Raw genomic sequence first — 142077 nt, forward strand, 5'->3', positions numbered from 1 at the left:
CTGTGTTATATACTTCAATCTTGATAGTGGTAAGGATTCAGATAAACCACGCGAGCTAGCAAAAATCAGGTGTGATGATTACACTGTTGCCATGTTTGAGGTGCATGTCACTTTGCATAGAGAAGCCAGTCGATGGTTGAAAATTGTGCCACAAATATTTAAGAGCTTAAGGGGCAGTGCAACTCCCATTGTGATCAACAAGAACTATACTATTAGTCTCAAAAAGCTTTTCAGAAACTAAGAGGATAGAAGACTCATGTTCTGGCATAAATTCTAGTCAAAATCGAGCTGTACCCGTGTCAGTGATGATCTCTATATAGTCTCTGTTTGTGTTTATTTTTTGTTATATCTGTGATCGCAGTTCTAGTCAGACAATTGATCTTTGTCTTTCTGACTTAGTAATTGAATAAATTCGAATTGTTTTTATTCTTACGCTTACCTTTTAGACTTTTGGAGAGCTTCAGGATTAATAGCTCAAAAAATAAAGTTTTTCCGGTAGAAATAAAGAGTGAAGTTAAACTTAAAACGAACAAAATTTATTTTTTTGTAGTTTAAGTAGCATATATCTGCTAAACTGGTTCAAATAAACAGACTTGTGATATTTCTCTATATCAGTACATTTCTAAAAACCTAAGACTTACTGAAAACAGTAGGAGCAAAACGTCCTTAAGTAGATTGCAGAAAATAGAACCTAATTTATAAGACTTTCGATGATCTTTCACCAGCCATGAAGTCAATAAATTTGTAAACATTTTTGGTTCTCTTAAGCACTTCAAGCAGGCTCTGTTTTCAGTAAAGCGCTAGTTTTGGCTTATAATGATGATTACAAAATTGTGAGAGTCTTGAGTTTCAAATCATAGGCAACGTATTTAAAACTGTTCGTGGTAAGAAATACATACATGAAAAGTATTGGTTTTTTTATGTTGATTCCAAATATTAGAAACCATTAAGTTTAATGTTACCCATAACAAGCTACCTGCCTGAGAAGATATGTACGATTTATGAAAGGGGGGGGGGATTAAGTGACCTAAACGAAAATTTCATCATCAGATTCTGTATGTCTGATAATCATACAGTAGAGGTTTTAAGCTCCTATCTATAAAAATGTAGAATTTCGTATTTTTTTTTAGCAGAAGAAAAATCACAAATGCGTGCTCATTATTTATTATTCCATGGGTAATCATATCGAGCCAATAAATAGTCATAGAGGATTGGAAGAGGGCTTTTTTGAATAGAAATCGTATTCAAGTTTGGGTAAAGTTTGGCTTTTTCACAATTCTTTAAGATAGAATGCCACATAACTAAACCCGTTGCATTTGAATGAGAAACATTTTTTTTAACTGAGACTTTAGCATAAAGAGTGAGGTTGAGGAATGGACAGCCCCTCCCCCTCTTAAATGAAATAATGTTCATTTGTTTTAAGTTTTAATGTTGCTCATTTTCTTTTTTTATTTAAATCAAACTAAGTGCGACTCCTTCCTAATGAGAACAGGCAGTTCCAAATCATGGCCCCCTCCTAGAATCCCCTTTAGATATTTTTTCTATTTTCAGCATAATTTGAATATTTCCTTGAACCCTCCTGGCTCTAAGATAATTCTTCGCGCGCGTGCCTAAAATAGAGCTAAATTATGCTCCCCGTGGTTTATCAATATCGCCTTTTTCAACCGCTTCTCACTACATGCCCCAGTAATTTCAAATTTTGCCACCCTCAAACCCAGGGAGAAGCTAAATTTTCTTTAGCTTTTTTCACTTTTAAAATTTCTGCTGCTTCTTCGTACTTCCTTTAGATTTTTTCTTTTTTCTTACGATTTCAAGATCCATCCATACTTTTTAGTAACAATGCAAGTTATCCCCTCTTTTGAACTACCAATAGCTTATTATGAAGGTTTGCATTATTTTTTGTTCTTATTTTTTTCTTAAATAACAAAAAAAACAAGTTTTTGTTTAACTGAAAGTAAGGAGCAACATTGAAACTCTAAGCGAATAGAAATTATTCGTATATGAAGGAATTTCCCCCCTCCTTGATACCTTGCTCTTTACGCTAAAGCTTTTAGAACTTTTGAAAAAGCTTCCTATTCTAATTAAACAGTCTTTGTCTTTCAGGATCCACTCTTAAAAAATTAGGACAAACGGTCAAACCTTAGTGTAAAGAGTAAGGCATCGAAAAGGGGACAACAATTTCATATGCAGAACGATTTCTGTTCGTTTTGCGTTTTAAGGTTGGCTCTTACTGTCAGTTAAACAAACTTGTTTTGTTTATTTAATTTCTGATCCTTTTGCAAATAGTGCCAGTAAATCTGGCTCACCCTCTATGAAAAATTACCTCCCCTCGCGAAAAATTACTTTGCAGAAATTTTCTCCACGTGGAATACACCCCCCCCCCCATAAAATTTTCTCTAGAAAATTCTATCCTCGTTGAATGTCTCCCTTCCCCGTAAAACTTCTTGCAGAAGATTCAGCCTAAAAATTCGCTTTGTAATACTTCCGTTTGAAAAAGACTTTAATTTCTAATCTTTTTCCCTATTACTCCGGAAATCCCTCTTCCGTGGGAACTCTTTCCCTGAAATCCAAACACGCTGAAAATAGCCCTCGCGTAATTCCCCGGAATCCAAGTTTAAAATTGAGTTGCCAGAATTAAAGTAAGACAAAAAAAAAATAATTTCTTATAGAAATTCTATCAAATCCACCTAGTTTAAAATTTCTCCTGGGAAGTCCCCCGAAAATTTCCCTCCCCAAGAAAAAATATCCCAATGGAAAACCCCCCAGCTGAAAATTGACCCCCTCCCCCCCCCCGAAAACAGTCTCTATACTTACCAATAACAAATACTATGCGTAAACAAAGGGAGATTTTCATTATTTACTGACCTTTCCCTAGGGACGGTGGGAGATAATGTTAACCCCAAAGGCACAGTTTCCATGCTTTTCAAATGTGCTGCAGAAAATGGCTATCTCAAAATTTTGATCAAACGACTAAGGAAAAAAGTAGCTTAGGAGGAGGGTTAGCTGCCCTCCATTCTTTCTTGTTACTTAAAAAGAGAACTGGAGCTTTTAATATTCTTTCAAATGAGCCCTTTCCTGATGTTCTATGACTATTGGTTCAATGTGATCACCCCTGGGGGAAAAAAATGAACATGTACCTGTAATTTTTCCTCTGTTAAAAAATGCAAAATCTTTATGATTTTTGCAGATAGTAAAATCTTGCGGAGGACCCAATGTGACAAGGGCACCAATAAGCAAAATCTTGGCGGGAGCCCATGTGACAAAGCTGCTAATAATTGGACAAATTGACAAATTTATTCTTAAAACAAGAGCTAAGAGCTCATATGGTACTTGTGACGAGGCCGGAAGAGCCAAGAGCTCTAGCAAAATCCTAAGAATCAATAGATTGATTTCAAAGGAAAAATCAGAGGCTTAATGCAGGTCGAGATTTAAAATAAGAGCTCTGAGTCACGAGGTCCTTCTAAATATCAAAATTCATTAAGATCCGATCACCCACTCGTAAGTTATAAATACCTCATTTTTTCTAATTTTTCCTCTCCCTTCAGCCCCCCAGATGGTCGAATCGGCGAAAACGACCTTATCAAGTCAATTTGTGCAGCTCCCTGACAAGCTTACCAATTTTCATCGTCCTAGCACGTCCAGAAGCACAAAACTCGCCAAAGCACTGAGCCCCACCCCCTAACTCCCTCAAAGAGAGCGGATCCAGTACGGTTACGCCAATCACGTATCTACGACATTTGCTTATTCTATCCACCAACTTTCATCCCGATTTCTCCACTCTAAGCGTTTTCCAATATTTCCGGTTTCCACCTCCAAATCTCCCCAATGTCAACAGATCTGGTCGGGATTTGTAATAAGAGCTCTGACATAAGAGTTCCTTCTAAATATCAAATTTCATTAAGATCCGGTCACCCGTTCTTAAGTTAAAAATACCTCAAATTTTCTAATTTTTCCAAATTAACACCCCCCCCCCAGCTCTCCCAAAGAGAACGGATCCGTTCCAATTATATCAATCACGTATCTATAACTTGTGCTTATTCTTCCCATCAAGTTTCATCCCGATCTCTCCACTCTAAGCGTTTTCCACGATTTCCGGTTTCCAAGATCTCTGTTTCCCCCTCAAACCCCCTATGTCCTCAGATCTGATTCGAATTAAAAATGGAGCATCTGAGACATAAGATCCTTCTATATATCAAGTTTCATTAAGATCAGATCACCCATTCGTAAGATAAAGATACCCCAATTTTCACATTTTCCAAGAATTTAGGTTTCCCCCTCCAACTCCCCAAATGTCCCCAGATCTGGTCGGGATTTAAAATGAGAGCTCTAAAGCACAAGATCCTTCTAAATATCAAATTTCATTAAGATCTGATCACCCGTTCGTAAGTTACAAATACCTCATTTTTTCTAATTTTTCCGAATTTACTCTCCCCCCCCCCAACTCCACCAAGGAGAGCGGATCCGGTCCGGTTATGTCAGTCATGTACCTTGGACTTGTGCTTATTCTTCCCACCAAGTTTCCTCCTGATCTCTCCGCTCTAAGCGTTTTCCAAGATTTCCAGAACCACCCCCCCCCCAATGAAGCTGGATCCAGTCTGGATTTAAAATAAGAGGTCTGAGTTAAGATATCCTTCTAAATATGAAATTTCATTAAGATACGATCACTCCTTCGTAAGTTAAGAATACCTCATTTTTTCTAATTTTTCAGAATTACCCCCCCAACCCCCAAGTAGAGCGGATCCGTTCCGGTTAATTCAATCACGTATCTAGAACTTCTGCTAATTGTTCCCACCAAGTTTCATCCCGACTCATCCACTCTAAGCGTTTTCCAAGATTTTAGGCTCCCCCGATGTTACTCCCCCCAATGTTACTGGATCAAGTCGGGATTGAAAATAAAAGCTTTGAGACACGATATCCTTCTAAGTATCAAATTTCACTAAGATCTGATCACCCGTTCGTAAGTTAAAAATACCTCATTTATTCTAATTTTTCCAAATTAACTGTCCCAAGATGGTCAAACCGGGAAAAGGCAATTTCTAATTTAATCAGGTCTGGTTCCTGATGCGCCTGCCGAATTTCATCGTCCTAGCTTACCTGAAAGTGCCTAAACTAGCAAAACCGGGACAGACATACAGACCGACAGACCGACGGACCGACCGACGTAACTTGCGATCACTATATGCCACTTGGTAGATACCAAGTGCCATAAAAAGATTGAGAATAAGAAAAAACAGAAAAAGAGGGCTCCAGAAAAAATCTAGGGGGATGGGATCTTCCCGGCCCCTCGAATCTGCCAGTGTTCTCGGATATGATCTGTTGGTGTTATTTTCGTTAATATTCCTTGAATTGTATGGGTTGTTTTCCTCTGTTTTTTTTTTTTTTTTCTTCTAAAATCAGGCAGATTTTCTCAGGCCCGTATCTTTTGATGGTAACACTAAACTTAATCAACCTAATATATTTGGAATCAGCATAATAAGCCAACTCTTTTGATATATCACTTGATATCAAAATTCTGTTTTTAGAATTTGGGAAATGAGGGTGGTATGCAGCTAAACTGGAACTGAACCTGAATATCCAGTAAACTAATGAGCATAATGAAATAAAAAATTGGCTACTGTAGTGTTTACAGGACAGAAGATTTGCCAATAGGCGCACTAGACCTGGGTTTAGGGACGCACAATGCCCCCTAAACGGAGGTTAGGGGGGGGTCAGAAAATTATCACTGACTGATTTTTTTTCTTAACAAGAACTGAAATGAAGTGATTAATCGTCAAAGTGACGGATGTACTCCGCTGCTGCGCTGCCTTTTCAAAGATTTTCATTTTAAAACTCATTTTAAAACAAGACAAAAATTCTGTAGCCACTTGTTAACTGTCAGATGGGTTTCAAGAATGGCAGCTGCGGGCTCTGTATCAGCTCTGTCTTTCATTGCTTTGGGCTAATCAGTCATCAGTTACCTTCTTTTCAGGGCTGCCACTATCCCTGATTTTCAGAGATTTCTCCGTAAATCTCTGTGTCTCCTCCCAAAAAAATTGGTTTCCCAAATTTTCCCCGAAAATCACCCAATCACGTTGCCACTCTAGTGATTTACCACTAGTGACTATCCATACCTAGACAATATTACTATATTTGTCATCTTTTTTCACTATTCTCCTGTTCGTTAATTTTTGTCCCTTGTGCTAATATGTATAAAAACCAGACAGATACAATTGAAATTTATACCTCTGTTCTTATGTTGATAAAAGTATTGTGTTCATGACATGAAGCGCATTCTCTTAATTGAATAGGGTCTTGTGCAGCAGAATCAAACAGTTCGTGGTAACGAACTGTAAATAAGAAGCGACCCGGGTCAATAGCAACCTAAACTCTAAAAGACGGTATTTTGATACCAATAGATGCATTAAAAGGATCGGATTTTTATGCTGATTCTAAATATATAAGTTTCATCAAATTTAGTCCTATTCATCAAAAGTTACGAGCCTGAGAAGATTTGCCTTATTTTCGATAAAACAGGGAAAACCCTCCTAAAGGTCATAAAATCTTAATGAAAATCATACCATCAGATTCAGCGTATCAGGGAACCCTATAAAAGAGGTTTCAATATCCTACCTACAAAAATGTGGAATTTTGAATTTTTTGCCAGAAGAAAGATCACAGATACGTGTCAGGGGTGATCGTATCGACCCAGTGGTCCTAGAATATTGCAAGAGGGATCATTCGAACGGAAATTATAAGTTCTAATCTCTTTTTTAAGTGACCAGAAAAATTGGAGGGCAACTACGCCTCCTCCAACGCTCATTTTTCCCAAAGTTACCGGATCAAAATTTTGAGATAACCATTTTGTTCAGCACAGTCGAAAAATCTAGTAACTATGCGTTTGAGGATGACTTCATCCCCACAGTCCCTGGGGGAACGGGTGCAAGTTATGAACTTTGCCCATTGTTTCCATATAGAATTGGTCATTGGGAAGTATACAGACGTTTTCGGGGGGAATTTTTCTAGTGGGGGTCAGGGTGAAAGGGTTACGTGGGAGTATCTTTCCATGGAGGAATTTTACATGGGGAAGAGAATCTTCCATGAAGGGGGCCCGGGTTTCCCAGCATTATTTAAAAAATGATCAGAAAGTAAATAAAAAAAACTAAGTTTTTTTAACTGAAAGTAAGGAGCAACATTAAAACTTAAAACGAACAGAAATTATTACTTTGCCAACTCGTCAATACCTCGCTCTTTACGCTAGAGTTTTTTAGTACTTCCAAAAGAGCTATTAGAGCTAAGTAAACAGAAAGTGGCTACAAGTTTCACTTTCACCACAAATGCATTCTCCGCTTCTAGCTTTTCCAATTTTACTTAAGAAATAATTTAACCGACAATCTCCTGTTATAATTTGCGTTAGCTGGTGTGTAATATTCATTTTAGAAGCAGCTATTAAATGGTCTTTTGATGGAAAGAATTGTATTGGCCATGAACTCACTCTATTAGTGAAACCTTGATACCACTTTTCATAAAGAGCAATTTTCAGTTTACGTCTATCTAAGGGAAAGGGAGGTGAGCTATCATCGGATTGAATATCCAAAAAAAAATTTATAATCTCATCTGTGCATCCACTGTGTGACTTTGTTCTGCTGGATATTGGGGTTTATGGGGTACCATACTGGAAAGGTTTGACAAGGTCAGGGTAAAATAGCAGTATGAAATCACAGAATTAGGGCAGTTTATTACGTATTATAACTCACTTTTTTTTCAAGAAGTGAAACAAAAATTTCGAAATGCTAGAAAGTGCACTGAGAGAAAATTGTGAGCAGGATTAGGTAGCAGGGTCCCGCCGTAAAAGAAAGATACCTACACAGTTTGATGAATAAGGAGGACATAGCAGCAGCGTTACATTTACAGAATCTGAAAACTTTCACGTGAACTCTTTCAACTTTATATTAGATACATTATATGCCGAACCCACAGGAAGGGAAAATATTTATGCTCATCTTCATAACAAGCTTGGGCATTTCGAGGTTATTAAACGAATCACGAATTTCTTCTACGTAAGTTTACAATGGAAGAACGGGCTTGCTTGATCTTGGGTAGGCGATTTGCTTGAAACTTTCAGGAATCCTTCTCTGGGCTGAAACAATCAAACATTTTGTTGAGAGATTGTGGGAGTAGGGGACCTGAAAATGAAGCCAATTTTCTCCCTGATCAGATTTTTCTCTGAGCTAACTTGAAGCCATAATTCATTGGGTCAAGATGGACCTAATATGCAATAAAGTGTTCTGGACCACGCCCTCCCCAAAAACAGCCAGAAAATATTTTCTCAGTTGGCTTGAAACATACATTTTTATTATCATGGTTTTTTGGGCTAAGGGAACTTGAACGCAGAAGGACAATTAAAAACAACTATAGATTTCCCCAAAACGAGGCCAAAAATAATGAAAGGTAAGAAAAGGACCAAAAACTTTTTCTCCAGCCATTTTGTATGGAAGTGGCAGTTGCAGGATCTTGGGAGGGGATTCATTTGACTCAAAATTGAACGTTCTGTTTTTTTAAAGTGCTGAAGTTGATCTCGGGGCAAGCAGCCCCCAATCCCGCTTTTTTTCTGCTACTAAGCTCTTGTTACCCCAACAATATTGAATCGGATTATTAAGTTACTTATTTTTCAGAAACGTCAAAAGATCTAGTACGTGTTCCTCCAAGATCAGTATCACCCCCAGAGCCCCAGGGGCTAAATTATGGAAATTACATATTTATCACAAATTGGTTTTAGTAGGGAAAAAACGGCCGTGTTTGGTCGTGGGTATCCGATCAGATACGAATTATGAAAGATCTTCCACTAGGCAGATATTCTCCGGCCTGGTTATTTTTAAATCCTTTAGTAATGTCGCTATTTGTTCGTCAGAAAATAAATCTTCCTTCACATCCAAGGTGTCACAACCTGTTTCTGATTTCCTGTGGCTGTAAGTAAAGTTTATCTGAGTCACTACTATCTCCGTTTGTCGCTTCTAGAAAGGTGTGTACTATGACTGATGCCCTGCCCTTTTTAGTCATAATATGAGCGATTAGCATTCAATCATTAATATACTTCCAGCCTAAACAAGACTTGGAAGCCTGCTTATTCATTAGAAGCCCTATTCCCCATTCCCTGTCTATTCCCTATTCCCTGTCTATTCCCTATTCCCTGTCTATGTGACACCATCCGTCCGGTCAGAGTAAGTAAACTCTTATTATCTAATTTCATCTTTCCTGCACCTAGGATATAAGTTTCTGAAATTCTTACAAAGTCCAGTTGGAACCGTCTGAATTCTTCAGTCAAAATATCGATACAACACTTTTTTTTTAAGTTTGTAACATTCCAAGTTGCAATGTTCATGTTCTCCAGATAATTGAGTTAATTTTGGCCTCAAGAAAAGCAATGGTCCCAGAACCAGTGCAGGACGGGGACTAGCACTTCTTCTCATGTCTGTACAGAAGCGCCGGCTTAGAACCAGACAGTAAAAAGCTCCTGGGACCTCCAGCTGAAGGGAGGCTTTGTGCAATCCTGGGCCTATCTAGGATACAGCATGGTTTTCAGTACTTGAAGATGCACTTCTATCAACAAGCGCCGAGATCTTGCACAGACAATCTCAAGCCTATTGCCGAAGACTCTTTATATATTCATGCATAAATATATTACGCTACCACGGGGAGGTAACCCATAGTAGATAAATTAGCTGGGAAGAGATTTTCCAGCCCAAAAATGCCCACCGAAATAGACCGAACCCAGAAGAACTAAACATAATCAGAATCCAGTGCAAATGCTGTGTCGTTTACTAGGCTATAATTTTCGTGAGGGACGCCACTCCTCAAGGTCGTACTGCAGCACGTTAGCCATCATCTCGCTTGGCCTGCAGCTGAGCTATGTTTACGCTCCATCACCACGTTTAGGTGCGCTGATGGATTTCCTATGCTACCCAGGGACAAAGGGTCAAGCTTTGCTTCCTAGAACTCTACCACTGGCACAGAAATTTCCGGGCTTAGCTTGCCCTCTGCTCCCACCTAGAGCCAGCAAGAGACTTCAGGAAGCAGATGTGCAATATATTGAGAACCAAATGCGCAACAGGAATGCAAATTAAACAACTCAGTTTGGCACAATTATTCAAGAAGGATAGCCTATACCACTAGAAACACCACTTTATTTGAGGTATCACGTAAAGCCTTTTGAATTACCATATTTGACCTCTTCATTACCTGTTTGATCAGATTTGTAAATAGCACAATAAGGCAGAAGGTCTGATCCAAAAATAGGGTATTTTTTTACGTAAGCTGTTTATTCTAAACATGATAAATGGTTTAAAATTCAAGATGAATATCACGCTTTATTATCCAAAACCCCCATTGAGTCGTTGTTTTGCTGGATTGAAATATTTACAGGAAATACCCTTTGCGTTTCAAAAACCCCTCGAATTTTTCACATAAACAGTTTTGGTAACCTGTTTTTATTTCCTTTATCCAGCCAATAAGAAAGACAGATGATCATGAGAATTCTTTCTATGGAAAATGCAACAGTTTATCAAAATTATAGTTACTTTTTTACTATTATTGCAACTTAATCACTATTAAAAGGCACGTACATATGCTTGTTTTTATAAAATGGTTGAAATTCTTTTCTGGGTTGCAACTAGAGATGTGGGTTGCTTCCCGATGACAAGTCTTATTTATAGACACTCCAGGCCATTAGGATAAGATTAACTTAAAAAAGGCTATCACAAACCTGGCTGGGTCGAATCCGCATTTCAGAATAAAAAAAAAAAATATCAAAGAAGGTTTAAAACAATCAAACACATAAAACTGAAAAAAGGAGGCATTGTCGATTCATCAAATCTGTCAAAAGAAGGAAGACATAAATACATTAAAGGAAGAAAAAACATGCATATACATAAATATATATATTTACGGGCCATTTCTGTAAAAAAAAAGAAAAAACAGCATTTTACCATATAAAACTCATAAATTAAAATGGTCAATAAAAAACATAAAAGGGGGAGAAAAGCAAACATATACAAATAAAAAGCAGTAAATGAATTGTTTTTTGTTAATTAAGTCTACAATATAAGTTACAAACTTTGCTCGTATTTACCCTTGAACAGAACACCCACAGCCCGGGGTGTGTGAGGTCTGGATGGGGAGGGTCTTAGTTTGAATATTTTCTGTGCGAGGTTTGGTATTGCATTTTTTGAAAAAAAAAGAGACCTAACTTAGCTCTCCTGCACTGAAGTTTTCCTAAATTAGTTTTTGTTGTTGTTTTTTTTTTTAAGAAGAAAAGATATATGTATTGTTGTTGGTGCTTACTCTTGATTACTTAATCTTTCTGTGTGTGATTTGTGTTGCTCTTACTTCGTTGTGAAACAGAGTCTCGAAATGTATGGGCTAGACGCAAATATCGTTTTGATTTGAGCTTTGAGAAGTCACACGTGTTAGCAGCAGCAACATATTTCTTATGAGATTATAAAGCGTTTTTTATTATTTATAAGTTAATTTTTAAGAAAAGTTTCCACAGGAGAAGATTTTTGAAGAAACGTGGGCAGTTTTATTAAACTAAAGACGAGCAGTTATAAAATCAAATAGTAATACAAGTTCAAAAATGAACAGAAATCATTCAATAAATAAATGAAACCCAAAACGGACAGAAATTATAGTGGATAATCAAGTCAAACTTAAAACTAAAACGCCAGTTTATTTTTCATAACATAGACAAAAAAGAAAAGGATGTGTCAATTGGGTGTATCTACAATATCTGTGGAACGGTTTAAGTTATTTCTGTTCTTTGGGATAATTTAAATGAAGATACATTTGGAGAAATTACAATTTTTTAGTGTGCTAATCGTAGAGAGCTTCTTGGTCTTCCTTTCTTTCTTTCTTCCTTTCTTTCGCTTTCTACTTCTCTCTCTCTTTCTCTGTCTATTCCTCAACATCAAAGCTCAAGAGTCATTAGCTGCAAACTCCCTCGATAAAAATATTCCCGAATTCTACCGTTTCATCACTTTGCAATAGAAGGCGTAGCTATTATTTCAAGACATATCTTATTCAAAACCTTTTCTTGGGAAATCAATCTGGATGAGCACAATAATTTACACGCTTAGACTTAATAAGAGGCATTCAGCTGAGAAAATAATTTACCTCGACAAAATAAGGGAGTTAATTTGGTTAATTTGGCTTTCTAACGGAAAGTCATCTAGCCGTGATCACTGATAATCTATTGTTGATTTTGCTTTCTGACTGAAAGCCATTTGGTGGTGATCACTGGTTATCTATGGTTAATCAGGTTAATTTGGCTTTCTGACTGAAAGTCCTTTGGTGGTGACTTCGGGTCATCTATGGTTAATTTGTTTAATTTGGCTTTCTGACTGAGAGCCATATGGCAGTGATCACTGGTCATCTATGATTAATTTGCCTCTCTGACTGAAATCCATTTGTATTTTATCTATGGTTAATCTGGTTAAATTGGTTTTCTCAGTGAAAGCCATTTGGCGGTGATCACTGGCGATCTATGATTATAAGCCAACACACACCAACTTAACTAAAACAAAGGTCTATTAAAGAAGAGGATTTGAACTTACCATCATGTTCATTTGAATGATCTGTTTATTTGAGTAAGACAAGGTAAAGAAAAAATGTAAGCTTTTTCCTATTGATCGTCTAAGGAAGCTTGTCCAAAAAGTGAAATTTCTAATTTCGCTAATTAAGTCTAAATTAGGTGTAATCTCTGTCAAATTTAGGTAGTATTTATCAAATTGTTTGTCATCACAAATTCAATGATTTAAGACAATCTTCTTATATAGTGTTTCCTGTATACAAACTTAAAATGGTACATTTCTGAAGAAAAATATAAATACAGTATTTCTTAAGCAATTTCAGTGGTTTTCTTTGTGAAGCTGAAAGTCTCGTCAGCAGTCAAAATAAGTCATTTTATCAGTAGTTCTACATGCAGGCAATAAAGTGAATCAGGTTGAGTCCCGGTCCATTAATGCAGGTACAGCATTTCTCCAGGCATGACTAAATCATGTTGTTTAACCGAAACACAGCATTATATAAAAACAAGGGTTGGTTTGGGTATTTCTTTTCTGATTACAACAACCGCTTCGTGCAATCGTTATTTTGCACAGTGTAAACGGAAATCAAGCTTTGGGATTAAGTCTCCATCTCCATCGAGGATCCATCCAAGTCTCCATCTAGGATTATCTGAGGATCTTGTCAGAATTACAAAACTAAAGCTCTTTCTATTTCTATTTTTCATTTTCTCTCTCATTCAATTTCTCTTTTTTTTCTGACTATTTTCGTTTTTTTTCATCTCTCATTCAATCTTCGAAGAGCAAATAAGCGAAAATGACAGCTTAGATTAAATTTAATTTGTAAAAATAGTGTCTAAATTAATACCTATGATAGTTTAGTTTAAAAAACAAGATTTTTCAACTGAAAGTAAGGAACTACACTGAAGCTCAAAACGAAGAGAAATTATTTCGTATATGAGATGACTAATCCCTCCTCAACTCTTCACTCGTCATGCTAAAGGCTTTTAGTGCATTAAAAGGTCTCTTATTCCAACACGTCCCCCCCCTATGTTTCAGCAGTTGTTTTTAAAAAATTGGGTCTAAAAGTCCAGCTTGGGCGATTGCAAATTCCCAACCTTGTTTCAAGTAACAGTTGTTTTAAAAAAAATTGGGTCTAAAAGTCCAGCTTGGGCGATTACAAATTCCCAACCTTGTTTCAAGTAAATCATTTTTCCTATCTCAATATAAAGGTTAGGTTCTTTTGGATAATTTAAATGAAGATACATTCGGAGAAATTACAATTTAAATTCCCGACTTAAAATTCCCAGCCTTGTTTCAAGTAAATCATCTTCCTCGTTTCAGTATAGACGTTCTGTTCTTTCGGATGATTTAAATGAATATACATTTGGAGAAATTACAATTTTTTAGTGTTCTAATCGTAGAGAGCTTCTTGGTCTTCCTTTCTTTCGCTTTCTACTTCTCTCTCTTTCTTTGTCTATTCCTCAACATCAAAGCTCAAGATTCATTAGCTGTAAACTCCCTCGATAAAAATATCCCCGAATTCTACCGTTTCATCATTTTGGCATAGAAGGCGAAGCTATTATTTCAAGACATACCTTATTCAAAACCTTTTCTTATATGACAAACTCCACAATATATATATTGTGGAGAAGTTATAGAAGTTCTATAACTTCTCAATAGGTTTTAAAAATTTCAAATTAACATGGGCTCTTATGGAGAGAAATCCGTTAATTTAAATAGCTAATGGGTGGTTTCTGGAAAACAGGGAAGGAGTTATCGGATCAAGCTGAAATTTCGCGGATAAGCTCCTGGGCCGTAGGGGACATTAACTTGTGAATTTCAGCCCGATCGGACAACGTTAAAAGGGGTGGGGTGGGGGGGGGGGGGGGGGTTGGAGGGTCGAAACTTTCGGGGGGTTAAGATTTTCCTACGAAACTTTCATGGGCACTTACTCGGAGAATTCCGCATCGAATGAGTCTTCGTACACCCAGATCCGATGTCGGATGTGACCTGTAGGCGTGGCGAAAAAAAAAGTAAATGAATTTTAAGTGGCTATGCGTGGTTTCTGGAAAACAGGGAAGGAGTTATCGGATCAAGCTGAAATTTCGCGGATAAGCTCCTGGGCCCTAGGGGACCTTAACTTGTGAATTTCAGCCCGATCGGACAACGTTAAAGGGGGGCTTGGGTTGACAGGTCGAAACTTTCGGCCAGATTTTCCCCATGAAGAAAAAGTTGGAGGGGGATGAAATTTTGCAGGTTTCTTAGTTGGAGCTCGGGCTACGAAATGCATCCCTCCCCATCCGTCTGCGACCACTGGAACCGAAGATCGCTTAACATTGTCGTGTGTCGCCTCTTTATAGAGGCACGAGTGTGCCTCCTTGAAAGGCCAAGCTGGAAACACTTGTGCACAGGAGAGGTACGTTGGGCCTTCGTTTTGCAAAAAAAAAAAAAAAAAAAAAAAAACAACCCAATAACAAACCCACGCACGGAAAACATTTTCCACAAAAGACACTCCCCACCCAGACACCGCCTGCCAAGATTTGTTTCTGAACCTGTTCCTACCTTGTCTCCCACCCGTTGCTTAACCTCTAAATATGAAAAAAAACCTTGTCCCCTTCATTACGGATAAAAAAAAACTTCATTACGGAAAAAAAGTTTTGTTTTTTGGGAGGAGCACAAAAATTTTTTTAAAACGCATCAATTTTTTTATATTCATTTTTGTTATGTTTTTTTAGCCAGACAAAGATATCGGGGAGGCTTCAAACCCTCTAACCTCCCCCTGGATTCGGCTTTGATTACAGAGCAATAAAAGAATTTTCATTCAAACTATCATTCAAGCTTAAATGAGAAGGAGATTTACAAGATTTATTTTCAGATCGCTTTACAGGCTATCTTGCGACCCATCTCAAAGGTAACATTGCGCCAAAAGACGCAACAGAATCCATTTGGAAATCTCTAGAAACCCTTGCACAGTTTTGTCAAATATTTACTTTCAGAAGAAACTATTACAAAAATCTGATTGATATATTAACAAAGATAGAACAAGGATTTGACAAAACACTGCAAGGAAAACAGGGATCAAAATTTCGACTAGTCTACTTCAATAGGGGAAACTCGCAGATGTTGACAAAAACCATCCTTGTTTTTCGAAAGCAATTGTTTTCAAGTTCAAACATCCTTTGCAACCTTTCTAATTTTCGTTAAAATTAACCTTATTTTCGATAAGAGTTTAGATACCTCAGTGTGTCCATAAACAGGGTTGATTAGCGGAATTACCCCCCACCCCCTATTGGTACAACGCCCCATACTCTAAGGGAAATCAAGGACTCTCCTTAGTAGTAAGCATCTGACAGTTTTTAAAAATATTACCCGTATGCATTATATTAAAGCACAGTTCAGGGCTATCAGGATGTCTTTTGCAGAGCCCTGTTGTACATACCCAAGGAGTAAGTGTAACTTGTAAGAGTGGAAGCTGGTGCTAGCTTCGATAAAAAAAAACTAGCAACACCATCTAGCGTTTGGCAACACTTGGCATTTTTTAGCGTAACATTAAAAATAATTATTTTAATTAGTTGAATTGGTAAATTTAGGGGAATAATAAGTTTCTGATCTAAGTTCTGGACAGAAAAATGATTTAATAGCTTGAAAAAATGTCAAGTGTCACCAAACGCTAGATGGCATTAATGTTTTTTGTCGACACTAGCACCCATTTTCCTTACCCATACTATTTGATATATACCTACAAATACTTGAGAATAAGGGAGGATGGGGGGGTACCTCCAAGGTTGGCCTAAGATTGGTTCTGTCAACGAACGCATACGAGAAATGCGTGAAACATTTTAAGCCATGCCCCCGACATCTCCTGACAACTTTGCCTTAAATGCCCCATTGTTGGAAATTAGACACTCGAGTACAAATTCAAGCACTTAAGGAGATTAGCACAAGTTTAAGTAAACGGAATATTGGAAATCGCATTTTAATGCTGATTTTAAATATATAAATATTTAAATATATAAAATTTAGAACTTCTATATTTAAATAAATATTTAAGCTTAGTCTTACCGATTAAAAGTTACGAGCCTGAGAAAATTTGCCTTATTTTAGAAAATGAGGGGAAACACCCCCTAAAAGTTATGGAATCTTAACGAAAATCACATCATCCGATTCAGTGCATCAGAGAACCCTACTGTAGAAGTTTCAAGCTCTTATCAACAAAAATGTGGAATTTTGTGTTTTTTGCCAGAAGACAGATCACGGATGCGTGTTTATTTGTTTGTTTGTTTTTTGCTTTGCTTTTTTTCCCAGGAGTGATTGTATCGACCCAGTGGTCCTAGAATATCGCAAGAGGGCTCATTCTAATGTAAATTAAAAGTTCAAGTGCCCTTTTAAAGTGACCAAAAAATTGGAGAGCACCTAGGCCCCCTCCCACGCTCATTTTTTCCCAAAGTCACCGCATCAAAATTCTGAGACAGCCATTTTATTCAGCATAGTCGAAAAACCTAATAACTATGTCTTTGGGGACGACTTACTCCCCCACAGTCCCCGTGGGAGGGGCTGCAAGTTACAAACTTTGACCAGTGTTTACATATAGTAATGGTTATTGGGAAGTGTACCGACGTTTTTCCGGAGGATTTTCGGAGGGTTTCCGGAGGAACCCTCTCATATACGTAATAAAAACATACAAATATAAAAGTCTGTTACGTAAGTTAATTCGTAAGTTATGTATATTTTTTTTTACTAACAAATATGTTCGTAAGAAATTAAAAGTTCTAGTTGCCTTTTTAAGTAACCTAAAAATTGGACGGCAACTAGGCTTCGTCCTCCGCTCCTTGTTTCTCGAAATCGTCCGATCAAAACTATGAGAAACCCTTTAGCCAAAAAAAAAAATATTACGCAAATTTCGTTTCAATTATTCATGTGCGGAGAGCCAAAATCACAAAATGCATCAATTCAAAAAAGGTCAGAAATTACTCCGTATATGAAAGGGGCTATTCCCTCCTCAACGCCACGCTTTTTACGCTAAAGTTTTTTACTGTTTTAAAAAGTAGAGTTGAGAGAAAGAGTCAAACTTTAGCGTAAGGAGCGGGCGTTGAGGAGGGGACAGCCCCTTTCATTTACGGAGTAATTTCTGTTCGTTTTAAGTTTTAATGTCGCTCCTTACTTTCAGTTAAAAAAAAAACTTGTTTTTTTTTTATTTAATCTAAAGACAAAGGACAAAGTAACATAAAACCAAAAGCAAAGAAGTGTTAAAAAAAGTAGCTTTTTAAAACAATAAAACTAAACTGAAGATCACATATATATTCAAACAGTTCGTGATATTGTTTTTTTTTTTTTCCCCAGGGGTCATCGTATCGACCAAGTGGTCCTAGAATGTCGCAAGAGGGCTCATTCTAACGGAAATGAAAAGTTCTAGTGCCCTTTTTAAGTGACCAAAACAATTGGAGGGCATCTAGGCCCCCTCCCACGCTCATTTTTTCCCAAAGTCAACGGATTAAAATTTTGAGATAGCCATTTTGTTCAGCATAGTCGAAAATCATAATAACTATGTATTTGGGGATGACTTACTCCCCCACAGTCCCTGGGGGTGGGGCTGCAAGTTACAAACATCAACCAGTGTTTACATATAATAATGGTTATTGGGAAGTGTACAGACGTTTTCAGGGGGATTTTTTGGTTTTGGGGGTAGGGTTGAGGGAGGGGGCCATGTGGGAGGATCTTACCTTGGAGAAATATGCCATGGGGGAAAAAAATTCAATGAAAGGGCGCAGGACGAATCTGGTCACGGTAGAAAAAACGTCAAATTCAGAGCTTAATATACAATGCTGGGTGTTCGGAGCCTCTCTATTATGGAGTATAATTTGAAAATAACACAACTATACGAGCGATAAAATATATATACCACAACCATAACTCAACTAACGAAAGAATTGCTAAGAGATAACACAACTATAAAGCGAAAACAGGTGAAAACTAACGGGAAAATAAACGAACTAAGAGGTGGAAGGGGCCCAGAGAAGAAATATAATCCTTTTTCAATTTTGAGCCTAACTTCCGCAAAATTCTAATAATATCAGAAGCCTCGAAATACCGAATTATTTTCTTTTCAAACAGTTCGTGGTAAAGAACTGTAGTAAGGGGCGACCCGGCTCAATAGTAAACGGAACTCTAAAAAACGGAATTTTGATGCTAAAAGATACATCAAAAGATTCGAATTTTCACGCTGATTCTAAATATATAAGTTTCAATTAATTAATCTTTGTCATCAAAAGTTACGAGCCTGAGAAAATTTGCCCTATTTTGGAAAAAAGGGGGAAACATCCCCTAAAAGTCATAAGATCTTAACGAAAATCACACTATCGCATTCGGCATATCAGAGAACTCTGTAGCAAAAATTTCAAGCTCCTATCTAAAAAAATGTGGAATTTCATATTTTTTGCCAGAAGACAAATCACGGGTGCGTGTTTATTTGTTTGTATGTTGTTTTTTTTTCTTTTCTCCAGGGGTCATCGTATCGACCAGGTGGTCTTAGAGTGTCGCAAGAGGGCTCCTTCTTACGGAAATGAAAAGGTCTAGTGCCCTTTTTAAGTGATAAAAAAATTGGAGGGCAAATAGGCCCCCTCCCACGCTAATTTTTTTCCAAAAGTCAACAGATTAAAATTTTAAGATAGCCATTTTGTTCCGCATAGTCGAAAACCATAATAACTATGTCTTTGGGAATGACTTACTCCCCCACAATCCCTGGGGGAGGGGCTGCAAGTTACAAACTTTGACCAGTGTTTACATATAGTAATGGTTATTGGGAGTGTACAGACGTTTTCATGGGGATTTTTTGGTTTTGGGGGGTGGGGTTAATGGGAGAGGGCTTTGTGGGAGGATCTTTCCTTTGAGGAATATGTCATGGGGGAAGAAAAATTCAATGAAAAGGGTGCAGGATTTTCTAGCATTACTATAAAAAAAAAACAATGAAAAAATAAACATGAAAACGTTTTTTCAAATGAAAGTAAGGAATAGCATTGAAATTTAAAATGAACAGAGATTATTACGCATATGAGGGGTTCTAAAAATACTTTAGCATAAAGAGCGAGGTATTTGGGAGGAGATAAATACCTCGCTCTTTATGCTAAATATTTTTAGTAATTTCAACTATTTATTCAACGGCCTTTTTGATTCAGGGGTCATTCTTAAAGAATTGGGACAAAACTTAAGATTTAGTGTAAAGAACGAGGTATTAACGAGGGTACAAACCCCCTCGTACACATAATAAAAATATAAGAATATAAAAGTTTGTTACGTAATTTAATTCTTAAGTTACGTATATTTTTTACTAATAAAAACGTTCGTTGAAAATTAAAAGTTCTAGTAGCCTTTTTAAGTAACCGAAAAATTGGAAGGCAGCTAGGCCTCCTTCCCCACCCCTTATTTCTCAAAATCGTCTGATCAAAACTAAGAGAAAGCCATTTAGACAAAAAAAAATTAATATACTAATTTCATTTCAATAATTTATGTGCGGAGAGCCAAAATCAAACATGCATTAATTCAAAAACGTTCAGAAATTAAATAAAAAAAAACTAGTTTTTTTATGACTGAAAGTAAGGAGCGACATTAAAACTTAAAACGAAAAAATTACTCCGTATATGAAATGGGTTGTCCCCTCTGCAGTCCCTCGCTCTTTACGCTAAAGTTTGACTCTTTGCCACAATTCTACTTTTTAAAACAATTAAAAACTTTAGCGTAAAGAGCGAGGGACTGCAGAGGGGACAACCCATTTCATATACGGAGTAATTTCTGTTCGTTTTAAGTTTTAATGTCGCTCCTTACTTTCAGTTAAAAAAACTAGTTTTTTTTATTTAATTATTGTAAGAAATAGCCTTTTATTTCCTCTAAATGGCACTCTAGTTTTTAGATAGTTCGAAAAAGCTCTAGCCCCATCTTAATTTATGGTAATTCCCACGTGTTAAGCGACTTCATTAATAATTTAATTTCATTTAGTTTTAGATTTCATTTACTTATTAACAGTAGTATTTGTTTAAGCCTGACTTGGTTAGTCTTTGTATTTTCCCCTCGTTTTATGCTCAATTGCTCATTAATAGAAACATATATACTCTTAATAGCCATATATTATTTATTATGTGACTTTACTTCTGCTCGTTTAAGTTGCAACGCTGTTCTTGACTTATATTACACATTGCGGAAAAGAGGATAATAATTTAGCCCATTTCCTCATGGAGTGCCAGGAGCTTGAAAGTCTTAGGGATGAAATTTGGGGGGACCATCGGTTGGTGCTGCTTTCTGATATCCTGAGGTCTTCGATGCCTGGAACCATATGCAAAATGGCACGATATGTGGAAAAGGCGGGAGAGGCTCAGTCGAGCCCGAGTGAATGAAAATAAGTATTGTTTTATATTGAGTGTGTGGTCTGTGCTGTGTTGTATTATTAAATCATGTTGTGTATGGTCGTAGGGCTCAAATAAAATTTCTTTCTTTCTTCTTTCTATTACAAGAAAAATCTTTTCACAGTGGATGTTTAAAAATTAATTTCCGTTTGTTAATTAATTGACACATTTGACACATGTTAACCAAAGGAATACTAGTTTTCAAGCCGATTGTGAGAAAATTTTTTCATATGTTAATGCATCAAAAATGGATAAAGCCAAATCATTTTATCAAATTCATTTGTCTTCATTGAGTTCTCTTGGTCCAGTCTAAATTCCTTGTAATTTTCAATTCTGCCAATTTTTGGGCATGACAAATCGACACGATCAATGTTCTTGTCTTCATTGGGGTCTCCTTAGCCCAGTCTACATGCTCTCTGAGTTTCAAGCGGATCATATGACTCATTTATTGGTCTTGAATGAGGTCTCCTTGATCCAGCTTTCATGCCCTGTGAGTTTCAAGCCGACGAGAGAAAAATATTTCGTAACTATTATTGAAGGTGGAGAAGCGATACAACCGAACCCTTTTCAAAATTTTGTCTTCAAAATGATTTCCTGCATAATATGATTGCCATGATTGATTGCCTGTATAATTCAAGCATCCAGAGAAACGGGTCAGTTTTCTTTAGTATATCTTTGCCTTTAGGGTACTATATGGCTCATTTTTCATTTTTCATCTTCATTTTCACTTGATTTGGGAAAATTGGATCCAACTTTGCCCCCCGTCCCCGTTAAGGATTTTGAAAAAAAACGCCACTGCCAACAAATATGTAGATACGTGGAACCACCCACAGCCCCCGGTTGTTACAAAGCCCGATGCTGTTAAGAGAATCTATGACATTCTTAGCATTAAGTCGCAACTCCATGATAATTTTCGACAAAGAGCGCTCACAAAGCATATGACAAGGAGCTTAAGGCATGCCCTCAAAATACTAGGCACCCTCGTGTCAGCTACATCATTTTTGTTCTCAAATCCAAATATTGAGTACTCGGATACTCAAATACACACGTACCCAAGGATATTTGTGCTTTAGCAAGAGCACGAATAAATGCACTACAGTATTCTCTTAATAACACAGGTAAAAAAAAAAATAATCGAAAGAGAGGAAAACAACTGGAAAAAAAACATACGAATACAACTCGGAAACAAAAAAAATTGACACTATGTCCCGATCCATAGCTGTATACTTAGGACGGACAAAGCTGTTTAAATGATTTAAATACAGAAAAGCTTTTCGAGAAAGATAAAAAATTACTTCTGAAATAAAAAAGACTATGTTGCTACGAAAAATTGCCTAAATAAGAGTATAATAGCATTATTCTATGTGAGACACTCAACCAGCTGGTAAAGGTACGTTCTCGGATCTTACAGTTGCTAAAGGCGTGCACTAAAAAGTGTAAACTGCCAGTACTGAGCATTTTAGAAACGCCAAAATGAAATAAATTTCAATTCCTCATGATTTACACAAAAACGAAGAAAAAGTCTTTATTTTTTTATGAAGTATATACATTAAGTGCTAAAAAAAACACAATATTTTTGTCAATTCTGACACAATTTATAGCACGGTTAAAGTTGTGTTATTTTTCTTTACTTGGCGATATTATGGCACCAATTCACGAAAATGTAGAAGAAATAGGAGCGGGGTGGTATTTTCTTTAATTTATTTAATAAAGATGCAAAAAAGGTATTTTACAATATTTAGGGGGAGCGATTTTTGTGAATTTGTTCTAAAAGTGAAGATACAAAAAAAATATTTTCAAAATCCAGGGAGAATCTCCCCCCTCCAATCGGCATCACCGGTCGGCAATAGAACGAAGTGCCACGACAATCACTAGACACACGGAAAAAAAAACATTTTAAGAGATACTTCATCTCTTGGCGATATTAGAGATACTTGGCGATATTATGGCACCAATTCACGAAAATGTAGAGGAAGGAGGAGCAGGGGGTGTTTTCTTTAATTTATTTAATAAAGATGCAAAAAAGGTATTTTTCAATATTTAGGGGGAGCTATTTTTGTGAATTTGTTCTAAAAGTGAAGATACAAAAAAAAACATTTTCAAAATCCAGGGAGAATCCCCCCCCCTTCCAATCGGCATCACCGGTCGGCAATAGAACGAAGTGCAACGACAATCACTGGACACACGGAAAAAAACAATTCTAAGAGATACTTCATCTCTTGGCGATATTAGAGATACTTGGCGATATTATGGCACCAATTCATGAAAATGTAGAGGAAGGAGGAGCAGGGGGTGTTTTCTTTAATTTATTTAACAAAGATGCAAAAAAGATATTTTTCAATATTTAGGGGGAGCAATTTTTGTGAATTTGTTCTAAAAGTGAAGATACAAAAACAATATTTTCAAAATCCAGGGTCCCCCCCCCCTTCCAATCGGCATCACCGGTCGGCAATAGAACGAAGTGCAACGACAATCACTAGACACACGGAAAAAAAACATTTTAAGAGATACTTCATCTCTTGGCGATATTAGAGATACTTGGCGATATTATGGTACCAATTCACGAAAATGTAGAGGAAGGAGGAGCAGGGGGTGTTTTCTTTCATTTATTTAATAAAGATGCAAAAAGGTATTTTTCAATATTTAGGGGGAGAGATTTTTGTGAACTTGTTCTAAAAGTGAAGACACAAAAAATATTTTCAAAATCCAGGGAGAATCCCCCCCCCCTTCCAATCGGCATCACCGGTCGGCAATAGAACGAAGTCCAACGACAATCACGCGAACAAAAAAACATTTTAAGAGATACTTCACCTATATGTTACAGTTTGAATTCTATTGTTAAGATTGTGGAAAAGTTAAATTACAAAAAAAAAAAAAAAAAAAAAAAAAAAAAAAAAAAAAAAAAAAAAAAAAAAAAACACCTTATGATACTTAGCTTTAAATACTTTTCAAGACTTGGCTTTTGAGGCAAAGGAATCCGGGTCATTTCGTATTTCAGTAGCTTCTACTTTATTCTTAATTGTCCTTGTTAACAGGTAAAATACCTTACTAACACATTTCTAAGTTTAAATTCTGCAGAGCAGCTTAGCTAAACCAACTAAAAAGAGTTAATCCTGATTTTTTTGTTTATATTTTAATGGTTTTCCTGATGAAGATAAATTACGGATAAACGCTTAAATTATTCCAACATTCATTGGATCCTCATCCTACAGGAGGAGCAGTGTCTCATAATTTCAGTCTAAGAGAAATCAGGCCTTTTTTTAGATTTTACATCAGTAGTTAAAGGTTAGAAAAGTAAAGACTAGTGAAAGGGAATATAGGAGAACTGTGTGAGAAATATAAGAAAGCTACAAATCTATTTTTTAGAGAAGAGGAAATGAGGAAAGGGGTTATATCAAGAATATTTTAGTATTGACCAAATACCACAAGATAAAAGAGAAGAAAAGAAAAAAAGAGAGAAATCCGGCTTAAATCTCGATGTTTGAAAACTAAACAACATAAAAAAATCCCGGATGTAGGCTACTTAATCAAATCATACATTTCTTGAATAAAATACACTCTGTTCTAGCAAGTGAGGCGTAATCTTTGTAAAAAAGCGTTTACATGATAATATTCTATAAGACTTCCAGGGATGTCTAGAATGAGTCTAGATATATAAATCTATAATATTTATAGTTATAACAATGTACTTTATACTGAGTAGCATAAGAGAAGATCCTCCAACGATTAAGATCAGTTCCAGAGCGATTTCCTTTCAATGCCCTCATCTGTCCTTTTCGAAGAGATTACCAACTCTGAAAGCAGGGTTTCGTGACCCTCTTAAAAAAGAAATGTGAAAAGCCTGGATATGAAGGTGTTCGCCCTATTTCAATCGCCCTTATATTCTCGAAATTGTACAAAGGATTCCTTGCAGACTGGCTTAAGGAACAAATCCAACCTTATACCGACGTGAGGCAATTCGGAAACGTCAAATCCACTTCAGTTTCCCATTATCCAACGAACACCATTGGAAAAACTCTTGAGGAGCCAAACACTTGGCTTAATTTAATTCCCATTGATCTCCAAAAGGCATTTGATCTTGTTAGTCACAACACATTAGTTGAAAAACCTGTCACTGAATTTAATATAAATTTTTCCCTTGCAAATTTGGAGAATTCTCCTTCTTATCAAATACACCAGAAGTAGTTAAATGTCTGAATCATTATTCTAGCCCTTTCCCTGTCCTCAACGGAGCAAACCCAAGGTACTATCTCAGGGCTTCTCCTTATGTCAGTCATGCTTAACAGCATGGCTATCCAATCTCCTGACAGATGGAAATTTCTCGGTAACCTTACGGTCGTTGGAACTCGCTATAGAAAATTAAAAAGCGACCCTATGAGCATCTTCAATGATATTACACAATATGCCTCGATTTTGGACATGAGATTAACTCCTATAAATCCATGATTATGCCAATTTGTTTCCTTAAATCTCCACCCCATTTCCTTAATCATATCCTCCTGAAGCTTCCCTGCCCTCCTTTAAATTACTCAGCATGAAAATTTCATTTAATATAAATTGGGGTGTCCATGTTAAAAATAGTGTCCATAATGCTAAAACATCTACCTTCTTCCTTGAGATTCCAAATAAATTTGGCTTTCCCCTCCCCATTCCTTAAGGATTTGTGCTTGCTTTCTTTTTCCACTCCTATCTCGAATATGCTTGTCCAGTTTGGCACCCTGGCATCTCCGGGGAAGTCAGATAAAACTTAATCTATACAAAAAAGCCCTTCGAACAATTTTTAAAGAAGCCAATGTCTCATGCTCCCTCCTTCGAAAAAAAGCTCGGTTAGGAGCGCTTTAGTAGAGGAAAGGTATGCTATGCCTCCATTTCTTTAAAAATAGAATGACAAACCTTCGCACGAAAGATATTTTTCTAAAAAGGACTCGCTGCCCAGATTTCTCCTCATTGGACCGTTTCCCAGCCTGTTCTTTCCTTGTCTCCCGTTCGATGCTGTACCTCCAAATGTGACCAAAACCTTTGTCCCCTTCATTACACAAAAAAAAACATCCCGCTAGCTTCCCCCTTTTTGTATTTGGTACTAGTGTTGCCCGAGTTCTGTATTTGTTTGCTTATTGTGTTTCTTCTCCCTTCCCACATTTTTTTCAATGTCCCTTTTTAATTGTTTTGTATATATATTTTTGTATTGAGTTTTACCGGTTTTTATCTATGATAAGTCCCAGTTTGATTATTGAAAAATGAATTATTTTTTATTATGAGGTTTTTGATTTTTGGTATTCTTTTAAGTTCTTGTGTTTTTCTGTGATGTTTTGCTTGTCGAGTTTTTACTCATTGACTCCAAAATTCGAATTCGGCCCTTCGGGGCCTGTGTTGGCAATTTTTTGAAATAAATGTCTTATCTTAAATCTAGAATAATTCAAGAAAATTCTAGAATAAGAATAATTCTGGAGATGGGTGTTTTTCTGAAGAAAATATATTTAGAGCAACGTGGCTATTTCAGGCACATGCGCAAAACTTTATTTCGGATGGTGGGAAATGATCATGGACGTGGACGTCAGGACGTCAGGTGGGCGACAAAGCACGATAAAATATCAGAACTGCCGGAGCTAATGTTTCAGGACGAACATAACCAGGGGGTCTTCGCAAGCACACCAACTTAATGTACTTTTTTATCTCCTAAATAAACTTGAAATAAACTTTTTCTAAGTAAAACAATAAAAAAATACTAAATATTTGACAGGAAACCACGAAACAAAAGTTAAAAGTAGTAAATCTGAGCTAACCTAAACAAGCAATTTTGGATCAGGCTCTGCTTCTTTAGAGCCATATGACTTCACAGGATTGCTCATAGCACTTTATTCAGACAGACCAGGCTCTTTTTTTCAAAATGCAGAGTCATAGATCCATTTTCAACAAATTTTTTGAACCTACAAGCAGAGAAATGTGAAAGTATAATCTTAAAAATGCTTTTCTATGGCTTAATCAGGGCTTAAATCTACTATTGAAAGTCCCAATCACATTGATAATGTCTCAAGTGTTTAAATTGTAAGTTAATTGCGATACAGCAATTTCGCTACCACTGATAGCGAGGCAGGTTCTAGTAGAAAATGATAGATAGTTCCTCAGAATATGCAATGCGTGCATGAAAGAAAAAACTTCCCAGGGTTCTAACGTCTGATAACATGCAATGAGATACGACAGCCTTGAAAATTGCCTGATCCAGGATACGAACAAATAAACGTTCAAACGGGGATAGGTCCATTTATGTAAACCGTGGAAACAGGTACAAAAGTCCAGATATTTCGATCACATATACAGCATACACATAATTCTAGGTGTTTAAACCAGGATATCTAGGATCGGAGACAATAGCGAAAAAAGCCACTGACAGCTGTGTCATATTATCCCTGTGAGTTAATAACCATATCCAAAGCTCGTGGTAAGTTTCTTTCATTGGGAGTTATCCGAGATCATCATTAGATAAAAATATTACTGGAGATTTTGATCTTAAACTGTAAATCAAGAATTGAAGGGGAATTTCGAACTGAAAACCGTATTTTCCTGTCAACAATTCCATTGAGCATAACAAGATTTCAGAGGATATTTTTGTAATGAAGCTTGGTGGTTTTTTTTTTACCTGGATGTTTTACACAATTATGTTGCATTGAGGGGCTTGTGTAAGAATTTTGTCTTTGTTGAGCAAACTTTATATGACCTTTACAAAACTTGCATTCTTATCTTGTAAAACTAGTGGTAGTGGGCAGGTTTTGCTGCAGAAGATTTGAAAGGTTAATTTGAGTTAATATGAAGCACATATTTGTTTTTATCGAATCGTGTTTTAAAGCCTTGAATTAAAACAAAAATAGTCATGAATTAATTTGTCGTTTTATATATAATTTTCCTATTCATCTTCTAGTTTCTTTGTTCCTGAGATCATTTACCCCTTCGTGCATGCAACAAAGACCTTTTTCTACGTAGATTCGTTCAGTTTGTTTTCCACAAAGTAAACTTATCACCAAAAAAAATGCAACTCCCCAAACTTTTGCTACATTTTTAAGTGCTTCTGGGGCTAGTAATGCCACTAGCTTTAAATTTATTTGAGCTATTTTTCCGAATAAGAATAAAAAATATTCCTCAACTAAAAGTAAAGAGCAGCATCAGAACTTACAACCAACAGAAGTTTCTCTGTATACGAGAATACTGTCACTTCCTCACAACCCCCCCCCCCTCCCTTGCTCTTTGCGCTAAAGTTTTATAGTGCTTTAAAATTGCTTCTCATGCAAATTCTGCAGCCCTTGTGTTTGAGCAGTCGTTCTTGCAGGATTGGGCCAAAGAGTCTAACTATAACGTAAAAAGCGGGAGAATTTGTGGCCCAAGTGCCCCCCTCACTTTCACACCTTCCCTCAGGGTACCGCACTCATAATACAAACGTAGTCTAAAAAATCTCAGCGAATCAAGGGAGATAAGATATTAAGTTCTACTTCCCTCTTCCCTAAAAGAAAAATATTTCTTTGATGTTTATCTGAAGGCTCACGAAGAGGTAGAAATATTGTGTATAGGACCCAATTTTGAGGCCCAAATGCACTCCCCCACCTGCAAAACTACCCACCTGTCTTCCTTTACTATGGTTGATGTGCAACTACACACCACTGCACATAGTTTTATCAAACTACAGTTTACCAACTTTTACCAAGAGGCTTTAAAATAAATATCTGCATGAACTATTTATTTTGCAAGGACTTCCTGTATCTTTGGGGACGAATGCACTTCACATGGAATCACTGCCTCTGACACTGGAAAGCTCAGTATATAGATTTTCAATAGTTTAAATCGCTAACAGTTGTCGTAACGGGTCTGTCATCCCCTTCTTATTAGGGCATTATACATATTTTTAGGCTAATAGCTTTTGATGATTAACTTTAAACCTAAAAAATTTTGCGTCTTTGAAATCTTAAAAAACGCAGATCCTTTACCCACATATTATATTTTTCTAATTTCGACTAATTGTGGCTCGGATTGTTTTTTACTTACAATTAAATAAAAAAAAAATTTCCAACTGAAAGTAAGGAGCGACATTAAAACTTAAAACAAAGAGAAATTACTTCGTATATGAAAGGGGCTGCTTCCTCATCAACGCCCCGCTCTTTACGCTAAAGTTTGACTCTTTCTCTCAGCTCTTCTTTTTCAACTGAAAGTTTTTTCAACTGAAAGTAAGGAGTGACATTAAAACTTAAAACGAACAGAAATTACTCCATATATGAAAGGGGCTTTTCCTTCTTAACGCCCCGCTCTTTACGCTAAAGTTTGACTCTTTCTCTTAACTCTACATTTTAAAACAGTAAAAACCTTTAGCGTAAAGAGCGGAGCATTGAGAAGGAAAAGCCCCTTTCATATACGAAGTAATTTCTGTTCGTTTTAAGTTTTAATGTCGCTCCTTACTTTCGGTTGAAAAAACTTGTTTTTTTTTATTTAATTTCCGAACGTTTTTGAATCAATACATGTTTTGATTTTGGCTCTCCGCAGAGGAATTTGCATTTTTTTTTTTTTTTTTTTTGCTAAATGGCTTTCTCATAATTTTGATCGAATGATTTTGCGAAAAAAAAGAGCGGGGAGGATGCCTAGTTGCCCTCCAAGTTTTTGGTTAATTAAAAAGGCAACTAGAACTTTTAATTTTTTACGAATCTTTTTATTAGTAAAAGATATACGTAACTCATAAACTAGCTTACATAAAGAATTTTTTATTCTAATGTTTTGTTACACATATGAGAGGGTTCGCCCCCTCGTCAGTACCTCTCTCTTTGCACCAAATCTTAAATTTTGTCCCAATTCATTAAGAATGACCCCTGAATCACAAAAGCCGTAGAATAAATAGTTTGACATTACTAAAAATACTTTAGCGTAAAGAGCGAGGTATTAGGAGAAGGTGAGCCCCTCATATGGGTAATAATTTCTGTTCGTTTTTAGTTTTAATGCAGCTCCTTACTTCCAGCTAAAAAAAACAAAACTTTTTCATATTTATTTTTTCATTGTTTTTTTTTTTTTAATAATGCTTGTAAATCCTGCGCTCCCTTCATGGAAATTTTCTTCCCCCATGACAAATTCCTCGATGGAAAGTTCCCCCAGTGTATCCCCCTCTTCTCAACCCCTCCCCCCAACCAAAAATTCTCCTGAAAACGCCTGTATACTTCCCAATAACCATTACTATATGTAAGTTTGTAACTTGTAGCCCCTCCCACGGGGACTGTGGAGGAGTAAGTCGTCTCCAAAGACATAGTTACAAGGTTTTTCGACTACGCTGAATAAAATGGCTATCTCAGAATTTTGATCCGTTGACTTTGGGAAAATAATTAGCGTGGGAGGGGGCCTAGGTGCCTTCCAATTTTTTGGTCACTTAGGAGAGGTATGTCCAGAAAAAGTAAACCTCTTCAAAATGATAAGCCCTGGGTCAAATACTGTTGCTCGTAGAATTGAAGATTTAGGAGGCGACATAATTTGGCAAATAAAGGAAAAAACAAAAAGCTTCTGCTGGTATTCTCTTGCTTTGGATGAATCAACTGATGTGTGTGATATTCATTCGTGGTGTTGATAGTGAATTTAATGTGACCCAAGAATTAGCATCAGTTCACAGCATGCACAGCGCAACAACTGGAAAAGACACTTTCAATGAAGTAAGTAAAACTATAACAGAATATAACCTGGAATGGAAACAAGTGCAGTGTGTGACAATTGATGGAGGAAAGAATATGTCTGGGACAAAACGGGATTTGGTTGGGCAAATTACAACTGCTTGCAAGGTTGGAGGATTCTCAAAACCCATTTTTCTGCATTGCCTTATCCATCAACAAGCATTGTGCCTAAAATATGTTGATATGTCTTGTGTCATGAAACCTGTTGTTTCTGTGGTTAATTTCATTAGATCTCATGCACTCAACCATCGCCAGTTCCGTGATTTCTTGAAAGAAATTGATTCGGAGTTTGTTGACTTGCCTTATTATACAGCAGTTAGATGGCTCAGTTATGGAAAGATTTTGCTGCATTTCTTTGAGCTCAGATCACAAATTGATTTATTTCTCACAGAGAAAAATAAAAACAAACCTCAGCCATTATTATCAGATTATGAATGGATTTGGAAATTGGCATTTTTTGCAGATATGACAAGTCATATGAATTACTTGAATCTGAAATTGCAAGGCAAAACAAATTTGATCAATGACTACTTTGTTCATGTCAAGGCATTCAGAACAAAACTTGCGCTACTTGAAGGCCATGTGAAAGTTAAGAATTTTGCTCATTTTCCATGTTCTAAAAAATTTCATGCAGAAAGTAAAGTTTAATTTCCTTCTTCAATTGCAAATGAAATAATTTCAGATTTTAAAAAGCAGTTTCAGGAGCGATTTGCTGACCTTGATGCCAAAAAAAAAATAAAAAATTTCAGGCTCTTTCATAATCCATTTGACTGCAATGCTGAAAATCTTCCAACTCTATTTCAAATTAAATAAAAAAACAAGTTTTTTTAAATGAAAGTAAGGAGTGACATTAAAACTTAAAACGAACAGAAATTACTCCGTATATGAAAGGGGCTTTTCCTTCTTAACGCCCCGCTCTTTACGCTAAAGTTTGACTCTTTCTCTTAACTCTACATTTTAAAACAGTAAAAACCTTTAGCGTAAAGAGCGGGGCATTGAGAAGGAAAAGCCCCTTTCATATACGGAGTAATTTCTGTTCGTTTTAAGTTTTAATGTCGCTCCTTACTTTTTCATTTAAAAAAACTTGTTTTTTTTAATTTAATTTCTGAACGTTTTTGAATTAATGCATGTTTTGATTTTGGCTCTCCGCAGAGGAATAATTAAAACGAAATTTGTATATTTATTTTTTTAGGCTAAATGGCTTTTTCATAATTTTGATCGAATGATTTTGAGAAAAAAGAGCGGGGAAGGAAGCCTAGTTGCCCTCAGATTTTCGGTTAATTAAAAAGGCAACTAGAACTTTTAATTTTTTACGAATCTTTTTATAAGTAAAAGATATACGTAACTTATAAATTAGCTTACGTAAAGAACTTTTGTATTCTCATGTTTTTATTACATATATGAGGGGGTTCGCCCCCTCGTCAGTACCTCGCTCTTTACACTAAAGCTTAAATTTTGTCCCAATTCATTATGAATGACCCCTGAATCACAAAAGCCGCAGAATAAATAGTTGAAATTACTAAAAATACTTTAGAGTAAAAAGCGAGGTATTAGGAGGAGGTGAGCCCCTCATATAGGTAATAATTTCTGTTCGTTTCAAGTTTTAATGCTGCTGCTTACTTCCAGCTGAAAAAAATTTTCATATTTATTTTTTCATTGTTTTTTTTTTTTAAGTAATGCTAGTAAATCCTGCGCTCCCTTCATGGAAATTTTCTTCCCCCATGACAAATTCCTCGATGAAAAAGTTCCCCCAGCATATCCCCTCTTCCCAAACCCTGCCTCCAACCAAAAAATCCTCCTGAAAACGCCTGTACACTTCCCAATAACCATTACTATATGTAAGCACTGGTCAAAGTTTTGCACTTGTAACCCCTCCCACGGGGACTGTGGGGGAGTAAGTCGTCCCCAAAGACATAGTTATAAGGTTTTTCAAATACGCTGAATAAAATGGCTATCTCAGAATTTTGATCCGTTGACTTTGGGAAAATAATTAGCGTGGGAGGGGGCCTAGGTGCCCTCCAATTTTTGGTCACTTAGAAAGGGCACTAGAACTTTCCATTTCCGTTCGAATGAGCCCTCTCGCAACATTCTAGGACAACAGGGTCGATACGATCACCCCTGGGAAAAAAACAAATAACAAAAAAACAAACAAACAAATAAACACGCATCCGTGATCTGCCTTCTGGCAAAAAATACAAAATTCCACATTTTTGTAGATAGGAGCTTGAAACTTCTACAGTAGGGTTCTCTGATAGGCTGAATCTGATGGTGTAATTTTCGTTAAGATTCTATGACTTTTAGGGGGTGTTTCCCCCTATTTTCTAAAATAACGCAAATTTTCTCAGGCTCGTAACTTTTGATGCGTAAGACTAAACTTGATAAAACTTATATATTTAAAATCAGGATTAAAATGCGATTCTTTTGATGTAGCTATTGGTATCAAAATTCCATTTTTTAGAGTTTTGGTTTCTATTGAGCCGGGTCGCTCCTTACTACAGTTCGTTACCACGAACTGTTTGATTTGTAACAATTAGATAAATTATGGTAATTCTTCTTTACTAATTACAGCTTGTTTAAACATGATAAATCCTCCACGATCGTCAGTCACTTAAAACAGCTAGATGAACTGTATGAATCCGATAATCTTATCACTTGAATCAATGATGAAAGGGAGGTTGTGGATTGCAAATGGCATTTTCTTTTTAACATATCAATAGAGCAAAACAAGATTTCACAAGGTATTTTTCAAACAGTTCGTGGTAACGAACTGTAGTAAGGAGCGACCCAGCTCAATAGTAACCGAAACTCTAAAAAAAAAGGAATTTCTATACCAATAGTTACATCAAAAGAATCTCATTCTGAATGCTGATTTTTTTTGGCAGAGGACCACGGATGCGTGTTTATTTGTTGTTTTTTTTTCCCCAGGGGTGATCGTATCGACCCAGTGGTCCTAGAATGTTGCGAGAGGGCTCGTTCTACCGAAAATGAAAAGTTCTGGTGCCCTTTTTAAGTGACCAAAAAATTGGAGGGCACCTAGGCCCCCTCCCACGCTAATTATTTTCCCAAAGTCAACGTATCACAATTCTGAGATAGCCATTTTATTCAGCATAGTCGAAAAACCTATAACTATGTCTTTAGGGACGACTTACTCCCCCACAGTCCCCGTGGGAGGGGCTACAAGTTACAAACTTTGACCAGTGCTTACATATAGTAATGGTTATTGGGAAGTGTACAGACGTTTTCAGGGGGATGTTTTGGTTGGGGGAGGGGCTGAGAAGAGGGGGATATGTTGGGGAACTTTCCATCGAGGAATTTGTCATGGGGGAAGAAAATTTCCATGAAGGGAACGCAGGATTTTCTAGCATTATTAAAAAAAAAAACAATGAAAAAATAAATATGAAAAAGTTTTTTCAACTGGAAGTAAGGAGCAGCATTAAAACTTAAAACGAACAGAAATTATTACGCCTATGAGGGGCTCACCTCCTCCTAATACCTCGCTCTTAACTATTAGTAACTTTAACTATTTATTCTACGGCTTTTGTGATTCAGGGGTTATTCTTAATGAGTTCGGACAAAATTTAAGCTTTAGTGTATAGAGCGAGGTACTGACAAGGGGGTGAACCCCCTCATATATGTAATAAAAACATGAGAATACAAAAGTTCGTTACGTAAGCTAATTTATAAGTTACGTATATCTTTTACTAATAAATTAATTCGTAAAAAATTGAAAGTTCTAATTGCCTTTTTAAGTAATCAAAAAATCGGAGGGCAACTAGGCTTCCTCCCCCGCTCTTTTTTTTCTCAAAGTCATTCGATCAAAACTATGAGAAAGCCATTTAGCCAAAAAAAATAAATATGCAAATTTCGTTTTAATTATTCCTCTGCGGAGAGCCAAAATCAAAACATGCATTGATTCAAAAACGTTCAGAAATTAAATAAAACAAAGTTTTTTTTATTACTGAAAGTAAGGAGCGACATTAAAACTTAAAACGAACAGAAATTACTTCGTATATGAAAAGGGCTGCTCCCTCAGCCACGCCCCCTCTTTACACTAAAGTTTTTAACTTGTTTAAAAAGAAGAGTTGAGAGAAAGAGTCAAACTTTGGCGTAAAGAGCGGGGCGTTGATGAGGAAGCAGCCCCTTTCATATACGAAGTAATTTCTGTTCGTTTTAAGTTTTAATGTCGCTCCTTACTTTCAGTTAAAAAAAACACTTTTTTTTTTTATTTAATTGTGAGAAAGCTTGATATTTTCCGATGATTTAAGTAATTATTTTGAACTGGGTAAACTGAACAATCTTTACTTTGGTGAATTCGGATATAAACCTCACATGACACCTAATCGAATGGATTCGTCCTGCACTGGATATTAGAGGCGTCAAATCATGAAAATGTAGAGGGGGGCCACAACGCCGTATCCAGGGGGAGTAGAGGGTTTGAGCCCCCTCCCCTGAAATGTTTGTCCGACTTGTAAAAACGAATCAGAAATGAATATAAATACATTTTTGATGCGTTTTTTTTAAAGTTTTTGCCCCCCCCCCCAAAAAACAGCTCCCGAAAGAAAATCCTGGATACGACCCTAAGATGCAGAATATATTAAAAAGAATATATGAGGGGGGGAATTTCAAGATCAATTTCGTCCTTTAATTATAATTCCAAAAAAAGGTATTCTACAAAATCCTACCCCCCCCCCCCAAGTCCACGTCAAAGCTGGAGATAGTTCATCTGACAAGCATGTAGAAATATAGTTTGGCTGCCAAATCCGAAAACCCATCAGCAGCAGTGACAACCTTAAGGGTTATTGTTTATAGGGAAAGGTGCATGTGCGTGGATGGTCGCATATACTTTGCCTGGGTAGAAAGCGAGTCTAGAAAAACATTCAAAATGGGAGCGGGCTGAAAAAGCTCTTATCCAGATGCATCACATTTTATTCCCCAGAACATATTTCCCTTTTTGTATATTATTCGCTATTAAGAGGGGCAAATGCCCTGTTTGTTCTTCCTTGTTGACACTCATGTGTAAGTGTCAACGATCGTGTTAAAAATTGGGGGGGCTACAAATGTGTCTTTATAGCGGTTATTTTAATTGCACTTATTTCAAAATTCATGGAGTCTATACCCCAGTTCCTTCCTCTGATTATAATTATGAACTTACAATGCTTAGAACAGAGCGAAAACAAAATTTGACATTGAAGCCGGTCTATCCCTACCTGAAATTGATTGCGCAATACAACTTCAGTAGACTAAGCAAAATAAATTAATTTAAGCGAAAAAGTAATTCTGGAACTGAAATTTTGCTTCGTTTGTTTAGTAAATTCGGAGCACCGATAACTATTGTAATAATGTTGTACTAGTTCTGAGGACTGTCCATTTTACTGCGCAAATCCGTCAAATATCCCGATATCGATGAAGGGATTACCTCCCATGTAGGATATTTTATCCACTGTAATTTCTCTTTGTTTTAGGTTCAATTCCTTCAATCATTTTAGTTACTGCTTGTTTTGATTTTTAATTCTTATTTGAATTAATTTCAAATCTATACTTCAATATCACTCTTTATTTCTCCATGAAAACTCTCTTTTCATTTATTGTCTGTTTGTTTTGGTTCAAACCAACTTCTTTTAAACCGAGTGTCATGGATCTGGTACTCATTCAGTGTCTACTCTAAGTGTATATGTTTTCAAGAGGGTAGCCGACAGGGCTGCTACTTCACTTCGTAGAAGTAGCCACCTTACCGGCGAAAAAGAACTAGAAGACGAAAAAAAAAGTATTGTCTTCATATTTTTTCGTGCGTGTGCCGCTAAACTGACAGAAATGCGCACCAAATAAAGGTGCAAAAAGTGAAACAATTTTGTCAAATTTATCTTTTTTAGAAAAATTACTTACTTTAACGGAACATACCAAAAAAGTACTACTTTCTTTAAATGCACTCACAAGCCACTATTTTGATTTTAAAAAAAAAGTACTACAAGCACTGCAAGCGTAAGCTTATGGCAATCTAGGCAGTCAACAAAGTGGGGTCCTTAAAGCCCTATTCCAGAAAATAGTAAATAGCTTAGCCGCTCATCACTACCCTGCTTCTACATGATTCACTTGTTTGCTCGCCTAAAATAAATAAGGCTTAAATTTAGAGCCGTATTTTCTCTAGATTATACAAGGGGCATTCTCTTCTCTTTCAGACTAACGTTACTATAATCAGAAGCACAAATTTAATAATGATAAAAACATACATTGAAGATAAATAATAACTCAATCTTCAAACTCTCTTCTGCGAAATTATACAAAAAGTTAACCCAATGAAAACAAACAAACCTGCTGTAAAATTTTATAGCGTGCCAGTTCCATCCTTTAAATTTTTTTTTTTCGTTTTTCCCACTAATTAGACTCTAAGACGCCTCAAAAAAAAAAAAAAATTACAAGCAATCTAACAAGCCAAGTGTCGAGCAATCTAATCACTATTCAAAGATTGCCCTAAATATTTACAGACAGTTTTATGGCTTTTCAAAAACGTTACTTATTATCTTAAGAATCTGAGTTAGCTACTTTACGTACTTTTGCTCATGTCCCTGAAGTCCTTTTGGATCACGTTGGGACTATCTTCTTTACACATTGACGGATCAATTCTCTGTAGGATATTCGGTCATCTGCTTGATATAAAAGTTGAAGGAGGTCGTTCCCGAAGTTGTCTCGCCGTCTCTTCCTTGGTCTGACGGGGCGGCGACTGCCGTGTACTCTACATAGCTAACATTAGATATTTGTTAGTTGGCTATTCCAACATAAAAATACATAACAAATTCAAATAAATTATAATATTTATTCAAAAAATAAATAATGTCTATAATTTCACCTTCATCCTCAAGATTACCAAAAAGCGTATAACAAACCCACATTACAAAAATAAACATTACCCCTTTTTGGAATGCAGCAAAAAATCAATAGAATTACCATCTTTATAGGAAGAATATCAAGCGTTAAAAATTCACCTACGCAGCCCGTGAAATGCGTACAATTAAGCAGCCCGTGAAATATTTCATCACTATTACACCCAAAAGTGATAAGTGACATTCTTTTTGTTAATTAAGTCGTCCACATATTTTATAGCCCATGATATAGGTTCATTGTCTGAAGTTTCCAGTAGCACAAGCCACTAAACCGATAATGAACGATGGTTCAATCAAATTACCACCCAGTTCAGCTTAGTAAAAAAAAATTGTTGAAGGTATTAAAAAAGCTTCCACTTGAATTCTAAAGAAAGTGAAGCAAGATGTTAGTTTCAGATCCAAAATTGTAGGAGATGGGCGGCTAGAATTTTTATGGCCTTTTTCTGCTCTACAGATCTGAGCATGGGGAGGGGGGATTTAATATTTAGTAGGAGTTTAGCTTTGAAGCAACTGAACAGTAAGTTATCCCCCTCCGCCAGATCCAGCTTCGGAAGATATGTTAGAATTTCATCACATAAATTATTTAGGAAAGGTTTCAGAAGTGAAACATACTATCGAGGTGCCCAACAACATTCTTTCTTAACAAGGCAGTAAAACCTATTCGGCATGTTCAATATGAAAGACCGTGGCTGAGACATATCTTGACGGTGCGCAAAAACCGTTTTCCTAGAAGGATTTTACTTAATAGCATAGAAGGCTAGTAGAAAATCGGCTTAGGCTGGGATATGGGCATAAATATTACATAGAATTTCAGAAAATTTCCATAATTCGGAGAAGAAGCTTTATAGTGTGGAAAATAAAGAGGTATGATTGCCACCTTTTTTTGCCTTTTTTTATTATTTCTGTTAACAGGTTTCATGTTTGAAAACTGTAATTAATTTATCTTTTATTTTATCCCTTTCCTAACTTTACAACTATGTTTTTTTAAACTTTTCGGGTTTCATTTAATGCAACATAGACTGTTTGTAAGTCTGAAAGCATCAATTTGTAATTTCCACCCAATGACATTGCACAATTTCTTTAAAAAAAAAGTATCACAGTCATAAATTTCACACAAAGTACCATTTAACGGGGCTAGGCGTTTACCCCGGAAAATATCCTCCCTGAAAATACCCCCTATGGAAAATATCCCCCGCCCCAGAAAAGGATGCTCATTTGATCAGAAATTGAGGGTTCTGGTCCTTTTTTATAAGTCGAAAGTGATTGGAGACCAACCAGCGGTGAAAAGGGGGGAGGTGTTTTCAACGAGGGGGATATATTTTCAGCGGTGGGTGGGGTATTTTGCAGGAAAGTATTTTCCAGGGGGTAAACGCCAGCTCCCCCTTTTAATATGCCTGCGCAAGTTCTCCGTAGTACATGGGTTTAAACAAGAGGATCATTCTCTTTTCGATTGCGTGGCATGAGAGATGCATGGAAAATATGTACAAATTGGGCTATATGATCGCACAATAGAGGGAGGAGGGTGAAGCATAGTGGATCTCCAGTCAAATTGTGTTTACTACAAAAATTCTGCATATTAGGAAGTAATAACTATTTTCTTAACATACTTCCTTCTTAGTAGTCTCTATTCGTGATTATTCGTGATAAATACGCCCATTCAACAGCTTCGTGATATAACAACTCATCAAACAAGAAAAGAATCAGAGGTGAGGAAGCGTTCAATGCAGGTATACTGGTAAAACAATATTTAGAGATAAAAATTGTCTTGTTGTGGCTCTTGAAAACGCAATATTTCGGATTTTTCTTCATATTTTTATTAGATTCCGCGTGAATGAAAATAAAGCTACAAGGAGCCTTAAATAAACGGCTTTAACGAAATGGCAAAAAAAAAAAACACTCAGAACTGTGTGCAAATCACTCAAGGGAAAATAATAAAATGTCTTATAGATGCAGTATCGTAATACATCCAAAATACATTAATGATAAATTTGTACTTTGTCTATATTTTTAAATAATTTTCGACATCACACTGGCTAAGCATGATAACATGGAAAAATTTTGGAAAGACAAAAAACGATGATATTTCCATCCATTGAAAAAAGAAACAATTGTACGCAGATATTTCAGTCCAGACCTTCGCTCAACTGTCCTCAGTGCAAAAAAAGGAAATAACGAGTAGAAAATACAAACAAAGCCCTCAGGATAAAATAAAAGCAAAACAAACATTAAAAACAAATAATAAAATAAAAGAGGTATGTTTCGATAAGGTTTTGAAGGTTTGTTATGTTTGAAGGTTATTTTTCCTGAGGACTTTTATCTGTATTCTTACTCATTATTTCCTTTTTTTTTCGCACTGAGAGCGGTTGAACCAAAGGCCTGGACTGAAATATCTACACACTACACTTCCTTTTTTAACTACCTGGAATTATTCTTGTCTTTAATTTCTTAAAAATTTGTTTTACTTTGTCTACAGTTCTAATTCCTTAACTTCAAAGAAGGCAATTAAGGCTAATGTTAATGAAGTTAACCTGAATTTAGGTTAATCCTAATGAAATACATCCTTCATATAGCCTCCCCCCCCATCGTAATGTGCAAATATATAACCCAAATTATACAAGTCCAATGCATTGTATCACCCGTGACTTGTCTTTGTGGCTATGAAACCCGTTTTCTGATATTTAACCAAGTGTAATTTTTGAGTGTGTTTCGTTTAATTAGTAAGTACCCGGAAATTTTCTAGTAATCAGATAATTTTTCTCCAACGAGACATGCCATTCAGATTTCACATAGCAAGGTTGCATAGACGTTATCATGGTAAAAATTACGATTTCTAGAAGAACTGAGTTAGACAAAAGAATAATTGCCAATAGCTCCCCTCCCCCTCCAAAGAAAATAAATATAATCTAAACTTTCTGTAGTTGTCAAACATGTTCTTTGTTAACATTCACGATCTTCTTCCAGAGATAGTGTGAAGGAACAAGCATACCAAGAGTACCAAGAGAATAGCACAAAGCAGATCCAAAGCTCCAAAACACTGAAAGATAAACAAATAAAAATTAAAAATCTATTGAAGAATAAGGCTAGAAATTTATAATGAAAATATTCCACCGGCAGGTTTATACAAAACGCTCCTAAAATACCACACCTGCGTCTTAGCTAGTATTGCAAAGGTGACATATTCCAGGTAAATCAAAATGAATTGGACACAAGTTTGCGTCAATTGGAGACATTGTGCTTCGGTTGATTGGTTTCTAACCACAAACGATATCGGCGATAAATGACATTAGTATTTATGCATTTTTTAATTTTTTTAAATTTGAAATTAGTATTATGTATTAGTATTATTATTTTTTTAGAAAATGATTCAAACTTGCTTAAAAATTAGGAGATATTTTCGAAGGTTCCTCCAAAACCTTTCCACCATATGTTCAATCTAAAAAAAAAAAAATCAAGAAAAAACTTCTAAAACGTAATTCCATAGATGTACAAAGCTAAATCCCATCTGTCAAATACAGTAAAATTGCCGTCTTAAGCTCTTTACTTCTTACACTCTTACGTAAGTCGCTCCTTACTTACAGTTCGTCACCACGAACTGTCTGATTAAACCCGGCCGACTGCAGAAAGAATAAAAAGCTCTAATTTCAATTTCTAAATTGTCATCAAATTTATTTTACAGTTGATTTACAGCGCAACTAAGAACGAAATGAAAGTCGATTTATACAGGATGTTCAATACCCCGTATAAAAAAAAATAATAATAATAATTCTTATTTCTCATTGCTCTGACAACCAAAGATGTTCTTTCTCCTTCGATCAAATTTCAAGCGATTTCAGAGGTTTTCTTTATGAAGCTCGAAGTCTCGTCAACAGTTGAAATAAGAGTCTATTTACAGCGGAACTAAGAACGAAATGAAAGTCGATTTATACAGGATACTCAATACCCCGTATAAAAAAAATAACAATAATAATAATTCTAATTTCTCATTGCTCTGACAATCAAAGATGTTCTTTTTCCTTAGATCAAATTTTAAGCGATTTCAGAGCTTGTCTTTATGAAGCTCGAAGTCTCGTCAGCAGGTGAAATGAGAGTCTATTTATCACGGGAATGAGAATGAAATAAGAGTCAATGTACACGGGATATTCCGTATCCTGTATACAAATCAAGAAAAAATAAATCCTTCTTCTTTCTCAACGCACTGACAACCAAAATATGTTCTTTCTCCTGAGATCAGATTTTAAGCAATTTCAGTGGTTTTCTTTGTGAAGCTGAAAGTCTCGACAGCAGTTAAAATAAGAGTCGTTTTATCATAAGTTCTACACGCAGGCAATAAAGTGAATCAGGTTGAGACCCGGCCCATTAATGCAGGTGCAGTATTTCTCAAGGCATGACTAAACATGTTGTTTAATCGAAACACAGCATTATATAATAACAAGGGTTGGCTTGAGTAACGACAGTAACTCACACACGTTTTCTAGCCCAAGAATTTTGACAGTTGAAGTGTATTCATTTTGTTGAAAACATATTTCGATAAATTCCTCTTAGCATGATTTTCTCTATAATTTTTTTTCTGATTACAACAGCCACTTCGTGCAATAATTATTTTGCATAGTGTAAACGGTAATCAAGCATTGGGTTTAAGTCTCCATCAAGGATTATTTGAGGAGCTTGTCAGAATTATAAAACTAGAGCTCTTTCTATTTCTCTCTCAATTAATTTCTCTTTTTTCTGACTATTTTCGTTTTTTTTCCATCTCTCATTCTATCTCTGAAGAGCAAATAAGCGAAAATGACACCTTACATTAGATTTAATTTGTAAAATAATGTCTAAATTAATATCTATGATAGATTAATCTAAAAAAACAAGATTTTTCAACTGAAAGTAAAAAACTACACTGAAATTATTTCGTATAAGAGATGACTAATCCCTCCTCAACTCTACACTAGTTATGCTAAAGGCTTTTAGTTCATTAAAAGTTCTCTTATTCCAATACTCACCCCCCTCCCCCTATGTTTCTGCAGTTGTTTTTAAAGAATTGGGACCAAAAGGCCAGCTTGGGCGATTAAAATTCCCAACCTTGTTTCAAGTAAATCATTTTCCTCGTTTCAATATAAAGGTTAGGTTCTTTGCGATAATTTAAATGAAGATACATTTGAAGAAATTACAATTTAAAATTCCCCACTTAAAATTCCCAACCTTGTTCAACTACATCATTTTCCTCGTTTCAGTATACATGTTCTGTTCTTTGAGATAATTTAAATGAAGATACATTTAGAGAATTACAATTTAAAATTCCCAAATTAAAATTCCCAACTTAAAATTCCCAACCTTGTTCCAAGCAAATCATCTTCTTCGTTTCAGTATAGACGTTCTGTTCTTTGAGATAATTTAAATGAAGATAAGATTAAATTAATTTTTGAAGAAACGTGGGCAGTTTTATTAAACTAAAGACGAGCAGTTATAAAATCAAATAGTAATACAAATTCAAAAATGAACAGAAATCATTCAATAAATAAATGAAACCCAAAACGGACAGAAATTATAGTGGATAATCAAGTCAAACTTAAAACTAAAACGCCAGTTTATTTTTCATAACATAGACAAAAAAGAAAAGGATGTGTCAATTGGGTGTATCTACAATATCTGTAGTTTCTGTTCTTTGAGATAATTTAAATGAAGATACATTTGGAGAATTACAATTTTTTAGCGTGCTAATTGTAGAGAGCTTCTTGGTCTTCCTTTCTTTCTTTCTTTCTTCATTTCTTTCGCTTTTTACTTCCCTCTCTTTCTTTGTCTATTCCTCAACATCAAAGCTCAAGATTCATTAGCTGTAAACTCCCTCGATAAAAATATCCCCGAATTCTACCGTTTCATCATTTTGGCATAGAAGGCGAAGCTATTATTTCAAGACATACCTTTTCTTGGGTATGTCTATTAATTGTCTATTAAACAAGACATACCTTTTCTTGGGTATGTCTATTAATTGTCTATTAAACAAGACATACCTATTCAAAACCTTTTCTTGGGAAATCAATCTGGATGAGCACAATAATTTACACGCTTTGACTTAATAAGAGGCATTCAGCTGAGAAAACAATTTACCTCAAGAAAATAAGGTAGTTAATTTGGTTAATTTGGCTTTCTGACGGAAAGTCATCTAGCCGTGATCACTGATAATCTATTGTTGATTTCACTTTCTGACTGAAAGCCATTTGGCGGTGATCACTGGTTAACTATGATTCATCTGGATAATTTGGTTTTCTGACTGAAAGCCCTTCGGTGGTGATCTCTTGCCATATATGGTTAATTTGTTTAATTTTTCTGACTGAGAGCCCTATGGCAGTGATCACTGGTCATCTATGATTAATTTGCCTTTCTGACTGAAATCCATTTGCATTTCATCAATGGTTAATCTGGTTAAATTGGTTTTCTCAGTGAAAGCCATTTGGCGGTGAGCACTGGTCATCTATGATTATAAGTCAATATACACCAACTTAACTAAAACAAAGGTCTGTTTAAGAACAGGATTTGAACTTACCATCATGCTCAGTTGAATGATCTGTTTATTTGAGTATGACAAGGTAAAGGAAAAATGTAAGCTTTTTGCTGTTGATCTTCTAGGGAAGCTTGTCCAAACAGTGAAATTTCTAATTTCGCTAATTAGGCCTAAATTAGGTGTAATCTCTGTCCAATTTAGGTAGTATTTATCAAATTGTTTGTCATCACAAATTCAATGATTTAAGACAATCTTCTTGTATAGTGTTTCCTGTATACAAACTTAAAATTGTACATTCCCGAAGAAAAATCTCGTCTTAGCAGATTAAAGATGACTTAATAAACAAACAATTAAACCAAGTCAAAGAGGCAACTTAGTAGGCATTTCCCAGAGGAGCGGTGAGGAGTACCATCTGTTTCTTCAAAATGGAAATCAACGGCAAATTATGGTAGCATGACACTTTATGGCCTTTATGACACTATTTTTAGTTTTTGACATTAATTTCTTCAGACACATCTCCTAAATATTGTACTGAGGAAAAGAAAAAAATCCTATGAGGCCTATTGGGAGGCAGTTAAGGGATAATTTCAGTTTTTGTGGTTAGTTGAGAATATTATAGAATGCATGCTGCTTCATTAAATAGCTAATGAACTATTGTGCATTATGTTAAGATTTTCTTAACAGTCTTTACTTTGAGGATCAAAATCTTTGCAATTAAGCAGTTAAATTTTACTAACATGAAATGTGACAAGTCAATCATAATAGAAACTATAAGAAAATATTTAAAACGGTCGCAAAATACGAACGATATTTCGGGCGCAGTATTGTTTAGTCCCCCCCATGATTACGCGCTTGAAGCGAAATTTACTAATACAATATTCAATTCACCTAAAGTGAAATGGCATCAGTCATTTAGTTTTGCTTTAAAATCAGCCAATCCGGTAATATTTGGAAGTTGCTAAGGCAAGACAAAGGAACCAGAGAGCCAGCTCCCTCAATCTCAACATGATGTGCATATACAGGAGGTAAAAGTCAAGATAAGAATTAAGAAGAGGGTCACAGTTAAGAAGAGTTAACTTACTAAAAGAACCGACAAGTGGTCCTGTTGCACGAGCCAAAGCTCCTATTGAGCGGAAATTTCCCAAGATAATTCCTCGTCGCTGAATAGGTCCACATTCAGACACGAGCATAGTCATGCTTGGTACGACCATAGCAGATCCTAAAAGAAAAATATGTTCTATTCTGGGCACTTCGTTGCTCAAATTTTTGAATGTTATCCAAAATAAAACTACATATCAATAAATTATGTGCATACCAACCATGAGAAAGACCTAAATCTGGCAAGTTATGTGGAATACTATTCCAGAAGAAGCTATTGCTAGAAAATTCCCAATATAATTATAATAAATTATTCACAAATATAAGCAGACAGTTGAGACGCATATAGGTAAACTTACTTCGGGTTACATTTTGGAAATTTCGCGTTATAGTACTTAACTTATATATAAATGTTTTTTGTTTTTTTTTTTTTAATTAGAACACTCCCTATAAATAAGGACTAATATAGACAAACTACAAGAAAATGATGGCCGTTGAATAATGAGGAGTTTTTTTCTAGAAGCCATACATGACAAGCTCCACAATATATATATTTTCGTCCATTTCTCTCCTTAAGCTCTTAAATAAATTTAACGTCCCCCTCCCATTCTGTAAGGATTTTTACTTCCTTTGTCCACCCGCATCTTGAATATGCTTGTCCAGTTTACCATCCTGGTATCTCCCGTGATAAATCAGAAAAAAATTGAATTCATCCAAAAAAGAGCCCTGAGAATAATTCTTAAAGAAGCTAGAATACCATACTCGCTCCTTCTAAAAAAGGCCACGCTGGAAACACTTGAGCACAGGAGCCAAGTACTGCCAAGTACTGTTTCTGAACCTGTTCCTACCTTGTCTCCCAACCGTTGCTTAACCTCTAAATATGAAAAAAAACTGTGTCCCCTTCATTGCTGATAAAAAAAACACCACTAGTTTTCCTTTTTTTTATTACTCGGTACTGGTGATACCCAGTTTTATATTCGTTTGGTTCTTTTGATTCCCCCCCCCTTCTTTATGTTCTCTTTTATACTTTTTTAACGTATATTTTATTTCATTCTTTTTCGTTTTATCAGTTTTTGACTGTTTAACTTTCTTACACCTTTAGCTTAATATTTTTGATTAATGAATGATTTTTCTTTCTGATATTATTGATTTGGCATTGTTTGCCAGCTTTTTATTTGTTGTGGTTTCTGTATGATTTTTTTCTTTTTTTATGACTCCGAAATACGAAACATCAAAACCAGAAGTATAATTTTGAATTTCCTCCGGGGTTTGTCCTGTGGAATTTAATTGGCCTCTCAACAAGGCACATGTGCGCAAACTTACTATCAAAGAAAGATGGAAATGGGTAGAAGTCTTTTGAAATCAGAATTTTTTTTATGATAAATTCTCTCCGGGTTTAACTCTATTCCGAAATTTGGAAAGGCATGCCTGTCTACTATGCGTGAACCATATGACTAAATGTGGGAGCAAAAGTGAGATAATGCACTTTAAAAACATGTCTTAGAAATTTAATCCTGAGTTCATACTGGAGAGCTCCAAATATATTTGACATTAAAAAAAAACTGCATTGCAATTGCAACTCAATTTAAGCATTCTTACCTGCTGCATAGAGGAATAGGCCAAAATAAAGCATCAGCACTGAATTTGACAAGCCAATTATAACGAAAGATGGGGCAGTGACCAGCATGCTCTGAAAGAAAGATCGGCGTGAACATTATGCCCATATAAACAACTGTTAGCCTGTAGAACTATGACGGCCTTACCGACCCCATGACACATCTACAAACACTAAAGAGATTGTGGGAATTTCTTCAGTATCTCCCCAGGGAGATTTGAAAACGTTGGCCTAAAACAAAATATTCCGGTTCAAACGTCTTTCTCCAGAGAAATACTCAGCTCCTCCCCCGGCTAGAATCGTTGTTGTGTGTAATCATAACCGTGGACGTATCAAACTTTTTCTTACCTCCTTTTCCCACCATAAAGTATGCATATTTTGCGGATCTAAGACAACTTTGGATGTCCAACCCCAGGAGATTTTGCCCCTTTTTACTAGCATCGGTAGCCTTGTTAATAAGAATTTTAGTCAATGAAAACAGGAAGTTTTGACTTGTAACAAAGACATGGCCGTATCTGGATTTTTTTTCGGGGGGGGGGAGAGGTAAACAAGTTTTGTTTTTTGGGAGGAGCACAAAAAAAATTTAAAAACGCATCACTTTTTTTATATTCATTTTTGTTACGTTTTTTGAGCCAGACAAAGATTTCGGGGAGGCTTCAAACTCCCTAACCTCCCCCCCGGATTCGGCTTTGATTACAGAACAATAAAAGAATTTTCATTCTAACTAGTATATTCCATTTATAGTATCAAGCTTAAATGAGAGGGAGATTTACAAGATTTACTTTCAGATCGATTTACAGCTTATCTTGCGACCCATCTCAAAGGTAACATTGCGCCAAAAGACGCAACAGAATCCATTTGGAAATCTCTAGAAACCCTTTTACAGTTTTGTCAAATATTTACTTTCAGCAGAAACTGTTACAAAAATCTGACTGATATATTAACAAAGATAAACAAGGATTTGACAAAACACTGCAAGGAAAACAGGGATCAAAATTTCGACTAGTCTACTTCATAGGGGAAACTCGCAGATGTTGACAAAAACCAACCTTGTTTTTCTAAAGCAATTGTTTTCAAGTTCAAATATCCTTTGCAACCTTTCTAATTTTCTTTAAAATTAACCTTATTTTCGATAAAAGTTTAGATACCTCAGTGTGTCCATAAACAGGGTTGATAAGCGGAATTACCCTCCGCCCCATACTGGTACAACGCCCCATACTTTAAGGGGAATCAAGGACTCTCCTTAGTAATAAGCATCTGACAGTTTTTAAAAATATTACCCGTATGCATCTATATTAAAGCACAGTTTAGGGCTATCAGGATGTCTTTTGCAGAGCCCTGTTGTACATACCCAAGGAGTAAGTGCAACTTGTTAGAGTTGGAGCTGGTGCTAGCGTCGATGAAAAAAAAACTATCTACACCGTCTAGCGTTTGGCAACACTTGGTATTTTTTTGTGTTTTTCTAGCATGTTTTGCTTGTCAAGATTTTACTCATTGACTCTTAATTCGAATTTGGCCCTCCGGGGCTTGTGTTAGCAATTTTTTGAAATAAATGTCTTATCTTAAGTCTAGAATAATTCACGAAAATTGTAGAATAAGAATAATTCTGGAGATGTCTTTTTTTCTGAGAACATACATTTAGAGCAACGTGGCTATTTCAGGAACATGCGCAAAAATTTATTTCGGATGGTGGGAAATGATCATGGAACGTGGACGTCAGGACGTCAGGTGGGCGTCAAACCGCGAGAAAATATCGGTACTACCGGAGCTAACTTTTCAAGACGAACATACCCAGGGGGACCTTCTCAAGCAAAGCAACTTAATGTACTGTTTTATCACCTAAATGAACTTGAAATAAATTTTTTTCTCTAAATAAAACCTATTTAAAAAAATACTGAATATTTGACAGGAAACTAAGAAAATTTTTGCACTAACAAAATTGAGATATGAAATTTTTTAGAAGAGATTTGAGCGAGAACGAATTCAAATAAAGAACAACACCAATTAGAACTCAGTTGTCATCAGAAGATGTGTTCCTTTATTATTATTTTTTTTGCCAAAAGGCTTTTCCACATGTCAAAAAGGAACAAAACAAATAGGCAGTTTAGCTAGCATAATAGAATGGTATGGCCCACAGACAGAAAAACTGTAAATTTCAATTAGACCGTACTTATAGAAGGAATGAGTAAGTTTTTCCCTCATCAGGTATGTATGCAAGGATTTTATGTTTGGGTGAGGGTGCAGCATTTGAGGGTGTCTAATTTGTCAAGACAGGAAGAAAAACGTGGTGAACTGTGCAAAAATGATATAAAACTATAGAGAATCCTAACATCATGGAATTTTGCGGGAGACGCCATATGTTCTGACAAAATATACAGGCTACTAAAATAATTCAAGTTGCGAGGGATTTTCTCCTATAATTAGCTTTCCAGAACGTCCAGCAGCATTCCAGAATGTAACAATTCGTCAATACTGAAAAAGCACGACAGATTTTGCGAGAATTAAAAGGAGCTATGGAATACCCTAAAACTGTAAGATCTTAAGGAGGACAGTTGGCCTGGACTTCCTCTCCAGACATATATTTGACTCTTCTGTTAATCATTAGTAATATATAAGCATTAACTCGACAATATGAGGTCCAGTCAAAGCCTAGACTACTTTTCCAGAACACCCATGTTCTGGCAAAAGACATAGGCTACTGAAAGAATTTGTACTCCGAGAGGATTTCTTCATAACTAGCTTTTCCATTGAAGTGCTAGCATACCGTTGCATTACTGAAACAGGGCAACTTGACATATTCCAAGTATATTCACTTAATTTCTCTCTGAAATTCCTGGCGTCAAGGATTTCTCTGCTCAACTTTTAATCATAAATCAGCTTACAATAGGTTTGGCGGTACTGCTAATCAACTCCCAACATTGTATATGAATTTTTTAAGTAGTTTCACCCCATGTTTTTGTGGATAAGCTTTATAGCATAAGTCTCGGTTGGAGTAGTGATAGATATACTCACAAGTAAAGCAATGCGAGTTTGCTGTTCCTTCTTGATTCTCCTTCCAATTCCACCCTGAACTAAGGCCATTGAAACTCCGACGAAAAGGAACATTTTGCCTTGGTCACGAGGAGTGAATCCAAATTTCAGATGCGTCAAAAATGAAAAAGTGAATTCTAGCCCAGAATACACAAACAGGAACAAAAAGTAAATTCTTCCCAGCCATTTGAGCTGCTCAAAATCTGAAATTGCAATAGCTGACAATTAATTTGAGAATAAAGCAAATCATTAAGAGTTACCTTGCACACTGCAACAATCAATCCCACCCAAAACCAATGTGCGTATCACACAATTTGGTCTTATGGGGAAGAAATTAAAAGATTTCAAAGATTTTATTAGAAAGCAGGCTTTAGCAGGTTTTTCTAGAACATTCAAAGAAGTAAAATCTAGAAAAAAAAAATGCCGTATCTATCTAAATAATTTAGGTTAATCTATTCATAATATATAACCAGGATAACCGATTTACCCGGGGAGAACAATTTTAGAGACCCTAGTGATTAGTTTTTGTCAGAGGGTCTCTGGGCACAAAAACAAATTTACGCGTTTAAAACTTCATAATCAAACAGTTCGTGGTAACGAACTGTAGTAAGAAGCGACCCGGCTCAATGGTAACCAAAACTCTAAATAACGGCATTTTGATACCAATAGTTACATCAAAAAAATCATATTTTAATGCTGATTTTAAATATATAAGTTTCATCAAGATTAGTCTTACCCGTCAAAAGTTACGAGCCTGAGAAAATTTGCTTTATTTTAGAAAATAGGGAGAAACACCCCCTAAAAGTCATAGAATCTGAACAAAAATCAGACCAACAGATTCAGCGTATCAGAGAACTCTACTATAAAAGTTCCAAGCTCCTATCTGCAAAAATGTGGAATTTTGTATTTTTTGCCAGAAGACAGATCACGGATGCGTGTTTATTTGGTTTTTTTTTGTTTTTTGTTTTTTTGTTTTGTTTTTTTCCAGGGGTGATCGTATCGACCGAGTGGTGCTAGAATGCTGCAAGAGGGCTCATTCTGACGGAAATGACAAGTTCTAGTGCCCTTTTTAAGTGACGAAAAATTGGAGGGCACTTGGACCCCTCCCACGCACATTTTTTCCCCAAAGTTACCAGATCAAAATTTTGAGATAGCTATTCTGTTCAACTTAGTCGAAAACTCAATAAATATGTATTTGGGGACGACTTGATCCCCCACAGTCCCCGGGGGAGGGGATACAAGTTACAAACTTTGACCATTTTTTACATATAGTAAGGGTTATTATGAAGTGTACAGACGTTTCCACGGGGACTTTTTCGCGTTAGGGTGGAAGTGGGTCGGGCGAAGGGGTTACGTGGGAGGATCTTTCCATGGAGAGATTTTATCACGAGGGAAGAGAGTTCCCATGAAGGGGGCGCAGGATTTTCTAGCATTATTTAAAAAAAAACAATGACGAAATAAAAAAAAATTCCTCCTGGAAGTAATGAGTCAATTAAAACTTAAAACGAGAAATAAAATATTACGTCTATAAGGGGGTTCGTCTCCTCCACAATACCTTTCTCTTTACGCTAAAGTATTTTTAGTAATTTCAACTATTTATTCTACGGCCTTTGTGATTCAGGGGTCATTTTTAAAGATTTGGGATAAAGATAAAATTCAAGCTTTAGTGTAAAGAGTGAGGTATTGTTGAGGGGGCGAACTCCTCATATATTTAATAAAAATACACAAATATAGAAGTTCGTTACGTATGTTAATTCGTAAGGTACGTGTGTTCATTACAAACAAAAACGTTCGTACCAAAAAATAAAAAAAAATCTAATTGCATTTTTAAGGAACCTAAAATTGGAGGGCAGCTAGGCCTCCTAGCCCACTCCTTTTTTATCAAAATTATCCAATCAAAACTATGAGAAATCCATTTAGCAAAAAAAATTTATATGCAAATTTTGTTTTAACTATTCTATTCGATGAGCCAAAATCAAGTACTAAAAACTAATAAAAAAATTGACTCGGGAAAAACAATATTTGGGGGGAGGGCTCCAAGATCCCAAAAATAGCGCAAAATGTCAAAGGGCTATTTACGGTCCTGGATGAATGAGTTTAGGCTTATTCGAGATTTAATTTGAAATTTTTATCATCTTTTTTTTTACCAGAATAGATGACAATCGGTCATCTATTCTGCCTTTCTGGCGAAGACAACGGCCAGTTTATGTGCAGAAATGTAGAGAAAACAAAACAAATTTAAATTGAAAGCAACACTGTAATAACCTATTAAAGCCAGAGTTGATAACTTAAAGAAAGTAAACTCTTGTGAGGCAAGCCCTTGCAAACAAACCGCCAAACTTCCCAGAGCATGCTACTCCGTAACCTGCATTCCATACTTGAGTTTAACTTGAGAAAACCTTGACCTTTCAGAACTTACAAAAGGAATTCGGTACATCCCAGACCTCCGACAATCCGAACGAGGAAGTAAATTTAGCAGAGATTTTTCATAGAAATAATTTTTAGAATTTTGGATTTGAAAATGCCATATGGAATATATTTAATACTCGTATATCATTTAAATCTAACAAATTTAACAAATTTAACGAATTTAAGAAGAGGAATAATGTTTTAATTAGAAGTTATTTTCATAATTTATTTTCATAAATTATGAAAATAATTCATATTTATTTTCCCTTATTTAAATAGACAAAGGTTAATACCTTTACAGGTTCCTTGGTGCTTAGTTCTAAGTTGGTGCTAAATCTTTGAAGTGAAAAAAATCCACTTAGTGAAATCCATCAAGCAAATTTCCATTTTGAAGGTACTTCTAAATTAATGTTAAACTGTCTAAGGCATAACTAATTTTGAAAAAGGAAATATAGGCGACATCTCTTGAAATGAAACCTTCTCTGTTGTACTTTTTTTTAAACCATTCAAAATTGCAAATAAGAAACATAATGGTATCGTTTAACCAAAATTAAAGTTTAAAGGCTCATTCCGACATCATTCAGGCAACTTAGCCGTAATGCCGGATGCACATTGCCATATGTAGCCTAAGTTAAGAAGCATAAGTTACGGGATTTTACTTGGATCTGTTCACATTGATACTTTCCCGTTAACATAGAAACTCAAGTACTATTTGTATTATTCCAAAAATAACGTTTAGAATTAAGCAAAGATTTTGAATTTTTACGTAAGAAAGTCAACGAAAGAAAAAATATGTCTCACTGCTAGATTTTGAAAAATCCAAGTTGCCTACTTCCCCCTACATTGATGTCAATTGATGCCCCTGTTTACAAAAATAGCATATAATATTGACTGAAATATCACAAATTTCACCTCTTCAAATTGAAAAAATCCAAACTACCAGTCAATGTTACAATTTGATAATATACCGATAACAGCAACTAAAAATACAGTTTTGCCATTAAATTAAGCTAGGCTATACAGTCTATTAAAATTCAAGGATACAAATAGACGGTCAAGTTCATCCCAGTTTTGCTATTCATTCTATCCTAGAACTTGCCAAAACTCCTCAAAATTGGCAAAACCTTACCATAATTTGTGGCAGAATGAGGCCTTTATTCTTTTTTTATAGCACCTACCAGTGACCAATCAAAATCCTCTGAAAAATTTTTAGTATCTTACTACAGTTTTCCACGAATAATAATAATAATAATAATAATAATAATAATAATAATAATAATAAAGAAAACACTAAGGTGCCAGAGAAAAGGAAACTGGCCAGTAACAGGTGTTTACCTTACTTATCAAGCGATTCAGCTTAAAATTTAGACCTGGAAACAAATTTTTACAATTTAGCTATTCTATTGACCCATTCCTAAAATTGTGTTCACTAAACTAAAAAAAAATGAGACATAAAAAGGTCATAATCCTAGAATCAGCTAGTAGCAACGGCAATATTCTAGATGATTTATTTATCTTGGAAAGTGTCCTTATAATTTTCTTTCTATGGATTTAACATATATGGTCTATTTCTAATAAAATCAATGGTCACATTTTTGATTGATACCATTTTTCAAGTCTGGGCTATTATAAATCTCTCAAGTGATTATCCCTTAGTTAAAAAATATTTAGCTTCCAAAGAAGACTAAGTTACGTGAGCTAAATGAAAGTATAATTTATGTAAAATAAATTAAATAGGCTTCCCATGCCAATGTGAATGGGACAAAAAACGAATGTGCATCTGGCATAAAACAGAAAATGGCAACGCATTAAATTTCCATAAGACGGAGAAACAGAATATGCATGTTAATTCCATTACTATACAGAAAAATAGGCTACCAAGTAGCCTATTTCACTAAAATTTCTAACACATAAAAGAAAGCAAAACATTCTAAGAAACGTCACTTAGGTTAGGAAGAATCATTTATCGTCCCTCTCAAGTCTCAGCTCTTTATAGTCTGACAGAAAAATAGAACTATTTGGCTTTTTTATTTTTAACTTTAGCATAATGTCAGAACAACACAACATTAATACATGGTCTCAAACAGAGACGATGAAAATAACTTCTAATTAAAACATTATTCCTCTTCTTAAATTCGTTAAATTTGTTAAATTTGTTAGATTTAAATGATATACGAGTATTAAATATATTCCATATGGCATTTTCAAATCCAAAATTCTAAAAATTATTTCTATGAAAAATCTCCGCTAAATTTACTTCCTCGTTCGGATTGTCGGAGGTCTGGGATGTACCGAATTCCTTTTGTAAGTTCTGAAAGGTCAAGGTTTTCGATTTTGGTACCAAATACCCTTCATTTCAAACAATTATAAGCTGAATGAACAAATTCAGTTTGATTCATTCCAAAAATATCAGCTAAATATAAAAAAAGCAAATATTAAAGATTGTTTGCTAAAATTATTTGATCGTCTTATTTGTGTGTTTTGTTTTTGTGTCCCTGGGTCTGGGATGGCCTCCCACGCCCCTCCTGTCCGATATTTATTTATTTACTTATCCTTGTTACTTCTCTTTTATGATTTTTTTTTCTATTTTGTTTGTCTGGCCGTGTTAAATTTTGGAATCATTATTATGATGAGATGTTGATGTTTTTTCTATGTTTTTGCACTGTCCCAGCCTTACGAGCTCTGCTCTCTGTTGGGGCATAATATTGTTTTTGCATTTTTTAAGTTGAATAAAGAAAAAGTTGAAAGTTGAAAGTTAAAAAAAAAATTCAACTCCATTCATTTGACACATCTTAAACACCTACTCCAAAAACTACGCTTCAATGTATGTGCAATAAGCAGTGTTAACGTGCATGTCCAGGTAGGTGTTCACACTTTGGTTGGTGTTTAGCCGGATATGTACGTCCAGGGAGCTACCATTCATCCATAACATTTGGTCTTGGCTGCAAAAGGTTACCACCAAGGCTCCAGTTCTCAATTCTAGAATTACATGTCTAGTTTTTAGAATTTCAGCAATCAAGAAGGTTCTTTTGTGTCGCAAAGTTTGTAATATGTGCTTAAAAGCAGTGTTCATGTATAATTCTGGCTCAAGTTCCATGCCCAAGTAAGTGCGGAAGCTTCCTAAACTTCTATGTCTGATAATATATGTCTAGGCATAGACCTGGACCAGGACATTAAGCAACTGCCTGGCCAGTCATCAATATTTAGGCATAGATGTCTAGCTGGACCTGCTTAAACCTCACTTTAAGAAATCACAAACCTTTTTTAGGCAAATCCCCGGCAGTTGTAAACGAAAATATTGCTTTCGGATTGATATGATCTGCAGTGTGCTGAAGGTTAAAGTTTGACTTCGCTCTAGATCCCTAAAGTATAAACAGCAGAAGTAATAAAGTAAGTCTATAGATTTTCGTTATGAATAAAATAAAATAATGACGCAAGCAATTACAATGAGAAATAAATAATCAAAAAGAGAAAACTTCGAACAGATTTCCAAATCTCAAGAAGAAAAATAGAAAAGCTTTACAAAGATGAGAAGCATTAATAACTTTTGTCGAATAAGAAGGCATTAATAAGCATATTTTTTAAGTGACTTTATGAACAAGAAACTGTACTTACCACACTCATTGTTACTATAATATTAACAAATTAGCCAATAATAACATTTATAAATTATCAAAAGTATTTCTTTTGTATAATATTTATTGCTTATGTTTATGTTTAATCCTTAAAAAAACTAGTATGTTTGAGGGAAACACGAGAAAGATCAGGCTTTGATTTTCATTTGAAGATTAAGTAAATAGCAGACATCGCGGCTCTTTTAATTCTTCTGTGTCCCGCACTTGTTGTTCTGCATAATTTTCTGTATTGCATTTGTTTTTTCGTTCTTATTCAATGACTGCAGACGACACGAATTTACACCAATATAATAGGGGGAAAATTAACGATGAATAGGATATTCGGTAAAAGTCTTGACATAAAGCAGTGGATATTTCTAATTCGAAAGGAAAAGTACCAGGTGCATCCACTCACCCCCTCCCCCGTTGCAGATGTCCTAGGGTTAAATCATAGTTTTTAATAATGTAACATGCGCTGCAGATGCCAAACTTCTACTCAAATAAGCCTACCGAGGCTCTTTCAGATAAAACGATCAGTTCGGGCTAAAATATGAAAAAGAAAATTTTGATCACCTTTGTTATTCCAATGATGACATGCTTTCTATGATACAATTCCATCATTATAAGACTATAGCACACAAAAATTCAGCCTAAACCAGGGTAAATTCAGCCTAAACCAGGGTAAATTCAGGGTAAACCTAATCCAACAGAGTGTTCAGGAAAGTTTTATGTTGAATGCAAGAGATATCTAGGTCGAAATACAATTTACAGCTTCTTCTGTGTTTGAGCTATGTAAAGAGCTAATAGTCGATTGCACTGAAGAACTTCTTAATATTTCAATTATGAGTGGATTTTAAGATTATAGTTCACAAGAGTCCAGGAATAAGGAAGCCAATTTCTAGAAAAAACCAAAGGAAGTACTTTATTTCATATGGTCTTAATCAACCAAAGCTGAGTGCATTCCCAGATGATTCTTCAATATGAAAAATGAAAATGGCGTTCTCATCCGGATGATATGAGGATTACCAGTTCTTAGAATACAATACGGAGAAAGATGCTGCCTTCTGCTTCGTGTGTTCTGCCTCTTCCTTCGTGTGTTGTCTGCTTCTAGTGGTCCTAGGAATGACCAATTCGAAAAAGCTTGGGTCGAAGCCGGTTTGCGGAAATGGCACAAAACAAAGAGCAAAGTATAGGCAAAGAAATGAGAACTGGCAAGTTATTTCTATACCGAGTCACACAAAGCAGCTAGTCCCTATTTTTGTGACTTCGTCAATAATAGTAGTCATGTGGAAGTTCCTGCTTGATAAAAGCACTCGAACTAAGGTTTTGCACCAAGCAAAAGATGAAAAGACAAACAGAAAAATTGTGAAAACCGTTTTCGAACGTTGCAGGGACCCTAGCGAGACAGTGTATTGGCCTTAGGATAACTGAAGAACAAAATGGTAACTTTGTTTAAATTGTTCAACTTATAGCGAGATATGTGGCAGCTCTTGATACCCGATATAGACCACAGAAATTTACGTATTTACCCACAATTCCTCAGAATGAGTTCATTGACTTTCTTTCAGAAAAAATCAGGGAGAAGATCCTCGATGAAGTCTTGGATTCAGAAGTTTATCCTGTAATACGGCACACGATACTTTACATTCTGATAAGCTCGCGGTCGTAATCCGCAATATCGGCTCGGAACAGACACCTAGAAAGGCTATTAGATGTTAGCGCAGCTACAGACAAAACCGGGGGAAAGTATGTCGGAAAGTGTAATAGGAACATTGTCAAGGAGAGGATTTCATCTGGATGTACTAGCTTTCCTGTCTTATGACTGTACAAGTGCGATATCTGGTTAATTTAACGGAGTCCAGCAGGAAGTATCTGAACTTCTTGACCGCCGTGTACCTTCTATTCTCTGCCAGGCCCACAAACCAACCAATACTATAGAACACAGTGGCAATTCGATCTCTTTTGATAATAAAGCTTTTCAACATCCTTGACGAAATATACACGTTCTTCTTTTCATCTACAAAGCATTTTGACACCCTTAGAGAGAAAAACTCTCTTCGACTGAAAAAGAAGCCTTATTCTCCGAAAATTATCACTGACTCGGTGAACTATAAGGGCTGAAACAATAAAAGCAGTAGTTACTTAGCTTGAAAAATAGTTTCCACCATCTACGAAACAAAACAGATAAAGAACACGGATGCAAAGACGAAGCGCAAGCTAGCGACCTTCTGCACAGGATTCTAAACTGCGAATTTGTCGCTTGCCTCATTTTAATGAAAAAAACATGTACAAGATCAGGATAGCAACAGAAAAACTTGAAGAAGAGGAGATCAACACCACTGACGCAATTGAGATACTTGAAGTCATGAAGAAACTTTTCGAAAGAATATCAGAGGATCAAACGAATACTTTCATTGACAGTACAAAAGTGTTTGTCAGAATGAGAGAAGTCAACCCAGAGGCAGATTTTGTCAGGTATCATAATGGGTGACTTGGGCCATCTCGTTTTGACAGCCAAGATTAGGGTAAATCCAAGATCTCAATGTATCATTTCTACAGACAAAATTTCAGAATCCTTCTTGAAAGCTTAACTACAATGATGGGAGAAGATTATCATGTCAATTTTTGGCCATTTCAACCACCTTTAAAAAAAAGAATTCGGTTGCAGATATTGAGCTAGCAACAACGTTTTTTCCATACCAAGAAAGACCTCTAGATTTTACTGCTATTTAGGTAGAGCTGGAAGTTCTGTTTCAGTTTTACCACGGTCCTACTTGCTTCAGAGAAGTCCAGGGTGAAGGGCATTGCTGGCAACGTCAGCTAAAGCAAGCTAATCACCTATGAAAATTGGCTACGACAGCACCCGTTGCAGTTGCTACTGCTGAAAGAACATTTAGCAAGCTCAAGCTTGTTAAGAATTGGCTGAGAGCTGCCATGCTTGACTCTTGACTAGATTCCCTCGTGTTGTTGGCGAATGAGAAAGACCTCACCATTGCCATTGACTTAAACAAGATTTTCCAACGGTGGTTCACTTTGAAAAACAGGAGAATACAAGTATAGTTGTCCTTAGTTATGCATTTAAACATGATGTATTCCGTTTTAGCAGCTCATAGATAAGTATATTGATAAAAGGTCAATGTATAATAAATTTTTCACGAGTCGAACAATGTGATCCAGGAGTCGTTTAAATGATGAGATCTCACCCCTCCTAGCCTTGGTGCTTCGAGCCATCCCTGGGTAGCAAGGCCTTTTCCCCTGACAAAGCCGATTGTAAAATCATAATTTGGATTATAAATACACCATTTTACTGTTATTCCAGATCATAGAAATACAATTCCACTGACAATACACCCGAAAAAAGTGCATTTTGTGGGGTAATGGGCTGGGATTATAAATTTGCTGTTCCACAGTTTCTAATTGACAATCAAATTTGGTTTTATAGGATTCTTTCCTCCGCTGATCCTGTTTTAAGAATCTGGTTTTTCACTGGATAACGATATTTTTCCTTCTCAACATTCACACTACCTACAAAAATATAACTGATCTTGATATAAATAGATGGCACTGCCGGATAGTGTTTTGACTTCCAATTACAATGTATTACTACACAACGTAAGACAAACAATGTATGACTTTTTCATCCGGTAACAATAACTGTATCAAGTTAAGAACTTTAAAGCACGATACGAATGCAATCAATGGTTTTCTTCCTCAGGTTTTGACAAATAATTATAAATATTTTTTGGAAATTAGGTTCAAAGAATCTCACAGAATATTGAAACAAATCCCATGTTGCCCTTTTGAAAAAAAAATTAATAATTACGAGGCAAATTAAACCAAAATTGACCGTGGGGCCAAGCCCACGCTGTATGGGAGGAATGTCTGGATTTGGTCCCCCCCTCCCGATTAGTAAAGATGCAAAAAATGCATAAAATACAGAACTTTCGTTTATTCAATAGATATTGTGAATTCAAAATAGCTGATCCATCCCCTCTCTACCTATCAAATTTTAATCACAACATATCTTTATCAAAACAAAAAAAAATATATACAAAATAATTTACAGGTTACCACACTCAAGAACATTAATAGACCACACTCAAGTTCTTGGTCTATGTAGAACCGGTTTATTTCTGTATTTCAGTATGTGCTCAGTGATAATCAGCTTAGCGTGAGAGAGATAAACTACATGTAGTTATATATATAATTAGATATTTTAGTTGGTATTTTGGTTAGGCTAGGTTAGAAACCATTTAATATAATACGTTCTGAGGGCCTGAATTCCTTAATTCTTTGTTGTAGTTTCTATATATTTGTGACTAAAGTATTTTATTTTCATCATACATAGTTATATTTCATTAGGATTAGCCTAACTTCACTTCTTGAGCGTGGTGGCTATAAGAGATAAGTACCAATTTATACGATAAGTTTCAAACCAGTCCGCAATATACAGGAGTCCTGCTTAATCTTATTCATCACAACATGGTTGACTATATTTTGCTGATTGATTGCAAGAAATTTACCGCATAATACATTGGAACGGTATTCAAATAAAACGGGTCTATACATGTACTTATTTATTTTTAAAGTAGACAAACATTTTCATTTATTCATGTCCCTTCATAATTACAAACCTTCCATTCCAGGCTTGGTTGTACGAACTCGATACGCTTTAGACCTTAAAGTGGACTAAAGATGTTTCTTTTCAAAAATTCAAAAACATTTTAATCAATTTTAAACGAAAAAAGAGAACTAGATACCAGTAAAAGAAAAGAAAAGTATAAAGCGTTAGATCTAAAAGCCTTTACCGGCTAAAAGTTATTCATATGACTTAAAAATAAAGCACATAATGTTTAATTCGCACTGAGTCAACGTTTAAAAAGGAAAAAATTAATGAAAGAAAATTTACGTCGAGCAAAATGATCTATATTTGTTTCTTTTATTTTTTATTTTTATTTCTCCTATTTATTTTTCTTATAACACAGCAAGATTCCGAAATAAACCAATAGGCTACTAAAGTGAGGCTGGAAATCCTCTGAAGATGAGAAAAACACCGTCATCATTATCATGTATGATCATCCTCGTTTAAGGCTACTTTAAAAAAAAAAAATAAGGTAAAATAATGTAATAGTTTAGCAATAAAAGAAATAAAATTATTCAAGTAAAAGATAAAATCAAATAAAATATTAAGTAAAAGAGGAAATAAAAAAAAATAAAATAAGAACTTTCTCAAATAAACTAGTAAAAATACTAAGGAAATAAGCTAAAAGCTTGTTTAGAAACTTCCCTAGGAAAAAAAAGGAAAAAATCGTCTAACCTTTGGCAAAGTTTCAGGGAAGAAGAAAGTGAGGAACACAATGTTTACAAGAGTCAGAGTTAATGAGAATAATGCAGGATACGCAAACCAATCAGTGCCGTCCTGCAGCTTAGCCCACATGGCGAATCCTGCTCCAAGCATAGGACCAAAGATGAAACCAAGAGAAAAGGCAATACCCATCAAGGCCTGAAAAAAGAAAGTTTAGCAAGACAGAGCCTAATACATTCCCTAAAATCAACCAGCATTTATTCACAAATTACTATTTCATTTCTATATAAAAGGACTATCTTAGGAATCTGTAACCCGCAACTTCACATTTGGCAAAACCATTTCTATATTAGGGTCCCAATTTCAGCAGAAGTAAAAACAACAAAATTTAATAGAAAAAAAAGAATCAAAGAGCGATTTTTTGTAAGTAGGTAAAACTTATTCATAAATAAGTACAAAAAGTAAGCCAGGAGCACAGTATTCTGGACTTGAACGACAACTATATAGTATACATAATATAGCATATAGTTAAGGCAGTAACGTTGTCAAAGGCAAACGAAATACAACAAAAAAATGATCTAAACCATCAACTCGAAAAAAAGTTGCATTCAATTCGGAGTTATTATGGATTTACTTCAAACTACTTTAAAGGCAAAGCACTTATAAAAATTGTATTTGAGTTCAAGTGAATTGAAAGATATTCATAGGTTGTGCTTACAGTATTTTGTAAACACGTTTACAAAATACTGTGTGTATTAAGAAATGGACCATGAAAATTTAAATAAAAGGTTTTACTTTCAATTCCTCCTACACAGTATTTTGTAAACGTGTTTAGTTTCGAAATAGGTGACAGATTTTTTAAAGTTTATTTTATACATGTAAAATATAGTTCAAATAACCAAAAATATCAAAAATGCCCTTGTCTTTATAGAAAAATACCATGTGAATTAACTTTTATTTTATATAAGATATAAGATGAAACAGAATCAGAGGAGACACCAGCTTTCATTATAAAGACAAAGAAAAACAGAAAAAAAAATTATTATGCAAGATACAAAATAACAAAATTTCTTGAAGAATTTGGCAAAAAACCTTAAAAAAAACTTTTTGGGAAGTTTTGGGGCAAATTCAGCGGGAATTAAAGAAAATCTTAATATTCTAAGAAACAATATTTTAAAATGATTATGAAACAAATATGCTGGAAGCCCAGCACTCGGGGCATCAATAGCAACTTTAAATAGCACATGAAGTATAATTCATAATTAACACAATGTAATTTGAGAAGCAAAACCAAGAAAAAACGAAAAATTTAAACCATCTACTTAAAAGAATAATTTGAATTTTTTGCATTAGTTTGGATTTACTTCGGAATTATTTCGGATTTACTTCAGAATCAGTTGAAAAGCAAGGTACTTCTACATATCATTTGAACTGACGCAGGCCGGAAAATTGGCATAGGCTGTTCTGGTAGTACGAGTGTGAAGAAAAGTACAATAAAAAAGTAAGGTTTACTTTCAATTCAATACATCACATGAAAAAGATGTGTTCGAAGAACTCCCTTGTAAACAGCGAAAATGATGATCTTAGAATTCTATTATGTGATTTCTGATCCCCCTCCTCACCCCAACAAATATTTTAAGGGTACATTTTCAGGGATAATTATCATTCAAGGATGACCGAATAATTGTTAGGCGATTGTTGAATATGAATTTAAAAACAAAAATTAAGGGGAGAAAGTTACAGTCTCCATTATATTTGAAAGCCCTGGATCAAACAGTTCACATTTTGTAAACACGTTCTTTCAGTTTCCGTGATGAATTTGCCAGACTTCGTTTTACTCACATAAAACAAAGTCTATATAGCCAAAAACTTGCTAACTGCAAAAAATATACATACAGTCCAAAATAAACAGAACAAAAACTTATTGTCTCCAAGAACGTTCTACCGAAAAATTCAACGAGAAAACCTTCTGTTCTAATGAGAAATATTGGGAATTTTTAAGGGGAAACCAACAAAAACTTTAATATCCTCAAATTAATGCTAAGCATACTTCTATTATTTCTCTCGTACTATTATTACTATTTCAATTTAATAAAAGTAACAGTCCTTACTACTTGCAAGGGATCTGAGTGACTTGATTGGTGATATTTATTGACTTTTCTTTGCCAGCGACAAACATAATATTTTACATTCTTCAATCAATTTAACCGTTAGATTTGCCAAAATTCAAACAAGATTTGAGAAAAAAATGCTTCTTTTTTTTGGGAAGTCTTGGGGAAGTTTTAAGGAGAGATAGGCGAAAATATTAATATTCTGAGTGACACCAAGCATACTATTATTATCTTTCTTATAATATTTTTAGCTTTTACTACTTGCTAATTTCTGTTCACAAAAAATTTTCATTTTTACATAAATGATGTAGTTTTTAAGCACAAATTCATTTGGCGAAATTCACAGAAAATTCGACAAAACAGGCTTCTATTTACTTGTAAAGTTTTAAGGAGAGAGAGGCAAAAATATGAATATCCTGAGCAATGCTTAACATACTATTATTATTTTTCTTATAACACTTTCAGCTTTTATTACTTGCTAATTTCAGTTAACAAAAAACTCTTCATTTTTCTGTAAATGATGTAGTTTTTAAGCACAAATTCATTTGGCGAAATTCAAAGAAAATTCAACAAAACGCGCTTCTATTTACTAGGAAAGTTTTAAGGAGAGAGAGGCAAAAATATGAATATCCTGAAACATACTATTTTTATTTTTCTTATAAACTTTCAGCTTTTATTACTTGCTAAATTCTGTTCACAAAAAACTCTTCGCCCTTATATGCATATTTTGTTACCAAGCTGTTTTAGACTTAAAAAAAATATGATTTTGCAATTTCTTTAAAATTTCCAACATTTTGAATATAATTTGTCTGTCTTTTGCAGTTTTACAGACCCCCCCCCCAAAAAAAAAAAATGACTGCGTGCCTGCTAGTGGGCTAGTATCAGATGCAGTTCCACAACAATGAAACAATTTTGTCATTTCATCTCTATTGCTCTTTTTGTGATACAAATGGAATCTTAAATAGCTCTTCTACAAGACCGAAAATTTAAAGATTTTAATGAAAATTTTTTCATGCAGCAGTACTACAATAGCTTGAATATAAAGGGATGTATAGATCTTCATGAAAAACAGACTTCATAACAGTTAGGTTCCAACTACTCATATCTGACCAGCAAAACTTCAGGTTGTAGTTCTCAAAAAAACAGACCCCATATTTCTCATCTAGTCCAACTCGCCATCGCCAAAAGCAACTTACCTAAACATGATCCTTGCACAACTCAACTCCCAAAAGACACACAACAATGCATTTTTGTGGTTAGTATTGTTGAACTAATTAGGGTCAAGTTAAGCAAACTTCTCCAATTATAAAGCCTCTTAAAGCTTTATTAAAGGCTTGAAATTTTTTTACATAACATCAACGGTCCCAATTTTTATTTTAAACATGTCATTTAACATTTAAGTTATGTGGGGGGGGGGATAAGTATATTTAAATAAAAGTAAATCTTCCATTTCCCTTTTGAAAAAAAGGCAATAATACGTCGTAGTATCCGTGCTTCGACTTATGGACGCCAATTTCTAGTTTTTAACCTTGTAACAATAAGCAACGAATTATAAAGAATTATAGTACAAGAATTTAAATTATCTAGATCAACTGTATGTCATATTCAGTCCAAAAATCTATGCAAGCACCCTATATACCCAAACTTTATTCAGCAAAGCTATTGAGTTCCACTGTTGAAAAGATACCTTCAACTGGTAAAGAAAGAAAAGTTCTTTCTTTACACTGAACATTCTTTAAATTTCTGTAATTTATTAGAATTCTTAGAAAAAATTATCAAATCATTCTTCAAACCTATCAAAATGTGTATTTTCACTATCGTTTTTCACTGTGTATTTTAACTGTCAAAAAGTATGAGATTCACTGTCGTTTTGATGAAATTTCCAGTATCATTACTAGAGTCTGAGCGACGAGTTAGTTGTTAGCAAAATCGATCGCAAGCATTACCTTCATTTGTAGGTAGGAATATTTACCCAAAATCTACATCAAATAGAATCTTTGTTGAATTCCTTTAATAGGCTTCGAATGATTTTTAAACACTAACTGCAAATAAGTGTGGGACAACATAACCATTGGTGTCGCCGTGAGTCGATATGCACCGATATGCACATATCGAATAACTTTAATTAACCTAGTCAAATCGCGAGAATCGATATCAAATAAAATATACCGATACAAAACGATACGAACAATAGCGATACATATCGAAACGATCTTGTTTCAACAGTGTTCAAGCTTGAGGTGCATCTTCAAAACGAAAACTCAGATCCTGAATCGATAAATATAACAAAAAAAACAAAATCTAAAGTACAGAATTTACTTAAGCGTGATATTGGAAGTAGAAGCGAAAACTATGAAATCTTAAATTTAACAGTTAAAAGAAACAAAAATGCAGATGGGGTTCCAAGAAGTTCTTTTTTGTCTGATAGACCACTAACAATACAAAGTACTAATACTGACAACACATAGCAGCACCAGGCCACCTGAGGCAAACATAGCTGCACAGCCTCCCCCCCCCCACACTCGGTTCAGAACTTAGCTGTTTGCAACCTCTCACGAGTAAAGACTCACATCACATACTAGATAACAAATATAAATAAGAATAAATTGCAGGGAAAATCATACAATTAAAAAAAGGGTAATCTTGACAAATTACTCATGCAATCGACAAATAATGTCTAATTACTGTAAATACCTTGATATTGGGCGATTATATCTGCTGCTTAATCAACTTCCAAATATATCATCGGCTTGATGAAACAATAGCATAAAAAAGAAAAAAATTATGCCGAAATTGTTTGTTTTCTTTTTCATTCCACCAAAATAAAAAGAGGTCAATAAATAAAGAAACATAAAGCGAAACGTCGCCCATTTCTTACGACTATAGTCTTGTACAGGTTGTCCAAACATTCCTGTACCAGCGAGAGCCCAATAAAAGGCCCTTATGTATTTGTTATGTTTCTTCTTTTTTCAAATGTAGTTGTATACTATTTCCGTTTGCAATTAGCCTATGATTTCGACCCTTGTATATTTTAGGCACACAAAACAGGTGACACAATATCTTACAAAAATACACAGCACGCAAATCATGCATATAATTTTTCCATTTTATTTTACTCCTTTTTATTACGTCCAGTCTTATTGTCTTTGTTATAGACACATTTAATTTTTAGTCCTACTTTAGTCTTACTTTTTCTACTAATTCTACAAATTATTTTGATTTGAAGGGAACTTATTTTGATTTTTCAAGGGAACTTAGTCCCTATCTTGAAGTTTGTTTTACAAATTAAAGCAAAGACAACATTAAAACGGACTGAAACTATTCCTTATATGCTAAGGACCAGACCATGATTATCCTAAATGCCAAAAGACTGCCACCCTCTAAAACCTGATTCTTCAAATAAACTTCTAACTTTTCCTGAACAATGCCTCGAGAAACGTTTATTCGATATGAAGACAGAGAAACGGATTACAGCTTTCGGAAATATGCGGTTGAAGACCATATTAAACGTCAGGTGTCAACAAAAGGTCAGTAACACGAAGACTTGTCGGAGAACTGTCCAGCCACTTATTTCTTTAGTGGCGAAGAGAAAAAGATGAAGTTATCTTGGATACGTCCTTCGGACGGAGGGGTCAATAAACCCGCACCAGGTACAGCATTGGCAGCCATATGGTCGGACACACATACAACCGCGATCTCTGAATTGTGCATACGTAACTCAAACTCCTGCAGGAAGATTTCCTCGTCCCAGCAACCGTGCGAGATGTCTACACTTTGCGCTACAGCGAGCTCAGGAGGAATTGAGCTCTAAGCAAGGTTCGGAAAAAAGAACTCATTGATTGTATTTAAATTTCAAAATTAAGCATATTTTTCAGAAACAAATTATCAGTTCTAGAAGAAGAGAGAAGCTTTCACCCCCTCATCACCCATGATGCACGATTTATACTTCATGCAAACATAAATACTTATTCCCAATGACTGGGAACAACGTTAAATCTGTCATCTGAATAGTCACTCAAATCATCTAAAGAAGTTCTCATATAAATTTTAAAACAATGGTCTAAAACGCTTTTATAAGCTTAGATAATACCTCCCGACATAATCCATTGCCTAATAAACAACATCCTAATAAATGGTGTAAACTACGCGATATTCCATATCCATCAGTTTATTGGCTAAACTGTCAACTGTCAGAAAATAGAAGAATGAAAATTATTCCTATTTAAATATGAGAAAAAGCAAATTCCTGGTAGCACCTATCATACCCCTCTCTTTGGGAAATTTTAATGGATGCACCCTCCCACCTCCAGCCCTCCAAAATCTCTCTCTCATTTGTGCAGGTAAGCATATTAATGTAATCTTTTATGCTGTTCAAAAAATACATTTCTGTAGTAAAAAAAAAACTTAAACTTTTTTGAGGCTTCAGGCCATCCCTAAACTTTTCATTTCCGATCGAATGAAACTTTATTTAAGGAACATTGGCTCAATAATCACAGCTAGGGGTGAAAAATAAACACAAATCATTGATCATCATTCTCGTTAAAAAATATTATTTAGTTTTGCATTTAAAAGCTTGAAACTTCTTCAATAGGGTTCTTTGATATACTGCACTTAATGCAAAAAATAACTATTTTTGGGGGCATTTTCTCCATTTTTTTTTAATTGGATAAATCGTCTTAGGCTCGTAACTTTGGACAAGCTTACAGGAAAGATAGCTTGCAATGAGGATGCAATAAAGGAAATGAAAACAATGAGGAATAACCAGCCTCGAAACCAAGGATAAACGGAAATGATTTCGGTTTATTTTCTCTTGGTTCAGGTTCTATTTATCTGTGTTTTTTATCTGCATTTGCGTTTGTTTAGAAACTTGTACTTGTCTGTGTTGGGTCTAGATGTGCCCTAGTTCCACGCTGGTTAGACCTGGAACTCAAAATGGAATTTGAAATCAAACTGGTTCCAATTTGAAACCAAGAGGGCATAGTAAGTATATATCCGATTTTGTAAATGTTTGCATAAGAATCAACACAATTTAGTGATAATAAAATCGGAAGACTAAAAAATCGAAAAAAATGGAACACATTTTTTAAATCGTTTGTAAAATCGATTAAAAGATAGAAAAAAAATTATATTTACTATTTTAAAAAGTATGGGGTCCTTACTTACAGCCATTTATTCAAACCCGTATACCGTTCATTAAACTTAAAATTCATATTAAAGGTCACAGTTTACTTGGATTCAGCCTGACATTTTCTGAGAGCAAGCATATTCTTTTGTCTTAAAACTAGCTTTTGTTGAAAGATAAGTCTAGGTTAGTATGCAAAACTAGGCTAGTTCAACAAAAATACGTACGAGTAGACTTATTGGGCCCCTTGAACAAAAAGTTCTTTTACATTCAGCCTAATGTCAAGTAAAAGTAAAAAAGATTTAAAAATCACCACTGCCCTTTTTCTTTACTTTCTTATGATGACTGTAATAATTTTGTAACATTTTCCGTTCTATAAACGAAACAAAATCACTTACCATACCAAAACCTCTTGATTCTACAGGTAGAACATCTGCAATAATGGCAGCAGCAAGACTTATATTCCCTTTACTGACCCCACCAATTATTCTTGCGATTATGAATATGAAGAAGTTCGAAGCTACAGCCCATAAACCATAAGAAATCGCAAGGCCAACCTGAAAGGTGATGAAAATTAAGATACAAAATCTCAATAGAAAAAAACAATACGCAAAAAGCTCCAGCGCTCCTCCCTCTCCGCGAAAAGGTTCATGGTTTTTGCGATTTTTCCCATATAAGGTGCAAAGCGACCAGAAAGCTGAAGAAGAATGAGAGACGTAATGTCAATAGCAAAAACAGCTGTGATACATAGAGGCCCATCCCAACACCCAAGAAAGCTCATGGTTTTTACGATAGTTTCCACAATAAGTTATTTCACTGGCTGAGGAGCAATCCCGTCCAAATTTTGAACAACTCCACTGCTTTGTCAAATTTATGTCTACCTCTAAAGATTAATTCCAGGATTTTTTCTGGTTCAAAAAGACTTTAAAAGACTTCAGACTTTAAAAGAAGATTCAAATAATAAACTGCAAAAATCAGCTCAAAATTACGCTGCACTGCACAGCTTTACCAGATTAGATGCCTTTTGTTTGCCAGGAAAAATTTTGATATTTTTTTTTCATAAATTATCAACAATAACGAAACATAGAACTACAGAACCGTTCACAAGAGATTTTGTAAAAGAAGCACTCCATATTTATTTGCAAAGTATTCTGGAAAAAAATATTTTCACAATACTTGGACAGAAAAAAAATGCAGTAAATTTAATACAGATTTGGTCTAATTCGATCGAAATTCAGCCTGATTTATCTAAATACAGTCGGTAGACGTACGAAATCATTAAAACTCTTTTTAGGTCTGCGAAAATATCCAAAACTCTAACGCGCAGAATTTCACGTGCGCAATCTACACAAAATGAGGAAAACTTTCAAATAATATAAGAAATTCTAGTTCATGTTTAAAGAAAAAGAAAAGCTAGGTACAATTGGCGCATAAATAGAATTATGCTAGCCATGAATGTAGGCATTTATACTGAGGGGGTTGCAGAAGTTCTTGGGTACATATCAAAACCAGCCAAATGATAGCTCATTTGGAAGAAAAGAGACATTTATGCCTTCGAAAACACCAATAGTTTTTATTGCTCTGAAAAACTAGTTATGGCACTTGGTATTTACCAAGCGACATATAGCGATCACAATTTATGTCCGTCTGTCGGTCGGTCCCGGTTTTGCTAGTTTGGGCACTTCCAGATAAGCTAGGACGATGAAAGTTGGCTGGCGTATCAGGGACCAGACCAGATTAAATTAAAAATAGTTACTTCTCCGATTAAACCATCTAGGGGGGGGGAGCGAGCGAACGAGATTGTTGAGAAGAATTTTATTTGCCGACAAAACAAATGAATTTTGTTCTTAAGTGTGGCTTGCTTAGGGAGCGAGAGGTTTTAAATTCGAATCTCGGACCGCCCCAATCTTTACATGAAGAGGATCCGAAACTAGATACGAGATTAATATAGCGTTCGTTGAAAGTTGGCAGACGTATCAGGTACCGGACCAGATTAAATTAGAAATAGTCACTTCCCCGATTCGACCATTTGGGGAGGGGGGGAGTGGAAGGACGGTTAATTCGGAAAAATTAGAAAGAACGAGGGATTTTTAACTTACGAACGGGTGATCAGATCTTAATGAAATTTGATATTTAGAAGGACCTCGTGTCTCAGAGCTTAAATCCCGACCATACCCGGTGACATTGGGAGAGTTGGAGGGGGAAACCGGAAATCTTGGAAAACGCTTAGAGTGGAGAGACCGAGATGAAACTTGGTGGGAAGTATAAGCATAAGTCCTAGATACGTGATTGACATAACCGGACCGGATCCGCTCTCTTTGGGGGAGTGGGGGGGGGGGGGGGGGTTCTGGTGCTTTGGCGAGTTCGGTGCTTCTGGACGTGCTAGGGCTTGTCAGGGACCTACACAAATGGATTTGATAACAGTCATTTCACCGATTCGACCATCTGAGGGGGGCTGGAGGGAGGGGAAATCATGAAAATCGAGGTATGTTTATCTCACGAATGGGGGATCGGACCTGAATGAAACTTGATATATAGACAGACAGCTTGTCTCAGATGCTTCATTTTCAATTCGGATCGGATCCAGGGACATTGGGGGGTGGAGGGAAGAAACGTAAATCTTGGAAACCGGAAATCTTGGAAAACGCTTAGAGTGGAGAGATCAGGATGAAACTTGATGGGAAGAATAAGCACAAGTTTTAGATACGTGATTGACATAACCGAACCAGATCCGATCTCTTTAGGGGTGTTGGGGGGGGGGGTTCTAGTGCTTTGACAGGTTCGAGAATCAGCTCAAGTTCTACATGCGTGATTGATATAACCGGACCGGATCCGATCTCTCATCACAACTGCCATATGAGCTCTTAGCTATTGTTTTTTCAAGTAAAGGTAATGATCTAAATTTTTTTAACTAAAAATGAGGAGCAACATTAAAACTCGAAAGGAACAGAAATTACTATGTATATGAGAGGGCTGCCCCCTCCTCAGCACCTTGAGTGTTGTCCCAATTCTTTAGTAACGACTCCTTAAACTCAAGGGTCTTTTAATTAGAACAATAAAAAGCTTTTTTAGAAGTACCAAAAACTTCAGCTTGATGAGCGAGATGTTGAGGAGGAGAAACCCCCCCCCCACACATTTAGGCCTACTAAATAATTCCAGTTCGTTTTAAGTTTGAATGTTGCTCCTTACCTTGAGTTGAAAAAATTGTTTTGCATTTTTCAATTTTATAGCTATCAGTCCAACTGTTTGGTAATCTTATTTTTAGTACTTGCAATTCAAACTTCATAACTGAATTTTCGAGGTCAGGGCAAAAATTGACAATTTCGCGCATTAGAAAACTTAATTACGGTTGCAGGAATAGCAATAGTTGTAACCTAGTAAAGAATAAATCACAGCCAATAGTAACCAAAAGTTTAAGTTCAAGTTCAGTTCAAAAGTTTAAGTTTTAAGTTCAAGTTCAAAAGTTCAGTTCAAGTACTAATTCAGGGGGATATTATAGCCCATAATTTTTTTTTTCCTGTACGTTCATTTATAATTTTTCGTTGAGGAACGACTTACCTCGACATTTATAGCATCTCGAAATAATGATAATAATAATGGTAATATTGGACTAAATCGTAGCAAAAAACAAACATTGGGGTAGCCTCAGCGACTCAGATATTTCTTTTCATTTTTGAATCTCTTGATAGTATTTAGGAATAATGTTACTGAAAGCAGCAAACACGTGCCCAGAGGACTTCTCACCCTATTCCCCCTAAATATAATAATTATTTTCAGGATTTCCAAATACGTCACCTTTAACCTTTTCTTTTCTATTAAATTCCCCAACCAAGAAAACTCTTGTGTACGAACCTGTCGTGAAGGGAAAAAATATTCAGATATATTAATAAATCTTTAAAATCGAAAAAAGGAAAATAAACTTTGTGGTATAGACCTGTGCCACAATTACTCTGTTGTCACAGTAATATCGTACCAATATCAGGAAAGAAAATAAAATAAATGAAATCCTTCTAAATATTTCTTTTTTCTCACCCTTTGACTGAAAATTTGAAACAAAAAATAGTTGGGTTCCGAAAAAGACCCACTAACTTGGAAATAAGATCCTAAAATAAAATGCACAAAGGAAGATCAATTTCAAAGCTGAGTTCCCTTCAAATTCGCCTTTTCTTTCCTATCTTATTGGCTGTATACTTAAATGAGTTGCAGAAAGACACATTCGTCCAGGGATTTAAAAACATAATAAATTCCACTATCCAATCTATAAGCCCCCGGCATATACACCCTAAGATCATCCAACCCTCCCATATAGAGCCAGTACTAAGAAAATATAGGAACAATATTCTTTTTCTTGTCCTTTAGAGGACGGAAAAAAAAATCATTATTCCCTGGAATGTGTCTATTTTATTGTATTCTTCATCAAATTGCTGCTAAGTTACGGTGCGGGATCAAAGTAATTTATACACGCTTAAGCTCTCAATAAGAATGGCTTACACTCCAAAAGCCAAATTTTAAAAATATTTGTTTTTCAATTATTTCTAGTAGGTAGTATTACGACAGAAGTAAATTATGAGGTTGACTAAAATAGTTATTACACTCATAAGGAAAAAATAGAGGTACTCACAGATGTCATAATAAAAATTGGTTTCCTTCCAAAGATGTCTGAGAGTGTACCAATAACTGGAGATGCCAAAAATTGAAGAAGAGAAAACAATGAGCCCAGAATTCCTTAATAGAAAAAATAATAATGGTTAAACAATAAATACTTTCAAACAAACGCATTCAGTTTCCAAAAAAAAACAAAACACGATAGCCCATTTTTTAGAAATTCGTAGGTCATGAGGCTGAAATATTTCGCAATCAAGATTAGTATAACAATAAATTCAGTATTAAAACAGGAAAAGAAGAGAAAAAATAATTAAAAGGGCAGATGCGGTTTTAGGGTATAGAGAGGGCACTTGCCCCGGGCGCAGAAATTTTATGGGCACACAATTTCAAATAAATAACCTAAACGTTTTAATCATTCTGTAATTTTTGAAATTTAATTTTTACTTAAATAAAGTCGAGGGTGCAGTTACTATATAAAAATAATCAATACATTAATTCATTTCTTAATTAATTAGATTAAGAAATAATTAAACGATAGTAATTAAAATAATTAAAATGATTAATAATTAGATAATTTAACTTGTAAATTAAAAATAATTAAAAATAAATTATTAATTAATTAATAAACTAATTGTCATAATTTATTTTGAAAATTCTGTGTGAGACAGTGGGGGGGAGCTAATCAAAATTATGCCTCTGGCGCAAGAGAGGCCAGAATTGGCACTGTAGCAGGGTAAATTTCAAGATTCTTGTTACACGAAACTTCACTGAATCCAACAGAACAAACTAATTTTTCTCCGACATCCGTTCTTTTCAATTCCTTTATTTCCATTCCAACGCACGTGGACAAGGGCACCCAAATGAACCAAAAATTAATAGCCCATGTTGAAACGTTTTTTTTTGTTTTTTTTCTCTCTCTCTTCCTTAGACAACGGATCTCCTGAAGTACAAACACATTGGTTTAATATAGTATTAAATAAAAAAACTAGTTTTTTTAACTGAAAGTAAGGAGCGACATTAAAACTTAAAACGAACAGAAATTACTCCGTATATGAAATGGGCTGTCCCCTCCGCAATCCCTCGCTCTTTACGCTAAAGTTTGACTCATTGCCACAATTCTGCTTTTTAAAACAATTAAAAGCTTTAGCGTAAAGAGCAAGGGATTGCAGAGGGGACAACCCATTTCATATACGGAGTAATTTCTGTTCGTTTTAAGTTTTAATGTCGCTCCTTACTTTCAGTTAAAAAAAACTAGTTTTTTTATTTAATTTCTGAACGTTTTTGAATTAATGCATGTTTGATTTTGGCTCTCCGCGCATAAATTATTGAAATGAAATTTGTATATTAATTTTTTTTTTTTTGGCTAAATGGCTTTCCCTTAGTTTTGATCAGACGATTTTGAGAAATAAGGGGTGGGGAAGGAGACCTAGCTGCACTCCAATTTTTTGGTCACTTAAAAGGGCTACTAGAACTTTTAATTTTTAACGAACGTTTTTATTAGTAAAAAATATGCGTAACTTAAGAATTAACTTACGTAACAAACTTTTATATTCTTATATTTTTATTATGTGTACGAGGGGGTTTGTAACCTCGTTAATGCCTCGCTCTTTACACTAAATCGTAATTTTTGTCCCAATTCTTTAAGAATGACCCCTGAATCAAAAAGGCCGTAGAATAAATAGTTGAAATTACTAAAAATAGTTTAGCATAAAGAGCGAGGTATTTATCTCCTCCTAAATAACTCGCTCTTTATGCTAAAGTATTTTTAGAACCCCTCATATGCGTAATACTCTCTGTTTGTTTTAAATTTCAATGCTACTCCTTACTTTCAATTGAAAAACGTTTTCATGTTTATTTTTTCATTGTTTTTTTATAGTAATGCTAGAAAATCCTGCGCCCTTTTCATTGAATTTTTCTTCCCCCATGACATATTCCTCCAAGGAAAGATCCTCCCACATAGCCCCCTCCCATCAACCCCACCCCCTAAACCAAAAAAATCCCCCTGAAAACGTATGTACACTTCTCAATAACCATTACTATATGTAAACACTGGTCAAAGTTTGTAACTTGCGGCCCCTCCCCCAGGGATTGTGGGGGAGTAAGTCATTCCCAAAGACATAGTTATTATGGTTTTCAACTATGCGGAACAAAATGGCTATCTCAAAATTTTAATCCGTTGACTTTTGGAAAAAAATGAGCGTGGGAGGGGGTCTAGGTGCCCTCCAATTTTTTGATCACTTAAAAAGGGCACTAGAACTTTTCATTTCCGTAAGAATGAGCCCTCTTGCGACACTCTAGGACCACTTGGTCGATACGATGACCCCTGGGGAAAAGAAAAAAAACAAAAAAAACAAAAAAAACAAACAAACAAATAAACACGCACCCGTGATTTGTCTTCTGGCAAAAAATACGAAATTCCACATTTTTTTAGATAGGAGCTTGAAATTTTTGCTATAGGGTTCTCTGATACGCCGAATGCGATGGTGTGATTTTCGTTAAGATCCTATGACTTTTAGGGGATGTTTCCCCCTATTTTCCAAAATAAGGCAAATTGTCTCAGGCTCGCAACTTTTGATGACAAAGACTAAATTAATTGAAACTTATATATTTAGAATCAGCGTGAAAATTCGATTCTAGTGTTAGAGTTTCGAGTTTTTTAGAGTTTCGTTTACTATTGAGCCGGGTCGCTCCTTACTACAGTTCGTTACCACGAACTGTTTGAAAGCTAAAACGAACTATGTCAATAAACACACAAAGAAAATATATCCCGAGTAGCAAATGCTATTTCACGGTCATGAAAATTAACTTTATAAATAAATTCAATTAAGTGGTCCAAATTAATCCCATGATAAAAATGATGAGAAAAAAATGCACAAAGGAATACTATTTCAATTTTCATTTGAGGTGATAAAACTTCCATCAAAAGAAATTTTAGGTTTGTTAAATATTTCAATCTCTTCACAATTAAAGGGATATCACACTTCAAAAAAATCAAAACAATAAATAAAACTGAAATTCTGATGGCACAATAAAACCCGTAAAAATTGCAACCGAAGGTCTATAAAAGGGGATTTCAATAACAATATGTCTTCAAGCAAACTTGATTTTCATCATGATTCCAAATATTCAGAAGTTGAAAACTTTTAGGAAGCACAGAAACACTCCTGAAGGGAGGGAGGCTACCTTGATTAAAATTCCATCACCAAATTCCGCACACCCGAGAGCCCTTCAGCAGAGACTTCAGACTTATTTCTACAGAAGCAAAAAATTCGTGTTTTTCCCGCCAAGGATAGTCTTGGATGTGTCTTTTCAGGGTATTCTTCAAGCGGTGAGGTCTCTGTGTACCTCTATATAAAACAGAAAAACACGAACGGGAAGAAATGCCTATAAAAAAAGGTAAAGAGTACGGCATTAGACTTTACAGTCCCTACCGGCGGTGCTGATCTCCGTTTCTTGGCCCTTCAGCCAGGAAGTGCAATGAGGGGTTGGGGACCAACCAAATCAGCACTACCCCTTGTATCGTGTGAATGAACAAGAGATCTAACGCATAATAAATCACTAAAACAGCGTAGTTGAATATCCTGCAGCAATCCAAAAATAAATCACAATACATAAAATTCACTGAGGGCCGTAGCTGACAAAATTTTCTAGGTTGGATAAAATTCCCGAATAGACTGACGAGGAGGAATTCCTGCTAAAAGCCTAACTGTCTAATTTTGTAGAACTCTTATTAGGACAGATTTAGGGGAAAAATGCTGGATTTTCTTCATTATACCTAGATTTCTTGCCAGAAATTAAAGTTACATGCTACTTAAAAGATAAAGTTTAATCAATTACAATCCAAAGGCATTTAAAAGAAATAGTCCGTTGTATAACTCCATTAGAAGTATTTAATTCCTTCATCCGTGGGTAAAAATCCGGCGATCATGAAAAAATGACAAAATTAGACTTGCATATATTTATCCTTAGTTTATTTATCCCCAGCCAGGTTACAATTTTATCAACTGATCCCCTCATCGACTTCTCAAGCAGCTGCGCTGTCTTAACTGTGGTAATTGCTGTTGTATTATCAGTAAAAATGCTTCATTAGTGGAGTTAACCGTTAGTTCATTTATTCAGTAGCAAAAATTAACTTGAGAATTTGGTAAATCATTCATAAATATCAAAAAATAATATAGGACAAAGAAATTATCCTTGCGGAACACCTGTTTCAACCAGTTTCTCTACTGAAAATGAATCATTTAGTTGAACATTCTAATAATGAATACTTAAAAAACTTCTTAAATAATTCAACGCTTTTCTCCTCAGACCATATACCTCAGATTCATATGCTCACCTATACATAAGAGGGAGGGAAGGAGGACTCTCTAAAAACATTTTCCAAGAGAAACCTCCTAGAAAAACTTGATATTAGGTATCACGTAAAAAATTTTACCCCCACCAAACACACACACACACACATCAGAAATATTTGAGGGGGTAAATGTCTTCAGGAAGGATTCACTTTCTTAAAATCTTGTTTTACGAAAATTAAACTAGAGCACGAACAGCCGGAAAATGTTTTGGCAGCCCTCTAAGTATTTAAGGGAACCCTATATTAAATAGTACGCAGTAACAAGGGGTAAGTATAGAGCGACTCCCGCCAACAGAAACAGAACCTATAAAGAAAAACTCAACTTTAAGTAAAATATAATACGATGAAAGATAGTTATGGGCTTGTATTTTTAATACAATAATAGTTATGGGCTTATATTTAATTTAACTTATATATTTAAAACCAGCATTAAAATGCGATTCTTTTGGTGTAGATATTGATATCAAAATTCAATTTTTTAGAGTTTTGGTTACTATTGAGCCGGGTCGCTCCTTACTACAGTTCGTTACCACGAACTGTTTGATCAACAGCTACAGATGATCATGATCTACGAATAACCTTGGTAATCACAGGAGTATTCATGTCATTGTCAGCCGACGACTTAATTTTATAGATGGAATCTCAAAACCTTCTGTTTAGTGTTTTAGACCAGGGCTTCTTAAACTATGGGTCGCGACCCCATTTGGGGTCACATAGCAAAATTATGGGGTCGCGAGTGATAAAAATACAATTTAACAAAAAATGTTTTTTAACTTGTAAAATTATTGATATAAAGAAAAATAACAATCATCATAGATAAATATATCATAAAATCTTCTGGTTCGGAAAGACTGTTTATACCAGCATTTCTATTCCGATAATTTTAATATCTTGTATAAATTTACTATGAATCAAGAGATGTTATAGAAATTTATAAAAATGTAGATTTATTTTTGTCAATCTCTTAAAACCGAAATAATCCTGATAAATATTATCAAAAAAATTTCTAAATGTTATTTCTAAAAAACTATATAAACATTCCGTGTTATTTTCATTTAGCCATTGTATGATTGTGAACGAAGTGCATGTTATTCCGAATTAGTCAGTATAACCCTTTCGCGACCGTCGGGACCTTACTTCCCGGCATGTAAAAATCCTTTGGGCGCTTCTTAATTGATTAATAGCACCAAAATTGAACGATGTGCTTCAGGATGCTGTCAAGGTCATAAATTTTATTAAGAGCCATGCCCTTAACAGTCGCTTATTTTCAAATCTCTGTAAGGATACGGATTCCAACTACACATCTTTGTTATTACATGCAGAAGTAAGATGGTTGTCAAGAGGTCAAAGTTTAAAAAGATTATTGTTATTAAAGGACAAGATCAAAATATTTTTAACTGAATTAAAATGTGAATTTGCTGTTTTTTTCAAAACGACTTGTGGCTATCCAAACTGTGTTATTTGTCAGATATTTTTGCGAAGTTAAACGATTTTAACTTGTCTCTTCAAGGAAAAAATTGCGACATATTTACTTCAAACGATAAAATTGAAATTTTTATTAAAAAGATCAGCATTTGGAAAAGTAGGGTCGAAAAAAATTCGTTCTAAATGTTTTCCAGTGTCGACAATTTTGTAATTGAGAAAAGTCATCGTAAAACTTGTATTGCAAAAACTATTGTAGATCACTTAAAAGCGCTAGAAATACAGTTCCGGACATATTTTATATTAAATATTGATTTACAAAAAAAAGTTTGGATTCAAAAGCCGTTTTGGATAGGTTTAAGTGAGATTGATCATCTACCACTTAAAGCTCAAGAGGAATTTGCTGAGCTTTCGCGTGACTCAAACTTAAAACTACAATTCCAAAAAAAGCCCTTGACTGAATTCTGGATCGGAACTAGAACTGAATTTCCCACAATCGCCGATATGGCGTTAAATGTACTTCTGCCATTCAACACCACATATTTATGTGAAGTTACTTTCTCAGCTTTAACACACATTAAATCCCAATATCGTTCAGCGATAAAAATGTTGAACAGGTCTTACGTCCAGCAGTTTCAAACATTACACCAAGATTTGATATGTTATGCAATAAGAAACAGGCACATCCATCTCATTAAATTTTTAACGTAAGCTTTAATTTAATATTTACCACGCAACTACTTGGATATATTCGAGAGAATTAAGACGGTCAGAATCCACTTTTGTTTTTGAAACTATAATAAAAACATTTCTATAACATTTTGTGCACATTTCAATTTTAGATTTTTATATGTTTCAAAACGAATTCTAAATTTATATATTTTCATATGCATATGTATATTGTTACATAATAAATATATGATCAAAAAATATTTATTTATTTTTCTTTTGTATTTGTTGGGGTCGTTAAGAAACTCGCAATCATAAATGGGGTCAGGAATTACAAAATTTTAAGAAGCCCTGTTTTAGACCATAGACAATTGATACACTATATTAGAATTTCGATTCCCGACATTTTGAAAAGAACATCCTCTTCCGAAAAACATTGTTATTTTGTGGTACAAAATGGTAGAAATTGCCATTTTGCGATGGCACGATCTTTGCTACTTAAACAGGACACTAGATACTGTAACTTCCGTTCAAAGAAGTCCTATCACAAGATTCTACGTTCGTTAAAATCGGTACACAGGTTCGGTACAATCACCCATGGAAAATAAAACGAAGAAAAAAGACAAACCAGTAATCAGTGGGAGTGATGTTCCTTGTTGTGCAAGGTGGAGGACTATGATCCCCTATGTAGAGTTTTAGATCATAGTGATTCTAACCATGTACTTTTCATTTCAACCTGACGCCATTGTTGGGGGGTTTCAGACTCTTCATCAAAATCCCCACAAGTTTGTTTTACAATAAATTTTTACTATATAACACTAATCGACCATTCCTGAATCACCTTCAAGTGGCAATTTTTTTCTCACCGACGGCTTTTTTCTTTTTTTCCAAATGCAGTTTGAAACTTCTGGTTACTATGAGCTGTGGTTCACTCTGTATTAGGTTGCAGCTACCACTGTAATCACTACTGACGAGCAAATAAACAATGAACAATTAAGTTTTCAAACTACGGTGAAAGATTGGAAGTCGAGTATATATATATATATATATATATATATATATATATATATATATATATATATATATATATATATATATATATATATATATATATATATATATATATATATATATATATATATATATATATATATGTATATGTATATGTATATGTATATATATATATATATATATATATATATATATGTATATATATATATATATATATATATATATATATATATATATATATATATATATATATATATATACCAGAAAGATGAAGTATAAGGATTCTAAGGTACTAAAGTCACAAATATGCGGTGCGCAACCACAAAACATGAGCTGCGAGAACGCCACAAGAGAGTGAACCCTGGGAGAGTCCCACAGTCGCTAAATAATTTATTTTAAACTATTCATCACTTGTAACAAGTACATCTGTTTGGAATTTAACAATTCCGTCAGAAACATCCTACCTAGTTACCCACCGCTGTTCCTGAAACTGGCAAACAGAGGTACTTGTTACCAAGCAAAAGCTGTTTAAGAACGATACCTATACAAAGCGAATTTGATTGTATTTTTACCACGAAATGATCATATAAGAAAAATAAACTAAATCACGTAGCCAAGTCTACATATGAATCGAGAAAAACAATTTATTTCTTTACAACTTTACGAAACATAAGAGACGTACTACAAGAAACCGCAGCTTTTTATAATGGGAATTTTGGTAAATTTCCGACACCCATTACAAATATTACGACACTAACAAATATTAACTATCATTAATTATTTTTATTTGTATTGTGCGACTGAGACTTTTTCTCACACTAATGGTATAATTTCAAGTTTAAAGAGAAATAAGCTTGACTCCTAGATTTTGCGACTAGAACAATCTTCCTTAAAAAGTAAAAACAAAAGGCGAATTTTTGAAGTCGTTATGACAAAGACTTCTATAATTTTAACTGAACTCTATTAAGAAATATATTCTTTTTTTAATGCTTATTTATTAACAGCTACATCTGCAGACCCAAATTTCAGTTCTCGAGAAATGACATGAGAAGATTAGCGTTTCCCATGGTAACATTTAGTTATGCAGTATTTTCTACAAGAAAAAGTTATTTTCGTGATGCCTAAGAAGTTCCTTAAGCATCACAATTATTACACAGATAAATAATATAATGAAAGAAAGAATTTATCATTCAAGCCTGCCTTCTTTCATACTAATGACATTTTTAAAAAGCTAAACGTGAGTTTTACCAAGAACACCATCTGATTTCTAGATATAAACGCGTCTTTCACACATGCGTCTGGTTTGCAAAGTGCGATAAGCTATATATGTTTCTTAAATTCAGAGTTTGAGTAAGTCAAAGTAATTGAGTTAGAACATTGAATTAAAATCAAATAGTTGTGGGCATCAAGTCATGGCTACTTGTAGAAAAGGCCACGACAGGTAGTCCAATTGAATGAGAGGCAATTCTGGGATTAACCCCCCTTATTAGAATTGTATAAAAATGATGTTAGTTCATTTGTTAATAGATATGTCTATCTATTATCCGTTTTAAAGTGCGACAAGCTATAAAAGTTTCTTCAGTTCTAAGTCGGGGTCTCTAAACTCCTTAGATCAATGGATTTCTCATTAGCGCAGCTTACAATAAAAACAGAAAAAAGCAATGAGAAATTAGTGGTACCAAAAATTAAACAAACACAGAATTTTTAGAAAAGTTGTTGCTGATTTCAAACCTCAACCGTCGGTTAATTCAAGCACACAGATAAAATGGTCTTTTAGTCTACAAAAATGGGTCCTTGGCTAGAGGAAATGACACCATTACCCTAATTGTAAAAAGACTTAATTGTTTCATTGCTTAAAGGTTTAATTTACGATTTTGCACTCCTGCTTTCATATTTAATTAAGCAATTATATCAAGAAGAAAAGCAAACAAGCTAATAAAAATATAGATCAAGTATTAGGTTTACCTCAACAGTACAAAAGCACCTTACCTCTACGGCACGTCTCAAGTCAACTATTTTATTGGCAGAATGTCTTCCATTTTCAAAATTTTAGCGTCTTGAAAAATTCAAATCGCAGACTTTACACTTCTCCCCGTGTCTCTTCGAAAAATATAGGACACTTTTAAAAGTATATTGTTCCAACAAGCAGACCCAGTTCATGGTACTGGCAACCTGAGAAGTTACCCAGGGTGCCATAAACGTAGAGGTATGGGATTCCCCGCTTGCGTACTATCAATCAGTTCAGTCTTCCGATCTATCTTCTATAGGAGATTACTTAAGAATTTATTTTTAGGGAAAGGATTGGAGAAATAGGGAAGAGAAGCGACAGAATAGGAAAAAATAACAGGCAGACACTGCCAAAGGAAGTAGTCAATAATTATCTGATGGATTTATTGTTCCCTTATACCTTTTTTTAAATTGCGTGAAGAAGCATATTGTTCTTCCTGCATCACCTATCGATAGTTATTACCGAGGCCGCATCCAGAGGAGAGGGGTTAGGGGGTTGGAACCCCTCCCCAAATATTTGTCCCACTCGTAAAGACGTAATAAAAAGGAATATAAACAAATTTTCGATGCGTTTTAAAGTTTTTTGTGATCCCCCCACCGAAAAAAATCCCGCATACCACCCTTGTCATCACTACTAATAAAAACTCACCGCAGCGCCTAGCCGCCTGAGGTCAATACAGCTACTCACGATCCTCCTCCATCCCAACCTATACAAATTCTCCCTCTTTGCACCCTCCCAGGAAGTTCGATTTTTTTAGATCTTTCCTTAACACATCCTCCCATCCCAACTGAGGACGAACTGCTGTTCGCTTAGCCCTAGACGGTTGGCCGAAAAGGACAATCTTTGACAATTTGTTATCTTTCATCCGCAGAACGTGCCCTAGCCATCTCAACCTTTCTTTCATTATAGCCTTAGAAAGTGGGATTGGATTCCTACCTCATATTATCCCATGCCTATCTATGAATTATCAGAATATTTCAAATCTCTGGCTAGCAGTTTGAAAAATCTTAAAATAAATTTTAGGTCGCGGCTTGTGCAATTTGTTTCACCTTGAGTTTGAATCTCTGACCTAGTCGATATTTCAATGATGTTCCTTTCGTTCGGAATCCAACCGCGAAGAAAAATTGAAATTTTGACCATAAGTTTCTCCACCAAAAATGTATTGTATACTTCCTGACCTCTTGTGTACAATAAATTAATTTAATTAGTAGTTGAAAAAGCTACGACGAATTGCGATCCCTTGTTGAATTTTGAAGATTATGTTCTGTTCCAATACTTCTTCAAAAGAAGTGTTGTGTTTTTTTTACTAATAAAAGCAAAGAAGAACACTAAAGTTAAGCCGTTGCAGGAACTGTACCAACTGTACCTTCTGTAGAGGCCTAGCTTGACTTTAAGCCCAGTCTTAATTAAGGCAATAAAGGTTGCAAGGAGTGTGTCGCTTATGAAAATCATACACAAACTGTGGAGAGCAGATCTTGTCTTAATTCATATAAAAGAAGAACAGAAGGAACCTTCCTCGACTTTATTTGATTGTGATGATTAAATGAGAACCCATCATTTCCTCTTCCCGAAACAATAGCAGTTCCGAATCTGTAACCAGTATGACTTCAACGCAAATATGAACCAGCACTAGAGTACATTGTTCTGCTTTAGCTCTACATGCCTTATTCACACTATTGCCCTAAAACAAATTATTTTTATCATCATTATTGACCACTCCAGACGAGCCACTGCACCAATTAAGATGAAGTTTTACCGAAACTGCAATAAAACTAATTCTACTAAAATATTATTTTTAACTTTTATAACTAAAAAACGAGTGCACGTTAAATTCCAATGAACACAAATTAAATATTGGCATAGGGTTCGAGAGGCGATAGCCGTCTGACTTTTAAGATTACCACTGCACATTTTAATGTTGTAATACATCTGTTTCTTATGTTTTTTTTATGTCTTACCCTCGTTCTTACTTTCATAGCTAAAATTTAATGAAATCAGTGTTTGTCTTAATTGAAGTGAGTTGCCACCACACCCCCATCAAAGCTACTGTGCTGCAGTACGATGTCTTTTAAAACTGAAAAGAAGCACAAAAAATCGAAATTCCCCTTAGCATGACAATCTTCATAATTTTACACGGTCAGTGCAAGGCGCACTGACGTTCCGCCGTCTAGTGTACGTCTCGGAGCGCCACGTGTGCCGCACAGTTCCGCCACGCTTGGCGCTGTTTCACCGCGCTTGGCATGCGTCAGCTTGTGCACAGGATTTCTGAGAGATAGCGACCCCTCGGGCCAATGGTTCGAAATGATAACTCCTGAAGAAAACAGAATGCAAAAAAATTATATATATTCAAAGAAAAGGCTGAACGATAGCAATAAATTAAGAGAACTAGGAACTAAATTATCACACACTTCTTCCAGTAAACACAAGTCAAATTTTAGCATACAGAGTGGAAGGTTATGGGGAACAACGTTTTCGCAGCAACTGATTAAGACAAATGCTAGCAATAACTTGTTCGTATTTGATTTCTAAACACTTTTTATTTTGAGAATGTAATTTAGGATGGTTCATACTCCTTCCAAAATACTAAAAATGGCCTACTTAACAAATTATTAGTACACATTTTTGTTTTCCTCATGTTTTTTGCGGATTGGTTCACAAAGGAAAGAGAAAACTATATAAATGAGGCTCCCATTATGGACAAATATGGACCGTTTTAAGGGGGTTCATGAAGTATATGATAAGGTTTAAATGTACAACAGAAAATATGATGGTGTTCTTAATTACTTGGGCTGTAAGAAAATGAGATAAAATCCGATAATTTTGCTTTCTAATTCATTGAATGCGGCATTCGGAATATCAGTTCTATGAAAAGATTATCAATTTTTTCCACTGAATAAAAACCTGTCCTAACCTGTTTTTTGTGATTGCTTCCTGACATGACCCCAGTGCACAATAAAAAACTTGGGGATTTTGTTATTCACAAAAATGAATAATAAAAGAATAAAGAAAAAGAAATATGTCTTATAGTCACATATTGTCTAATTAATTAGTCAAACACGTTTAACCAACAAGTTGTTGTTGCGAAGCACCCCATAACCTTCCACTTTGTATGCTAAAATTTGACCTGTGTTTACTAAAAGAAGTGTGTGATAATTTAGTTCGTTTCTGAAAATATATAACCACCCATAACATAAGCAGTGTTTATCTATCAGAGCAAATGTAATTCTTTTTTCTTTTTTTTCCTTTGCGTTTACATTGTCTTTATTTCAAGTTGTAAACTATTTTCAACTACTTATTAATAAACAAAAAAAAACAGGAAAAGTATTCGATTCCTTATCTCTCAGCACTTTTAACTACACTTTCACAAGTAATTTCCTTAGATAAAGAAATTCAATATTCCAAATTAATTGTAGGACAATGACTTTTTTGTTTTATTGACATAAAACCAAAAAATATAATAGATATTATTGTTGTAAGTCATGTGATGAAGTTGGCCTAAAGTTCATTTTGGAATGATGGTACAAAATTCTATGTCGGCGAAGTGGACTTCGTCATTGAGAAATAGCTAACTAAGTAGCTAAAAACATGCTACTAATATATTAAGTAGCATACCCAGGGTCAACTAAGATGAAAGGACGGCAACCGTCCCTTTAATCCGAAACTTTAAATCAAAATACAACTTTTGCACAGCAGACGTTTTAAGAGAATATACCTCATTTACTATATTGGCATTTCTAAATCGGGTATCATTTCACAAATTAAACCATCATTTCCTCAATGTGAAGGGAGTCTTCGCCCCTCGGAAAAAATGCTTAACTCAACATTCTCGCAGCTGGACCCTGAAGCCTCTGCATTAGGGTTCTCTACTACAACTACAAACACTCACCACAGCAACAAGGTGCCTGAGGTCAACACAGCGACGCACATTCCTCTGCCATCTCAATATATTAAGAACCTCCCAGGAAGTTCCCATTTCCTATAAATCTTCTATACGACATCCTCCCGCCCCAACCGCGGACGACCTGCTTTCCGTTTAGCCCTAGACGGTTATAAGACACAGCTACGCACATTCCTCTGCCATCCCAATCTATTCAGAACCTCCCTTTTCGCACCCTCCCAGGAAGTTCCCATTTCCTATAAATCTTCTATACGACATCCTCCCGCCCCAACCACGGACGACCTGCTTTCCGTTTAGCCCTAGACGGTTACCCATAAAGAACAATCTTTGGCAATCTGTCATTCTTCATTCCGCAGAACGTTCTCAAGCCGTTTCAACCTTTCTCTCATTATAGTCCTAGAAAGCGGGGTTGAACCACACTTTTCGTAAAGCCTCCTGTTTGAAACACGATCAGTCAGTCGGGTACCCAAAACAATGCGTATGCAATTTCTCTGGAAAACATCTAGCAAATCTTCCTCCGTCTTTCGAAGCCCCAATGCTTCAGGACCTTATTTGACCACTATCGTCACTGTAGCTTCCAATAATATAATCTTGCTTCGCATACTTATCTTCCTACTCTTCCAAACTTTTTTCAACTGTAAAAAACACCCTGAGCCCTGGCTATTCTACTTTTGACATCTTCATGGTACCCACCGTCTTTACCAATAATACTACCTAGGTAAGTGAAGTTGTCCGCTTGATCGATCTTTTCGCTACCCGACGCCACCTTTTCATCTTCACTTATTACTAGCCTTAGCGACTTAGTCTTCTTAACATTAATTTTCAAACCTATTTCAGCACCCTCAACTCGCAAAACCTCCAAAAGTTCATTGATTTTGCTCAAAATCATCAGCATAATCAAAGTTCAGGAAAATGTTTCTTCCCCGTTTGACTCTGTGTTCTTCCATTGCCTTTCCTGTGCTCCTTACGACAGAGCCCATCAAAATGATCCATATAAAAGGGGATAGAACATAACCCTTCTTAATTCATGATTTGATACGAAATCAGCAGCTAACCTCAATTCCTACCTTAACCGCAGCAGTGTTGTTCTCGTACATAGCACTAATCACTTTATTCGCTAAAGCTCTTCTATCAGCTGAATTGAATGCTTACTCATAGCTTATAAAACTGAGGACTAAAGATGTTTGATGACTCAAGAGCTTCTCAATTATTAACCTAAGAGTGAAAGTTTGGAGGACACATCCTCTAACCATCCTAAAACCGAACTGTTCTTCTCTTAAAACTTCGTCTAAAACATCATTAAGTCTAAAAAGCATAACCATACTAAGTAACTTGGGTTCTCTGATATGCTAAATTTGATGCAGTATCCTTATGTCCTCGGCAAGACCGTGTCCAAACACACCCCCACCCTAAATATTTCTCCGACTGGTAAATTGTTCGTAAAAATGCAGGTACAACGACGATTATCTCTAAAAAAAAAATAAAAATAAAACATACTTCACAGATCTACGAAATAATCTTAAAAACACAGGTGAAAAAAAAACTAAAACTTCCCCTCCTCCCTGGGACGAAATTTCTTTAGCAGCAACCCACACCTCCTTTAGCTTTAGCTCGGAAAACAAAAAACGATGGCCAAATTCTTATCGAGATAACTTGCTTTAAAAAAAAATCACGCAAATTTCCTCAAGCTCGTAGCTTCTGCTAAATATCTTGATGATTAAACTTGATAGATTTTATATATTTAGAATCACTATAAAAGACCTTCTTTTATGCATTAATTGTTATCACAACCTACTTTCGCAGAGGTTCGGTTACTATTAGCAATCGCTCCTTACTTACAGCTGATTACCACGAAACTGGTCAGCCTGCTTAGATGTGTTATCAGTTTTCGAATATTGCGCTTCAAATTCTAGAAAATTTGTCAAAGATTGATTCAATTGTTAGAGAGAGAAAGAAGTAAAAATAAACAATGTAAAACAACAGAATCAGTCATTTTGAATATAGCCTGGGGATCCATGCAATAGGGGGGGGAGGGGGGCTCAGATACAGTTATACCAAAGAAGATTTTGTTTTGAAAGTCAGGGTTAAAATACCCTTCTTTTTTTGTTTGCCCGAAGAAAAAAAGGGTGATGGTCTAATTTTCATCAAAATCAATTGCCTTTTACGGTGTGTTTTTTTCCCTTTTTCGAAAATCAAGGAAATTTTCCCAAGCTCGTAGCTTTTACAGGGTAATTTTAAACTTGATGAATTTTGTATTTAAAGAATAAGCAAAAAAGGGCGTTTCTCTTGATGTATTAATTGTTGTAAAAGCTCCCTTTTTAAGAGTTTCGGCCAAAGTCATTCTTTATTTACAGTTCGTTGCTGTACAGTTCTCTGCTTATGAAAACGGCAAAACAACCATTTCCACAAATAAATATTTTTGTTGATAATTTTTGGAAATATGGATATGGTAAATCTATTATTTAAAGCAACTATAAATTCTTACGACGAGGGTTCTCACTTTGATGGTTAACTTCGAACTTAATTAATTTAATATATTTTGAATCAGCATAAAAGGCCGATTCTCGTAATGTGTTAATTGTTATGAAAACCCAATTTTTTGGTGTTAGAAAATATTCTATACAATTAGCTAAAACGCTAATTATATATATTTTTCAGTATACAAATGTAGTTTCAAACAAAAGTGACAACTTTTTTTTACCGCCTCTCAAAAAGAAGCTCAGAAAATCTTACGTCATAATTGAAATCAGAAATACAGTACCAGGTCATGCTAGTTCTGAATATAACTGAAGCTAATTATTAGACACTAGGGGTGGTGATCCTGATTGTTCGTCAAGTTAAAATTACACTTTCAGTTGTAAGGGAATATATAGATAATAAACTGGTGAGTCTTTTATTAATTAGCAAATTCAAAATGTTGCTTTAAAAATCTGAATAGATTGCTTCGAAATTATTAATGTTAATTTTAAAAAGTTTGTAGTCGGAGCTTTCTTCTCATTCTTTCTATATTCGTGTTTGTTTTAGCATCAAATAAGACAAAACGAAGTACGACAAAGATTTATCATTTTTTTTTCAATTCTTTTGTAACAGTTTTATCTTAAAAACTTCATTGCGCCAGGCATGATAACCAAATACCAGATGTGACAAGATCTCACATTATGCAAAATTTCGGGATACTTATATAATGAGATCGGAAACGTGGTTATTAGAAGATAACTAAATTATTCCTTTGCTTCATTTGGCTATTTGCATTAAAGGAGTTTTGAGGGATTGCACCACGTATGGCGCCAGGTTCCGCAACACTTGGCACAGTTCCACAACGCTTGACACACTTTCGCCATGCTTGACACGCGCCACTTGGTATATGCGCCACTTGGTATACGTGATTTCTGAAAGTTGACGTGTTTAAAAGTTGATTCCATGTTTAATGTCGTGAAGTAAACCTCGAAATACACACTAGTGAAAGCTATCAAGCCTAGTACAAATCCAAGGCGTCGACAATAAGTTAACTTAAGGTTTGGTAACAATTTTAGAAGGGATATTAACCCCCAGCCTTCTGCAAACAATCTAGAGCAATTTGATGCGGAATATTGGCAACATTCGTAAAACGATTGTTATTGATTGCACATCTGGCATAAGCCATTCCATGCTTTCTGGTTAACTAACATTTAGAAAACAAATCATTTCAATGGACGAAAAGACTCAAGGTGAAAATTAAAATGAACAAAACTACTGCTATGCAGCAAATGCAACATATATCAATAACAAGAGCTAAAAGCTAATATGACACTTGTGACGAGGCCGGAAGAGCCAAGAGCTCATATGGCATGAGCTCTAGCAAAATTTTAAGAATAAATAGATTGATTTAAAGAGAAAATCACGGTCAGAATTTAAAATAAGAGCTCTGAGACACGAGGTCCTTCTAAATATCAAAATTCATTAAGATCCGATCACCCATTCGTACGTTAATAATATCTCAGTTTTTCTAATTTTTCCTCTCCCTTCAGCCCCCCAAATGGTCGAATCAGGGAAAATGACTTTATCAAGTCAATTTGTGCAGGTCCCTGACACGCCTACCAATTTTTATCGTCCTAACACGTCCAGAAGCACCAAATCGCCAAAGCCATGGACACCCCCCCCCTAAACTCCTCCAAAGAGAGCGGATCCAGTCCGGTTATGTCAATCGTGTATCTACGACATTGGCTTATTCTACCCACCAAGTTTCATCCTGATCTCTCCACTCTAAGCGTTTTCCAAGATTTCCGGTTTCCCTCTCCAACTCCCCCCAATCTAAACATATCTGGTCGAGATTTAAAATAATAGCTCTGAGACATGAATTCCATCTAAATATCAAATTTCATTAAGGTTGAAATCCAGCCCCCCACTCCCCCCCCCAGATGGTCAAATCGGGAAAACGACTATTTCTAATTTAATCTGGTCCGGTCCCTAATACGCTTGCCAAATTTCATCGTCCTAGCTTACCTGGAAGTGCCTAAAGTAGCAAAACCGGGACCAACAGAATTTGCGATTGCTATATGTCACTTGGTTAATACCAAGTGCCATAAAAACAGCTCAACAACTACAGTTATAGTCTTGGGTGTCCATGGACGATCGATACCTATCATAGGCAGCGCAATAGGGCTGCCTAAGTACAGAATGAGGTTGGCACAATGTATTATTTTTTTAGACATGCACTTCGTATCAAAGGAGTTGTCAAGGACACTTCAAAAAGGGCTAATTCAATTGGAAATTGAAAGGGTTGGGTTCCCTTTTTAATAGTCAAAAGTGATTGGAGGTCAACTAAACCCCCTCCCACACCCACCATTTCCCCAAACACATCCGATCAAAATTTTGATATAGACATTTTATTAAACATAGTTGAAAGGTTAGGAAATTATGTCTTTCAGAATGACAACCCCTCCTCCCCACAGTTCCTTAGGGCAAAGTTTGTAATTTATGCCCTGGAGGAATACAAGGTTTTTATAGAAAGTGTTGTCGTAGAAACTTCAAAAGGGCTCATTTCACTGGAAATCGAGGGGCCAGTACCCTTATTAATAGTCGAAGGTGATCAGAGGGAGAATGCCCCCCCTCCTCACGCCCATCATTTCTCCGAACACTTCCGATTAGCATTCTGATAGAGCCATTTTGTATAACGTAATTGCAATGTTTGGAAATTATGTCTTTGAGGATGACATCCCCCCACAGCCCTTAGGACAAGGGTTGTAAGCTATGCCCTTGGGGTATATGAGGTTTTTATAGAAAGTGCTGTCGTAGAAACTTCAAAAAGGGCTCATTTGATTGGAAATTGAAAGCGCTGGTACCCTTTTCAACAGTTCGAAGTGATTGGAAAGCATCTAGCCCCCCTCCCACACCCATTATTTCCCCAAACACATCCAATCAAAGTTTTGAGATAGCCCTTTTGTTAAACGTAGTTGAAAAGTCCAGAAATTATGTCTTTGAGGATGATACACCCCCCCCACAGTACTCAAGGGCAAAGGTTGTAATTCGTGCCCTGGGGGCATATAAGTCTATAGAAAGTGTTGTAGTAGAAATTTCAAAAAGGGCTCATTTGATTGGAAATTGAGAGGGCTAGTGTCCTCATGAATAGTGAAAGGCGATCAGAGGGTGAATCCCCCCCACGCCCATCATTTCCCCAAACACTTCCGATCAACATTTTGATATGGCCATTTCATCTAACGTAGTTGAAAGGTCTGGAAATTATGTATTTAAGGCTGGCACCCCCCCCCACAGGACTCAGACCAAGGGTTGTAGGTTATGTCCTTTGGGGCATATACAGTTTTCATAGAAAGCATTGTCGTAGAAACTTCAAAAAGGGCTCATTCCATCGGAAAGTGAAAGGGCTAGTGCCCTTTTCAATAGTCGACAGTGATTCGAGAGCAACTAATCCCCCTCCCAGGCCCACTTTTCCCAAAAAACTTCCAAGTAAAGAACTCCATTAAACCAAAAATAATCAAAAAGAATCAATTAATTTACCAAGCATAGAAATACCATAAATCAACATCAACAAATAAATGAAACCCAAAGCGAACAGAAATTATAACAAATAACCGAGTCAATCTCAAAACGAGCGGAAATTAACACGAGTAGGGTTCAAAACCCCTAAGCTTTCTATAAGCTTTTATTTTATATAGTTAAATGTTTTCACTTTTGTAATTTTGAGAAATTAAAAATTGATTAATCTTTTGAATTTTGAATCTTTTGAATTTGAATTTTTTCAGTAAAGTGCAGATTGTATTATGGCTTTTAGAAAGCATAGGGATTTTGAGCCCTACTCATGTTAATTTCTGCTCGTTTTAAGTTTGACTTGGTTATTTACTGTAATTTCGACTAGTTTTGGGTTTCATTTATTTATTGATGCTGGTTTGTGGTAGTTCTATTCTTCTATTAAAATCATAGGATATATATATATATATATATATATATATATATATATATATATATATATATATATATATATATATATATTAGCTTTGTCTAACATATATATAAATATTTAACTCAATGTAACATAAAATTTTATATATTTCATTGCATAATGTGTTTAAACATGAATCTATCGAGCTATATTTACTTGTCCAATATCTAGTTTTCGAGAATCCAGAAGCTAAAAAAGATGGGGTGCTTACCTCCAAAAAGGACGGAGTCAAAAGCCTCAGTTGCTCCCATGAATGATCTCATTCCAGCAACCGCATCACGAAGATATGAATAGAGACCACTGGTATCATGCACAGCAAAATGGTCCATCAAAGTTGGTAAAAGAGGTAGTATCACTGTGAAAGCCAAAAGATCCAACACAAGAGATCCAAAAAGTTTCCATAATATCACCTTGTTAGCTTTGTCTGACATCTTTAACTGTAAAATGAAGTGTCAAAGATGTGAAATTTGTGTTTTGACATTGTTGCAGGAACTTTAACCATTAATCGAATTTAGTGAGACAACGGGCGCTGTAAAATAAAAACCCAAAGACCCCTGTATTTGGACCATCAAAAACCCTAAAGACTTCAGGGATTTTTTTTTGCACAACCAATTTAGTTCTAAGGATGACCAATAATAGACCACATATTAAACCTCTATTTTTAAATGTTTAAATAAAACTTATGCATTTGCTTAGCATGTCATAATTGTGCTTATGTTTTGTATCAATAAATTAATTGAAATTTTTAAAAACTGGCAACATTAGGCTACTCAGAAAGAATGTATTCTGCAATATTTTGCAGGGACACATCGCCTATCAACCACAAGTAAAGCATTTTACTTGTAAATAAGCACAACCCTTTCCCAAATAATATAGGGAGGGGGATCATGTCTTCCCCAAAGGCATATTTATTGGACTTTGCAACCATGCTGAATCAAATGGCTATTTCAAAATTTTAATCAGATATATTTGGGGGGAGGCAATAGAAGAGGGGCTAATTGCCCTCCAATCTTTTTGGTAGCTTAATAGGGGCACTTGAACTTTTGATTTCCAATCAACAAAAACAAACAAACACGCATCTATAATCTTACCTTAGGCAAAAAAAATGCAGAATTCATATTTTTGAATAGAGGAATTCAAACCTCTAAAGTAGTGTTCCTTATGGTGCCATTTTTATTAAGATCATTTGACTTTTGGAGGATATCTCCCCCCTTTTCAAAGATCAGCAAATTTTTTCATGTTAGTACCTTTTGATGGGTAGAATCAAACTTACTGAACTTTATGTATCTGAAATCAGTATAAAAAGTCAATTCCTTTGATGCTTTTATTATTATCAAAATTCTGTTTTTAAGAGTAATAGTTACTATAGAGGCGAATCACTCTTTAGTTACAGTTTATTGCCACAAACTCTTTGAAAGGTTTAGGAATTGTTTGAAAATAAACCAAAAATTTGGTTTAAATCCCAGGAAGAGTCAGATAAAATTGAATCCATTTTCAAAAAAAAAGCCCTGCAAATAGTTTTGGAAGAAGATAAAGTTCTATGCTCTCTTCTTCTATATAAAAACAGCTAGGTTACAAATTCTTGAGAGCAATAGAGAAATGTTATGTCTCTGTTTTTCAAAAAAATGTAATGACAAACCCTCTTACAGAAAACACTTCTTCCAAAAGATGCCCCTTATTCAGATTATGCTTGCCTTTGGCTGTTTCTCAGTCTGTTTCTAACTTTTCCCCTGTTTGCTGCTTTACTTCCAAACAAAAAAAAACGTTAGTTCCCTACAGTAAAGAAACTCTTACTGCTACCACTACCAGAAACCCAATCCAACATCAATCCACCTACGCATACTCATCATCCATCCCAATTCTATTCAAAGCCTCCCTCTTTACATCCTCCCAAGAAGTTCCAATTACCCTCAAATACTTCCTTACAACCTCCTATTACTCTATTTAGGGATGACCTGCTTTTTATTTGGTTCCAAGATGGTTGATCAACAAGGACAATCTATCATCCTTCACCCATAGAATGTGTCCAAGCCATCTCCATTTCTCTCATTATAAACCCTAAATAATTGAGTCAAGTTTTTTTGTACAGTTTACTGTTTGAAACACAGTCAGTCATATATGTACACTCAACAATCAGTAGAAATTATTTCTGGAAAACGCATAACAAATCCTCTCCTGTTTTTTTTTGGATCACCCCCACTTCAGAACCATAATTCATCACTACAATTACTGTAGCTTCCTATATTCTTATCTTGGTTAGCAGACTTATCTTTCTATTCTTCCAGACATTTTTCAATTGTGAAAATAAAAACACCCTAGACCTTGGCTATTCTACTTTTAACATCTTCACAGTGCACACTGTCTTTACAAATAATACTACATAGGTAAGTGATGCTATCCCCTTGAGATACACTATGATTTTTACTACAACACTTGGAGCAAGTGATTACACTGCCATACACTGCTCCCTTAAACTGTATTCAGGAAAATTACCTTTTATGAAACATAAGTACAGGGATCACCAACAAACAAAGTAAGAACTAGCAAAGCAGGATTGCAAATCACCGGAAACAATATTGACAAATTACAGAGTATGATGAGAAATACCTACTCAAGAAATCCAATAAATCTTGGAGAAATCCGAGAGAAACATACCTAGAGAAAGCGTAGTAATGACCTGAGGCTCTGTAAAAAACGAAAATTCAACAAGGAACTGAAAAACCATAAGTTAACACTTATTCAGAAAAATAAAATCTGTATTGCTGAAGACCCCTCCAAACTCTGAAAGTATAGCAAGCCTACCAAAGCCCAGAGTGCTTGAAAAAAAGTTGGTTGGATATTTGATGAGGGACTCCAGTGCTCCCAACAAAAGCACAGAGGAGTTTTTTTTTAAAAACAGCTTGACCTTGTTCTTTCAAATAAAACGAAATCTTTCCTATTTATGCTGCCAAGCGCTGTTCACTCTCCGATTCCAAAATTTAAAAAAAATCTTCCTCTGGTGGTGATTCTATTTCAGCAAGGTACCTGCAACTTGCAGGTTCTTTAATCGAGCCACATTTAGCACTACTGTTTCAGATGATCCTTGTCTGTATTGTAGTCCCTTTGCAATTTTGTATCAGACGAATAACTCCCATCCTTAAAAAGGGCCAAAAAGATGCTTCTCTGTGCAGTCCTTATCACTCCATTGCTGTCTTGTGTACTACTTTCAAGCTCTTTGAGTCATTTTTGTTAAGAGACATTGAAAAAACTTGTTCCAACCCTCCTTGTCAATTTGGGTACCAGCAAGGCTTATTTAGAGAGAATGCTCTCTTTCTGCTTGTAAATATGCTGTAGGATATTGAAGAAAGAGGTGATTTCTTGGTCTTGTGTGCACTTGATGTTGCAAGAGATTTTATGCTGTGTATATTTTCACAAGTTTTGCTTGAGGCCCATTTGAAAGGAACTGATGCTGTAGTAATTACTCGTTTGAGATACATGAAATCTGAAGGCTAGAATTAAAGATGGTAGTCAACTATTTCCAATCCTGAAAGGTGTACGCCAAGGAGCTCTAAATTCTCCAGTTTTGTTTAATATTTGTGTTACCAGTGCTCAGGATTAGTTGAGCTGTACATTTATCTTCAAAGGAGTTGATCTTTTGTTAGTTATGTTTGAAGATGACTTACTGAACTTTTCCTGCATTTTCAAAGGATGCTCTTTGACTTTTGAGCTTCTCCAAAAAGAGTACAAACACATTGTTTGAGCTTTAATGCTGATAATACAGTTGTTCTACCATTCAACTATAAAGAGAATAGAAATGCAATAAGTCTATCAAGCTCTGAGGTTCCTTTTGCCAGCAGCCTTACTTACCTGGGCATCCCTATTGGAGCAACCCTGAAAGAGCCTGTAAACCTGGTAATGAAAAAATATGCTAGTAAAATCTGGGCTGTGTACGCCTCCCTGGTTTCAAATGTATTGTATGTGAGTAGAGTTCACCATTCTCAGTTATAGAATATCCTGACAGTTCCTCACTTACTTGCCCTTGCTCCTGTTTGGTCATTTCTTAACTGTGGTAAGAGAAAGCAATTTCATCACCTTTATTTTAAATTTGCAAAGAATCTAATGGAACTTCCAACTTGGACAAATAACTCTTTTCTGCAAAGAAAGTATCAATAGGTAAACCTGGCTGGGGTTATTGAGAAACATATTTGTGGTTTCTCTACTGAATACCAAGAAGTCTTCCCATCTTTAGTCATTTCTGTTTGTCGTATGTTTGAAGTTTTCAAAGTGTGTTTTTATTTCCGTTGTTTCTTTTTTGTTTTTCTTGATTTTTACTGTCTTTTTCTGGGCTCTGCACAGCTTTGGAGATGGGTTATGAACTAAACGATGATGATACCGCAGTAAAACAGGTTGGAAAACTCAAACTGCAACCATCCATGACCAAATAATTAAGAAGAGCAAGAAAAAAAGGAATACCAGACATATTTACAAAATATCAGCAAATATTCATAGTAAGCATCATTGAAAAAAAATATACAAGGCATAAAATCAAGTCCAAGATCTATCAAAACAGCTATCTAGACATTGTGAGGAATCTTTAGCATCAGCAAGAAAGCAACACAGAAATATACCTTTCATTATAATGAAAATATAATGAATATACCCTTTTCATTTTCTGTGTCAATTGGTATAGGAGCATGACATCCAAAAATTTTTGCAGGGGGGAGGGGGCAAGTACTAGCAGGAGTTAGTTTTGCCAGGATATAAATGGAGTTGTTTTTATTTTCCTCTTTTGATTCGTTCTGTAAATATCTGTCTGTTTCCCAGGGGGATGGGACTGGCCTCTCCAGCTGGCACCCATGGGCTGCTGTAGGCTATTTGGAAGGGCATCCTTGACATTCCTAACAAAAGAAAAACAAAATGCTATGATTTATGATTGGCTTCAAAACCTGGTATATTTTTCAGGTGTTTTGCCTGTTGAAAAAGACAAACTTTCTATGATAGCTTTCAAAGCAACAGTCTAAAAACAAATTTCAAGCATGTATATTTTTTACATTTTTTCAATTCTTACAAATGGTGACTATTTAATTTTTGCAATACTACTTAATATTGTCACTTACTACTACATTGGAACTTCTTTATCTATCCTTAAAGTAAGCACATATTTAAATAACTGCCATTTTACATCATCATCATCATTGTAACAGTTCCCTTTGATGTGTTGCTTGATGTGAAGAAACAGATTGTTCTTGGTGCAAGATCAGAACTGTAGGGTGGGTGCCTAAAACTTCCTAGCCAAAACTGTCCAATGAATTGCAGGTCTGATCTGCAGTGTGAGGTATTGCATTGCCATGAAGAAGGACAATTCCCTTTGTCAGTATGTCAATATTTTTTTTAATTGCTCTTTGGAGCTTTCAGAAGGTTTGGCAGTATGTTTCTGCATTGATAGAGGCTCCTTGTTGCACAAAGTTAACAAACAAAACACCATGCCTAACACCAAACACCATGATTTTGCACTGGGAGAGAGTTTGTTTGGCCTTTAACTTTACATGGGAGTATGTGTGTTTCTATTCCATGTTCTGTTGCCTCAATTTGGAAATGATCAACTCACTCAACTCACTAAGAGATTAGGCTTACAGATTTGAAAGCAATCAGTTTTATAATGTCAGCAGGAAGACCAAAGGCCCAAAAAATAAAAATTTGCAATTATTACAAACAATGATTCTCTATTTTGACAAGAGATTACAGCAATTCAAAAACTTTAAAAAGAAAACCAAAACTTTCAAGCTTAGCATATATCATTTTTAGAAATTGGACTAGGTTCAATAATCAAATGTCTTTGAGAAGACATCAGTAATAAAAGACATGAAATTGCATAAAGCACAAAAAACTGGTAATTGCAAAATATTTCAATATATTTTAACAAGGGATTACATAATTCAAAAACCTTAGAAAAGAAAATCTTTTTTAATGCATTCAGTTATATGATGTGATTAGGGAGGCCCAAAAAACTAAAATTTGCAATTATTATAGATGATGATTCCCTATTTTGACAAGGAATTACAACAATTCCAAAACTTTAAAAAAGAAAATCAAAAGTTGAAGCTTAGCACATTGTTATATTAATATTAATCTTCTATATATATAAAAATAAGTTGTTTGTGGATCTGTCGAGTGACGCCATGTCATCATGTATTCAAGCCCGAAGTAGCTGAGTTGCTAACGCGTTATGTTCCAGGTTCTAGGTCCGAGAGGTTGCTGGTTCGAACCTTGGCTAGGTAAAAACTACAAAAAAACTAAAAAGAAAAAACTAAAAACTAAAAAAAAACTAAAAAAAGGTAGACACTACAAAAAAACTAAAAAGAAAAAAAACTAAAAACTAATAAAAAAACTAAAAAAGCTAAAAAACTAAAAAAGAAAAAAAAGAAAAAAAAGGGAAAAAACTGAAAATAAAGGAGAAACGCATAAAAATAAGTTGTATGTGTGTTATGTCTGTCTGTCTGTCCGCATATGACGTCTGAATTATGAATTATTTCATCATATACCAATTCAAAAACGAATGTATTCAAGCCCGAAGTAGCTGAGTTGGTAGCGCGTTATGTTCCAGGTTCTAGGTCTGAGAGGTTGCAGGTTCGAGCCTTGGCTAGGTAAAAACTACAAAAAAAAACTAAGAAGGAAAAACTAAAAACTAAAAAAAAAACTAAAAAAACTGAAAAAATGTACACTACAAAAAAAACTAAAAAGAAAAAAACTAATAAAAAAAAACTAAAAAAGCTAAAAAACTAAAAAGGAAAAAAAAGGAAAAAAACTGAAAAATAAAGGAGAAAAACAAAACTAAAAAATTAAAAATAAAAAAAAAACTAAAAAGGTAAAAACTAAAAAAAAAACTAAAAAGAAAAAAGAAAAAAAAACTAAAAAAAAAGGTAAAAACTAAAAAGAAAAAAAGGGGGAAAACACAAAAATTTATTTCATCATATACCAATTCAAAACGAATGTATATACAGACCAGGACACCAGGACACAAATGACGACCGGGACACAGGGAATATAAATGACGACCGGGACACAGGGAATATAAATGACGACCAGGACACAGGGACACAACTACAACAGGGACGCCGGGGGCACAGGGGGATATATAAACAAGGACGGGGACACAGGGAGTGTTCGATTAACAATCATCATCAACAAAGCTCAAGGGCAATCACTAGAATCATGAGGTATAACTAAAAAAACTAAAAAAAAAGGTAAAAAACTAAAAACTAAAAAAAAAGACCAATTCAAAAACGAATGTATATACAGACCGGGACACCGGGACACAAATAACGACCGGGACACCGGGACACAGGGAATATAAATGACGACCAGGACACTCAAAGAGAAATTACAGACTGGGACACCGGGAATATAAATGACGACCGGGACACACGGACACTACTACAATGGGGACGCCAGGGGGCACAGGGGGATATATAAATGACGACGGCGACACAGGGAATGTTCGATTAGCAATCACCATCAACAAAGCTCAAGGGCAATCATTAGAATCATGAGGTATAGTTCTGAATGCGGATTGTCTTTCCCATGGACAATTATATGTTGCATGTTCAAGAGTTGGTAAACCTGACAATCTATTTATATGCACAGACAATGGGACAGTGAAGAATGTTGTATATTCGCAAGTTTTACGTAGTTAAAAACATATATATATATATATATATATATATATATATATATATATATATATATATATATATATATATATATATATATATATATATATATATATATATTCACAGGTGGGACACAGGGACACGACTACAACGGCGCGTAACTAATATGGCGCGTAATGACTTACGCGCGCGGGGGGGCTCAGGAGGGGGGGGGGCGCGAAGCGCCCCCACCAACTAGTATTAATATATTAATATTATATTAATATAATATAAATAAATATTAATATTAAAATAAATATTAAAATAAATATTAAAAATAATTAAAATATTTAATATTAAAATAAATAAATATTAATATTAATATGATATTAGCACATTGTTAGAAATCAGACAAGCTTCAATAATCAAATATATTTGAACAGAAACAAGAGCATAAAAAGACATTAAGTCACATACAGAAAAAAAATAGTAGTTAGCAAAAATATTTGTAGATATTTTAACAAGGGTTTACAACAATTCAAAAACCTTGAAAGATAGACCCAAAAGCTTGAAGCTTAGTAGAAATCATTGTTAGAAATTGGACTTGCTTTAATAGTCAAATATCTTTGAAAAGACTTCAGTTATGAAAATACAGCAAAATAGTCTGTGGTTAGAATACAAGCAACAATGAGAATTGATATATAGAAGCCTGCTACCTGCCAGGGCCCAGCTGCAAAGCTGTTGGGCTCCTGGTACTATATGTGTATAAATATATGTATATATATATATATATATAGAATTTCATATAGACTTATGTAAATTTTTCTACAGGAAAATATTTGTTTATTTCATTGGATGAACTAAAGACTAAATAAAGGCACAGTGATAATAATAAAAAAAAACAATTGGTAAATATATAGGTTACAAGATTCTAACTGTTATCACTAAAGTGACATAGTGGTAACTTATTATCACTACAGTGACAATAACTAGACAGGGACAAGGTGAACACAATTTTTAATTTCTCATAAATTACAAAAAATATTTTTGATTTTTTTTTTCTAAGTATATAATAATAGAAAAAAAAGCATAATAATGCGATTAATACAAAAATCTTCAGGACTGAATAGTATGTCCCCTTTGTCCTTATGTCAGTTATGAAATCTTAAATTTACTTACCAAGTGATTTATTATTGAAATTGTTGAACTGGGAAAACAAAGAGCTGGGGCAATTTAGAGGCAAGCTGGGGTAATTTAGCAGGGATCTTAGAAGAGGAGAGGAGAATGAACTCTGCATCCAGCAACACCCATGGCCCATTGTCATTTATACACCTGAAGACAGTTGTCACTTTAACAGCCCAAAATACAATTTGTATGGAAGCAGTTAACATATAAGTTTTTAAAGGTGCACTGAGTAGCCAAGAATAGAAGGCTATCAATCAATCAATCAATTTATTGATACTAAAAGAAAAAAAACTATGACAAAAGTAAAGTGGTTATTCGGCCCAAGAAGCTTTGCTTGTAATGGACCACAGAGAACAAGAATAAAACACTATTATAAAATATATACAAAAAAAAACAAAAAAAAAACAGCGGAACAAGACAAGGACATTGAATAGATAGGATATTTAACAGATAGAAGATTTAGAAGGAGATTTAACATATAGCTGAAAATGATTTTAAAAGAAGAGAAGAGACATACAAATTAGGAAAGGATTAATAAATAGAGAAAAATTATTGAATTGGAAAGACCCAACAAAATAATGCCTTTGCAGAAAGAAAAAGAGGGACATCCGAAGGGATGGAGTTCCATAATAGAATTGATTGATATACTGGAGACCTCTGGGCTGCTGTAGAAAATCGTTTTGGTAAAATAAATCGTCGAGAAGAATTACATAAAGAAGAAAAGTACCTGAGCCTGAGTACCTGAAAGTACTGAAAGTACCTGAAAGTACTGAAAAGTACCTGAACCTACCTGAGCCTGTCTGTGAGAAAAACTGCTGTAGGGGCAGTGGGAGAGTACCTAGAAAAGCAGAATGCACAAAATAAAGAGTACTTTTACCTATAATATGATCCAGCAGAGCTATTCCAGTATCATTATAAAGATCAGAGGAAGGGTAAAGCCGAGGGAGAAGAAAAGTAGCCTTCACTGCCCTATTTTGGGCTCTTTGAAGTGAGCAGAGAAGAAATTTATTAGTATTACCCCAGACAGAACAGCAAGAAGAAAGGTAAGGATAAATAAAAGCATAATAAAGAGAAACCATAATATCAGGAGGAAGAAATGAGTTAATCTGGTGCAACATTGAAGACTGGCGGAGTATTAAGGAATAGGTGTGAGTTATATGTGGTTTAAAAGAAAGAAAACAGTCAAGATACACACCAAGAAATTTCACCATAGTAGCTTGTGGTATAATATTGTTCCCAAAAGTCAGGGTGATTGGCTCCTGTACATCTTGCATATGGTAAGGGGTCCTGAAGTTGACAATGGCACTCTTTTGGCTGTTAAGAGCCATACCATTTGACCAGCACCAATCCTTTACTTTATCAAGAAGACCTTGAGCTATAGAAGTGGCAGATGGCAGGTCCACTGCAGCAATGAAAAAGTTACTGTCATCAGCAAAAAGAACAGAGTGAACATGGGGATGATGACCATCAACAAGATCATTAATGTAAATTAGAAAAAAATGTGGTCCAAGCACAGAGCCTTGTGGGACACCTTTCAATACAGGCAAAGTAGAGGAAGAAGTATGGTTCACCAAAACATACTGAGATCTCTCTGAGAGGTAAGACCTAAACCATTCTAGTGGGACTCCATGCACTCCAAATAAAGATAGTTTAGACAGAAGAACATTGTGGTCAACCATATCAAAGGCCTTTGAAAAGTCGAGAAATAGACCCAAAACACACAAGCCCTTGTCCAGATTAACACACACAAACTCAGTTGCATCAGAAAGTGCATGCAAGGTAGAGAATGAGGGACAAAAACCATACTGATGGTTAGTGATGAGAGGATTCCCAGCAGTCATATTAGTACTAAATACAAATGAAGAGAGTCAATGATACACTACTTTTCAACAATCTTTGAGATGATGGGAAGAAGAAAAATAGGTCTGTCATTTGAACTTAGAGAAGAATCACCTTTTTTTATGCAAAGGTACAACAGTAGCAATTTTAAATAAATGAGGGAAAATACCAGAAGAAAGAGAGAGGTTAGTTATGTGTGAGATGGGATGAGAAACAAACTGACTGATTTTTTTAAGGACATTATTACTCAAACCAAAACTATCAACTGAACAACTACTTGGAAGTTGAGAAATAATACTAGAAATCTCAGTAGTACTACATGGGGAAAGGAAAAGAGACTTCTCTTTCACAGGAAAACAACTTACTCTACTTGGGGGTGGAATGAGAACTCCCAAGTAGAGTAATATTGTCTACTATAGTCTGCCTATAATATATATATATATATATATATATATATATATATATATATATATATACTACATATACTATAATATTGCCTACAGTCTTTTCAATTTCTATTCTTGTTACCAAGCTATCAAATTAATCAAAAAAAAAGAATTTACAGGTAAAAGCAAACCAACAAAATCAACAAACCTTACTATAGAGCCCAATAGTATGACCTATTAAGAAGAAAAGGGTACTTGAGCTATTCCTGTAGTTGGTCTTACCTGAATTAACAACAGCTCCCCCCCCCCTTCCATCTCAAAAATATGTAAAAAAAAAACTTAGCCAAAGCCAAAAATATGATCACAGTGGGCAAACACCCACAATCAGCACCTCCCAACCATTGCACCTGGGGCATTTTATGCTGTTCCCTTTCCCATTGAATGGCTCTGGGGGATGCTTGTGTGCAATACCAACAGCATGGATTATTATATAGCCTATGGAAAGAGAATTGAATAATGAATAGGCTATGATAGGGTTTTTATTTACAGAGCTGAATCATTTTAAACGTTAAAGATACTAGATGGGTAAATTTAATTCATATTTACCAAACGATAAGCCTCTTATTGCAAAGCAAGACCTTTAGAAAGGGATATCCAACATTCAACCACAACGTTTAACTTTCTTTTTTTCAAATTTCTCTGCCTTGATACCAGGGTTGCACCAACACGAGTTCCTAAAGTGTTACAATTGCCCAAATTTGCGTACTATACAGCGATTCTCGGTTTTACAGTCAACAAATTTTTGGGGCGTCTTGCGGCGTAATGGATAAAAATGTATTCAGAGCTGATAAGATTACTGAATGGGAATATGTGTGTGAACACATATATTTCATGCAATAAAACTGTTTTGATATAAATTTGATGTAAGAGAAATTATGCAATTGTATTCAATGTCTAGAGCCGTGTCTGTCTTCAGCGCTTTCTGGAAAGCTGGGGCGGAACTTTGGGATGCATGTAGCTTTCTGCATTGGTAAAAATTGTAAAAAATTTAAAGAGTTCATTTGCAAAAAAGTATCCAGTCCTGTGTTTTTATTCCTTTTAAATTTCAACAGAACAGCCATAATAAACTACATGAGCAAAAATTAATAATTTGAAGCTGGAGTTCATGCCAAAGCCATCATAAGTATATTACACAGCTACATTTTGATTTTTTTAATTTGTTGCAATTTTACCAGTTTAGACTGCTGCATGCATCCCAGATTCTCACCCTTTTCCAGTGCCACTTTTCTGAAGAAAGGGACAGACAACGTAGAGCCCTTAACATTGTTGCGTTTGGGGTCCCTCCGCAACCCAATGACCAATTATTCATCAAGTCTTATATTGATCAAAAATATAAGCTCAGAGACGTTCACATCAATAATGTGAGAAGACTTCCGATCCCTACTAACTCTCTGCCATCTGCACGCCCTCCTCCTGTTCTTTTTACTCTCCCAAGCCTGGACATCAAAAGGTCAATCATCAACCGCTCCTGCGAGCTCCACGAGGATATACAATTTCGCGGTGACGCATCCAAGACAGAGAGAAACAGGAGAAAGGCCTTAGTTGAGGAGTTGAAAAGAAGAATAAGCTCAGGTGAGCCCAACCTCATGATCTTCAAGGGCCAAATCGTTCCAAAAAACGAGGCTGCTCATCGCAGTTGGGAAGCCCCACCCCGGCCTCCTCCAAACCAATCCGCGATGGAAACCTAGCTATATCATCGCATCTTCATGTAAATAGTTTTGTTTCCTCAGGGCTTCGTTTTGATAAATCGTCAGTTGATATTTCTTGTGAAGCTTCATCAAATCCTTCTCCAAATGTTTCCCATGTCGATTTAGGTGTTATTTCTGCTAATGTTAATTCAAATGTTATATCTAATAATTTGTTCGTGTCATATCAGAATTCAGCAGATTCAAGTTTTTCAAGTACTATATCTGATGTTACCTTTGAGTCTCAACAGCCAAATTTCCCGAGTCAGAAGCCCCTTTCTGGTAATACTTTCCGTGTTCTTTCAAGCAATGTTGACTGTCTGACAAATAAGCTTCTAGAATCTTGAGTGCTTCTTAGGAAAGAAGCAGCAGATGTTTGCGAGTTTTGTTGAATTGTTGCCGAAACATAGTTTTATGGCGGTTACTGAAATATCCCTACAGATCTCGGGATAGCAACTGTTTAGCAACTTGGATCACCCAAATTGTCGAAGAGGAGTTGGACGCTTTTCAGAAAGCGTCGAATGTAGACGTGACTTAATAGATACAAATAGTACACGATGCTGGAGAGCAAATTGGTATTCTTATAGTAATTCCAAATCAAGTCTTAGATATATCGCTTTTCTTCTTCTTTGCTGTTAAAATCAGCAAAATATCGATCGTTCTTGTATCTTTTTTTACCAACAGATGTGGGTGTAGTACGAGTAGTGCCTGGGGCACATTATACTCAAACTTTTTTTTAGAAAAAATTAAATTTATGAATAATTACAATGTCAATTATGTATTCCATTCTCAATACCTCGGGTTGGACGAATGGGAAACTTTCAGGCACTAGAAACGTGACTGATCGATCGGAGTTAAGATTTAAGGCAGCAATATGCAAAATTAAATATGATGAAAGGCTGGAAAAGTATAAATTGGGCAAAAGGTACAAAGGCATTGTACCAATAGGCAACATTTGACAGAAAATTGGTGTTGAAACCACAGTATGTAACATACATGTGCCAATATAATATAATCCCTTTTCAAACAGGTCATGGTATCGTACTCTAAGTAACGAGCAACACGGCTCAATAGTAACCGAAACTCTAAAAAACGGAATTTTGATATCAATAGATATATTAAAATGATCTTTTTATTATGCTGATTCCAAATATATGACATTCATTAAGTTTAATTTTACCCATCAAAGGCTACAACCCTGAGAAAATTTACCTGATTTTCAAAAAAGTGAGAAACACTCCCTAAAGGTAAATTCACACACCATCAGATTCATAGTAATATAGAGTCCTATTGTAGGGGTTTCAAAATATCATTTACAAAAATGTGGAATTTTGCATTTTTGTCAAAACAAAGATCACGGATGTATGTTTATTTTTTGTTTCTTCCGGGGGTGATCGTACCGAACCAGCTATCCTAGAATGTTGAGAGAGGGCTAATTCGAATGGAAATTAAAAGCTCTAGTGCCATTCTCAAGTGATCAAAAAGGTTGGAGGGCAGTTAGTCCCCTTCCCACGGCCCTTATTTTGCCAACATTGTTCGATCTAAAATTAGAGATAGCCATTTAGTTCAGCATAGTTGAAAGGTCCCATCACTGTGCTTTAAAGATAACCCAGCCCCTCCTCCAAATTCTCTGGGGAAAGGTCGTTAAGCTATGGATTTCGCTCATTGTTGGCGTATACTACTTGTCATTTGGGAAGTATGCATACATCTGTCCAGTGGGAGGGGGTGAATTTTATGCTGGGGGATTTGTACGGGGAGAATTTTTCATGTAGAGTGAAGTTATGTGGAGATGTTAAAGGTAGTTGTCCGGGTTGAACTTTCACCAGGATTGAATTGTCAAGAAGATCTTTCTATGGAGAGGGAGCTGGATTTCATTAGATTATTTAAAAAGCAATCAGAAATTAAATTTTTTTTAAATAAGTTTTTTCAAATAAAAGTAAGGAGCAACAATGAAACTTTATGCGAACAGAAATTATTATGTATATGAAGGGTTGACCCCGCCTCAATATCTCGCTCTTTACACTGAAGTTTGACTTTCTGTCCCAGTTCTTCAAGAACGACTCCCGAAAAACGAGGGTTGTTTAATTAGAACAATCAGAGTTTTTTTAAATACTTCTAAACTTTGGCGTATATAGTGAGGTATTGAGGGGGGGCAAACACCCTCATATACGTAATTATGTTTGTTCGTTTCAAGTTTCAATGTTGCTCCTTACCGTCAGCTGAAAAGCCCTTTTTTTGTTTAATCCAACGTAAAATCAATGTATAAACAATAAGCAGCATGAATAAATTTGCAGACCTTGTCATGGGGCGGTGGGGGCTGTGTCATCCCTAGACACATATTTTTTTAACCTTTTTGTACTATTCTGAAAAAAAATAATTGTCTCAAATTTTGGTCGGATCTCTTTGGGACTGTGGGGGGGGGGGGAAGAGAATTGGCTAGAGAAGTGGGTTGCCTCCCTCTGAACAGTATTTGCTCTTAAAAAGCCACTAAAACTTTAAATTTCCCATTTAAATGTTCCATTTCTGTTTTGTAAATATCGCGTAAATTCACACATAAATTCACTCACGCGTAAATTCACAGTGCCTTTTACTCGGGCTGTAAAATTTCTGCCTGATGCTCGAGAGAATTGGCTAGAGAAGTGGGTTGCCTCCCTCTGAACAGTATTTGCTCTTAAAAAGGCACTAAAACTTTAGATGTTTCCCATTTAAATGTTCCATTTTTGTTTTGTAAATATCGCGTAAATTCACACATAAATTCACTCACACGCAAATTCACAATGCCTTTTACTCGGGCTGTAAAATTTCTGCCTGATGCTCTTGGGTGTTTTTGGGTATTACAGAGATGTCAGTTTATGAGCCCATTTCCAAGGAGTTTCTTTTGGTTTAGCTTATGTTTCCCGTAAACATATTCAAAGAGTTTCAACTTAACAACCTTAACCGATCCCCACATAATTCATATTCTCCAGTTTGAGAACCTGGATACACATAGAATCTTCTATTTTACCTCAAAATCCTGATAGTTTAAATCAATGACCTTATCTGTCCCTAGTGTATTTTAGTTCCGCCATTTTAAAATTTGATGAGCATGATTGCTTTGATTGAAATCAAAATTTCCTGAAAGTTTCGGCTTATCTGACTTCAACTTCATTGCTTAGTAAATCATTCTGATTATATGAACAAATGCACTAGTAGAGTAATGATAGCTGAACCAAAAAGCTGAAATACTGTACCAGAAATGATAGAACACATAGGTATCATTCTAACCAAATCAAAAAAGGGGATTACCAAATACAAAAATAATAGGTTTCACAGTATGCATATTACTAATTCTTCATCGAAATTTTCAAAATCTCAGCTGTAGCCTATTTAACGTATTATTGGAATCATTTTGTATTATTTTTAGGCTAAATAACAGTTAAAATACGGATAGATACTTTTATTAGACAGTGAAAAAAAACAATAAAAAAAATACTGGATATTTCGATCACATACACAATGACCGTCATCATCAGATGAGCATGTGTATCTACTGCCGACGGCCACTGTATATGCGATGGATATATCTTGTATTTAGATTGTTTTTTCACTGTCTAATAAAAGTATTTACCCTATTTGAACTGTTACTTATGTCATAGAAAGGAAGTGTTGTCTTCTAAAATACCTAGGTTTTATTTGTAGGATATATATGCTGGCTTTATAAATATACATGTTTTTCTCCTCATGCTTTTAGTACTGAAAACGATTACTTTTTCTATAGCTCCTTACAAGTACCTACACCGGAATTTATTGGAATTATTGAGGGAATTTATTGGGGAGACTTTCTCAAAACCCAAAATGAAAATAAATATTGGCAAATAAGTGAAAACTACGTAAGGAGTCGTTCTGATTTTTAGATTTGAGAGCAGTAGTCACCATGTTCTTTCTTGTCTTCTTGCTTGTCTAACTATTTTGTTACAGAAGTAGCACCAAAAAATAGAACAAATGGCAAACGTTGTTTAAATTTTTCAATTTAAACAATGTCCAATATACAACGTACGTATTTGAACGTACAACGTACAAATAGTACGTTTAAATTTTTTAATTTTCTGGACAGGATTTTGATAGGCCAGCCCTAAATAGTCCCAGGATAGTTGTGATTGGATTGTAGCTAAAGCTAGTTTTGAATGCTGAAATCTACTTGTATCATGCTTGTCTAATGTTGATTTCAGTTCTTAGAGCCCAATGTTCGTTTTAATACAAGAAATAAATGAATCATTTCAAAATTTTTTAATGCTATCTGATTATTTTAAAGAACAATATATTTTGCTTGAGTGACATGCATATGATAAAGAAACCTTGCAGCTTAGTAATTATTATCACTTAATCTTACCAAAAGCGTTAGTCAGAACAATAAGATCAATAATGAGATTTGGGTTACCATAAATGTTGGCAAAAAACTCTGGTTTCTCAGCCTAGATGCTCTGAGGTAAAGTAGCATGATGAAATAAAGAAGAATAGATGAAGCAATGAAAAATAAAACTAACTGAATATTTTTAGAAAGATTTACTATTACAACTAAGCTAGTACCAATGGCGTACGCACATCAAAACAAACATTTACTCAAATTTGGCATAGTATGGCCTTAAACCAAGAAATAGATTTTATAAATGTGCTATTAACCACTAAAGATTTATTTTAAAAAAGAAGCAAATTTGACTTAGTTCAATAAAAAATGTTTATACAGTTCTTTCAATTTCTCTTGCAAATAGTTTGATTGTTATTGCAAATAATAACTGCCATTGGCCACTAAATAATTTATGAACAAGTATGTTTAACCAAGTCCAATCTAAAACACATGTAGTCCCGTCAACACCAATTAGGATTTGTGAGAATGTCTGTTGCTGTCAGGATGTTTAGGAAAACAATTAATAGCTGTACAAATATTAGTACAAAGTTACACCCCTAGGTCGATCTCGCAATTAAATTATAATTTCATTAGATCTTTGAAGCATTGTTATATCTCATTGGTAAAGTAGCTTAGCTCTGCGGATTTTTTTGTATGTGCCGTCGAAATTTTATAAAAGTTCGAATAGAAATGTGTATTCTGACATTTCATGAAATACTTTTGTTTCTGCAGTCTTGTAAAATTAATAATATATTTGTTTATATTGTTTACGGCCATATTGTCTGGCAAATCTATGTAAAAAAGAATGCTGTGCGTCATCTATGTTTTTCTGCAATTTCAGTGAAGAAAATTCTCTGCGCCATCTAATATTCATTTGCAATGCTACACACAGTGTAAGTAAATAAAAGGTTATCGAAATTTCTCCCTATTTTTCTGGCGTAAGTTTTTTTAGAAGATCTATGGTATCAAGGGCTCAAAATTATTTTTCAGAAACTTCTCACACTTATTTTTAATCGCACAAGGTTTTTTATTCTTTTTTTTACGAATTTAAACCGACTGATTCTGTTTTGTGACTATGATATGACTGATTCTAATTACCTTGTTTATTTGATTTTAACTCTTATGAAAAGTATTCGTTCTGATTTTAGTTTGATCTTGGTACCAATCTAGGGGTCAACATCTATATTAATCGTTATGTAAAATCCTGCAAATGTCACCTGTGGCCATATGAATTGTTTTCCTGATTGTACAGGGTACAACCATGTCGCAATACCAACCATTATCCGTACTAAAAGTCTGTCCCTGAAATTTGAGTTTTTTAAGCATATTTCAGAAAATGATAGATATTTTTATACTGCAAGCAAAAGTAATCACAGTTTTGCGGCAAGGCATAATTGTGCCTATAAGCGCTGTAGATAAGTGCTGCTGCAACTCCACTGCAACAAGACCAGGGAAATAAGAAGGGGGCTAACTATCATTAGCTGAAAACCCCATGATAGAACCAGAAGAATTAACTTAACAAACTTAACAAAAACTAACTGGAACATACTAGAATGTTATATTTAACTGTCTCTTCAGTATAATCTTATTCATGTTTGCATTGAATTCAACATACCTCTTAAATATCTTTTTTTACTTCCTCGTGAAGATTAAAGGTAATTTTAATCGCATATTTCATTTTGTTGGAATACCTGTCACTATCCTAATTCTCGTGAATTAAGGGCGATTCGAAGAGTAAATTAGGAACTTGTGCGATCTTTTGAAGTATGGTTACGCTTCAAAAGATCGTAGCTATATTAGTCGCAACTTGATTGCGTATATCTTTTTGTATATATAGTTGAAATAAAAAACGAGTGCTGAATAGAAAATCTGTATTTTAACTAGTCAATTTTTTCTACAGTTTATTAGAATTGATAGCATGTGTGGTTGTATTTGTCCCACTGTATTTGATTGTATTTGACACATCCATATGGGAGGTATCTGTCGAACTTCCTTTTTATAGGAATCAACGGATTAGTTTTCAGGTATAGTATGCATCGGGAGCTATATGTCCTCCGGCGCCCTTAGGAGGCTAGGCTCATGCTGGTTTGTGTATGACACGGTAAATTCATGCAGTTAGATTGCTAATTAAGAAAACTTTATAACATAAAAGAATGTCTTTATGGTTTCTATTTTGGATTGTCAGTCTCTTCAAGTGCACTGCAACTACAGTGGAAATTCCATCATAGGTAGTGCAATAGCGCTACCTAAGTAAAGAAAGATGTTGTTACAGTGTATTATCTATTTATTTTATTTTTTTATACCAGGGCACACGTATAGTAGGAGTCTTTGTAGAAAATTCAAAAAGAGCTCATTGAATTAGAAATTGAGAGAGCTAGTGCCCCTTTTGATAATCAAAAGTGATTGGAGGACAACTAGTCTCCTCCAAGCCCATCACTAACCCAAAGACATCCAATCAAAATCTGAGATTTTTATTCAACGTAGTTGAAAAATCCAGAAATTATATTTTTGAGGATGATAACCTGGGGGAATCTTAGATTTTTATAGAAAAGTGCTTGTATATACTTCAGAGGGGGCTTATTGGATTGGTTATCAGAAGTTCTAGGGACATTTTTTAAGAGTCATGGTGATCAGATGGTAGCTACCACGCCCACACACGTCGAGTTTTCCCGATATGCATCAATAGACTTTTTGTCCCAAGGATCATGTGACAAGGCTTTTGGGGCTGATACAAACCACCAGAGACTGAGGGAAGGGTTGTAAGTTATGCCCCGGGGGCATTTATGGCTCTTATGGAAGGGATGGGTTTATAAACCTTAGAGGTAAACTTTAGTTCCTTTTTAGCGTCAAAAGTGATGAAGTTCAAATAGCCCCCCCTTCTTTACTACCTCTCTTTTCACCAATGCATCTGATTGACATTGTGAGATAGCCATTTGTTAGAAATAATCCAAAGAACATATAACATTGAATCCAGGGTTGACACAACCACCCAGAGCCCTGGAGCAAGGGCTGTAAGTTATACCCTGGGAGCATATAAGACTCTTGTGGAATTGGTGGTCGCATAAGCTTCAGATGGGACTCATTTAATTTTAAATTTGAAGTCATAATGTCGTTTTTAAGAGTCAAAATGATTTGAGAGCAACCAGCCCCCCCCCCCACGCACATCATTTCCCAAAAAACATCCAAAAGAGTTTTGAGACATCTATTTTTTTCATCATTGTTGAAAGTTTCAGTAATTATCCATTTGAGGATGTCAAACCCCACCCAAGGCCTCAGGATAAGGGCTGTAAGCTAGGCAATCTGTCAATTATTCACATATAGTATGTGTTATTGAGAATAGGTATATATGTTTGACTTCTACTGTCCCAATTGTGAAGGGCATTAAGGTGAGTCTTTCAGGGAATGTTGAGGGAAGGTGTTGAATAAGTCAAAACATGCTATGTGCATATGGGTTCCCTAAGGGCCTAACTCAGAAATGACTGAGCATATTAATTTGGAACTTTCAGGAAATAATAAGGGAGATGATCAGTTGACCAAAGAGGCAATATTTCCACGATACTACAATTATGACTACCATTGCTTCCACTGCTATCACAACTACTACTGCTATTATCAATTCTATCACTAAAACTATTACTTCTGTAGCGAGTACTACTAAAGCTGAGGATATTTAAATCAACATCTGAGGAAATGATGAGGGGAAAGCTGAACTAAATTAAAACATACTATATGTTCTATATGTTTTATATCATACTATATGTGTTATCAGCATCGTATCGTATCAGGTCGTATCAGCAATATTTCTGGAACGGCTTATTTTATCAAGAGGAAAATTCAGGGGTATCATGAGTGGGATGTTCAGTTGATCAAAAGGCAAAATGTACCTGCTACTACTGCAATTAGTACTGCTGCTACTACTTTAACTACTAATAATAATAACACACTACTACTGGTACTACTGCTCCTACTATTACAAATACTACTGTGATACTAGTTCAATTAAGGCTACGCGTATGAAGGTGAAAATTTATCTGCATGCAGATTGTCAATAGGGTGTACCTCAAAAAAAGGATTTGGGTATCGAGTTGGATATTTCAGAGAACACTTAAAGAGGGAGATCAATTGACAAAAAAGCAAAATATGCATGCAATATATGCATGTGCGACTACTGCTACTAAACTATTCCAACTACTAGTTCAATTGCAACACCTTGTAAGGCTTAGAGTATTAAGGTGAAAACAGCGTCAAAAGAGGTTCAAAGGCGCATATCAGAATTTTTTTGGAAAGGTGAAAACAGCGTCAAAAGAGGTTCAAAGGCGCATATCAGAATTTTTTTGGAAAGGTGAAAACAGCGTCAAAAGAGGTTCAAAGGCGCATATCAGAATTTTTTTGGAAAGGTGAAAACAGCGTCAAAAGAGGGTCAAAGGCGCATATCAGAATTTATTTGGAAAGGTGAAAACAGCGTCAAAAGAGGGTCAAAGGCGCATATCAGAATTTTTTTGGAAAGGTGAAAACAGCGTCAAAAGAGGTTCAAAGGCGCATATCAGAATTTTTTTGGAAAGGTGAAAACAGCGTCAAAAGAGGTTCAAAGGCGCATATCAGAATTTTTTTGGAAAGGTGAAAACAGCGTCAAAAGAGGTTCAAAGGCGCATATCAGAATTTTTTTGGAAAGGTGAAAACAGCGTCAAAAGAGGGTCAAAGGCGCATATCAGAATTTTTTTGGAAAGGTGAAAACAGCGTCAAAAGAGGTTCAAAGGCGCATATCAGAATTTTTTTGGAAAGGTGAAAACAGCGTCAAAAGAGGGTCAAAGGCGCATATCAGAATTTTTTTGGAAAGGTGAAAACAGCGTCAAAAGAGGTTCAAAGGCGCATATCAGAATTTTTTTGGAAAGGTGAAAACAGCGTCAAAAGAGGGTCAAAGGCGCATATCAGAATTTTTTTGGAAAGGTGAAAACAGCGTCAAAAGAGGGTCAAAGGCACATATCAGAATTTATTTGGAAAGGTGAAAACAGCGTCAATAGAGGGTCAAAGGCGCATATCAGAATTTTTTTGGAAAGGTGAAAACAGCGTCAAAAGAGGGTCAAAGGTGCATATCAGAATTTTTTTGGAAAGGTGAAAACAGCGTCAAAAGAGGTTCAAAGGCGCATATCAGAATTTTTTTGGAAAGGTGAAAACAGCGTCAAAAGAGGGTCAAAGGCGCATATCAGAATTTTTTTGGAAAGGTGAAAACAGCGTCAAAAGAGGTTCAAAGGCGCATATCAGAATTCTTTTGGAAAGGTGAAAACAGCGTCAAAAGAGGTTCAAAGGCGCATATCAGAATTTTTTTGGAAAGGTGAAAACAGCGTCAAAAGAGGTTCAAAGGCGCATATCAGAATTTTTTTGGAAAGGTGAAAACAGCGTCAAAAGAGGTTCAAAGGCGCATAATCAGAATTTTTTTGGAAAGGTGAAAACAGCGTCAAAAGAGGTTCAAAGGCGCAGGGTTACCATTTCAAGGTGAAACTTCCAGAGGCATCATGAAAGGGATCTTCAACTGACTAAAAGGCAAGATTTACATGCTAATAGCTCTATTAATGCTGCTGCTACTACTGTTGCTACTTCTACTAATACAGCAATAGTACTGCGACTACTTCTACTACCATCTAATGTGATACCAGTACCATTAAGGCTAAGTCTATGAAGGTAAAATTCGAGAGAATATTGATGCTAAATTTGAACTAACATAAGATACCATGTGCATTTAGATTGTCAAAATACTGTATATGAAGAATTGCCTTGTATATTAGGCTGGAACTCTCAGAGAATGCTTAAAAGGAAAGGTCGATTGACCGAATTGAAGTATGTGCACCCTGCTACTAATATTACTACCACTACTACATTTACTAATTCTCTTACTACTATTGCTTCGACTACTACTTATTGCATCTGCTATGGGAATTAAGATAAAAATTTCAAGAACTATATGAATATACAGGTTATCAAAAAGACATCAAAACAATTCAGAGGAGAGCCTGTAGAATAATTCTTGGGCTAAATTACAAAAACTATGAACAAAGCTTGAGCGAACTCAAGCTCCAAACCCTGCATGAAAGGAGGCATGATATGCTGATGAGGTTTGGAGCTGATATTCTGAAGCTCTCAACACACCGAGACATCCTACCCCGTTTACTTCAGAGACACACGCAGAGAAAACAAGGTCTGCAACTCAGAAACAGGGAAAAAAACTTTTAGAATGCCCGGTTACACACTCAACGACAAGATTTTAAAACTCCTTTGTGCCCTACTACATCAGGTGTTACGATAACAGTGTTCTGAAGTCAAGCTCATCATTTGTGTTTCTTGGTGTTGTGTCTTTTTGTGCTTTATTTTTTCTGTGATTTTATTTGACGATACTCATGTTGTAGCTGTGTGATAAAGGGAGCGATTAAAGGCTACTATTATTATTATTATATCGAAAATGTCATAGCAAAGGCTAATTGTATTAAGTTGAGTCCTAATACTTCTACTGTGACTGCTATTACAACTATACCTAAGGTTGTGAATGTAAAATTTTCAGAGAATTTTTAAGAGGCAAGGTATACTGAATCACAACACGTCATCTGTATACAAGTTGTTAAAAGGGCATATCAGCAGCCTCTTAGGAACAGTTCAGTGTATGAAATTAAAACTTACAAGGCTTGTTGTCGGGGATACTGAACTAACCAAAAGACAATATTTGCATCATAATACTACTGCTTCTACTCCTACAACTGCTACTGCTGCTGCTATTATTACTACTGCTACTTCTACTACTACTGCTACTAAGGCTAAGACTACTACTATTAGTTCTACTGCTACTACTACTACTACTGCTATTGCTATAACTGCTGGTGCTACTATTACTGCTGGCAAAGCTAAGGGTATTAAGGCGAAAATTTTGGGCAATATTGAAACTGTATTGAACTAAATCGAAACACACTATGCCCACATAGATTGTCAAGAGGACGTATCAGAAATGCTTTTGAAACGGTTGATAAGATTAAGTAGAAATTTTCGCCGTGTGTTAAAGCAGATGTTGGAAAAAACCAAAAGTGCTATATGCAAACTACTAGTAATGCTACTACTGCTACTACAACTGTTGCTACTACAAAAACTATGGGTATTAAGGTGAAGCTGTCAAAAAATATTTAGGCAGATGCTGAACTAAATTAAAAGGAACTATGATCATGTATATTGTCAAAAGGGTGACAAAGTAATATCACAGTCGATAACAGCTTACATCATCAAGTTAGATATTTTGGGGTAAGTCGTGACGGATTTTGAGATAGCCAGAAGACACTTTGTGTATACATTTAATGCTGCTTCTACGGTTACTGTAACTAATGATGCTAATGAAATTAAGTTTAAATTTTTAGGGGACCGTTTAGGGGGGTTTCAATAAAAAAAAACTATATGCATAGAGTTATTAAAAAGGCATATAAGCAATACTGGACATATAAGGACATAGGCAGTGCTGCTCTATCATAGCTAGTAACATCAGTGATATTTTAAGGGAGCTAATATGGTTGGAAACTAAAAGTTCTAGTGCCCTCTTTAAGAGTCAAAAGTGACTGGAGGGCAATCAGCCCTCCTGTTTAGCTCATAATTTTCCAAACACTTCCGATCAAAATTTTAAGACAGCCATTTTGTTCAGCATAGCTGAACAGTCTAGTAACTATATTTCTAGGGTTACTGGTTAGTTCAACCCTCCACAGTTATGTAATTTGTCCTTTATGCTTAAACAATAAATGTTGCTTTAAAATTGATTCAAAGCGCACCGTGTATAGACTGGTTGCCAATAAGACATCTCAGCAATATACCAAGAATATTAAGCTCAGACTTTCCGGGCTACTTCTAATACTACTCCTGCTCTTAAAATTTAACTAAATCAAAAAAATTTAACTTTATCAAGGCTGTCATTTTTTTTTGCTTTATTTATCAGGTCAACTAGAGGATGTATATGACTTAGTTAAACACTGCTATTTGTGTCACTATTTTCAAAATGGTGTGTGTTGTTAAAAATTGTTGAAAAAGATTCTCCAGCATACAAATATCAGGCCAAACCATAAATTCTTAAGGAAGAACCGGAAAGATTCAAACTATTATTTTCTTTTTTCCTGAAAAAGAATATGTCAATATAAAACGAACAGAAATTAATTAAAACAATAGCTAAGAGGTCATATGACACTTGTGATGAGGCAAGAAGAGCCAAGAGCTCATATGGTATGAGCTCTAACAAAATAATAAGAATCAATAGATTTAAAAGGAAAATCAGAGGCTTAATGCCGGTCAGGATTTAAAATAAGAGCTCTGAGTCACGATGTCCTTCTAAATATCAAAATTCATTAAGATCCGATGACCCACTCGTAAGTTATAAATATTTCATTTTTCTTATTTTTCTTCGCCCTTTAGCCCCCCAGATGGTCGAATCGGGGAAAACGACTTTATCAAGTCAATTTGTGCAGCTCCCTGACACGCCTACCAATTTTCATCGTCCTAGCACGTCCAGAAGCACCAAGCTCGCCAAATCACTGAACCCCTCCCCCAACTCCCCCAAAGAGAGCGAATCCAGTACGGTTACGTCAATCATGTATCAAGGACATTTGCTTATATATCCACCAAGCTTCATCCCGATTCCTCAACTCCAAGCGTTTTCCAAGATTTCCCCCCTCCAACTCCCCCCAATGTCAACAGATCTGGTCGGGATTTGAAATAAGAGCTCTGAAACATGAATTCCTTCTAAATAAAAAATTTCATTAAGATCCGGTCACCCGTTCTTAAGTTAAAAATACCTCAATTTTTCTAATTTTTCCAAATTAACCCCCCCCCGCTCCTCCAAAGAGAACGGATCCCTTCCAATTATGTCAATCACATATCTAGAACTTGTACTTATTCTTCCCATCAAGTTTCATCCGATTTCTCCACTCTAAGCGTTTTCCAATATTTCTGTTTCCCTCCTCCAACCCCCTATGTCCCCGGATCCAATTCGAGTCGAAAATGGAGCATTTAAGACTAAGATTCTTCTATATATCAAGTTTCATTAAGATCCGATCACCTATTCGTAAGATAAAAATACCCCAATTTTCACGATTTCCAAGAATTCCGGTTTCCCCCTCCAACTCCCCCCAATTTCACAGGATCTGGTTGGAATTTAAAATTAGAGCTTTAAAGCACAAGATCCTTCTAAATATAAAATTTCATTAAGATCTGGTCACCCGTTCTTAAGTTACAAATGCCTCATTTTTCCGAATTACCCCGGCCCCCAACTCCACCAAAGAGAGCAGATCTGGTCTGGTTATGTCAGTCACGCATCTTGGGTTTTTATTCTTCCCATGCATTTTCATCCTGATCTCTCCGCTTTAAGTATTTTCTAATATTTCCGGTCCCCCCCAATGACGCTGGATCCGGTTGAGATTTAAAACAAGAGATCTGAGTTACGAGGTCCTTCTAAATATGAAGTTTCATGAAGATCCGATCACTCCTTCGTAAGTTAAAACTACGTCATTTTTTTCTAATTTTTCAGAATTAGCCCCCCCCCCCAATAGAGCGGATCCGTTCCAATTATGTCAATCACGTATCTGAGACTTCTGCTTATTTTTCCCACCAAGTTTCATCCCGATCCCTCCAATCTAAGCGTTTTCCATGATTTTAGGCCCCCCTCAAACTCCCCCAATGTCACCAGATCCGGTCGGGATTTAAAATAAGAGCTTTGAGACACGACATCCACCTATATATAAATTTCATTGAGATCCGATCACCCGTTCGTAAGTTAAAAATACCTCATTTTTTCAAATTTTTCAAAATTAACCCCCCCCCAACTACCCAAAGAGAGCGGATCTGTTCTGGTTATGTCAATCATGTATCTTTGACTTGTGTTTATTTTTCCCGCCAAGTTTCATCCTGATCCCTCCACTCTAAGTGTTTTCCAAGATTTTAGGTTTCCCCATCCCAACCCCCCTCCCCCCTCGATGTCACCAGATCCGGTCGGGATTTAAAATAACAGCTCTGAGACACGATGTTCTTCCAAACACCAAATTTCATTAAGATCTGATCAACTGTTCGTAAGTTAAAAATACTTCATTTTTTATATTTTTTCCGAATTAACAAGATGGTCAAATCAGGAAAACGACTATTTCTAATTTAATCTGGTCCGGTCCCTGATACGCCTGCCAAATTCCATCGTCCTAGCTTACCTGGAAGTGCCTAAAGAAGCAAAACCGGGACCGACAGACCGACAGAATTTGCGATTGCTATATGTCACTTGGTTAATACCAAGTGCCATAAAAACATTTTCCACAGAATAAGTTTTCGAACTCCATGAAACCAAAAACGAGTAAAAATAGAATCAAATAATCTACCAAACATAAAACTACCACAAATCAGTATCAGCGAATAAATGAAACCCAAAACGAACAGAAGTTACAATAAATAATTGAGTCAAACTTAACACCAGCAGAAACTAACATGAATAGGGCCCCTATGTTTTCTAAAAACCGGAATATAATTTGCACTTTACTGAAAAAAATTTTCTAATGTTTTCACTTTTATAACTTTAAGAAATCAAAAACTAATTAAGACTTCAAGGAATAAATATCAGTACAGGTGTGTTAAATTGACAATGTACATTCATTTGTATTTTTTCTGTAAACAGCAAATTATATTCTGGCTTTTAGAAAACATCGGGGTTTTGAGCCCTATCCTTGTTAATTTCTGCTTGTTTTGAGTTTGACTCGGCTATTTATTGTAATTTCGGTTCGTTTTGGGTTTCATTTATTCATTGATGCTGATTTGTGGTGCTTTTATGCTTGGTAGGCTATTGGATTCTATTTTTACTCATTTTTGGTTTAATGGAGTTTTCACTTTTTTTAAAAACTTCTATTGTGGAAAAAGTTTTTTTGATTAATCAAGGAGGCACACTCGTGCCTCTATAAAGAGGCGAACCACGACAATGTTAAGCGATCTTCGGTTCCAGTGGTTGCAGAGGGATGGGGAGGGATGCATTTCGTAGCCCGAGCTCCAACTAAGAAACCTACCAAATTTCATCACCCTCCGACTTTTCCTTCATGGGGAAAATCTGGCCGAAAGTTTCGACCCACCAACCCCAGCCCCCCTTTAACGTTGTCCGATCGGGCTGAAATTCACAAGTTAAGGTCCCCTAGAGCCCAGGAGCTTATCCGCGAAATTTCAGCTCGATCCGATAACTCCTTCCCTGTTTTCCAGAAACCACGCATAGCCACTTAATTTTCATATTTTTTTTTCTCGACGCCTACAGGTCACAGCCGACATCGGATCTGGGTGTACGAAGACTCATTCGATGCAGAATTCTCCGAGTAAGTGCCCTTGAAAGTTTCGTAGGAAAATCTTAACCCCCCGAAAGTTTTAGAACTTTAAGAAAACTTCGTTTTCTTAAAGAGTTAAAGAGGCTGCGTCCCAAAGTCAAACCTTAAAACGTACAGGAATCTAAGCTAGAAAATCGGGGGGTTAAGATTTCCCAAAGAAACTTTCCAGGAAAATTACTCGGAGAATTCCGCGTCGAATTTTTGAAATTCTTAAAATCCTTATCCTAGAAATTCTTATCAAGAATTTTTGAAATTCTTAAAAGTTACGAATATCAACATTCGTAGAGGAATTATTAAATTACATCCACCATGGATTGTAGAAAAACGTACAGAAATAATATAAAAAAAACTTCGTTTTCTTAAAGAGTTAAAGAGGCTGCGTCCCAAAGTCGAACCTTAAAACGTGCAGGAATTAGGAGAGGCAGTTGGGGGGCTGCCGTCCCCCAAACCCCCCGCCTTTAAAGACTCTTTTGTAAAGGTTTTTTGTTGTGGGGGGACTTCATTGTTACTAATTACTAGTTTCGGCGCAATGGTTCTCCTGTCCTTTTGTGTTTAACATTTTTCGAATTTCAATTTTTTGTTAATTAAAAGAGGGCCTTTCCGAAGCCAAGAGCGGGGGGTTAGGGGGGCGGACGCCCCCTTCAACAAAAGACCTGTACAAAAGAGTCTTTAAAAGCGGGGGGTTTGGGGGGCGGCAGCCCCCCAACTGCCTCTCCTAATTCCTGCACGTTTTAAGGTTCGACTTTGGGACGCAGCCTCTTTAACTCTTTAAGAAAACGAAGTTTTTTTCATATTATCAATGTAAAAGGTTAGCCCTCGTCATATCTCAAAATTGAGAAAGGTAAGGCTACATCACTGCATCTGAACCCTTCAACTTTGTTTTAGACCCTGTGCTTGCCAAAACATAGCTGATAAAGCCATTTGGAACAGTTTTACTGTTCCAAATGGATTGTTTGGTTCTTGAGTTTGCTGACAGCGTTTGTGAAAATTCAGTCATGACTGCTGCTGAAAAGCTTGGTTTAAAAGTAAATTGGTGCAAAACCAAAACATTGCCTGTTGACGTGACACCGCCTAGTGCTTTAGCATCTACAACAGCTCTTGGTCAGAATGTCAAGTTAGTTATGTAGTTCGCCTACCTTGGTTCAACTATCTTGTCAAATGGAGATCTAGGTCCAAAAATATCAGCGAGGGTGACAAAGGTACATGTCGTCTTTGGTCGTGATCTAAGAAACACAAACAAAAGAGTTTCCTATTGTTTTTTTTGTTTAATTTGTACCGTTTTACCGTCTATGTTGTACCGTTTAAGTTGTAATGTAATGTTTAAGTTGTACCGTCTTTTGTCAGACTTGACCAAGCTTTCTCCTACGTCTCCAGAAACGTTTTGAATGCGGACCTGAATTGAAGTCCCTGGGAAGTTGAATGGAAATTGTCCAAAGTGAAGAGTTTATCCCCTATATTTTCATTTTTGATGTGTTTTACTGTTTTACTTTGACGCTCGTGAAAATTTGCTTTTATTTGATGGGTGTTAAAGCTCGGTAACACATATTCCCTAGGTTAAATTACAGCCACTACATATTTTGTCTAGTCTATAATCTGTATAGTCTATCTAAGTCTATCTATCATCTGTCCTTGCGTCATTCATAGGGCAAACCTAAAGGTAGATAGTCGTAGAACTAAGATAGTCGTAGAAACTATAATTTTCCAAGTGTTTGGTTAAATGGCTTCAACTCCTATCTACAAAAACGGGTAAACGGCGGGAATAAGTATGACTCTCTTAAATTATCCAGTGATTTATGTTCTGATTTAGTGAATTTTTTTCAAGAATCTAGTAATTTTTTTTTCACCGGTGGTAACCCTGGCATAATTGCACCATTGCCAACTATCATCCCGGGCCTTTGTGATCTGGGACGGGTTCTATGTTTCTTCTCTCTCTTGTTCTTGCAGACTTTATCCGCCCGCCTGGCATCTGAAGTTCAGATGTTTTATGGGAATTCGTTTAACCTGAAGTTCCCTAGGCCCCCGGCCTCTCTCTGATATGGGTAGCCTACTGAGACCGATGCAACAGGAAATATGAATTTTAAAGTAACCTTTATACGATCTATACAAATATTAATAATTCTGCTTCGTATGATAACAGTTACTGTGACAGTTTATGACTGGAATAGATAAAATCTAGAGAGGGGAGATGGTAAGTAAGCAATTGCCTATGCCATCTCAATTGATACCCCAGATGAAAACCCTACATAATGGCTCCTATGCTTTTCGCCACTCCCCACACCACTTTGAAAAATGCCTTTTTGGGGATATTTTCATTAGAAATAATTTTTTCTTGTATTTGAATAGAAAAAATGGAAAAAGAACAATTCCTTCCAAACCAGATTAAGGACTGAACCCCCCCCCCTCAAATTTTCTTGAAGTGTCACCTCTGCGAAAATTTGCCCAGTTTTTTAAAAAGGGGTAATACAATCCCAAAAAGACAATGAATCTTAATGACACTCACACCATCAGATTCAGCATATCAGAGAAACCTACGGCAAAGGTTTCAAACTCCCATCTACAAAAATATGAAATTTTCATTTTTTGCCAGAAGAAAGATCACAGATGCAGAACTGTTTATTTATCGTTGTTCCCAGAGATGATCAGATCGAAGCGATGGTCCTAGAGAGCACTTAATTCTAACAGAAACTAAACGTTCTAATGTCGTTTTTAAGTGAGCACAAAGATTGGAGGAGAAATAGCCCCCCTCCCATGTACCTTTTCCCCCAAAGATTTCTGGTCAAAATTTTTAGACGGCTATTTGATTCAGATATAAAAAAAGTATGCCTTTGGGGCTGACATGGCCCCCCCCCCCCTCTTAGCTCCTGAGAAAAGGGTTGTAAGCTACGCAATCTGTCCATTGTTCACAGATGCTATATGCTATTGGGGAGTATACGAAAATTTTGGGGGCGGAATTTCCTGCGAGAGAGAGGTTTCCAAGGAAAGAATTTTCTGGAGGAAAGTTTTCAGTGCAAATTTTAATGGAGAATTTATAGGGAGGAGGGAATTTCCTGACATGATTTGAAAGACAATTATAAAATTTAAAAAACGAGTTGGCAACTGTCCCCACCAGACCCCAGTTCCCTCCCCCCAGCTGAAATTAGGTTTCTGCAAAAATCTTGATAAAACTAAGATAAGCCTGCATAATTCAAGCATCCAAAGACAAAGGTCATCTTTTAGTATAATTTTTGCCTTTATTGTACTATATGGCTCATTTTTCATTTTCACTGTCATTTTCACTTGATTAGGGAAATGGGCTACAACTTTGCCACCCCATAAGATTTTGAACAAATTACAGCACTTATTTAACCTTAAAACGAGCAAAAAATATGATGGGCAGTCCCTTCCTCAGCACTTGCTCTTTACGCCAAAGTTTGACTTTTTCATAATTCTTTAAGAAATTCTCAGGTTCTCAGGAAATTATTTTTAAAGAACTTTAAAACTTTAGCGTAAAGATTAAGGACTGGGGAAAGGGCAACCTCCTTCATATATGGATTAATTTGTGTTAACTCTAAGTTTTAATATTGCTTCTTACTTTCAGTTCATAAAACTTGTCTTTTTTTTAAATTGATTACTGCTGAAAGCTTGAAGTAATTGTATTTTTACTATAGTGAAAGAAAAATTTGACGTTTTTTGTGGTGACTTTTCCTTTTAGATCACAGGTAGCAACACTGGCGGATCCAGGGGGTGGGCACGAACTTCCCCCCAAGATTTTTTTGTTTCCTCATTCCTTGTTTTCTTACCAATTTTTTTTTTAAAAACTCCTCAACGTCCCGCTCTTTACGCTAAAATTTTTAATTGTTTTATAAGTAGAACTGTGACAAAGAGACAAGCTTTAGTGTAAAGAGTGGGGCGTTGAGGAGGGGACAGCCCCTTTCATATACAGATTAATTTCTGTTTGTTTTAAGCTTTAATGTCGCTCCTTACTTTCAGTTAAAGCAGCTTGTTTTTTTTTATTTCTGAACATTTTTGAATTAATGCAGGTTTTTATTTTGGCTCATCGTACACGAATAATTAAAACGAAATGTGCATATTATTTTTTTGCTTTTTCCGGCTAAATGGCTTTCTCAAAGTTTTGATCGGACGATTTTGAAAAAAGGGGTGGGGAGGGACCTAGTTGCCCTCCATTTTTTTGGTTACTTAAGAAGGCCACTACAACTTTAATTTTGTTTACGATCGTTTTTATTAGTAATAAATATACGTAACTTACGTAACGAACTTCTATATTCGTATATTTTTTGCCTCCTCTTTTGCCTCGCCCTTTACACTAAAGTTCGAATTTTGTTCCAAATCCCTAAAAATGAACCCTGAATCACAAAGGCCGTTTAATTAGAATAAATAGCTCTTTTGAAGTTACTAAAAATACCTTAGCGTAAAGAGCGAGATATTGACGAGGGGAAGAACCCCCTCATATACACAGTAATTTCTGCTCGTTTTCAGTTCTAATGTTGCTCCTTACTCTAAGTTGAAAAAAAACTAGTTTTTTAATTCAATTTTTCATTATTTATTTTAAATAATGCTGGAAAATCCAGCACCCCCTGCTTTTAAATTCACTTCCCACATGATTTTCTCCAATGAAAGATCCTCCAACATAAACCCGCTCCCGGAGAACCACCCCCGAACCACCCCACCACCAGAAAAATCCCCTGGAAAACGTCTCTATACTTCCCAATAACCAATACTATATGTAAACAATAGGCAGAGTTCATAACTTGCAGTCCTTCCCCTGGGAGCTTTGGGGGATTTAGTCGTTCTCAAGGATATAGTTAGTTATTCGACTATGCTGAAAAAAATGGCTATCTCAAAATTTTGACCCGGTGACTTTGTTAAAAAAAATTAGTGTGGAAGGGGGCCTAGTAGCCCTCTAATTTTTTCGTCACTTGAAAAAGGCACTATAACTTTTAGTTTCCTTCAAAATGAGCCCTCTCGTGATATTCTATACCTCTGGGTCGATACGATCACCCCTGGGTAAAAAAAAAAAACAAATAAACACATATCCATCTTTCTTCTGGCAAAAAATGCAAAATTCCACGTTTTTGCAGATAGGAGCCTCTACAGCAGGATTCTCTTACATGGTGAATCTGATGGTATGCTTTTTCATTAAGATTCTATGATTTTGGGGGGTTTTCCCCCTTTTTTCCGAAATAAGGCAAATTTTCTCAGGCTCGTAACTTTCGATAGGTATTACTAAACTTAATGATACCTATATATTTAAAATTCAGCATTAAAATTCGATTCTTTTGATATATCTATTGGTATCAAAATTCTGTTTTTTAGAGTTTCGGTTACTATTGAGCCGGATCGCTCCTTACTACAGTTCCTTACCATGAACTCTTTGATTAGAGGACCTGTGCATTGTACGATTTTGTTCTTGCCACCTCAAGATTTTTGTTCTTCCGATTTCTTATTATTTTTGGATTGATCAAACTCAGATTTTGGGAGCTCGTCTTAGGATATAAACCCTTTTAGAATTTTCAATTTGTTTTGATGTATACCTTTTTTCCAACTTTCTTTATTTTTTGGATTGATCAAACTCAGATTTAGAAGTTTGTCTTAGATCGTGAACCCTTCTAGAGGGGGGGGGGGTGGAGTTTTGGTAAACCTTTTTGGAGACCCCACAGGTGGATATTCCACTAGACAATACTTAGAATTTAATGACATCTTTTCATTTTCCTTGGGATAATATTTCTTTTCAAAATTTATTATTTTTGGATTGATCGAACTCCAATTTTTTTCTGTATTTTTAGATTTTTGTTTCATTTTTTTTTACTATTTCCTCGGTTTAATAGGTCAATTACAGGAAAATTCAACTTCATAGACAGAGTGGCAAAGCGATAGGGGGTAATACCGGCCAGACGTTACAATGACGGAGGGGGACAATACATTTGGAGTATGGTTGTCTCGAATTTCGGGGCTTTACATGGATAGAGGAGGTTTATGGGGCGTAGGTTCATCGTCACATTTCAGGGAGTTTATGTTTCCCTTCGGATCATCTAAACAAAATAAATATTAAAAGTTTCAGGAGCTGTTTACCTTTTGGGGATTTCCTGTGAAGACCCACTTACTTTTGGTAGGTAGTTCCTGGGTCCCAAAACACGTATCATTTTTTTCGTTATTCAAAACTTTCTATCTTATAAATTTACATCAAACTTCTTTTGTTAGTGTGACATGAGTGAAGGAAGATGGGGATATACATGGAGTAGGGTTTTGCCTATGAACTAGCAGTATTCATTTCTTTCGATTCGATCATCCTCCTGATAACACCATTAATTTCCAAATAAGTTTAATGGGGGAGACTCATCAAATTACCGATTCTCCAATTTTTTTTTGACACTCAAATATTTCAAAATGTACTACAAAAGATGTACTTTTTTTATTCTCACATTTTTTTTTTTTCTGGATTTTTTATTAGAACCCTAACACTTCTTCGAATTTGAAAACCTTGTTTTACATCTTCGTAGACATCTGGAGGCCATTTTGACTAAGGGCACACTAGGTGCTTAGACTACAGAAATGATAGCCCAGGCCCACTATACCATGCCGGAGACCCCGCCAGGTCGATATTCCGCAAGCTTACGGTGTACGAAATCATGGATGGTAAACTTGGCCCAATTTAAAGCTAAGATATTCGGAACCACAGGTCAACCGTATTTCAAAACACTTCGGAACCCAGCTAATTTTGCAATATTTATTTTATTACTTCTGAATAATTTATTTTTTAATAAAAGTTTTTTTGTGAACCTGGCTTTTATATTTGAGTACACAATTTTTTTTTTTTTTTTTTTTTTTTTTTTTTTTTTTTTTTTTTTTTTTTTTTTTTTTTTTTACTCCCAACCTTAATTTTTTCGTCAACTACTAACAAGTTTCGTGTCAAATAACCTGAAACTACTAACAAGACTTCATTTTATTAAAACTCGATTGAAATTAATAAACTGAAGCCTTGAAGGTAGTTTGGCGTCATAGGAGTGTACGCAAGTGTGAAAAGTATGGTTTAGAAGTGAAATAAAGAAAAAAAAAACTCGTTTGAAATTAATAGTATGAAGGCTTGAGGGTAGTTTGGGAGCGTGGAAAGTATGAATTAGGAGGGAAATAAAGAAAAAAGAACTGTTTGACGCTAGTAAAATGAAGGCTTGAGGGTAGTCTGGTGTTATAGGAGTGTTACGCAAGTGTGAAAAGTAGGGTTGAAAGGCGAAAAAACAGAAGAAAAAAAATACGTTTGAAATAATTAAAATGAAGGTTTGAGGGTAGTTTTGTGTTATAGGAGTGTTACGCAAGTGTGAAAAGTAGGGTTGAAAGGTGAAAAAACAGAAGAAAAAAATACGTTTGAAATAATTAAAATGAAGGTTTGAGGGTAGTTTTGTGTTATAGGAGTGTATAAAAGTGTGAAATGTAGGGGCTTGGAGCAAAATAAAGAAGGTTCGAAATTAATAAATGAAATCTTGAGGGTAGTTATGTTGCTATAAGAGTGTACGGAAGTTTAAAAAGTAGCTGTGGGTAAATAATGTCGAGGGTAGTTTGGTGTTATAGGAGTGTACACGAGTGTAAAAGATATTGCTTAGGAGTACAAAAAAAGAAAATACTCGTTTAAAATAAATAAAATGAAGGCTTTTGGATACTATGTTGGTACAGGAAAGTACGCAAGTGTGAAAAGTATGGTTTAAGAGCGAAAAAAAACTCGTTTAAACGTAATAAAATGAAGCCTTGTGGGTAGTTTGGTGCAAATGGAGTCTACATATAGTCTAAAAAGTAAGGTAGGGAGTAAAAAAAGAAAAAAATATGTACTCAAATGCAAAAACCAGGTTCACAAAAAAAAGTTTTATTAAAGAAAAAGAAATTATTCTGAAGTAATAAAATAGATATTAAGTAAATAGGTTGGCTCCAAAGTGTGTTTCTAAAATAAGGTAGACCTGTGGTTTCGAATATCTTAGCTTTAAGTCGGACCATGTTAACCATCTGTGATGTCATACACCATAAGCTTGTGGAATATCCACCTGGTGGTGTCTCCGCCAAGTTGTAGCGAGCCCGGGTCATCATTTATATAGTCTAAACGCCTAGTATCCCCTTTGTCAAAATGTCCCCCCAGATGTGTATGAAGATGTAAAACAAGGTTTTCAAATTTGAGAAAGTGTTAGGGTCCTAATACAAATTCAAACCGTTTACTGATGCCCCTCCCCCATTGAACTTATTCGGAAATTAATGGTGTTATCAGGGGGTTGAAAAAATCTTTAATATTCTTGTTAAGAAAAAATGCGATGAAAAAACTACTCTATACCACAAAAGTGAAAAGACTCCTGAAATGGGACGAATAATTTATGCCCCATGACCTCCTCCCTCCATGTAACCAAGCACTGGACGTATTGAACCCAGAAAATAGTAAAAAAGGAAGAAGAGAAAAATCTTAAAACACAGAGAAAATCTTAGTTTAATCAATCCAGACATAATAAAAGGCGGAGAACAGTAGTATCATAAAAAAAAAGGAAAAGATGTCATTAAATTCTAAATCTTGTCCTAACACAAACTTAAAAAAAAGGATACAAATTAAAAGAACGTTTTGAATACTGCTAGCTCAAAGATGAAACTCTACTCCATGCATATTCCCACCCCCCCTTAACTCTTGTCACCTTGACAAAAGAAGTTTGATGCAAATCGACAGAACAGAAAGTTTTGAATAACGAAAAAAGGGTGATATATTTTTTGGGCCCCAGGAACTACCTACCAAAAGAAAGTGGGTCTTCATAGGAAATCTCCCAAAAGTTAAAATGCTCCTGAAACATTTAATATCTATTTTGTTTAAATGATCCGAAGGGAAACATAGACTTCCTGAAATATGATAAAAAGCTTACGCCCCATGACCTCCCCCCTCATATAACACCCTAAATGTTGAGACAACGCTACTCCAATCGTATTGGCTACCGTCCGTCATTTTAACGTCTGGCCGGTATTACCCACCTGTCCCTTTGCTACTCTGTCTTTGAAGTTGAATTTTCATGAACTGGACCTAATAAACCGAGAAAACAAATCTATAAATACAGAGAAAAGTCTAAGTTTGATCGATCCAAAAATAATAAAAGTTGGAACAAAGGTATTACCATAAAGAAAAATGAATAGATGTCATTAAATTCTAAGTTTTGTCCTAGCGGAATATCCACCTGCTGGGGTCTCCACCACGGTGCACCGAAGGTTGGCCCCCCTCTAAATGGGTCTAGAACTAGGCTAAAGGTCAGATACTGTCTAGACGTTGCCTCTGAGGAGCAAATATGTTCGCAGTTGAGAAATAGGGTGGGAAGCGGGCCTGAAAATGTGACAGTAAACCTACACCATACTGGAGAAGCCTTAAGACCCCCGAAAAACGAATTGCATGTTCTACATAGAATTTGCGACAGGAATACACCCCTCTCTTTCTAATTTAGTCTTTGACGTAGGCCTATTTGTTCAAATTTTTAATAATGGATTCTTCACGTGGTTTGATTTTTGTTTTCGTTTATATTTCGTTTCTTGTGAAATTAACTTAGTCTAAGCTTTTATTCGTTGATAAAGTTGTGCTTCTTGCTAACTTCCTTACCACCTGTTCGAACTGAACCAGTTCAGACGTTGTTAGCGAACCTTTTATCCAAGCCAACTATTGCACTGGTGGATCCAGGGGGCAGAGGGGGAGTGGTGGTCCCCCAAGATTATATCTGACGCCCTCATTCCTTGTTTTTTTTCTGTTTTTCACTCTTTTAAAAAATTAATTTTTCAATTTAGTCAACTATTGGAACCCTTTTCACATTGAGCCAGCACTGGTAGATCCAGGGGGCAGAGGGGGGGGGGGGTGGTCCCCCAAGATTATATCTGACGCCCTCATTCCTTGTTTTTTTTTTCTGTTTTTCACTCTTTAAAAAATTAATTTGTCAATTTAGTCAATTATTGGAACCCTTTTCACATTGAGCCCCTTCAAGATTTAGCTTATTGGCACCCTTTTCACATTACCCCCCCCCCCCAATATTTTGATCTAGATTTCACCCCTGGCTATGTGTGACAATCAGAAATTCCTCCTATATTCGCAGGAAGACATGAATTAGCAAGACTGGGAAATTAGATTCAGACCTGTAGTGGAAAGTTTTTTTGTGGTAGTTTTTAGCGCTAAATTCAAAGTTTTCCACTCACGGCTTAAAGAAACCTCAAAATTTTGACTAATTTCCTTATTTTGTCACCGACAATTTCAAGAAATGATTAAGTGATGTTTCTAAGAATTTGCTGTCAACAAAAGATTTTATGCAAGATATATTTTTTTTTCTTTATTCATAAGTAATTCGCATCAAGATTTAACTAATCATTTGATGAGATATTTTGGCAAGCTAAAAAGGGTGAATGAAAGAGTCAGAGCAGCATATTTTAAATTCCCCACCCCCCTTTTTTGCTAGCCTAGTGCTTAACTGAAATCACTTTAGAGTGTAAAAATATAGGTAAGAAAATTGTTTTCTTTTTGTTGGTTTCCATTCGTTTCACACATCATCTTTATTGTAATGTAGATACAAGGGGAGCTCCCTGGCCTTTGCCGTTTACATTTAGAAAATATTACTCTTTGGAAATGTCCCCCCTGCCTCCTCCCCCTTTGTGAGCTTAAGCAGGTGATATCACATTTAAACCAAAACACCCACAAAAAATATTTAGTAAACAAAAAACTTATTTAAGATATTTTAACGACTTTACATAAAAACTAGCCTTCAATACCCTCCAATTTTCCATACCAAGCTTGACAAGTCTTCCTAGGAACCTAATCAAAGTAATTGTAACTTTTGTTGTAATTGTAATTTAATCTAGTAAATGTAAGTTATGTAAGTTTTATTTTAAAATAGAAGTAATTTTATAATGATACGAAAGCCATTCTCCCCTTTGCATTTATAGTAGAAGTATTTTTTTCATTTAATTGCTGCTAAAAATTGGAAATACTGAATAGTATTTTTTTCTATAGCGACTTGATATAGAAAAAGATATTTTTTTTTCTGGAGAATACTTAATTGCTGTTAGTAAACATTTGAAAAAGTCCCTATTAATTAATATAGATCATAGTGAATGGTTTTGAAAATCTTTATAAGTAAAAATACGAACTCCATGAAAATCAGAGAAGTTTAGCTATTTTATTGATGTTCGAGGCTTACATCCCACTTACTGTTGTCATTTGCAATTAAAATTATTAACTTACGGTCGTCCCTGGAGCTAACTGTAAGTCTCATTATTAATTCACCAGAGATAAATTAATAATTCTAATATAGTAGTTATATCACAACCCTGACCCGGACAATATGCTTAATTAATGACGTAATGTGACTTTGAGCATTGGTTTCCTGAACCGATGTTATGAAAACCGGCAGCATATGCAAAATTAAGTAAATTCTAGTGAATTTATAAAAGTCATAAGTGGTGCTTTGCACTGTCCTTGTGTCATATAATTCGTAGGATCAGGTACTTAATCAGGAGGACTAGGTTTCAGGTGCCTTTTAGATTACTAGGTTTCAAAATCTTGTGCAATTGTCTCTTTCGTTTTTAATTAAATTTGTCTTTTTATTGTTTTTGTACTTAGCAACCTTCCTCACTTAAATAAACCACAATGTATGTGCCTTAGTAGGCAGTGTCGTTTCTGGCCTCTCTTGCACCAGGAAAAAATTTTATAATCCCCCTGTGATCCAAAAATTCTCAGGCCAATTTAACAAAATTTTCATTCACTAACAACGTCGTTTTCTTTTATTTCCAAGGAATGGTGATGAAGTTATGAAAACACTGAAAGTTTTGGATTCAACACATTGGTTGTACTTACAGAGGCGCCATTTGGGCCAAATCTTGGGGTGGGCATGGGGCATCTGACAGAACTTGAGACTTTTATTTTGAATCTAACCTACTTTCAAAGTTTACAATGATTAATACCAAATAGTGTAATTACCCCAAGGGTCGTTAGGTAATTACGCTCTTTGGCTAATAGGCGTGCAGTTAGTTCAAATCATTTGAACAGAATTGATTATGTTGGACATAATGGATAATTATGGCCGGAAAAGGGCCTTTGTGGTGGAAGCTTGGGCCCCCTGCAAAATCTGTGGTGGGCATTTGCCCACCCCTGACCCCCCCCAAATGGAGCCTCTGTGTAATTACTGCTAAATGTGCCCTCTACTTTATTTTAATGAAAATAAATTTTCCAAAATTATAAAATTAACATAATCGTTAGATTATTTCATTGAAAATTTGCGCTCCTAAAATTTCTGCTCTCGGGTTAAATGCTCCCTCTTTCACCTTGTCCTAACACCACCTCTGTCAATAGAACCAGCTGTTTCTGGCAAAAAGGAACGTTTTAGATTTTTTTTTATTGGTTTTGGTGTTGCCTATTCGAAAAGCTTCAGGTTATTCCAAACAATATATTTTTTAGTCATTGACGCCTCCTTTCTACTTTTTGAACGAATACTCTTTTGCAACGGTTCCGGGCGTTTACCCGCACCCGGAAAATACCCCCCCCCGCCTTGGAAAATAATAAGGGGTATTTTTAGCGAAGGGGTACTTTCCGGGGGGGGGGGTGGTAAACACCAGCCACCTTTTAGAACAACCTCTTTTTTTGGAACAACAAGAAGATCATAAAAGCTTTGTCCATCAAGTAGCCTTGTATAAAATCATACGATATTCCATGACCAGGTGGAAGAATGTTGCCCCTATTTCTGTTGCAAAAATAAATTGGTAGGCTATTCTTTAAGATTTAGTGTTTAGTTTATCATCCGCTGACGACGATTTTGAATGTATAACATAAATATTCAGATTAAATTTTTTTCTGTTAGTTTAATCGAATATTATAAAAATTCATTTTCAGGAATTTGTTTTGGTACTTGTGTATTATTCAGAACACACTCAATAAGTGAAGTGAGGTTCTTTCATGAAACAAACTACGATGCAGGTACATTTTAATTAAATATTTTATATATAGATGTGGTTAGGTTAAGTTAGGTATTTGATAAAACGCACCCTACTCCCTCTAATGTGCAAGTATATAGCCCAATCTTTTGATAAAGCTAATGAAATAAAACAAAATAAGATGAAAATATAATACTTTATATGTTGTATCCATTGACGCACTGCTTTGTTGTGGGCAACAAGCCCTTGTCATGGAAAAATATAATTGCCTATTTTTCAGTCTTTGGCAAATCCCAAATCTTCATTTCAAAATACATGTTCAGACACTATCTTCTATCACTCTGCGTAGCAAACTAAATTGGGTTTTGTCTTTGTGGCTATGAAACCGGATTTTCACATAAAATGTACCTACATCGTAGTTTGTTTCACGAAAGAACCTAACTTCACTTATTGAGAGTGTTCTGAATAATAGACAAGCACCTTTGTTTTTCTTCTCCTTATCCTATTTCATGGCTATATCATGATCCGACGCTGTTTCCGCTCTTACTTGTTAAACTTATTACCTTTTTTTGCCTTATTACCTTACTTGTTACCTTTTTTTCTATTGGCTGATGATTGGCTGATAAAGTAAAAAGCAAGCACATTTTGAAATTGTATTTTTCTGATTTTGCTTTCAAACTATTTGTGATAGACATCAGAAATTTGCTGTAATGGTTGTAGATTATAAAATCTACACATAATCCAAAATTCTACCCTCTGGAGCCAACTTCATACCTTCTAGCAAGAAAAATGTTGAAAATTAAAAATAATTTTTTGCACCATTAAAAATAAAAATATAACAATTCTGCAACCAACATTTTTTTTTAAATACTGGCAGGATGAACTAAAAAAAAATCTACTGTCATTTCCCATCCACTAAATTTTTATTCAACAAACTGAAATAACTTGATTTCGTTTTTTCCACAGTATGTAAAGCATATACAGAAAAAGTGAAACCAACATTTTTTTCCTTTTTAACTCGAGAGTCATCAAAAAGAAAATCAGCTCAAAATCGCCTAAATCGCAGAAGTTATTCATGATTTTCTATCATAGGAAAAATAGCATTGGACACAAATTAAGATGATTAGCCTTAATAACTGTATACATCATCCTAACGGTGCTGCTATCTGTTGTACCTTGCCGTCAATGGATAGCTCATTTTCAGTGATATGTAAAATTGACTAATTTCTATTGATTCACGTTATTGTTGGCATGAATGTGGATGATGGTTGGATCATTAAAGGCTAACTGCCCTTTCGAAGTTCACTCAGGAGTAAGCTAGGTGTCAGGTTAGAAATTGACCACCTCTAAAGAAAACATGCAAAAAAAGAAGTGTAATTAGATTCCGGGTCAATTTTCTAACAATTCACCCCATCCTGCCGCTTATGACAGCCACGTATATGATACGAATAATATGTTTTTCCGTTCTTTTGAATCTCGTTTTACGTCTTGTTTCTTTATTAAAGCCGGTTTCTGTATTCACGACTCTATGAAATCTACTTTAGCCTGAGTGATAACAACATTATTGTGGATATAAATAAAATTTGATTTTTTATGGCACTTGGTATTAACTAAGGGACATATAGTGATCGCAAATTCTGTCGGTCTGTCTATCTGTATCTCTGTCGGTCTGTCTGTCTGTCTGTCCCGGTTTTACTACTTCAGGCACTTCCAGGCAAGCTAGGACGATGAAACATAGCAGGCGTATCAGGGGCCGGACCAGATGGATTGGATCCGGTGACATTGGGGGGAATTGAGGGGGGAACCTAAAATCTTGGAAAACGCTTAGAGTGGAGGGATCGGGATGAAACTTGGCGGGAAAAATAAGCACAAGTCCTAGATACGTGATTGACATAACCGGGACGGATCCGCTCTCTTTGGGTGATTTGGGGGTGGGGGGTTATTCTGAACAAATTAGTAAAATAAGGTATTTTTAACTTACGAAGGTGTGATCGGATCTTAATGAAATTTGAAGTTTGGGAAGATATCATGTCTCAGAGCTCTTATTTTAAATTCCGGCTGGATCTGGTGACATTGGGGCGAATTGAGGGGTAACCTAAAATCTTGGAAAACGCTTGGAGGGGAGGGATCGGGATGAAACTTGGTGGAAAAATAAGCACAAGTCCTAGATACTTGATTGAAATAACCAGGATGGATCCGCTCTCTTTGGGGGAATGGGGGGGGGGGGGGTTAATTCTAAGAAAATAGAAAAAATGAAGTATTTTTAACTTACGAAGCAGTGATCGGATCTTAATGAAATTTGATGTTTGGAAGGACACCATGTCTCAGAGCTCTTATATTAAATTTCAACCTTATCTGGTGAAGGGGATGTTGGGGGGGGGGGGGCTGAACCTAAACTCTTGGAAAATACTTAGAGTGGAGGGATCGGGATGAAACTTGGTGGGAAAAATAAGCACAAGTCCTAGATACGGGATTGACATAACCGAAACGGGTCTGCTCTCTTAGGGGGAGTTGGAGGGGGGGGGGTTAATTCTAAAAAATTAGTAAAAATGAGGTATTTTTAACGTGCGAAAGAGTGATCGTGTCTTAATGAAATTTCATATTTAGAAGGACCTCGAAACTTAGATCTCTTATTTTTATCCCGAGCGGGTCCGGTGTCATTAGGGGGGGGGGGAATTTTGGAAAACGCTTAAAGCGGAGAGATCAGGATGAAACTTGGTGGAAAGAATAAGCACAAGTCCAAGATAGGTGACTGACATAACCGGACCGGATCTGCTCTCTTTGGTGGAGTTGTGGGGGGGGGGGGAGTAATTCGGAAAAAATAAAAACAATGAGGTATTTGTAACTTACGAACAGGTGATCAGATCTTAATGAAATTTGATATCTAGAAGGATCTTGTGCTTTACAACTTTCATTTTAGATCTTGACCAGATCCGGTGACATTGAAGGGAGTTGGAGGGGGAAGCCGGAATTCTTGGAAAACGTGAAATCGAGGTGTCTTACGAATGGGTGATCTGATCTTAAAGAAATTTGATATAAGGAAGAATCTTATGTCTCAGCTGCTCCGTTTTCAATTTGAATCGGATCCGGGGACAAAGAGGGTTGGAGAGGGGAAACAGAAATCTTGGAAACCGGAAATCTTGGAAAACGCTTAGAGTGGAGATATCGGGATGAAACTTGAAGGGAAGAATAAACACAAGTTATAGATACGAGATTGACATAATTGGTACAGATCCGTTCTCTTTGGGGGAGCTGGGGGTTGTTAATTTGGAAAAGTTAGAAAAATTGAGGTATTTTTAACTTAAGAACGGGTGACCAGATCTTAATGAAATTTGATATTTAGAAGGAACTCATGTCTCAGAGCTCTTATTTCAAATCCCGACCAGATCTATTGACACTGGGGAGAGCTGGAGGGGAAACCATAAACCTTGGAAAATGTTTATAAATGTCGTAGCTATGTGAATGACGTCTCTTTGGGGGACTTGATGGTGGGGTCAAGTGCTTTGGCGAGTTTGGTGCTTTTGGACGTTCTAAGACGATGAAAATTGGTAGGCGTGTAAGGGAGCTGTACAAATTAACTTGATAAAGTCGTTTTCCCCCATCCTAACATCTGGGGGGCTGAAGGGAGAGGGAGAATTAGAAAAATTGAGGTATTTTTAACTTGCGAGTGGGTGATCGGATCTTAAGGAATTTTGATATTTAGAGGGGCCTCGTGACTCAGATCCCTTATTTTAAATCCCGACCGGTATTATGCCTCTGATTTTCCTTTTAAAGTAATTTATTGATTCTTAGAATTTTGCTAGAGTTCACACCATATGAGCTCTTGGCTCTTCCGACCTCGTCACAAGTGCCATATGAGCTCTTGGCTCTTGTTTTTAATATGTAGCAATGGAAGGAGACATGATTATTTGATTAATAGAAACATCAATACTATTATCTTATAGCCACCATACTCAAGATCTTCTACCAAAAACACAGACAATAACCAGTTTTCATGGTCTTTATACCAGACAATATTAGCTTCGGTTCGGTGGGAAGCTACATTGTAGCTATGTTTTAATTAAATATTTAGTTGATATTTTGGTTAGGTTAGTTTAGGTTACGTATTTAATATAATATGGTCTGGGCGGCCCCCCTTCCATAATTCTTTTTTATAGTTTTTATGATGATTTTGTTGATAAAAGTATTATATTGGGAAATATCCTTGCCAAAAGATTATTGTTCATAGCTAAGAGAAAATTATAATTATAATTTGACAAAAATGGCTGATTTTGATAAAACAAAATAAAACAACAGAGTTGTGCTTAGTCGAAATACTGTTTAAGCCTTCGACGGGTAAAAGGCGCTTCTTCGTTTAGAGTGGTCAACAGACACAGGTTTTAAACTTAAAAGGGTACTCGTAAAGTTTTGTCTGTTTTGCATCTACAACAGTTCAAACTAAATGTTTTGATTGAATTATTGTTTATCGCCAATTGGTTGCTTATACTCCACTACTTAAAAGTTTAAAATCCACCTCTTTTTATTACACCACTATAGGAAAACTAAATCTTCAAAAATAAATATGTTGGAAAATTAGATGGCCGCTTACAAGTAATCCATTCATCGTACGACTCGTAGCCTTTGGTAGGTGACACTGAACTTAATGAGTCGCTTATACTTAGAATTAGCATACTAAGTCAATTCTTTAGATGCATCTATTGATCTCAAAGTTACGTTTTTTAAGTTTTGGTTACTATTGAGCCGTGTCGGTCCTTGCTTCCAATTCGTTACCACGGACCATTTGAACAGTTTTATTGTTAGTCAAAAAAAGAAGGCATTATATTTTGCTTAAGACAGGCCTCGAAAAGTGTGGAAGCGTAGTCTTTTCATTCACTTTTAAGGTTTAAAAGTCAAGAAGTTGCATAGTCCCTCTGAAACTAAATAAAATTTTCTAGGTGGTTTCTTTGGCAAAACTGAAAACTAGTCACCTACTTAAAAAAAAACAAAAAAAAAACGCAGGTGCAAATTAAGTATTATATTTTTAAAGATTTTTTCCAAAAAGTGGGAATTTTTTCAAAATTTTATTCCATGGTTAACACTGATGAGCCTTCTACCGCATCACAGAGGTGGCTTTTGTTGGTTCGCAGGTGTCAAAAGTAAGCAATTTCATTACTAAGTTAGGCTCTCTATTCGGAGAAAAAAAAAACACATGGGTAATATTGCAGAAACACCTATGGATAGAGCAATGGCACTAGACACGCAGGATCATCGAGTATACCCAGGGTCGTTATACCGACTTAAGCACGTGAAGCCTGAACTGAGAATCTTATTTTGTTATTTGAAAAATCATTGTGAAAATGAGAACAAGAATGTCTATCAATTTACAATATTAATATTTTTTTTGTTAAAGTCATGACTGATGGTACCAGATCCAACGGTGGAACTTTGTGTGCTGCTAGCGTTTTTATTTACGTCGAATTGTTTTGATGTTGCTTTGGAGGAGCCAACATAATATTATTCAGGATATAATATTTAAGAAATACTCCCATTAGCAAGTTGCTTCATATTGTACTGGTACTCCTAGCACAGAGCCATATTCAAATAATACAGGACCATGTTCAAATTAATGAATTTCGTCGGTACTTCAATCGTAATTCTTCAAAGAAGACAAGTATTTCCTGTCTCACGCTTACAGCGATAGTTGCAACCCGTCGAAGTTTCAAACTCCTCGAAAACCAGGACAGACTGAAACAAAACAAAGCATTGAAAAAAAAAAAAAAAAACAAGTAAGAACGCATATATTGTCGAACTTATGTTTTCATTCACGTGACTTTTTCCTTCAGTACCTACTGTATCTGCTTTCCTGCCAATGTACCTGGCAAGGTACGTTCACGTTCACTCACGTTGATACTCAATCTAAATTCTTTTTCAATACTTTTGCAAACCTAAAAAGCCATCCGATGAGATGATTTGGCTTCCTAAAGGTTGATGATATCCAATAACACTGCGTGGGTGGAGTGCTATCCAATCCAAGGGCAGGTGGAGTGTTATCCAATCCAGTGACATTCCGTGGCATTGTGTGGATGCTTTGCCCGTACGATGTGTAGGGGTATCTCCTGTATTATTTTTGGTGAATAGGTAAAATCATGACGCCAAGCACCGTAGCTTTGAACTTGAAGTCTCATTTTTTTCACTTTCAATAAACAAAAATAATAAGATTAATGCGATCCTAAAATGAACCACAGAAGATGACAGCTTCTGAAATTTCAAACTGCTGAAATTTTGGTCTCAGTATGGAAATACAGTAAGTTTACCAACTCAGTTCCAAGATTGGCTAGAGGGATGAACTTGATAGATAGCATGATTGGGTTAGTAAAACTAACTTACTTAGATTCTACTACGCCTGGGGTTACATAGGGCAGTGACGGTTGATCTCCAACTTGGCCAATCTTTTGCCAAAGGCCGAAGTTCATCCAGCATGGTTCGGATACTTGTCGCCTCTGTCTCCAGGGATCGACCAAGTGTGCTGCGTTGTTTTCCACTCCTTCGAATGCCGGATGAGGTCCAACACCATTAATCGTGTAAAAATGGATGGTAAATACTAACAGAGTATCAACTACTGTCAATATACAGTAGTTACAGCAGTTTGATTTTTGATTTTAAGCAAAAAAAACAAAAAAACAAGTTAACTACAGAAAATAAAAAATGTCAGGTTTCTTCTATCTACAAATTTACAAAAATTTACAAAATTACAATTTTCTTTTACAAATTAACTTCTATATGGCTTCTTCTATCTGGATCCAAATGCCATATAGAAGAAGATGCGTGGGTAAAAAATGGACTGTGTCACTAGAAATGATTTTCTATAGCTTAGAACTATCACCGAAAAAACTCACACTTTTTTGACAAAATCCAAGGCTTTTTTTTACCTAAGACCATTAAAGCATCAAAAACTATCCAACACTATTCAAACAAGAGCTAAGAGCTCATATGGCACTTGTGATGAGGCCAGAAGAGCCAAGAGCCAAGAGGTCCTATGGTATGAGCTCTAACAAAATTCTAAGAATCAATAGATTGATTTAAAAGGAAAATCAGAGGCTTAATGCCGGTCGGGATTTAAAATAAGAGCTCTGAGTCACGATGTCCTTCTAAATATCAAAATTCATTAAGATCCGATCACCCACTCATAAGTTATAAATACCTCATTTTTTCTAATTTCTCCTCTCCCTTCAGCCCCCCAGATGGTCGAATCAGGGAAAACGACTTTATCAAGTCAATTGGTGCAGCTCCCTGACACGCCTACCAGTTTTCATCGTCCTAGTACGTCCAGAAGCACCAAACTCGCCAAAGCACTGAACCCCACCCCCTAACTCCCCCAAAGAGAGTGAATCCAGTACGGTAACTTCAATCACGTATCTACGACATTTGCTTATTCTACCCACCAAGCTTTATCCCGATTCCTCCACTCTAAGCGTTTTCCAAGATTTCCGATTTCCCCCTCCAGCTCCCCCCAATGTCAACAGATCTGGGTGGGATTTGAAATAAGAATTCTGAGACATCAGTTCCTTCTAAATATCAAATTTCATTAAGATCCGGTCACCTGTTCTTAAGTTAAAAATACCTCAATTTTTCGAATTTTTCCAAATTAACACCCCCGAGCTCCTCCGAAGAGAACGGATCGGTTCCAATTATGCCAATCACGTATTTAGAACTTGTGCTTATTCTTCCCATCAAGTTTCATCCTGACCTCTCCACTCTAAAAGTTTTCCAAGATTTCTGTTTCCCCCTCCAGCCCCCTATGCCCCCGGATCCAATTCGAGTCAAAAATGGAGCATCTGAGACATAAGATCCGATCACTTATTCGTAAGATAAAGATACCCCAATTTTCACGTTTTCCAAGAATTCCGGTTTCCCCCTCCAGCTCCCCCCAACGTCGCAGGATCTGGTCGGAATTTAAAATTTGAGCTCTAAAGCAGAA

General features: G+C 35.6%; 3 protein-coding genes across 3 annotated transcripts in view; 2 read left to right on the plus strand and 1 right to left on the minus strand.

Moving 5' to 3' along the window:
* LOC136034267 (protein scylla-like) overlaps window positions 1-241 on the plus strand; it is a 2356-nt gene extending 2115 nt beyond the window's left edge. Inside the window, exon 3 of the mRNA XM_065715407.1 lies at window positions 1-241. This exon is cut by the window's left edge and continues 193 nt beyond it. Within this exon, the coding sequence (XP_065571479.1) occupies window positions 1-241 (241 nt within the window).
* Window positions 242-30474: 30233 nt separating this feature from the next.
* LOC136034268 (general transcription factor II-I repeat domain-containing protein 2A-like) lies at window positions 30475-31263 on the plus strand. The gene has a single exon (XM_065715408.1). It carries the CDS (start codon window positions 30475-30477, stop codon window positions 31261-31263), a length of 789 nt encoding a protein of 262 aa, XP_065571480.1.
* Window positions 31264-37412: 6149 nt separating this feature from the next.
* LOC136034598 (major facilitator superfamily domain-containing protein 10-like) lies at window positions 37413-104477 on the minus strand. The gene is made up of 10 exons (XM_065715866.1): window positions 104338-104477; window positions 92905-93130; window positions 72912-73015; window positions 68689-68847; window positions 61070-61255; window positions 55398-55500; window positions 49712-49932; window positions 46684-46774; window positions 45068-45205; window positions 37413-40527 (listed from the first exon to the last, which is right to left on the minus strand). Exons 2-10 carry the CDS (start codon window positions 93122-93124, stop codon window positions 40415-40417), a joined length of 1335 nt encoding a protein of 444 aa, XP_065571938.1. The 5' UTR covers window positions 93125-93130; window positions 104338-104477; the 3' UTR covers window positions 37413-40414.
* Between the last annotated feature and the right edge of the window lie 37600 nt (window positions 104478-142077).

This window comes from Artemia franciscana, chromosome 13 (genome assembly GCF_032884065.1).
Source record: "Artemia franciscana chromosome 13, ASM3288406v1, whole genome shotgun sequence".
In the NCBI taxonomy this organism is placed as follows: Eukaryota; Metazoa; Arthropoda; class Branchiopoda; order Anostraca; family Artemiidae; genus Artemia; species Artemia franciscana.

Coding starts and splice junctions, on each gene's coding strand:
- LOC136034268 (XM_065715408.1), top strand. CDS start 30,475: ATGAATCAACTGATGTGTGTGATATTCATTCGTGGTGTTGATAGTGAA.
- LOC136034598 (XM_065715866.1), bottom strand. CDS start 93,124: ATGTCAGACAAAGCTAACAAGGTGATATTATGGAAACTTTTTGGATCT. Junction 61,256..68,688: donor AATCAAGAGGTTTTGGTATG/GTAAGTGATTTT, acceptor TTCTTTTTTCAG/GCCTTGATGGGTATTGCCTT. Junction 45,206..46,683: donor CCTATTCCTCTATGCAGCAG/GTAAGAATGCTT, acceptor TTTTTCTTTTAG/GATCTGCTATGGTCGTACCA.